At 39.9% G+C, this 137,324-nt stretch overlaps 3 protein-coding genes and 1 non-coding gene across 9 annotated transcripts in view; all 4 read left to right on the forward strand.

The window, feature by feature from the left end:
• The window catches only part of lnpa (limb and neural patterns a), an 8,021-nt gene extending 5,900 nt beyond the window's left edge, over positions 1-2,121 (forward strand). The window contains exons 11-13 of the mRNA XM_075479636.1: positions 195-265; positions 581-736; positions 910-2,121. Coding sequence (XP_075335751.1) covers positions 195-265; positions 581-736; positions 910-1,082 — 400 coding nt within the window. The 3' untranslated portion in view covers positions 1,083-2,121. The remainder of the gene's footprint in view (positions 1-194; positions 266-580; positions 737-909) is intronic.
• Positions 2,122-67,437: 65,316 nt separating this feature from the next.
• On the forward strand, positions 67,438-96,080 carry atp5mc3a (ATP synthase membrane subunit c locus 3a). Of its 3 annotated transcripts, none has more exons than XM_075479643.1 (5): positions 67,438-67,448; positions 94,080-94,176; positions 94,931-95,005; positions 95,247-95,437; positions 95,530-96,080. In XM_075479643.1, exons 2-5 carry the CDS (start codon positions 94,138-94,140, stop codon positions 95,642-95,644), a joined length of 420 nt encoding a protein of 139 aa, XP_075335758.1. In that variant the 5' UTR covers positions 67,438-67,448; positions 94,080-94,137; the 3' UTR covers positions 95,645-96,080. The 3 variants fall into 3 exon arrangements, with proteins under 3 accessions (XP_075335758.1, XP_075335757.1, XP_075335760.1); XM_075479642.1 differs by lacking the exon at positions 67,438-67,448 and adding an exon at positions 93,808-93,880 and having other exon boundaries at positions 94,081-94,176; XM_075479645.1 differs by lacking the exon at positions 67,438-67,448 and adding an exon at positions 93,876-93,968 and having other exon boundaries at positions 94,081-94,176.
• A 695-nt stretch (positions 96,081-96,775) lies between these two features.
• atf2 (activating transcription factor 2) lies at positions 96,776-113,865 on the forward strand. Of its 4 annotated transcripts, none has more exons than XM_075479640.1 (12): positions 96,776-96,823; positions 97,474-97,546; positions 98,922-99,018; positions 99,101-99,219; positions 99,318-99,443; positions 99,696-99,874; positions 101,375-101,489; positions 102,717-102,809; positions 105,958-106,200; positions 106,638-106,844; positions 109,288-109,393; positions 112,058-113,865. In XM_075479640.1, the coding sequence occupies exons 2-12, from the start codon at positions 97,499-97,501 to the stop codon at positions 112,276-112,278; spliced, it is 1,554 nt and encodes a 517-aa protein (XP_075335755.1). In that variant the 5' UTR covers positions 96,776-96,823; positions 97,474-97,498; the 3' UTR covers positions 112,279-113,865. The 4 variants fall into 4 exon arrangements, with proteins under 4 accessions (XP_075335755.1, XP_075335753.1, XP_075335756.1 ...); XM_075479638.1 differs by lacking the exon at positions 96,776-96,823 and adding an exon at positions 96,830-97,276; XM_075479641.1 differs by lacking the exon at positions 96,776-96,823 and adding an exon at positions 96,830-97,046.
• Positions 113,866-123,285: 9,420 nt separating this feature from the next.
• Positions 123,286-123,357, forward strand: trnaa-ugc (transfer RNA alanine (anticodon UGC)). Its single transcript has one exon. It is a non-coding gene; the product is annotated as a tRNA-Ala (tRNA).
• The last annotated feature ends 13,967 nt before the right edge of the window (positions 123,358-137,324 follow it).

Raw genomic sequence — 137,324 nt, forward strand, 5'->3', positions numbered from 1 at the left:
TCTTCCAGACGTATTGGTAGTGAAATTAGTGTTGCCATGCAGAACACCTTTAAAAATACCATTGATTTGTTTTAACTTGTGTCATTAGAGCCATGTATACTATCATTGCATTTATCAATAATTCTTTTTTGTCCTCTGATTGTTATCTGTAGGATGTAAGCCGTCTTCACTGGATTGTCTTTCTTCTCTTACAGATTTGCTCTCATATGTCAGCAGTGCCTGTCTCATAACGGCATGGCATTAAAGGAAGAATTTGAATACATCGGTAAGATTTTGAGAATCGCAGCAGTCTGTCAGTCCCTATCAAACATTGTGCCTTCGTTTGCCCTCTAGCATTTGGCAGCACAGTATATCATGTGGCTCTTAAACGCCTCTGCCACTACCAACTCCTGTAAGCAAAAAGCAGAACAAGATTGAATATGCAAAGTGGTGCTACACATCAATCTGAAATGTTTATGCATCTCGGGCAGTTTTTGCCGCCGTAGGTTTGCATTCATATATTTTAATCTGTGTCTGTTTACAAATGTATTAGTGGGGTTATGTAAACTGGATGTGCGGCGCTTTATTTGTGTTGTTTCAGCCTTCCGATGCGCATATTGCTATTTCTTGAACCCCGCGAGAAAGACCAGGCCTCAGGCACCCAGACTCCCCGAGGTCACTGCTGAACTGAAGATGCCATCCGATGCGTCCCTGCCGTCGTCTGCCGCTGATGTTGATGAGGACAAATATGTTTCAGGTGATGAACCCTAAATACACACCTATGAAGTGTCAAGATCGTTCATGCCATAATGGTATTTTTTTTTTTAAAGATGAAATGTGTAGAAATGAATGCATCTCAGAGGTATCCGCTGTTCTTTTTGTATCGCATGTTTGGAATGGCTCTAAACTGAAAACATGTTTAATTATCAGGGAAAACCAAGCTTGCCGATGTCCCCGTTGGAACGGATACCCAGGAGCCCGCCACACCTCCAACCACAGAGCCCAGTTCTGAATCAGACAGCCAAGACACGCCAGAGTCACATGACCTGCCCTCTGAGAAATCCGATGAGGAGGGAGATGTTTCTGCCATGGAAGTGGAGTAAAGCACTGGAGGGGGTGATTTCGAAAACAAGTCAGACTGGAGCTTATTTTCTTTCAAGAAATGCAGTGATGCTTAGTTTCCAAGTAAATATCATATTTTGCAATAGTACAAAAAGCACACAAGTGTTGGTGTGATTTTCAGCTGACAGAATGTCCCTTTTTGTTAGAATTGCTTTTAAAGTTATCGCAATAGTAATGAGCGAAGCATTACATTGCCTAGCACTTGCATTTAGTTTCAATTTTCATCATTACAAGTCCGTAACAGAGAGCTATAAGAATTACACTCGATCCTGTTTACTCCGCTTGGGCCTAGAGTTGGGTCACCCAGCCATTCAAAAAGCAACAAAGCACCTGCACCATATGAGTAGCTATATGTCCACTACTGCCTGATCCCTAAAAGAAAAAGGGCACTTTACCTTTACAAAATGGAGGAAAGGGAGGAACATAATTGGGACTGGCCCTAATTGTTTTTGTTGTTTTATTTTTGTTTGTTTGTTTTTATTTTCCATGTTTTATTTGTTTTGAGTGAATTTCTGCTTGTAGATGGTAAACAGTAGAGACAGTATGGTAATTTGTGGAGAAAAAACTTATTTATGGAAAGTTATTTATAGCTATTTTTCTACAATGCTGCACCCGTCATGACGGTGTTAACTGGGGTACTGTGCAGCTTGGAGGTGCTAACCTGTTTACACAACTACAATACATAAAGGGAATGCAGAGGAAAGTGGAGTTGTCAGTACTGTGCGGCTATCATAAGTGCCTTTTTATATTTTAAGTCTCTGCCTCAGAGTATTGTCAGTAAAATTGAACGTTTTTACAAGCCGACAAAGGTCATTTACCTGTTCTCAGTCTTAAATGACAGTATCTGATGCTGGATGTATGAATTGCTGCTCTGTAGAAATAATGCTGAATAAACGTTTGAGAACATCTGTATACATATGCCCAGAGTTACAGCATCTGCATCTTTGTATACAGTTTTATTTGTAGTAAAACGTAGCTCTTTTTTTCTTTTAACTTGGAAATAAATGAACTACTGAAGTGCTTTTTGTATTTGTTAACTCGGTGCCGTCTGCCCAGCTGTTCTCTCAGCCCAATGTTTAAACAGTCCATTTTCATTAGCAGACCAATTTTAGTCTGTGATCATTTTATTTTAGCTCATTGATCATTTCAGACAGTGTAAGATAATGGCGCTGACACACAGCCTGACCAGTCTTGATTGCTTGACCCTCTTCATTTGCAACGAGAAAGTCATTGCGGCTGAAAAGTTGCTCTCTGCCATCACGTGAGTCCCCCCCCCCCCCTCCCTCCCGAAGATGCTCCGTAAACTATTGGTGAGGTCAACATCCCAAGTCTTCTACTGGTTTTGATAATGTATGTTTACAGAGACGTGACCTCCTGGGCCTTGTAATGCATCAATGTGACACCGACAGTAACGCCTGATTCCACCGCATGCTGTTTTGAGGTTGACCTCTGACAAGAGGCAAACTGGGGGGGAAAAAAAATGGGACATCAATAGTACAATGTTTAGATGTTTTCACACCGCTGGGAGTTTTCTTTCAGAATACACAGCCTGCACATATGTGAATTATCATGAGTAATATATCGCAGAGGATCTCTACACTTTGTGTTTGAAATTGAATCATTTGTTGACACTTTATTCTTTAGACTCTTTATGTCAGTGCTTTTCAACTCACCGTAACATCATCCCGTTTTGTGACTGGCTTATCCTATATTTCATAAGGACAGATGGATAAATGATCACAGAAATAGTAAAATTGTATCTTTTGACTGTTGTAAATTAACAGTCTTTAGAGATATTACATTTACTCAGGTACTAACGTGCTGTGTAGGGATTCATTTTTTTATTTTTTGGGTGCCCAATTGAAAGTCAATATAGGCACAATCAATATTTAGAATGGCCCTTAGGCTATGTTGATTTCATTGTGTTTAGCTAACTTCTTAACTGCATATGAACAATTCAACATTCCAAAGATAAACTCTGCTTTTTGAGTCCTATTGTCCAAACATTCAAAGGATTACACTTGGCTTGCTTTCACACAGACACTAATTGATTTTCAAGGATGACAAATGACACACAAAGCCCCAGTGCCAAGGTAATTTTGAGCAGGCGATGAAAATGTACAGTGGGGCTGTCCCAAGGTTCATAGTTCTTTTCATACTCATCTCTCACATGTGCATTGGAGGCCGGTTGACTTAAATTTATACTGATCTTTTATTTATACCCAGAAAAAATGGCAGATAAGAAACATAAGTGTTCTTGATATTTTGTTTTGTCATATCTAGCAGCCAAAGATTGAAATCCTGCGAAACAATTTTCTGAAGAAATGAAAGAGCGTGCCCTCGTGAACCCTGGAGGAAAATAACCCCGCGGTGCGAGGCAGAATATGGAACAGAGGCGCGGAATAAGTAAAATAGACAAGTGCACCAGGCTTGTCACTTTTCCATTTGCTGCCCCCGAGTGAGAGCACTTCAAAATTCTCCTCATCTCAGATAAGACCTTCATCGTTATGCTCTATCTACTGTACTGAATACGGAAAAAGTACCATATCGGACAAAGGCAATAAGGAAGGGAGTTTTGAAGATTTACCGTGGTTCTGTTAGTCGTGAAGTAAAATGCAACGGGAAGAACAACAAAGTCATAAATATACGGCACAACCCATTGTGCGCCGAGACAATGCTGAGATGAGTGTCACAGAAGTAGTTAACATGGTTGTGATATTAGACATCACCACTGGCTCTTGACAACTGCATCATTACACAGTAATAAGAGCACAATCTCCTTCAGAGAAGCATTAAAATCAAATTAGATTATACAAGCGCCTGGCTTGATGAGCTGCGAGGGCTGATGGTTCCCGAGCAGTGGATCTCCGGTTATTGCTGCAAAGCTCTTTAGGTGCCTGGGCTTGAATTGCCACTTGACAGAGCTTTCCACAAAAGGTCATCAGCAACCAACAAATTTATATGTTTTATTTGAATCCAAGTCAGTGGAAGCCTACACACCCAGACGGATTGCTTTCTGCGTTCTCCCTCACATCTGTCAAATCATCGCATGCTGCTGAATACATGATGCTATCCATAAAATACTGTGTTGTGCTTTAAACCAGAGTGACATTCAGGGATCAGAGAGCATTGGCATTCACTGTCCTATCTTGAACTCATTATACCACTGAGCGATAGCATCTGTTTGAGCACTGACACGCCTCAACAGTTATTACCACAAACAGTCCACTATGTTAAAAATGTATTCTACTAAAAAAGGAGAGACTTCAAGAGAGGCAGCGCGCAAATACAGTTTGAATGGAGCTAACACAGTACTGCGATTTCGGTTTGGTTGTTTGTGGTATTGTTTTACTTTCACAGTTTTGTGCATGTCGATTGATATATTGATTATTATAGTCACAGATGCAACATTCCTTGGGAATCAATAACATAAAGCATGGTTGGGCCTAAATTTACAAGTTCTGTCATATGCCGAATAATAATTCAATTCAGCACTTTAAAGCCACAAAAATGATCTTCACATACTCAACATATATTTGAGAAAGGACACTCGAGACATTACCAAAAGTAGTATAGAATATAGAGATCAAATGGAAGGCTAAAAAAAAAAAGAAAGAAGCAAACTGCTTCCACCACCTCATGTGGAAATCATACAAAGCATCCTGCAGGCAGCAGGTTCATTTTATAGCTTCATCTATTACCACACTGTCATTGTTAATTGTCTTCTTTTTACCTCTGCAGGATTCTCCAAATTGGTCCTATCGAATGTGACAGGAGGAAGAGCATTAAGCATCTGACAAGATGATATCTAAGTTCAATTTCCTACTCCTCACCTGATTTATACCTGCAGCAGATCATTTTCCTTTCTGTCATAAAGACCTCTATAAATCAGTGGTGCTTATGGAAGCACTACAGAACAAGGACCCAGGATTTGTATCCCCTGTGTTTGCTATTAGGAAGCCATTACAGCCACATTTTCCTCCTTCAAACAAAAATGATCAAATCTAATATGGGCAAGATTAGAGAGATAAAGAGAAGAAGGGTTGGAGGAGCCGTTCAGCACAGTTCCCTATCTAAACAATATGCTGTAAACTCAATAAAAACAGGGCTTTTTTGCTTGTGACACCATTATCCATCTGTTTGGACAAAATTGCTGTATCATGGTATAAATCTGCGATACAAGTGACATATCCTCTAAAATAAAAGGGAACATTAACTGCTCTATCTTCTAGAGGCCATGGGACTAGCTGGCTATAAGCTCAGTCAAGTGTGATGGCAGTTATACTGTGTTTTACTAGACTGCAGACAATTATACTTTGCTCCTCTCCCCTAAGAAGACAAACTGCCATGGCTTCAACTGAAATGATTTCAAATAGATTTTCCAAAATGTCTGTCGCCAGATTGCTTCCATACATTATTTCACTTAAATGGAGAGAAAAAAAGAGGGAGCAAATCCACAAATCAATCACAACAGCCCACTTTACCAGATGGAAAGACGAGAGCTTGCAGTGTGTGCGGGTGTGTGTGTGTGTGTGTGTGTGTGTGTGTGTGTGTGTGTGTGTGTGTGTGTGTGTGTATGTGTGTGTGGTTTGTAGGCCTGCAGAGACGGACGGTTATAGGATGTGCACAGTCCTGCCCCTGTGTATCTATTTTCAACGGTGAGCTGGCAGTCACGTAAGGGTAGAATAATGTACAATAAAGTTAAACTAACCCCGATACTTTTGTCAAGTTAAACAACTAGTTAATTGTGCCAAAGAGTGCCAATACTCTGCAATCCACGAAAAGAGAAGTGGGAAACAGTTCACTCTAATATGACAGACAGCACACTCTTCTCTGAGGGTAAATAGTTTCTATCCTGGCTTGAATGCTATTGCTGAAAATGTTGCTAAGGTAGCATTAAGAAAATGATTCGAAGTCTCAAAGTAGGAAGGAGTATGCAATAGTGGTGAAAGTATGTAAAAGTAGCCTACTAACGCAACTTTAAAGATAGGCAACAATCCTCTCTTACAAGTCCTGCGATGGAAGTATTTGAAATTTTGTACTTAAAGGGATAGTTCGCCTCTTTTTACATGAAGCTGTATGACATCCCATATTACCAATATAGTTTATGAACATTGACTTTTACCCCCTGCTGCGTCCTGTGAGCCGAGTTCCGGCCTCGTTTTGGTGTTGACGAAAGTAGTCCCCTAGTTGGCTGGGGTCACAAAAATAAAGCGTTTTGCTTCTCAAAACAATATGCGTTCAAAAGAGTAATACATTTGCATCAGAAAATTGTTCTCCAGGAAAAAGTCAGACCTAACAATCGCTTGGCGCTATTTTCTCTCCCTTCGTATCACTGCGTGCTGCCGACAGCCGCGCCTGTTTCACAGTGTTTACTGCTCGGAAGCAGGGGACTGCTCGGTCTGCACTTTGCTCTGCACTTTGGTCTACACGGTGAAACAGGCGCGGCAGTCGGCGGGCGGCAGCGCACAGTTATACGAAGTGAGAGAAAATAGCGCCAAGCGATTACGAGGTCTGACTTTTTTCTGTACAACGATTTTGTGATGCAAATGTTTCTTTTGAACGCATATTGTTTTGAGAAGCTGGAACTCGGCTCACTAGGACGCAGTCGGGGGTAAGTCAATGTTCATGCATGATATTGCTAATATGGGATGTCACACAGCTTCATGTCAAAAGAGGCGAACTATCCCTTTAAAGTACTAAAAGTAAAAATATTCATTCCAGAAAAAGATCTCCTTTGTTTCACACTACATCATAACAGTATTTTTGTTAATTCATGAATATGACAGCATTATTCTTGTAGCAGGCTTTAAAGGGATATGCCACCCCCAGGCCAAATTAAGTGTATCCCCGCATTCCCGAGACATAAATAAGTGTGTGGGAGCGTTTTCCTGGCGACCCAGGCATTGTCCGAATCTCACAGCACTGACCACTGCTTGGTTTCGCGTAATACCTCCATGCTAGCGTCGCCAATCGAAATATTACTCCGCTCAACCTCTGTTTCGAACACAGATGGGACAGTGGGGGTGGGGATTCCCAATGACGTAGCGGGGAGTGTGCGTCGGCTGTGTTGTCCGCACCGGAAACTAGTTCCCAAACCGACATGAGCAAACCAAGCCTTCCGTGTTGATTTACACAGTCATTTGCACTCGATGTGAAAGTACACCACTCACACAGTAATTAGAAGGTAAATCAAGTAAATTAATTCACGTTGGGCGAAATATTTCGATTGGCGACGCTAGCATGGAGGTATTACGCGAAACCAAGCAGTGGTCAGTGCTGTGAGATTCGGACAATGCCTGGGTCGCCAGGAAAACGCTCCCACACACTTATTTATGTCTCGGGAATGCGGGGATACACTTAATTTGGCCTGGGGGTGGCGTATCCCTTTAAGTATTGATTACTCTTATTACTGATTAATATAATATTAGTAGCACAAATAGAGATTCATTGGTAGAGATGATAAGATACATTTGGGGAAAACTATGGCCAACTTTCCTCACTGGAAGACTTAACAAATAAGTTGAATTGTAAGTGAATTCAGGTTCTTAGAATGCATTTACTGTCGGGGACTTTGTCCCGAATATCTGCCTCTTTCTAAATGAAGTAGCCGTGGGCAGCTACAATACTGTGCAATGTGGATATGATCTGTACTTATGAGGTCAGTGCTTCAGTGCAGGGAAAAGGCCTGTTGCCAGGTTATTATTATGGTTTTATCCTATACATGCATAAGTTTACAAAGTCATGTCAGACAACAGATGCAGCTTTTTTAATGCTCTGACAACACACATCCATTCTTTTAACCAAAGAAAGTCTTCCATAGCTGACAGTATCAGAGTAAAAATAGAATACTGACACCACACATACGAGCAGACTGTGAGCTTTTTCAGACAAATCAGGAGGAAAGGGAGGAATATCCTGTGTAAATGACCGCTGGTTCGTTATTTTTTATCTCTTGTGCCAGAGTTATTGGAGCTGTATTTTCTAGAACCCAAGGCAATATGTATAAAGATGACCTGGATGAAGATTATCAGTCATCCAGGTCATGGTAATCATAAGAGCTTCAGTAAGGGCAACTGGACTTCTAGTAGTCCAAGAAGGAGTCCAGTTGTCCTTATTAAAGCTCTTATGATATGCCCCAGAACCTGCATAACTAACATATCTGAACTAGTCATTGAGCAATTTACCAAAACCGATTTTGGTCACCTGCTTACAAGAGAAAATCCCCTTGCACTCATTTCAATTGAGTACTTTGGATTTTTTTGCTCATCATGAGAATCTTCAACATGCACATCTGTAATCCCTTTCTTGAGTTTATGGCCAGTAATTTGATGTATAATATACACAGTTCATATACTGCTTTTCTTCAGGGAAAGCTTTGCTTATTTCAACAGCGTATTTCCTAATCACATCTAGAAAGTATAACAACGGCGTGGTCCAATTGTTAAAGAGTCCGGGTGCTAAACTGACCTGCCTGCAATCCAGACCTGTCACACACTGAAAACCTGTGAAAATAAAACTATTACAAAACAGGCCTGGTACATTGAGCTCTCAGGAAGTGAGAATGGGAAAACGTTTTACCTTCAATATTACAGCAACTTAACGTCAACCTCAATTACCTCAATTTCCAAATGCATTTTAAAGTGTTGTTAAAAAAGAATTGATCCAAACTATGGTTAGTATGAATATAGCCCAACTTTGTTTTGAATGTGTTGTCTGCAAACTGTAAAATCTTTAACATTTGCTGACAAATCTTTAACATTTTTGAACTACTGTCGCTGAAAAAAAACCTTTAAAGTCACTGCAAATGATTGTTTGTACTGAGTGTTTCAAATTTCTTAAACTGCTACCACGAGTAAAGCTGCAAAAACGTTTTTCTTCTTCTTCAGAGCTGGGATATTGAGAATGCCTGTAAAACTTGAAATTGAATAATCGATGGGTTCAGCTGAACAACAGCAGCACATATCATTATGTCATGTGAGCACCAAACAGTACAGTATATAATATCTTGTTATACAAATGGCATAAATACTGCGGTGCCAATAGTTGTTTGTGCAGCAGTCTTATTTGTATCGCTGCTTGCTGGTACAAAGGGTCCGAGTGCAACGCTCTGGCTTTGACTCCCACGCTCCGTGACCCTGAAAAAAAGCATCTGCAAAGAAAAAGGAACAATACAATTAAAACAAATCCCAAAGGGCATGTTGCCAGTTCAGTTTTATGTGCCGCTCTTCGATTCAAAAAGAAGGAACTGAAGATTTTGAACAAAGCAAAGTGCTTGCGGAGGCGAAATCCTAAATTCAAACATTAAATTGTCTCACCTGACTCAAGCCACATACAGTTACTTACAACATGTAACCTTAAATTGTATTAAGGAGCAGGCAAAAATAAAATTCTGCCTCATGTTTTGTGCCCATAGGAAGCAGTGCTACACATTAAGACACTGCTGCAATTCAGCATTATAGTCATGTACATTTATTACATTTACTCCAGATGGCTCATACGGCCATGCATGACTCAATCCATCTCTGCTTTATGCAGATAGAGTTATGTGTGAGATGAATAAATATATATTTTCTTACAAAAAAAAGCCACAAATGTGCAAAAAATTTGTGCTGAATTGAAACAACAGATAAATGAAATAGCTGCTTCACTGAGTTTCGTTTTCTAAATGATAGAATTACAGCCTCTCACGGTTCTTTATCATCATTTTGACTTTATTTATCTCTTTCATAATCTGTCTTTTTCATTGAGATGTCTGTAGGAAGATGTACAATAATCTACTTTCATTATAACCAGTCTACTTTTGAACTATTGCTATTTCAGAGATCCTGTGACTGAAATGAGCCTAGAAAAAGAACAAGTTCAAGACGGCACAATTACAGTGATATCGAGATGTGTCTTTAAATTAGACAAAAGTGAAGCGGTGGAAATGTGTTGTTTATGGAATTTATAGCACAAAGTGGAAAACGTATTAATACTTATTAGCAATATAAGCAAGAGAGGTATCAATGTTGTGGAGATGACAGAAAGCAAGTTTTATTTTTAGTGTATTTTATTTAAAAAAAGCTTCTGTAAAATGTTCATTCTAGGTAAGTTTAATTACACTTTTACCCAACCGAAAATGGTTATTTGACATCAGGTGAACCATTCTGCAAAACCTTCTCTTCTTATGACCTGGAGTACAAAGAATACTTTACGTACACATCTTTTTTCACTAGTTGTTATTTGTCTCGCTGTCTTCTTCTCATTTGTGATCTCCTGTGTCAACATTGATACATTACACATATATAACGTTATCACAATTAAATAGTTTGACTCGGCAAAGACAGCTAATACCATAAAAACAACATTTTTAACTTTTACATATTAGGACTATGTGAAGCGGTCCATATGGATTACAGAAATCCCATTTCTGCCTTTGAGTTTGATGAAAAGCTGCAAAATAAAGAAGGAGCAGCAGGTTTTTGTATGAGGCAGTGATAATAAATGCACCATTATTAGCATAAAATTGAAAAGATATTAGTAAATCATCCGTCTTGTCCCCCATCCAGACGGCAGTAAATATTTCTAAAACACTGTCTATATGTGACTTGTTATCATACGCATGCTGATAAGATATGGAAAATAAAACTTATATCAGACAATAAGTACAAATTTGAGTAAGAGTTGCATAAGAAAAGCTATGAAAAAACAAAAAACAAACATTAACAGTGTTACACATATATATATAAAAAGCCAATTTAATAGTTAATAGATCAATAACAATAAAGACAAGTATATGTAATGTTATTGTATTTTTTGAGCATAGGCTCAATTCTTTTGTGCTTTGTGTTTGTTCACACTGGGTCACCAATTGACATGTTTAAAGCTTATCCTCAGACTGTAGCTGTGTGGTAAATGCAAGAAACTGGCAATAACCAAAAAAATAAAAAATAGACAAATAACAAAAGAATGACAATAAAGAGCAAAAAAGAGACCTCTTAACATTTGCACCATTTTATTTGTGGACCTTTCATCTATCTGGTAAACCCAAATGAAGAAGCTAATAATGAAAAGAATTATGAAGGCAACATGATTGCAGGAAAGCTATTTTTCCTTCAGATTATTAAAATCTAGCTACACCGATTCAAAAATGACTCAGCTCATTCTTGCCTTTGTCTGTCAACAAATTAAAGACTGTACTTATAAGCTGACTGCATCACTGCTTTATACATAGAAAGACTTTACCACAAGGAGTTGTCTGGAAAATTAACTGAATGGTAGAATGATTGAATTGTGGAGAATCTAACTGATCTAATTATGTGAAGCATGTACGCATTGACCTAAGTTTTAACATATGTCTTTAGGTACATTGTTAGGCCTCTTAAAACTAGTTTAACCCATTATGACTCTTAGTAACATATGTGTGATCATACCTTCTAAGCCTGGAGTGACACGTAAACTAGTTAAATTTTTTTATGGTCGCTCGTTTCTTCAGAGGCTGAAATAAATATCTAGTGGACAGTTAGAAGTTTTCCAGAAAATCCTCATGTTTAAAAAGGCCATTTTAAAGGTCTGAATGGGTTGAATGGACCACCAGTAATATGTTGACTGTTAGAAGGTTAAATGTGACCTTACCGAGAATAAATTATTTAGCATTTTGCCCTTAAATGCACACTGGGCGCAGTTGCAGCCCAAAAAAGAAACTAAAATCATCTGTGAGGGTGGGAGCATGGCAGCACAGGGCATAGAAGTTGACGGCTCTAAACTGTATTCAGCATCAGGGTTTTTATCATTATATCCTTATGTTTATTAGACGCACTTCAGTGACAGTGTAGCAGCTTTCAGATAACATTCAGGGTAGCAATTATGTCAAAAAAGAACAGGTAAAAAAATTCAGTGCATCTTATTTGGTGACATTAGGCTGTTAGTAACTGTGCACCAGATAGTCCTTCACAGGAATATTCCCTGTTGTCAACCATAATTAATTGCTTTACAGTCTTTGAGGCCATAATGCTCATCAGTTATTAATTAGAAATTCATTTCACTGAATAAATAATACTCATGATTGATGATGAAACTTGTAATTAGGTTCTTGGAGTAATGCTCAAGGGAGAAAGCCTTTACACTTGAATCCAGGCTATTAAATACTGCTCATTTAAGGGCCCACTATACACCTCTTGTCGTAAACCTGGGCTGCCATGGTAGCATCTGGATTCAGGGAGCAGGAACATAAGTTGTAACTCACGTAGGTCATGTTAGGCTACTTGCTTTGACAATAGCTCATGATCTTTCATGCTGCTGAGTTCTTTGATTCCAGAAAACGGAACCATTAATTCCTGAATGTTTGGTTATCAAGATTGAAACAACAGCCTGTTCACGCCAAATGCCATAACAAGGTTATTATGAATCTGTGGTTGCTATGTTACAAAAACCTAGTGAGTCCTTCCAGGCATCATATACTCTTTTTTTTTTAAATGACAAGAGAGAACTGTGAAAACTCAAGCCATCTATGGCTCACTATCGATTTTACACAGAAGACCCAACCACAGTTGATAGCTTTTTTGATATATTTTCTTGCAACCAGCAGTCCCTTTGGAGTTTTGTGGAAAATAAACCAGTCAATATACACCTATTAGGATTTCTTGATCTGAGCCCATAAACCTATGCTGTACCATAGTTCTCATGCTTATTGCATCATTGTAGCATAGACCAATAACAAATGGCTGTTTGAGAGTGAAGCATCAGCAATTAAACATTTTCCTGTCATATTCTAGGTTTAGGCCAATTAACATCGTTGCGCAGCAGTACTGATGCACCGTAAGACCCTGAGCAAGACTGAGGAAAGGAAAAAGTAGCTTATTGTGGCTGACTCTCATCAAGCAAAAGATATACTGTTACTGCTATTCACCTGTCATCACGAGTGGGAGTGAGCAGTGGTAACCCTCTACACCTCCTCCATTTTGCTTTTACCAGAATCTGCTCTATTAGCAATTTGTAATGGAGATCAAGAAGTACTCAGTGGAGAATGAAGACAACTGTCTGCGCCCATTCCTAATTGGCTTTATGTTCTCTTCCTGATAAATGACTAACCACTACCATAGAGTCGTGTGGATTTTATTGCCCTAATAGGACTCAGTAACTGGATTTACTAACAGATAGTGGGTCAAAAAGGACATAGAGAGCAAAAATGTTAATTAATATCAATAATGGCCAATTATTAGTTTGACAGAAGGATCCAAGCTAGCTGTGTGCTTTAATGACTCTGAGCTGACTTGAAGGGAAACACTGGCGAATTAGCATAACTGTGTATGCGCACTCCATGGAGGTGCCCAGCAAACATCTGTTATGTTAGAAATTCAAATAGAATTCCTATTAGTAACCCTGGCTGTGGTTGCATAATCAGTCATTCTTCTCTGGTCATTTTGGAGGCGCTAACAATGCCCTTGTGACTGGTGGAACTCCTCCCTTTGGGCTTTCCAATCAAATTTGGCCCCATGTGGACGAGGTCCTAACAACAGACGAGGCAATGTAGACTTGTGAGGGGAGCTTTGTGCTCTGACAGGAGCTCAATCTATCCACCCATGACACATGACTGAAGAAAGGAAAACTGTAATTTATTTGAATATAACAAATACAAGTCACAGAATTAATGTTGAAACAAGGCTTTGTGCCCTTTGTGTGGCTTTACCCACATGCACATCATAATTGGAATTTAAATTGTTACCTTGTTGTGTTTATGCCATGAATTCTACTTTAATTCTGAATAAATACATAGTATACAAGAGGTTGGTAAATAGGGATTTATTAATTCATAGTGAGATCGTCTGCAGACAGCAGCTTCTTTTGGATAATGAAAACACAATATATTCTGCTTGGGAATTGATTTTCTATTTGGTGAAAATAATGTTTGTTCTCTCCACCTTATGGGAATAACTGCAAACACTGTATGGATGCAAGTGGGCATTCTGCATTAGTGGTTGAAACGCTTTCTTTATGATCAATGGCTGCTGTTATACAGAATGAATGCACCCAAAGACAAAAAAAGATCTCAGATCCATCTGTAATACTGATAAAGAGTGACTTGAATTAAAACTGAAATCAAGTTATCTTATGGACAATATTGAGTTCTCTTTTTGGTCTGCCAAGTTGAACATCATTTTCCACTCTGGCATTGATATAAAGGAAAATGAGATGATACCAAAGGCTGGACATTTTTATAGGCTTTATTTCTCAATGTTCCACCTCAACATTACAATCCACCTGTGTTGTGAGGATTGTGAACACATCTAATACGTGTTTTAAAGTTATATTCATGGAATGTGACCTATTTAATGCAACATGGTCATGGCAAATGTATGGCTGCGCTGTATCAGTTACTCAGTTTCCATCTTCCTGAACCAGCAAATATCCCAAAACAAAAACACCATTGCCTGTTCAAGACTGAAATCAACTTTTAGTCCTCTGACTTCCGATTTACCTGCACTTTGTATTTTGTTAGCTTGTCGTTAATATTCTCCCATGTTGGAGATTCATTATGAGCTCATCCTGAAGTATGTATTTAATTTTTCTTACTTTCACCACCCAGTGTGACTGAGGGACTGTCACAATCATAACTGCTTGATAGACATTTTTATCTGACTGCAATGATCTTTTGCATTATTGCAAAAAGAACTTGATAGAACTAACAGGAATGTATTTCCATAGATGTTTTCGATTTATTTATTTTTTGTTATCATTTGCCGCAACTTCCTAAAGATGGAAAAGTGGCAGAAAAAATAAATAGTAAAGAAGCACAGATGAAAAGTAAAGGCAACAGTTGCACTGCACAATCTTCATTCTTTAACCAATGCATATCTATGTGTAAAGTATATATATTGATCCACGCAAAAATATGTGGAACATTTACAATAAAGCCATATTTCAACAGTTTTACAGCTCATGTCACCCTACTGACGATATTTCCACTCCTGTCACTATGTGACAACATCAATGTTCACGACATAACAGTGTCCACAGTTGCCATTCTTGACAAGGACAAAATGTTGTATCAGGAATATGTGGGTGGCGTTAAAAAGAAACATGGTTGCGGTTTCAAAAACTACACATTGTCACAGACTTCACAGTTTAATTCTCATTGGCCGCAGTCATTGTCACATGATGCAACACTGCTCTGTGCAAAACAATTGCTTACCGAAATATTGGAAACAATATTTCATGTAATCTAACGATTCTTAAGAGAACAAGACTAAGAGCAGCGTACACCTTAGGTTGTTAACTTATTTCTGACACAGAATGTTAGCAAAATGCTAACGTGCTTTTGTGAAGCCCCAATTCAGGGAAGCGCAGAAGTATGTTCAGAACCTATAGGTGGCTGCCTACAGTTCAGTGAGCCACTGCTTACATTGACACCATGGATGCAGCTGGAAAGCACAACAACACAGAACCACATTGCTGTGGTCAAATTTTGATTTTGAGCCAAATGATAAAAAGTGGTGCTCAATATCTTGGAGCGTGTAATTCTATCAGTTTTGCCACTTATCAAAACCTAATGATTTCACGAAATGAACCAAAAACTGAATTGTCATTTATATTGTTTGCATGACAATGGACTAAAGTAATGTTACCTGTCTGCATTACAGTGTGAGACTTCTGGCATGACTTACAACTCAGTGTGACCTTCTCTGTTATAATCTGAGCATGCAGTTCCCTCTAGTGTAATGTCATGTTTGATCAGAGGAGCTACCAGTGTCCTGATCTGAGCACTGCACAGCATGAGGTGAAGGGAGTCAAATAGACAACCAGAGGTTCCCCTTAAGGGCAAAACTGATGTCGTCTGCATATTCGTACCTCGTGGCAGTTGCCCTTGTGGGATGATTTTATATATTTTTAAATGATTTATTCTTCAGCCAACATTATTGTTTGTGCGTGTGATATTACCCTTTTCATGTTTTCATGTTTGAGTTAATATTCAACTTCTGAATTAATGTCTGTTTGTTAATAAAACAGCAACATATGTTTGGTGCACAGTGCTGCATCCAACAGATTTGGGTACAGTATACATGACTGGGTGACTCCATGGTTTTATATATGAAATAGCTTCAGCTTTACGCTCCTCTCCATCTCATGGCCTCCGGTGTATAAATTTAGTTGATGGTTTTCGTTTCTCTTTCTTAATTCATTGCAGTCGGATTCCTCTTTGATGCAGTTCTGTTGTCCCCCAAACAATTGAAGTGGAGACAATGGAGGCATAATGATAGATCCGTGTACCCACCATCTGTAAGAGCAGCTGCTCCCTTGCATCTGTACAATATGCTGGAGCGGGGAGCCTCAGTAATCTGCATAATAAGGAGAGGGCTTATCTCAGTCTAGTTAATAATCACAAGCAATCGATGCACTTCATTCCCTCACTCTTGACTGGTGAATAAAGCTGAGAAGTTTTGGTATGTTTGCCGTATCCTTAAGATATGCAAGGGTCACAAAGTAATGCCAAGCTGTTGATTTTGCCTGCAGCTACAGATTTAGTCTGCACTCAATTTCATCTTTTCATGAATACCATAATTACAGCAGGACGTTCTGAGTTATCATGCTGCTTCTCCCTTTCTTGCTCCCTTATAGACTTTATAGCCTCTGTATCAATGCGGGACCTCACATCAGATGTGGAAACACAACTATAAGTCTGTGATAAACACACAGCTTCTGCAGTGTTGATAAGAGTCACTCCTTATAAGCAATACTCTTATACAAGAAGACTGTCCTTGTAAAGCACTGTAAATACATTGGAAATTCCACCTCCTGTCTGAAATAGCTTCTCAGACACTCGTACCTCTGTGCATGTGGTTATTACACAACTACAGAAACTTGTTTTCTACAGGGCATCAAAAATCTCAGCTCAAGGAAACATTTATTTTTCAAAAATTCCGAAGGTTTTTCTTATGTTTGCTTAAAAACTACTGGACTGAATGTTCAGTGCTTTGATTTTTTTCTCTGGAGAACTCTGTGGTTTGCTTAGAGGCTGCAGAAGTATGGCTTCAATTAAAAAGAAAAAATCTTGGAATTAGTGCTTCACCAAGGGCTTATTTGATGATTGATATTTCAGATACTTTATCTTATTCACTCAATGGTTTGCTGTATTACTTGTTGACAGTCTAAGAGCGCACAGTGGATCCATTAAATGGGCTTTTTATGTGTTTTCTGTGTGACATTGAACATTTCTCGTTGCACTTTAATTAATGCCTCCAGGTTTTCAGAAAAAACAAAATATTTGTATTACTCCTGGTAATGGCTCCTAAACAGACAGTAAATTGATTGGTCAGAAAGTATACAGTGGTATTGATCAAAAAAGTCTCCCTTTGGTATTCTCTTGTTAAATATGCTCAAATATGCTCATTACATTAAGTCTTTTTAATACTCTGCAGTGTGAATGATGTGGAAAATGCCAGTTTTTCTTTGTTCTTTGTTTAAACTGCTGGTGAAATTACTTTTGTATTACCGAAGCCTATATGTTGTTTCAGAATTGTATATTGCATATATATACAGTAGGTATAGTAGGTATTCATTTTTCTTCATTTGTGCTGGGAGGGATCATTTAAATTTATTTTTGGTATTAAATCCCCTATGTTTATGATATAGTTACATAAATAAACCCCTTGCATGTTCTGTATAAGTTATTGGATTTTTATATTAGGAACAGTATATATTGCGCATAGAAATATACCAACCTCTTCCTGTGGTTTCTGAGCCTCCTAATTAAGCATGCATGATGTTCCTCACCCAGCTGCTCGGCTGCTGAGATGCAGTACGCAGGTGTATTGAACCCCCCAGTGAGGCCCCAGAATGAGAGTGGTATATGTAGAAGTGCAGGTGTGACATGTTAGGAGGAGTCCAGGTGCTTATTGAGTTATCAGAAGCAGCCACTGCACGTTTGATTTATCATCTGGGGTTTAGCGATGCCATGTCTGAGCTGCAGTGTATCAGACAACAAAATAAAATGTTCAGAAATTACCTTCTGCAGTGCTGCAGCCGTTATAACTTACATGTAGTGCTCTGTCGGATGTTGTGTAGCACCTACTGACATGTCATGTGAAAAATGACAATGCTTATTGAACGTCTATACTGACTGCACACACTGGATCATGGATGCAAAGCCAGTAGCCAGACTAAAGATTCACCTTGGGTTCACCTTTTTAAGTGTTATGATTTGGCACAGAATTGTGGTTAATAGTTTGTTTGTTTGCACTTAGTTGGCCACGTTACACCAAAGCTACACAGGGACACAGCTGCCATTAAAAATACATTAAGACCAATTAGAATATCTTTGAAAATCTCATAAACCACATTCATAAATGCTAGTCTTCAGGCACTTGTAAGACATGTTTGCTCTTTGATTTGAATGCTGTGCTTACCTCTGCATTCTTGAGAGCCTTACACTCAGAACGAGCCAGCCAGTCTCCATGAGCACATAAAAGGTACCCAGATTTATGGGAAGGTTTTTATCCTAGACTCAGGCTCCATCTGATAAACAAGCACTCTTTGCTTCAGGCTAAATAATACTCTTTGAGGTCCTGATTTACAATGCTGTGAAGGATCCATTTGCGGTTCAGCTCTGAGGCACGCACCTCTGTGATTGGTCATCCGTAAGCTCAAAATTTGGGCTTAGATCTAGAGCTCACAAGCTTGAGGATTTCTAAATGGACAAATGCATAAATGATAGTACGTTTTTATTTAGAGTTAATAGATGAAGAGAAATGAACTTTTCAGAGACGTAAAAAGCTTTTAGATTTAGCAAAATCCTCCCCAATTCCCTCTGATTGAGGCTAAAACTGAGGCAGCGTGCAGCCAATCTAATATTCCTTGCTTTTTAACAGGGAACTCATTGGGGTATTGGTCCACTACATGGGCTCCTAAGAGATCTGATTAAAGGGAAATCCCTCTATGTTTTACCCTCACCTTCTCCATAATAAATCAGTTGCACACTGCAAACGAATAAATTCATCTTCCACTGCTGTCCTTGACATAGTAAAGAAAGTTTCAGAAAGTATCAGTGCTCATAAAAACTAAATGTATTGTGGCTCTTTTTCAGCTTTCTTATACATTACTGAGCTTTACTTTGGTGTATAGATTAGCACTTTATGTTCAACCCGAAACTGCATTATTTGCTTTGAAATATGTTCTGATCCTCTTCACACACAAAGAAACTGTAATTTTTCCAAATAGAAAAAACATTTAGTCAACATTTTTCATCCAGTTGACAATAATGAAGCATTATTAAACTGTTTGTTAAAGTTACTGAGCATGGGCACATTGCAGAATAAAAGTACATGAAACAATCAGAGTGGGAGAAATACCTTCAGACTTAAATTATATGATGACAGAAAGTATCTTATAATTGAATAATTAAGTGCAAGGACGCAGGATTGTAAGTAGTCAACTACAATGAAAAAAAATAAACAAAATTTGCAACCAGATTTCAAAATTGGAATTAGAGAATTTTCTTTTTTTTTTATTGGCATGCACAGGATCAGGCATATACATATTCTGGTGCATTTCAAAGCTGTATTTTGGATATTAACCAATGAATTAACAGCTAATAATACAGCCATTCTGTATTGATGATTAAACAAAAACAACAACAACAAAAACCCCACAAATAATTTTATTCACGAAGCCTGTGAGACAGAATGAGTAATAACCAATTATCCATTTAGAAATATATTGTTTATATTTTTCCATCTCAGTGAAATCAAATCAAAGAAGCTTGATCTATATTTATTAAAATCCTCTCGTGTTGCAACTTGTACATCTGGCAATGTCTTACACACCATAACTTGAAACCGCAAACCTCTCCAATATCTATTCATGCTTGTATCAAAGGGCACTTACTTAATCGTCCTCCCTCCCCCAGTTAAACACACAAGTTGTTGAGCCCCCCCTACAAATGTGGCTTGTTTATATGTTGCTTTGTACGTATTAAATTATATCATCATGGTTCAAATGCATCTGTTTTAAGCCAATGCTTTTATTTGATGTTTATGGGGTTGTGAGAAGGTCATGATATTGTTGGGTCATATTGTGACACATTAATTGGACTAAGGGTCTTTCATCACAGCTGCTGGGAAATTAAGAGGAGATTGAAAGCCCTTGATGTCTTGTAATTACTGTTTCATGTTGTGTAGCCTCACTTACCAGCAGTAGCGCTCTGATAAATCGGCAGTAAAACCAACAATAGAGTCAGGGCTATTCAGGGGAGCTGAGGTGGAAACTGATCATTTTTACATGAAAAGTTGACACGAGGGAAAAATCTTTCATTTTGCATCACTCACAAATTAAGTCTTTTCATGCTCCATTCTGTCAAGCAGTAGTAACATCAGTAGAATTACATGGTTAAGTCTGGTGTGACCACAATCAAGTATTAGCACAATTAACTACGCAATTTTGGCAGTGTAACAGCATGTTTAGCAAAGGAAATGTTCCGCCTCGTGTGTTTCAGGCCGTGTTCCAGAGAGGAGGAGCTGCGTTCACAACAAACCGCTGTCCCTGATATCAGCTGGTTAATCCTCTCCATTTAGTGGCTTTATTGGTTCATTCAAGAGGGTCTGTTGACATTCCCCCTGCCCTGTTAAAAGGCAAGTGCATCTCAAGTGAAATCTGGAGTGTTCTTTACACAAGCGGGGAGCCCCATGTGGCTCCTGCCTCCCAGTGGGCCTGTGATTTTCCTGCTTTAAGTGTCTACTGTCAACACTAATTTGTCCCACTCCTCCTCCGCCCCCTCCAGAGAGGGACGCTCTCCTAAAGTTTTAATAAAAGATCAGCTATAACTCCCTGTTTTCTGAGGGTGAGACAAGAGCTTTAAAAGCCACAGAGGCAATAAGATGCCAGGTAATGATTACAAGGCTTGAACAGAAGCAGTTACCAATACCACATACTGTTTTACACAGCTCACTGCAAGTGTGAGCTGCAGCTAAAGCTGTCGCCTTTACAGGACTCATCTACAAATCAGAGATGTAGTCTGAGCTTTATATTATTGGACATGAAAACCAAAACTGTCGTTTCCTTTTTTTCTATTTGTCTTTGAAGAGATATACCACTGAAGAGTGACTCAAACTGCTTTAAATAGAAGTAAATAGCCTACTCTGTGAAATGACAAGAGTTTTGTGAATTCTGTATTCTTTCAGGACCTTGTACATTCATACCAGTAAAAGAGGAATTGATTTCAACATACTGTTTGAAATTGGATACAAATCAATTTTTTGTCACGCATAATGATCTCAGATACAAATTCTCAAGTGGCGTTTTCAAGAACTTTGTTTAAAAGTTGCTTGTTAATTTTTCACTTCATTTGCCCTGTACAACTGCAAGTGCTTCTCTGCACTGTTTATGGCTTAATACAAACCGAATATGAGCTGCTGCCCTGTAAATCCCTTTGTGTGCTTTCATCTATCCGTTTTTCCTTAAGATTAATAAGAGCAACATGATTGCAAATAATAGTTTCTGACATGTTTAGCCTGAACACCATTTCAGAGGCTGATAAAGTAAATTGCTCCATTTCATTTATCCGCCTTTAAAGTCTAAAGGAAAATCAATGAAAAAAGTAATTTCTCACCTGCCATTTAACCAAATTCTCATCTACCTGAATGATAGGTCCCAGGGAAAGCAGTCAGGAGACTTTCTTTTCAATTATCCCTGACTTGTTTACATAGAGTTTTGTTCGCTGAACTAGATGTGAACATACAAATCTCATATGGGCTCTGCTGTTATAGAGGAAGCTTAATACAATTTCACATCTGAGGTAGGCAAGAACCATGTAGGAAATTGTTCAATATCTCAGTCGAAGCCCAATTTTCGCCGCATTGTTTTGTCGCACAGCATATTGTAGTGTTATGGTAATGTAATATGCATAATTCATACACCTAGGGCCCCCTCCTCATTTTTGATTCTGCTGTCCTGCCTGTTCATCTGAAGCTGAATTAATGCTACATTGTCCATTAGGTGGCCATAAGACAGGGCAATACTGTCACACATTGTGGTTGAACTGAAATTCCCTTGAGGCAAATTGTATTCCTCATTTTTTCATTTTTGTATACAGGCTATACAAGAATTGCTTTGCAAAACGCCACATTTCTCATCTTGGGTGTGGACTGATACGCCTTTAGACCGAGGCTGAGATAATAATTCTCCGTAGTAATTGAAAATGCCATTTTCAAGAGCAACTGTTCTTTTTATTTTTTTATTTTTGGTGCCATCCAGAGATGGGATTTTGCTTTCTGCCGTGCTAACTACATTTTAGCTTGCACTATTCTCAGGTGAATTAGTGGACGTGAGAACACAAAGAGAGCGTTAGATGTGGCTTGTTATCCTCTCCAGGGTTCACTTAGAGATCCCCACACTGCTGCAGTTGTGACCTTCATAAGGCAATATCTCCCTGCTGGGAACACACACACACATACACACACATGCAACACCAAGCACATCCACTCCACAGCCGGCACTCATTGGGTCATGATGGGGCTAAGCAGCCCCATTAAAGCATGCTCATCTAGGCTGGGATCACGTGCACAAAGTGTAGAGATGGACTGTAGCCAAGAGGTCTTGGGCCTGTGGTTTCCTCTTCTACAACAAGTGAAGCATACTTACAGCTGCAGGAGGAATTGTTGTAACCCTAAGATACAGTAAATTAATGGTCTTTTTTTTGTATGCTATATCTGTGTCAACTTTTCCTCAGGATACCGTTTTTGTGAGGTTTCAGGCAAAGCTTAGAGTATTATAAATCCATTTTTTGGACATACTGTGGTCAGTTTAATGATCATTATGTGGCTCAGATAGAAAAACAAGGGAATAAGGTGAATCAATGATCGATTTTGCAACGTGACTTGATTCATGGGTAGTGCTGTGATAAATGGCCATCTTGCCCTGGGGGAAACTCTTGTGAAATACATTTGTAAGTTGCAAGAGAGGACTCATAATGTTGTGCTTTTGTCTTTGTTTTCAATGTTCAGTATTTTATCAGTTTTAATAGCTCATTGCATCCTTTAATGCTCACACCTGTTCAGGAGAACATACTCTGTTATACCTTATGACTCATTATACAGTAGTTTACAGTATAACAACAACAATTAAACATTTGAGATGCTCATTATCGAACTGCTGCTGTAGCTGTGCCCTCCAGAATCTTTTGAAATCTAGATTTTAAAACCCCTAAAACCATTTCACCCAGTATCTTTTCTCTATTTTGTTTAATTAGTCAAATGAGATTCAGAACGGCCCTCTCTCACCGTGGTATGTAGATTCTGTGCCAGCTCAGTAAGAACATGGGCATGTACAATATCAAGTAAGGGATCTGTCTTTGATTCTGGCTGATGGGAGGGCAAGCTTCACCTAAAGGTACTGAAGCAAAGAAATAATGGTATACTACACTGCTTGTGAGGAGCAATAAGAGAACGGAGGGGGTTTCACATTAAAAGTGTCTCTCTAGGTATCTGACATGACGCGACTAGTCAGACGTAAATAATGACAGACGGAAACTATCATGAGGTCTGTGAAGCATCCTCGCGCTGCCATCATTTTCTGTCTAACCTTGCATTGCTAGCAGCTCACCGTCTCTGGAAATCATTTAAAAGGCAGACTAACGACGCTGCCAGACCGAACACCAGTCACAGGCATTTGCACGAGTTTGGATCAGCTAAATTAATTCTTATTTAGGACACCGGTGATTTTTTTCCCTGATAACAACTTCTACCTTGATTTGCAGTAATTTGAATACATATATAATTTCCAATAATTCATGCAAAATGTGGTTTTCATTCTCATGATTTTTTAAAGGGAAGTGTGTGAGTGTCGCTTCTCTGTAACATGCATGTTTGCCAAACTACTGCTGATGAGGAAAATAGGGCTCATTTTTCTCTTTAAGTGGCCGTGTCACTTTTAGAGTGAGGGTAAAATGATGATGCAAGAGGACTAAAAGTTAATATCAATTCATTGAATGACCCGGCGCCTCCATGGGTTGGCTTTTTAATTATATTCTGGGCATATGACACACAGTTACCTTACTACCTTTAAATCAAATCTGAATCAGGTACCATGAAGGTTACAATTGAGAAAGATGGAACTAATTCTAAAATGTTTATTTCTGCATTGAATTGAAAGAGATGAGCAAAGCCATTTCACTCGCACAGAAGCCTTTTCTTCACACTGATGCACCAACCTACATTATGTTGAAATAACATTCCTATAATTACTCAATGTCTCTAATACCTTTACTCTTCTTTTATATTTCCAATCAGATCATTCATTTTTAGCTTCAACCTTCCTGCCATTCATTTGAAGCTTCAAGCACATGGCTATAATTCCTGCAAAAAGTCAACACAAGATGTTTTGCATTTAAGTGATATATATAATTTGAACATTTGCATGCACTCATTTATTGTCCCCACTAACCGGTTCCTTACTGGAGGACAATAACAATGTGAAACAGGAGCCCATTCTCCTATATAATTAAAATCATCTTTGGGGACATGTTTTGCTCTGCAAATTTGAAACTTAAAGAATGGCATAGTTGTTGTATTTGCATAATACACAATGAGTCCCTTTCAACAAATTTATTAGTCTCTGTTTTCAAAAAGCCATGGCAAAGCAACTTGGGTTCTATAATTGGCATCTTGTGGTTTGCTTTCCTGAGGAGAAAGTGAATTTCATATGCTTTTATAATAAATAGCATATTTAAGCACCCAGGAAATCACTGCAAGACATCCATCCCACATCGTTTCATTTATTCTAGTGTGTTTAATTAAAGCTGGGAAACTATATGCAACGTGTCTGAACAGTGTCTAATGCCTAAGACTGGTTATTAGATATTAAATTGATGCATAATTCAGGCAATTAAGAAAGTAATCACACAAAGTAATGTAATGGAAGTTAATTATTACTGCATAAGCAAACAGTTCATCAATGCTAGTTAACGCTGCGACTGCATCCCTAATATGCTCAGCAAGCACGGAAATTCCTCTCCCTCAATGTTTTGATCTGCTGATTAAACATTGTAGAGGCAGGTTAATGAAGACAGGAAGCAGGCTCCTCTAACCTCTGCTGTTGGTGAGTTTATCTATCTATCTATCTATCTATCTATCTATCTATCTATCTATCTATCTATCTATCTATCTATCTATCTATCTATCTATCTATCTATCTACTCAAGTTTGACAAATAAACAGTGTAACCTTGTGTACATGTTGTTTTCCCTGTGTAGAGGAAAGCTCAGTGTCAACACAGCCCTCTCCTCTGTGGGTTCAAAGATCCAAAATCACGTAAAACCAACAATTGGGCAGCCCGACACTCGCTCTCTCTCCTTTGAAGACATCCGATAAAACAAGACCTTCCAGCCTCGGGTTGTTTTCCTGAGTAAACATGCGTGTCACAGTTGACCTTTCCTAGGGTCAGGCTGCTTTTATATTGGCTGACATGTTTCCAACTTAATAGAACTGTTTAGCACAGATCCCCTGGGCCCCTATATTTATTAAGCTGCAATGAGTTGCATCTGTCTGGCTGAATCAAGAGGACCAATCAGTTGAGGTCAGACACATAGTAACAGAGAGATATAGACATGCAGCTACACACCAACACGTGCCCTATATGGGCAACACACAAGCAGAAACAATTATGAGATGATCTTACAAGAAGCTTATTTCATGCTCTGAAATGTCTATAAATAATGTATTATTTATTGTACATGGTATATTGTACAGGAGAGCAGAAAGTGGCCCAGTGTGACAATCTTTTGTCTGTTTCCTAAGCAGTTTCTGAGGCGTATTGATTTATCTTTGTTCAGCCATTGTACAACATCCCATAATGCTGGTCATTTTCTCAGACTGATTTTAAGCCCCTGTCTGGTAATCAGGGATAATTGTCAATTATCACAAAGAGCCATCAGATCAATTACTGCAAAATCAATGCAGCCACTTGGCTTGTACTGCCTCTTGTTTTCTAGCAGAATTACCACCTGGAATGATAAAGAAGCTTGTAGATCTGAAGATGTACATAAAACATCTAAAGTTTTTAGTACTGCTGGAGAGTCATTGGGAGGTAGTGTTTTACAGCCATGTTTCTGAAATAGTGAGGCATCAGATGGTCTTCGAGCTTTTTTTTTTCTTTCCTTAATGGAGACGAAACTATTGTTACCTCCTAAACTGAGGGCTGTATATTATAGCTTTCCCTCTTTATGAGGCAGCCTCAAAGAACCTCTATTCCTGGTTGAGGAGATGACTTTTGTGATGAAAGTTAATGTTGGGGAGTCTGAGTTTCCTCTCAGAGGCAAGATCCACTTTCACCTCTTGAAGGAAAGACGCTATCTGCTGAATGGCTTCCTCCGTGTATGGAAACAAATGCGCTGCTGTAATGGAATAGCCCGGTCAGCAGCCTAATGTATTATCTCCTTCTCCACGTATTTATTTACACTCAACTGCTCCACAAATTGTCCCGTCATCTTAATGTGTGAGGATTAATCTGTTGCCATGGTGGCTTAGGTGAATGAAAGAGATTGACTTTTTTTCAAACTTTGTTTTTTAGACCGATAGGGCGAGTTAACGCTTTAATGTCCAGCCTTGAGATGCTGTACAGTGGGGTTTGCTCTACCTTTTTTTTCTTTGCTTGTTCCAAATACATGCAAACTTTATGGAGTTAATGATACCCAGGCATTTGTATGGTAAACTGCAATCACCATGTAATAATAACTGCAAGGCTTGCACTTTATGAATTTAATATTGTCTGTTTCATTGTAACCATAAAGTGTCTTGCCCAAGGACGAACCTTATGATTCACCAGTGAGGAAGGACAAGCTATATAAAGACAAATGGTAAGGTCATCATTAAATCTATCGTGGTATCTGTTATGTTTAATACAGAGTATATTGTGTCTACATATTAGATATTGAATCCTTGTTTAAGACTGGTGCCCCAATCATGTTGTCCATTTCGATACATGTCAGTTGTGCTGTAATAATTTTCATTGAATCTTGAAGAGAATGTCATTTACGCAGTGTCCAAACTGCTCATATTTCATCCTCACCTGAAAGAGGCTGCCATTGAATATAATCACATACACACCTACTGCATCAGACCTAGAGAAAACAGAGTGTGCACTTTGTGCACAGCTATTTATATCAATAAGTCCCGTGCTGAGAGGCACAAAATGAGCGTTTAAGCTGCAGGGCCCAGAGAGCTCAGTAGCAGGTGGGCAGGCTGCTTTGAGGTTCCTGGGCGGAGGGGGTATTCGCTCTTTTACAGGTGTTGCCCATCTCACTGTGCATCCATGGTTCTGAGAAGGTTTAGGTTTGGGGAGGGGGTGGGACAGCTGGAGCTTCAGGCATTGGGGAGACAGAAAAAGAGCCTCCTCTCACTGTTGGGGCCTCCGCAGGTCAGTGCCTCTACCCAAAGGGACGGCAGAGCGAAACGCCATCAATTCACAAACAAAGGAGCCACTTCACCCGCCACAAAGGAAACATATGTGATAGAGCCGATTCCCGAGCCGCAGCTCACTTTAACATGTCAGCCTCTCCTAATTAGCTTTGTTAACTCCCTCTGCTGTCTGCCCAACTGAGGCCTCTCTTAGTCACATGGCGGCTTTGTGTTTACAAGGGCAAATGCTTGGACCTGCTCCCGAGGCAGCATTTTGCTTTAACGATACACAGGATTGTTTAATCGTTCCCAAAATGAGACACTTGGAGACCATCACCCAAATGACTACCCCATAGATAGATCCTATTGACACAATATTGGTATATTGATTACTGCAATGCAAACAAGACAAAACCTTATAGCCCTTCTTAAGACTTTACAGCAGAGCTTTTCATGGCCTTTTCTCCATTGTGTGTGCACGCCTGTCTGAGAGGAGTTGTTTTAGATGAAAACAGCTGCCCCTCAATCTTTATCGGGATCTTTTGGAGTCATTACTGGCCAGCCTTCAGACTGTGGTCTGCCATGCGTTACATGTTGCAGTCCACACTGAGCCTCATGTGACCCCTGCTGCTTACCCACTGGCAGTGCAATTTAACCAGGCTGATGACATGCAGCATGACATCCCTTAGAGAAGCGTCCCACTCGCAGCCTCATTGGGGGTTTGGATGGAGCAGGAGGCGGGGGGTGGTACATGAACCTGAGGGCTCCCTTGCTGACCTCTTTGAAGAACAAATCAAAATGGTCTTTGATTTAAGAGGAATGTGTTTGAATGTTTTTCACAACACTGAAGCTGTGTATAGCACATACTCCTTTTTAAATACTTGTTCTCTGAAGATAGGAGGGAGTAAATCAGAAACTTCCTCAATTCGGTGAAATGAAGGAGGTGTCCTTTATGTATACAGTAGTTCGTGCTGTGAATGAATCTCATTATCATAAGTCAACCTCAGTTAGAATTCAAAATAACTACATGTCTCCAGCCCCAACACTACGTGGGTCTGACAACAGACAGCTGAAATATTTATAGCCTTCTCGATGTTTACAATTTGCTCCACTGTGTTTATATCCCATCAGTGGTGGTGGGTCCTTTTTTTTGGAACAGATGAAAAGCACCATGCAGCGCGCTTTGTTGCATTGGCACATAGCTGCATGTGCGCTGTAGTACATTACGTGGATTTCACCAAACATTTAACTGAGACTTGTCGAATTCGGTCCCCGGCCCTGCTGGCTGCCAGATAGTCCAGCGGTTGAGAAGCACTCCGCACAGAGCTGTGTGACTGCTGCTGACTGAGTGTCATGATCCCAAGATCTCTGCTTTCTCTTTGACAGGAAGGTTTGAAATTTCTGGTTAAAAGTTCTCTGAGATTATATCTCAAAAGGCTTCAGTCATGATGGTTCATGACAGGTACTGCTTTTAAATGGATGAGGATTTTAACTGAGGACAACTGTGCCATTGAACCCACAACTCTGGAGAATTTACGTTATTCAGACAATAATTAGCCATTTTTCTACTAATTCTGATTGGATTCAAATATTGAAAATATTCGAAACTGTGGTTTATTTTTTCTTAAACTGTTTCCTGACTGTTGCAATGCAGGAGATATCTTTCTCTTCTATGAGATAATAACTGTAATTCTCTAATGGGAATTTACTCACTTCGTAAATTACTATTCATATGTATTTCAAAAGTAAAGGTTATTATTCTGTGTATATACACACATATAGATACAAATATCTATATGTATGCATATGCACTCATACTTGATGAATTACAGTGATTTGTCTTATTACCACTACACATCAGCCTTTTGTCAGTCTAGGAAAAAATCATCATTTATATTTAATTTTAAAGTAACATATTAATTTGAAACTATTGCAAGTGTTGCCTCTATGCAGTTTGCAGTTACCCCATTTCTTAAAAAGCAAAAATAAGAATATTTACCAAGCAAATGTGTATCAAAATATGGCATTATTCTCTGATAGGTGAAGCATATACTTTGACACGCCTCAGCAATCCAATGTATTCTACACACTCACTGCCAGCCATGACAGCAAGCTGCTTTTTGTTCTTTTTCCCCTTTTTTCCCAAACACTTAGAATAAAAATCACCAGTACTGTTGTGGAGGAATACCAAGGTAACAGTCTGGAGATGTCTGGCCAAAAGGGATTTGTCCCTCTAGGTACAAAGTAGGGGATGGCGGGCCGTGCTATTTTGCATTTCTGAATTGCTTAGTCGCCCAAGCATGCCTTATGCGGGCCGGGCTCCTGAAGTGTGTCATAGCATTCTATGACCGCTGTATGGGAGCCTTGCTGTTGGACTTTACCCAACAAATATGGATTATGTTAAAGTGGGCTGTGAATTGATGAGGATATGGTAATATGTCCCAGATGGGTATGTGAGAAGCGGACGGCAGGGACATGCAGACAGTGTATGGCAGACCCAGTGTTTGGCAGGTCCATCATTCCGTCATTAAAGGCCACATTATTACTTACAACAAAGCTTGCATGACAATTGCTGGAAGAAATGCAGTCCCTCTGAGAGTAGCCTCTTGTGTCCTTCAATTTCTATTTGCTTTTTCCTCATTTTTGTTTCCTTCATCCTTGCAAATCTGCTCTCAGCTGCTGATGCTGTGGATCTTGGTGCTGTGTAAGGGGGTTTTTGCTTACCTTGTTCAGACATCAATAAGAGAGGCTATTACTAGCTGAGGCCATTCATTAATATAATGAGATGGTTTTGCTTTAATTGATAACCGATTGGTGTTGATGAGACATTATGCACTTGTGGATACAATATTTCGCTCCATTTTTTTCTAAGCTGAACTGAGGCACCTGCATATTTGTTTTAGAGAGGCAGGTCTCTTTTGCAGCTATTATTCTCTTGTGCTCTGAGCTACCAATGAGCTGTCCCCTCTGCATTATTATTGAACTAAGGTATTTGGTTTTCAGCTGCACAAGCAGAAAGATAATAGTGGCTTATGTGTAAGTGTACATTTGGGACAGCCTTTGTCCTTTTGATATAAACAACTGTATAAGTGACAAGATTAAAGAAAGCAGTTAAATCTAATAGAAAAATGTACAAGCTATATTAAGCAGTATATAGCAAAAAAAGCTATACTTTAACTCTACTCTATGATATTCTTAAATAACTAAGTACTTGCTAATTATACAGACAGCCATTGAGTCAGAAATAATGTTTTTCTAGTCCAAGGTAAAAAAAACTGAAACAATACGAAAGATTTTCTGATCTTACCTCAAGCAGAACTGAATTTGATATTTATATTCTTAATTTAATCTCTGTCATTCTATAGAATAAATATAGAATAATTTTTTTTTTTATCATCTGCTGGTTGCAGCCCTACTTCAGCGAATGTATCCATGTATTTAATGACAAAATATGATAAGTTTTCTTTTATCTTTCATTGATCTACAGTAAAGATGTTTGTGCTCCACAAGCTCATATGCTGTAGAGATGTACTTTGGTGTGGAGCAAATTAGTACTGACACCACATCCAAGCACATCAAGGATTATCATCACAAAAATGACAGAATTAAACATGTCAAGACTGGCTTTGAACCCCTCTCTGGAGACGTTGTTGGGTGAGTAGAGAATGTGAGGGTGTAGAGGGGTGTTGACATGTTATACACTTCTACATGTTGTATTTGCTGGGGGCATTGTTAGCACACACTGCCTCCAGCTCAGGATTTAGGCAGGCCCCCAGCAGATGCAGACTGCCCAGTACACACGTACAGACACGGTCTCTGAGCCCTCCCACCTCACCCCTGGAAGATGAGAAATAGACGCCCTGGGGCAATTCAGCTAGTGTGGATCAGTTCAGATGAGGCACATTAAGTGGCTGGTGATAAATTTGGCATGACAATTGCAAACACCATCGCTTTTGTCTGTAATTAATTCCATCGGTGCCTGAGGCCTTCCCTGTGTTACTACTGGTGTGGGCCAGCAGTGCCTTGCTAACGAGTACACATTACAGCCAGGATTACAGCAAGATGAAGGTGCTCTTAGAAGTCATTTTCAGAATGTCTGATACAGAAATAAACACAGTAAACTAGAATCAGAGCAGTAAATTATATTTGAACTATCAAGTTCATGTACAATCCTTAGTATCTTAAAAGCAGTCTTGGAGTGATGATGTTCACTGCTGCCTTGAATTGTAATGGCAGGTAAACAAAAATGGTAATTTCAAACTTTCCTAAAGGCAGTCACATAAAAAGATGATGTGCACTACAGAAATCAAAGTTTCACAGTACTAATTTAGAAATTTGGCACATGGATATATTTCTTAACAGCTTAGATGATAAATAGGTACAAAGCCGTGGAAATTATGAGCCCACAGATTGCACCTTTAATATTTGGTCCAATGGGTCCTACTACTCAGTTATTTTCATTCAGTGGTAATGTGGAGGCATTAATTAACGGCTTGTACTTCTGAGTAGTTTTATTACAGCTAATGTCTCTCATTAAGTGAAATAAAGTTACTCAAGGGCATAAAAGAATCCCTCAGTAGCTCCATTAATCTTGATTTCACTTGTGAGAGTACTTGGATAGCTTCTGTAACTTGCTCTTAAATGTGATATCTCTGGCTGTGGCTCAGACATCCTCATGTGTTTACCATCTCCTCTGCTGCCTCCAGCAGGGGGAGGCTGAACACACCACCAATCTGTGTCATTACTCTGTCATTGCATCAAATCACATGATTAGCTTCATGGGGCAGTGGAGGAGGCCCGGTTGGTGCGGCTGGCCGTTTCAGTCCCTGGGTAATGGTCCGGTGGCACTGTGATGGAAGGTTGTGTGCTGTCCCCCATGCAGGGCCAAGGATGCACCATCATTCAGCCTGCTGGAGATGGCCTCAGGGTGAATTGTCTTCTTTACTGCTCAGCCCTTTCACTAATGTCAGAGTGCAGTGCTGCTTTTCTCTTCTAGAAAATATTGTTTGGTGGTAACAGTTCTTTTCTTGGACACGTTATCATAAATACCGAAGGTGAGTTGTTTGAAAATAGAATTGACTGTGAATCATTTGCTTGCAACTGCCGTATACGAGTGTGAAAAAGAAAAAAAGTCTTTACAGTGGATATTAAAATAAATAACCAAACCATTAAACGGAATAAGGAGTAACCTATGTAAGAGAACCTAACAGGGCTACAAGCCTCCGTGGAAGGCCAATCCGACAGTTTGTCGATGCAGCCTTTTATAATGCAAAGGCTTATAATTATCTCACGCTCGCTCATTTCACACTGACATATCGCTTTCCTAAATGTCAGCGGGAACAGCCAGTGCACTTCTCTTCCCCCAACTCAGGAGAGCCCTCTCTGCACCCTGCACACAGGCATGATGATGGCAGTGCTTTAGCCCTGAACGTGAAGCCCTCCGCCGGGGAATAACAGTTCAGGCATCACCGATCGTTGACCTGGCTATTGTTGTTTGTGATACTTACGGTAAACTTTTGCAATCAATACAACATCAGCCAGCAGAGCCCCTGGGAATGAAAACCTGAAACAGCGCACTTAATCTTGGAGCCGGCCCCTGCTCCCTGCTCTGCCGCTAAACTAGGTAGTTGGCCTACTTGATGCGGCATTATTGCCGCAGAGGTCAGATGTGAGCTGTCTTGCACAGCGTCTGATGAATGGCTGTTTTTGATAAAGCGCCTCTCCCATCCAACAAGAGACATTTAATAATGATGGACCATAACTGCACACAAGAAATCCTTGTAGAAGAAAGAAAAAAAACCCTCCTGCCTGCCTTTTCCCATCTCAGAGTAGCTAGCCATACTCAGTGCTCTTTTGGGCTTTCACACAGCAGAATGATAGCAGTGTAGAGTGTACAATCACTGCTCAGTGCATTTTGCACAGATATGCACATCAGCAAAGTCTCATTTAATTTGTTGTGTGTGTGTGTTTAAAGTCTTATCTTGCGGCTTAAGTAACTAAAAAATTTTTCATAAATGTATTCAAATACTTTGCATTATTCACGGTTTTAAGCAACAGAAAACTTTTTTGACACCATTTCATCGGTGAGATATTTTCCGTAGGCTTGTATTGTGCTGTAAAACATGTGTTTATTATGTGTGCCATACTGTTTTATATAGGAAAAAATCCACAAAGGTAACTATGCTAAATGGTAGCATTATGTCCACAATCATGCAATTTAGCATCCACTCAGACAGCAGAATCTTCCTCTCAACGTTCATCTCGGGAGGCTCTCGTGAAATAATAAACTAGCTCAGTGGTGAAGGTAACAGCTAGCAGTTTTGCGATCTGCCATTGTGATGTGCAATCAAATCAGCATGTATTAAGTTTTAAGCGTCTCTAAATAAAACGCACACCTTTTAAATTAGTTCAGTTATGAAAGTATACGGTGAAATGAAATGCCATTCTCCAGAAAACAAAGCCCAAAGCGCTGTGACAGTTTTGACATAGACAATGCCTTTAGTGACAAGAATAACAAATTAATTGGAGCCGTAACACGTTCTCTCTAAAGGTGAGGTAAACACATCTGACTGTATATTTTTCACCATCAGTTAAATCTCAATAGATCTCAATTGAATCTAAAAATAAACCCCAAGACATTGAACAGTTTAATGGATTTTGACGTCTCTGCATTATGCTGTCACTCCAGTATAAATGAATCATAACTTTGCCCTGCACCAAGGAATTACCATGCATTTTGAGAAAATGCATTGTGCTCCAAGCTGTGAATTATGATGCGAGATCAAAATAAATGTGTAATGACTTTGGAGATGCCCAGAATAATTTATTGGGTGGAGATAGCTCCATATTGAAAGGAGAGCCTAAGTGGGATACAGAAGCTCTTTGCACTGACACTGCCCTGAATGTGCGTGAATTCTGAAATGTCAGCGTTAGATAGGCAAAGAATCAAGCCTGTTTACTGAACCTGGTAAATGAGGGCTTCATTCGAGATGCAGCAGTATTCAATTATCTGGTTATTTATTGATCAGAAACAATATATGTCTGTCTGCAGCATGTAAAGATGAACTCAGAGAACAAAAAAAAAACAAAGTGTCAATGAAATTGGCCGATGAAGGATTGCATTTGATCTCGCTGGGAATTCAAGAATGGAGACGGAACACCCTTGCGCTGAAAAATGGGCAAGAAGTGTGTTTGCAATTAAAGTTTTCAACAAAGACCTGTCAAGAGGGATTTAAACTAAGAGGAAAAAATATAACGACACCAAAATATACCAATGGGGAAAAAGCAAGTTAGGAAATAAAAAAGTTTTATCTACTTCAACCCACGACGGCTGACAAAATATTACTTTCATGTAATTGAATAATTGAAGTTGGTTGGCTGTTATGTCCTTCATAGTAATACTGCATCAACTTTATTTTGACAGCTAATCATTGATAAAAAAAAAAAAATAATAATAATAATAATAAATGCTGATAGTGTTACCTTTGTGTATTTAGCCATTAGGTAATTATTGAACTAGTAAGTCAGTATAAAATTAATTGGAAGCTGTTAACTACTTTCTCAAGTTTGATTCATTGGTTCCAGATTCTTTATTTTGAGTTTTCTTTATACATTTATTTTATTTTAATTTATTTTTTTATTTTTTTATTTAATTAAAATTAAAAAAAAATTGCTCTCTTTATGGGTGTGGCTTGTTGATCTGCACAAACATAACTTTCTGAAGGTTAATTCAGCACGATTTGGAAAATCACATACAAGAAATGTATATAATGAGCAGTCTGCTGTGTGAAGCGAGAAAACAAAACAAAAACAAGACCTTTCAAAATGTTCTTTGTGGCATTAGGATACTGTGACTTGCATTTTTCAATGCGTTGAGGCAGTTTATACACAAGATGATGAATAGAGAAAACAGAAGGAAGATTAACTGATGATGAAATCTAGAACCTTTTTGTGTTACGAGTTGATTAATGGTACCACAAGAAGTGCCATCAGTAAGGTAATGACAGATAATGGCAACAGCAAAAATACTCACACAGACACAAAATAAAAAAAAAACTGCTTCCCCTTTGGATGTTCATTCTCTTCCCCTCTGGGCTATCCCCGGGCTTTTTGTCGAATAAAGTGTGAAACTTTATATCTTCTGCCCCTCTGTTAACTCATTTACAGGGCTCAGCTGAAGTGTGCTGGGGTGTGTGATGCACCAGCGCACTCACTTTACATTCCCACTGTAAACACTGTCTATTATATTATTCACAACGGTGTCCTCCAGAGAGATGGATCCCGGTGAGGCCCGTCTGAATATGGAACACCAGCTATTGTGCTTACCTGCTGCCCCATATCAGCGTGGCCCACAGTGGCCCTTAGACGGTTCTCGTTCAGATCTCTTTAGCTGGGCTGCAGGGTAATCCCTGGACAGCCAGGGCTTCTCTGTTGTCTCCTGGTTGTTTTCTGTGTAGTTCATAAATTATAGATGGGCCATGTCGAGGACCATCATGCTGCCTGATCCCTGTCTGTGCTGACAGCTGTATGATGCGCACTGAGTGCAGCAGATTGGGAGCTCAGAGTTTCATCAATAAATATCACTCTGACCCTCACACTTGGCCTCGTGTCAGCGGTCAAGGTAATGGCTTTTTATTATCGTGAAGGGCAGCCCAGCGTGGGGTAGTCTTAAGGTTGCTCGTCCATCTCAGGTCTGGAGACGCAAAGATAGACAGAGAGGGAGAGGGGGAGAGAGGCGAACAGTAGCTGGCCCAAAGTTTAAATGGACTAGGCTGTTATCATGTGAAGCCTGAGGATGAGTGTGGGTGTGTTGTGTGTTTGACAGTGAACAGCAGGAAGCTACTGTGTGGTGCTCTTGAGGAAATAGTGATTTTCATGGACACATTATTGGATTAAATTAACCTTATTAACCAACTGTGATGAATTCTATTGAACTCACTGCTTCACACAGATCTCAAAAGAAGCTCTCTCTCTCTCTCTCTCTCTGTGTGTGTGTGTGGGTGTGTGTTTGTGTACGTGCAGCTGTTTCTTTTTTTGTTTGATTGTGTTTGATGGTGGAGCCTATCTGTCTGTGTGTGGATGTGTGGATGTTAGCTGATGGTTTGCTCTAACTGCCTGGCTCATAGATGACAGGGCTTGAAATGCCATGATAGTGTACTGAAAGCTCAGGCAGCTGTACATGCTGCATGATGTCTTCAGGATACAGCTTTTTAGACAAAACAATATAGAACAGAACACCATTTTGTCGAAAGTTCATTCATCAAAAAGCTGCATATTTTGAAAAGGGTAAAAGCCCCACACAACCCTGTCAGGGAAGCGCAAAGGCTAGATACTATAGATTACTTTAATCCCCTGCCAGATATAAAAAGGATAATTACATATTTGTGGTGGAGGCTGTGTGGTGAAAAAATCAATACGGCCTTTTTTGTATGACACTTCATTAGTGTGAAAAAATCTTGGAGCTGAGGAAGAACTGCACTGCAATTAAATGGTTCTGCTACCTTAGACTTTGTAATGGCTCTATATTATTATCTAGTTTATTTGAAATAGTGGTTGCACTTGTGGAGTAATTGGAAACCATTGATTATGTACTTTTATGTCTACACTCTTGCACATCATTATGGAGAGAAGCAATAGTTAGTTAGCCTCTCTAATGAAGCACTAATTGCACTAAGTAGGTTAAGATGTTAGTCAAACTGCACTCAACTGAAATCACAAAACAAAGACTTCCAATTAATCTGCACACTTTGACTAGTAGATGTTGTTTTGGACTGCATATCTTCCAGAGTTTGTTTGTCTTGTGTCTGGTATTGTTGCGTAAATAGAAATAGTATTTGTATCAGTCCATTGGCAGCAGATGAAATTGATTGGAAAGGAGGGGAAATAAGGGGCGGCTGGGGAAGAAAATCTAAGGTGATGGAATATAAAGTGGCCACTTTGCTGCTGCTTTCAAATGGTGGACCATTTGTAATGTAGGTTTCCTCCTGATAATGTCAACGGTGTATCACTGGCTGGTAATTGTACAGGCATGTCTGTTAACTCATACCACTGTGTTAACATTTATTTAAGGATGTGAGACCGTTGCACTTAGTTTAGCCCTAGACATGACTTCAGATGTGCCCAGATTTGAAGCAATATAAGGTATGTCTGTATGTAATAGAGAATAAAATATGAGATAACATATATTTTGTCGTTTTAACAGACTCACGGATGGGGAGCCTCACACGGTTGGGAGGAAAGGAAGAAGAGAGAGATGATACACAGCACAGGCCATAAACCAGACCTGAAACCACTGCATTACAAAACACATCGTTAGTTCCCTAATTTACCGCTGTGCCATCCACATATTTTTGAAAATCATTTTACTATTGACACACCATATATATATATATATATATATATATATAAGTTTACAGAATTACAATGCTGTTCTGTTGACTTCTTTTTAAACATTACTATTTTTCAAGTGTTTTTGAGAACTAAATATGCAGCTCAGTCAGCTTAAAGCAGATTTATTGTCTGTGCAAAATACAAGAGATTGTCCATTTATATAAATGAATTACTCTGTAGAAATATAACTGTTGCCCACTCCCTACTGAAGTCATCATAGGAGACACAATCTGCCGCTGTCTCTCTGCAGAACTTATAGTATTTGGTGTGGGGTCCACATGCACTGCCCACACACTGTCCCCCTTCGTGGTCCTCTGTAGAGGGAGTGACGCTGACAGTATACTCCTGGCAATCAGTCAGCTCGCCACCCACCACTATGTGCCATTCGAGATGTGGAGAGCGTGGTCTGTGCCGGTTAGCGCTTAAACCCAGCAGCAGCAGGAGGACTTGCCGCCTTTGATCTTTTTTCTTACAAAGGGCTCAAATGCTCACGCTATTGTACGCTTGAGAGACACTTCAGACTTCACTACTCACGAAGAAAAAAATGTAAAAGTGCTGTCCGCTTGTTACGGATAGAGAACAATTCAAATTGAAAACAGAAGATTAAATGGAATTGAAATGTGCAATTATGTTGATTGGTTTAATAAGAACCATCTGTTGAGCGGGGAAGGTTGGTGTAAACTGCAGTATTAAATGTGGGGTGGAGACCTCTATCAGGACCTCTTATTAAGAGAGGCTTGTTCTTGGTGGGATCTCAAGAAATCTCCTGGCTTTATATGGCTGTCTGGGGAGAGGGTCAAACCCTGTAAGCTGTCATTGCACATGAAAGGATTAATGTCATCTTATAAGAAGGGGGGAAAAGCCGTCTTATAGTTATTTATTCTGTTTCATTCACATTCTGCTGGCTCTGTAAAAGAAAAAGGCTAATGTCAGGTCTAATTTGTAGCCCTTTAAATTCCAGACAGAGATTCTTTACATACCTCTGGAGCTCATGGCTTCTCTCGGCACGGCCCCTCTCCTCCTCTTCTTCTGGGATTCCTCCTAAACCCGACCAATTTACTATCTGAAGCAAAGTGAAGATTTACATGAGTTTGTACTTGAATGGCTCCAACTCTAGCTTCATGCACTAAACACTCCCACTGTAATTACCATTCGTGGATCTTGCTCTCTGATACCTCTCTCCCTCTCCTCTGCACCTAGGCCAATTGAAGGGGAGAGAAAAGGAAAATACTTATTCCCCAATGCTGATTCTTAGTGCTCCTTGTTCAGGATCTGTAATTGGATCTGTGTTTTCGACTCCCTGCTAATAAGCAGCTTACTTTGGCTCCCTCTAGACTTGACCCACCACATTTTTGTTTTATGAATTTTACAAGGGGATTTTAATAGATGCTTTAGGCTATGCAAAACATAGGCTGAGGGGGAGGCATAATGTGGAAGCCTTGACACAGAGTACGCCTGAGTGGCTGCTTATCATTGCGGACAGGTCTCATAACTTTCATTAAGATTGATGTAAGACAAAAGGGAATGTGAGAGAAGAGGGACATGAGAGAATATTAACCTGTGCTCCTGTAACTAACTATAATTGTTTTGCATCCAGTCTCTCCTCTGGCAGCCACCCTCATTATCTTTACCCGTACATGACGGCCCAGCTGATTTTAGTAGCCGGGCTTGTTAGTGAAAATTGGAGGTCAGGGCAAACTGTAATCTGCCTTCCGTTATTTTTATGGTAAAGTCCGATGGCCAGGTTTTGAAGTGTTGTATCAATGTAATTTACAAACACAAGACCTAATTTTCTTTAATCTTACATTTGTGTAATTGTTTCTGAAGTTGACAGCTTGTGGTTGTTGGAAGCCGGGGTAGGATAAACTCTATGATGTTAAAATCAAGATTGTTTTCTATTGACTTTTTTTTTTAAATCATTTTGATGATAGTAAATTTCACACTATGTTTAAAAAAAAAATCCCCATCGTGCTGTCCGCTCAAATGAAAGGCAGAGTCAGACATTGGGTTGTGGTGTTCATCTCTCTTTCTCATGCAATGTCTGCCGTTAGTCAAGTGCTCATTTGGCAAAGGCAGAATGACAGTGTCGCCCATAAAGGGTCACTAAAATAAGAGGGATGAAAGAATGTAAAGACAAGTGCTGACCCGTTGCCTGCCCACAGTTTCTTCAATCATTAAAATAGTTCTAGGAACCATGGACAATTCCATAATTCATTATGGCTCATACTATCTAAGTGATTTTTTTTTTAACATGTCTGTCTAAATTTCAAAATTAAAACAGTTCATTTGTCTTTGAAAGAAGGAGGAAATTATAGCACAGCTCCAACATATCTCCAGATGAATGAGTCAGGTGTAGTCATAGAGGTGAATATTCGGTGAAGATGGAGCTTTCCTCAAAGGTACTAACTAAGACACTCTGTTGGGTATAAGAACACTAATGACCAACACAATCACCTATCTTGACATGAATACCAAAGATAACAAGGAGAGGTGGGAATAGGTGTAACACTCTCTTTCATCCTCTCTCCTCTTCCTTCTCTCTCTATGGGAATCCACCAAGCTCGCTTTACTTCATCACAAAACTAACGTGGCATAGAACTTTTAAAACCCGCCTCAGCTTTTGTAACCACCCCCCTCCCCTCTCTCACGTACCTCATCTCTCTCCTCCCTATCTCTCTCTTCTGGTTGGTAATTCTCCCATCTGGAGGATGTTTGAGAGAAACAAAGAAACAATAAAAGGAAGTTGGGAGAGGGGGTGTCAGGCTGTCAGTAATCTGACAGCTATGGTAACTACCCTCTAATCCAGACGGCTCCAGCCACGCTCCGGCCTGACACCCGCGCCTCTGACTGACAGCTGAAGACCGGGCACATTCCACAGGCAGAAGTGACATCCAGTCTATTAAGGCAGACAAGCACAAAGCAGAGATTTGCCCTGACTGCTTGGTACTGAAGCCTACTATGGGGGTGATTGGAGAGGTCCTGGAGAAGGTGTCAGACTCAAGCTCAGATGATAACCATATTGTAATGATGCTGCTGGACAATGAAGTGCCATGATTGCCCATGCTGACAGCGGAAGTTTATGTCTGGATATCCACCCCCCACCACCACCCCACCCCGACTGCATTCGCAGGCAGCTCACAACACACACAGTCTCCAGGTCCCAACTGCCAGTCAAAACCCTGGCCGCAAACGGGTGCACTTCTTATTTCAGCACAAGAGTGCACCAAACAGTGATCTCTAATGGACTGACCCGAGGCATGCTGTGCTGACAGGAAGAGCAGTATAATTGTTGTTTATCTTCCTCCTCTTTAGATTTCTCTCCGAGCATAAAGAGACTTCTCAGTGTCCATTTGTTGCAACAGAATTGCCCGGAATCATGTAGGCCTACTTAGTTTCTTCATCAGCAAAACATTCCTGGAGAAAGCCATACATGATTGCTTTTGGAGACTGGCGCAATGGCAGAAAAGTATGTAATTGGTTTCACTTAAGGTTAATTATTTGCACTGGCAGGTCTCATTGTTGTAAGCCGTTCATTAGAATACACATCCAACATACAGAGCAAATGAGATGAGCTGGCTGTGCTTTATTGTTGGTTTGCTTGAAAAGAGTCCCAAAACCAAGCCAGTTCTTAATGATACTCTCAGCAGCCGATATAATAGAACAAGTTTACATAAATTAGACCACAAAGCTGCACTTGCATTTGACAGGCTAGACTGTTAGTATTTGAATATGTCAGTTAATTAGAAATGCTTAAAAAAGCAGACTCAAAATACGCACCCTGCTTTATATACGTTTCTGAATCTGTGGTGCATACATAAAACATTTTCCCCTCACTTTGCTGTATCAAATGCCTTTGGTTTCAGCTTTATTTTTACATGAAGCCTGATGGGTTAAGACGTAGATGATTTGATTTCCTCTGCTTGCGATTTAGTTTGCAATGCCAATGCATGGTAGGAGATTTAAACAGGGAAAAGATGAGCCAGAGTGGGGATTTTCCTGTGAATGCTTCAAGTATGAAGTAAATCCCTCAAGTAGCCATACACTAACATTTATACAATAGAAATTATTTTAACTGTGTGAAAGACACACAGTTTGTATCCTCTCGCCCTTAGCACAACATTCAAATGAGTCTGAGAGATTTTGGTCCCAGGCGAGTTCACCAAAGGTGGCATTTCCCGTCTCCTTTCCAGCCAAAGCCTGCTTGTCTTCCATCTTACTTAGCCCGTCTTGATGGAGGCTCAGGGTGCATGCCTTGCTAAGTGACAGGGAGTTAAGTATACATTCACACCATCCTGGACTCCTAGTTAAGTTGACAGAGAGGTTTTGCAACCAGGCGGTCAACATGAAGCTCATTTATAAGGCGTCAGACCAATGATAGAGAAAAAGGCTGTTTTAGGGCGCATTTGAAATTTGGGATTAAAGTGTTTATTTCTTTATCGCAGTTTTGGTTGTTTGCAAGTGATCACTGCACATTCATGTATCAAGCTAAGACTAATATGAATCAGACATCTATGTGCAATCACTTATAGGGTACTTATATATGAAACGTTTAAAGCCCACATGAAATCATTACTAGAAACTTGTTTTTGTTGCTCATCGTCTTTGTACATGCAGGCCAGCGTAGCCATAATGAGACAGATAATTGAGGATATTTTTTTATTCAATGGATAGTTAATTGGTTGCCACCAGTGTCCCAGGGAAGGTTAAATTTATGATAGCATGTCACTAATTACAGTCCCAGCTGGCTTTGTTCATCTGGAAATATTTATGACAAAAAAAAAAGAAAAAAGAAAAGAAAAAGTCAATGTTTTGGTGACAAATGACAGGCTGGAGGTGAACGCATTGCAGAACCCTGCACAGCATGCTGTGTTTTCTCACCACATCTCACGGTTTGGGCTGTGCATAATCTTTGCTTCTTGAGTGTAGAATCAATGTGTGCATAATCAAATTCCTATTGACAGCACTCATATCCTTCTCCCTGTGGCAGAAAAGAAGATCTTGAAGTGGGGAAGGATGAATGCATTAACATCCTTTCAGTCAGTCTTGCAGATAACAAAGCTCCCTGCCTCTGTGTTAACACTGCAGATTAGGTCAAGTTTTTACCCCTCTGAGTTTCTCTCCTGTAAATGACGAGATTTGATGTGAAACAAGCAACATGTCAAGGCAAGTTGAAAGATGTAGGCATTTTCTGCCATGTCACAATGACAGGCCGCTGAATATTTGGGCCATTAGGGGCTTATTAGTGAATAAATGACCAGATGGTTCAGTGATGCACAGAGATGGACAGAACTGGATGCTACTAATCAGCAGAGCCTGTAGCTCGGTGTCAAATCACACGACATGGTAACCCATGGCAACGGAATAAAAGTTAACATTAGCAAGTCAATTTGAGATCTGGGTGCTGTAAACAGGGTTTCAAGTAGCCCTGCGTTGCTTGCTTGAAAAAGGAGAATATCTGTGTTTCCAGATGGCAAATTCCATTTGAACCAGCTGAGGTGTAATGTTTTTTCTGTGTGCTCTCCTCCATTCATGCACTTCTACATTTTGGTAATTTATTCTTTTCAGTGTGATACTCAGATGGACATCGTATGATATTACAAATACCGTTACCTTTAAAGCGATTTCCCTATAATCTGTGAGGGACCAGTAAAATTTCCAAATTGTTGAGAAAAGGATAGAATTTTTAAAAATCCAGTCGCTCTTCTCATTTTCGAACAACAAGCACAATTGGATGTCTCACAACATCTCACACTTGTTTATTTCAGTTGCGCCTCACTTTTGCGTGTTGTCAATATATTCATTCAGTTTCTACTTTTGAGGTGCTTTGATTAGTTTGATTCCGAGATGCCCCACCATCTTCTTTACAGGAGGTAACCAACGAATTTGTAAACGGCCGTGTTTGTTGCTTCAGTATAATTGGTGATGGGTTGTTTTGTGACAGATGTGAAAACTAAAAAAAAGCTGCATTAGACAAAACACAATACAAGATGCTCCGTGTTGGAGCTGCATATGAATGTGTGTGCTTGAACATGCGGGGTCTCTTTAATTGTATAGTTTTCTTCCAGACCCACAGCTGACACAAACAGGCAGCCTGTTTAATGGATGAGAAGAGCCGTTTGAAGACGGTCTGTCACTTCTGATTGCTTTGCCTCTGTTCTACAGCATAATTGATAACTTGTCTACAAATACACCTTAATCTATCTTTGTTTCTTGTGTCATTGTCTTTAATAGATCATTTATAAATTGGGGACATAGGGAAGTTATGGGACATGTAAAAAATAAAAAAAAAATAAAACATTATTTGCACATTTGACCCACCAAGTTAATTGAGGAGTTTGAAGTGCATCCGGTACTTTAAGATCACAGCTCACTAGTGGTAGAGTCTCGTGTTTTTCACACAAACATGAAAAAAAGATCAAATTTGACTTCTTTTGTCAAGTAGTATAATTAAACTAGTCACGCTTTGTGCAGATTAAGCACTTTGATTTATTGTGGTTGTGATATTTCTCGGTAAACATATTAATTTGAATAATTTATTCACATGTGCTGCATCCCACTCCATTATAACTATGAACAACAGCGTAGGCAATAAAACATAGATATTGTGAGCTTTATGTACGGTTGAAACAGTGGGATTCCATGTTATTATCCTACCCCCCATTACATTGAATGGGTGTGCATTGTTATTATTTGTCATCATATGCTAATTACACATCATTAATGTTAGACCTTAATGGCCCCAAGAGTGGGTAATAGGCTGTAAGGCTGAGCTTGCTGCTTGCAGGGAATCTGGGTCTGGGGGGAGTGAACACATGCTAATGAAGCTGAGACCTTTTATCTTTGCAGATTAAAAGGGAAAAGATCACAACCCTCAAAATAAGCGTTTTGACATCTGTAATTGGAAGAGACAACAAGCTTTTGTTCTATTATAAGGAGCAGGAGGCATCAGACTGGGTGTATAAATCTCTCCAGCGAGCTTTACTCCCTCAGTGCCTTCAGTCAGTTAGCCAAATGAAATCTCACTGCTGCTTTCATGCTTTTAGCTGCAAGTAGACAGAAGATGGAGTGCTGTTGCTTCCAAAGCAGCGCCGAGTCTGTGATCAAGCTGCGTACATGTGTGTACATGGTAGCTTTGTCTTATCAAATGAATGGATGCCCTTCTGTGTGGAATGGGAACACAGAACAATGACCGTGTCAGTTGTTGGGAGAATATGAGGAATTGCATTCACACTCTTTGCTGGTCTGCACGGAGCCAAAGTTGTCCATATTCATAGCATGTTCACTTACTTGCTGCAATGATCTTGGAAAAGTAATGCCAAAGCGCTGAGGTCAGATAGTGAGAACCATGTTGTAGTTATCTGTTGAAGAGTGACTGAGTGTGCGCATCTGGCTTCTTCCAGCGGGCCTGGCGCAGAGCTGGGGCAAACAGCAAAGCGACAGCTGGTCCAGCATGGCTCCATGTTTGACCCCCAGCACCATTTGTAGTCCTGCAGGCAGCCCACAGCACTCCATACCCTGAAGACAAGTATGCCATCCCGAACACCTGGTGGGAGGGAGCCCACCTCATAGCCTAGGGTCTAGTTGTGCTTACACCGGGTTAGGTATGGAGTTGAAGAGTGTGAGGCTGGATTTCAGGGTCCATGACCCTCTCTCCTTCTGACACCTCAACGACCCAAAAGGCCCGGAAAGCAGGGGGCCTGCTGACTGCCCATTTGCTCTGTCTCTGAGGTCCAAGCCCAGAGGTCCTGTCATCACAAAGCCAGTCATCTGGAGGGCATAGGTGTAATGACCTACATCTAATCCTATAGAACAATATGTATGCCATCATCAGTCTGTTTATTTGAATTGACCTCCACCAGCTGTACAAGCATTTCATATCACAGCTCTGCCCTCCTTCTGTTTATGTGAATATCCAGAAGATTGAAACTGTTTTTGAAAAGTCAACTTCACTCAACTGAACTTCTTACGCTCTTCTGTGACACCGCTGCTGGAAATATGGTGTTATTTATGAAATCCTGACTTTGATAGTCTCATGAATTTACTCCCTGTATCTGTTTATGATGAATGTTTTATGCATGAAAGCAGAAAATGTTGATCAAGAAAACTGTATGGAATTAGTCTCCATTATGCATGCTTATCACAATCACAGTAAGATTATGCAGTAACAAAGCAGCAGTGGTAATATAATAAATCTCCTTAATTACACAAAACAACTAAGAGATCAAATTTTAGAACGTGATAGTCACATATCCTCCAGTTTGGACAGTTTTCCTCCAACAGAGGCTGCCTCGTAAAAATATGGCTTTAGTTATCTTTCTTCTGCATAGTGTAAAAAAGGAACATAAGTAATAGGGAAAATGGTGGTACTAAAATGTCAGTATGTTTAATTATTGCTAGTTATCACAATTACCTTCTCTTTGACTTAAGCATGTATGTAATAAGAATGTTTCTGAGTATTTCAGTGAAATGTGAAAGGTCAGATGTCACTTTTAATATGACTAGAGCACCTCTAATGAAACGCTGTTGCAATATGTGTTGAATACGAATGCATTAATTTCTTAAACGTCTTTCATATTTGCCGGCGCCTCAGCCTTTTTAACGGGGATAATTTGACAGCAGCCCCCTGCCTTCCTCTGACAGCTCTGAGGAGCTGGGGCTCAGCACCTGCGTCCACCCAAGCATTAAACCTCAGATCCTGAACTCTCCTCACAAATGAACTGTCAGATCATTACTGCGCGTGATGCAATATAATCTGTCTCAGAATTAGCATTTGGCCAAGTCCATACAGGGTTTTTTTTTTTTTTCACCCGTCTCTCTCCTCGTACATCTAGCCCCCTCAGAAGGCACTGGTTTGAATATGCATCTCTTCACATTTCCATGAGGGGCCCACGGGAAGTACAGGCAGAGAGCAGCTTTCAGCATTAGCATGTCAGGAGGGAAGGGTCCTTTTCGTTCAGGGTCCCACTGCAGATGCTCTGCCTCACTTGTTCATTACAATTGCATTTCATCAGCTTGATGATGTCCACATGTCAATTGAGTGCGAGGATTTTGCACACAAAGGAGCCTCTGGGAAAAGGACTTCGCTGGCTAATCAGCTGATTATCATACCTCAAATGGGGCTGTAGTGCTCTGTAACAAACGCCAGGCAGAGAGAACGAGGTGCGGCAGACAGGCATGCAATGGGTGAGTCCAGATAGGAAGGCAGCAAGCAAAGCTGATTAAACAAGCTCTCTTATGAACACATAGAGGAATGCAAAGTAAGCAAACAAAACGCAACCCAAGCAGAAGACAGAGGAGAGCATTAGAATATTTATAGCACTTGTCACATCTTGTACAGTTATCATAGTTTTTTATTCTTAAGGCCTTACAGCCCCAAAGTGTATATTTAGGTGTGATTACTGTAAGTTATCCACTAATTCATTTTGATGCCACAACTGTGAAAAAGTACTGCAGCTGGGGCAAACTTGTAATTTTATGATTTGTATTTTCGTGGGTCCCGTTAGAATTTGGTTAAAAAACTGCCTTGTTGAGCAAGATGCATAAATGAAAACAGAACAATGAGACAGCTAGATGGTTTGGACAGGGGGTTAAAGGCGTGTTCGAACGGAAAATTGTTACCAATGTCTTCTTATGAGGATGCTACAGTTATGTTTTTAACCATTAACCCAACACTGAATCTATACACTCGTAGCCCTGAATTGATTCCAGCATCTCAGAACCTGATATTATTTCCTTTAGCATATTCAGATATTAGGGAATGTGACAAATCCTTGAATCATAATTCTTGTTTTCCCATCAGTTCTCGAGATTAACTGTTTATTACAATATTCTTTAGTACAATTGGTGTTGGAGTGTTGCCACTGATTGTCAGAGGCTGACAGGTGGGAAAAGTTTGATTAGTTGATAGAGGAAGATACCGGACATGCTCATCAAATGAGCCAAATTTCAATCAATTTTATTTTTAGGCAAATGTTTAAGATTTTTAAACCATCCAAGTAGAAGATTGTGTAAGAATGTGGGAAAAGGAAAATAAGTGGCTACATTTTAGGGTCTAGCTCAAAATGAGGACAACTAGGTAATAATGAAACCAAGAGTTAAAGGAGAAGTTAGTTTTTTTTTAAACTGGACCTTATTTCTGGCATAAAATACGTTCATCTACTCACGATAACAGTTTGGTGAAAGTCGGCGTCCTTCGGAAAATATTTAGATCACTCGAGATCCTCGTATATCCATATAACGGGAGAGAACGGGGCCTTATCTGTCTTTATTTCCCCAATACTTGAAACTGCCCCTTTAAATATAGTTGAATGAATCTTGACTTCCAAAATGACGCATAGGATGGTATATATTGTAACATCAGGACATGTTTGAAGGATGGATGAGGAGTAAAGGGCCGTGTATACTCTCGCAGCAGTGTGTCGCAGTGAGCTTGTCGCAGACATGACGCAGTTATTTTTGATTTATGCCCAATTTTGAAGCGCGGTCTGCGCTATGTTAATTCCACGCCACAACGCAAGAGGGACAATCACGAACAAGCTAGGATTGTGGGTGTGGTGGGTGGCGTGTTTCTCTTCCGGTTACGGAGGTCATTCAACAACAATGGCGACTGGACGATTGCGCACTTTGATTGAGATGCAGCTGATCGATCTAGTGTACAACTAAGAACAAACTTTTAACCTGTCATTAGAAAAAAAAAAACATTTTTGAGAACAAATTATTTAATTGTATCAATCACACCTCTACTCTCCTTTCTTTTAACTATTAGGTCTTTAATTGAAGCTCGGTTGATCAAAATACACATTCATAAGGTATTTAAGGAACAGATATTGTTAAATGTTAAAAAGTTTTAAATGTTTGTAAAATGAGACCAAACACAAAAAACTCTAACTGTGATTCGGGGTGGCTAAAGGACCCGCCACCACAGGCGGATCTAGAGGCGGGGCCAGAGGGGCCGAGGCCCCGCCTCTAATTTGATTGGCCCCTGAAGTGCCCCTGTCCTGTCAATCACCAGGCGAGAAAAACAAGTGGAGAATTAAGGCTACGGCTACACGGAAATGAAACGAGGTTTTTTTTTAAAACGGGTACAAAAATTCTTGCAACCACACGGCAACGCTGCTGTAAAGACTCAGGTCCAGACGAAAACGGATGAAAACGATGAAACGATGCAGTACACACGCCACTGTGTCACGCCACGCTGTGAGACAATAGAGAAGTCTCACAGCGTCAACGTTTGACTGACGCAAAAACGTTTTCGCTGTAATAATGGAAACGAAACGACCTCGTTTTCAAACTTTCCCACTCTGGAACCCGTTCTCAAAAACTATCGTTTTGGGGTAGTGGGAACGCCGGCTCCGTGTGGCCGCGACAGCGAAACGATAAGAAAAAGTATCGTTTACAGTGAAAAACGTTTTCGTGTAGCCGCAGCCTAAATGATCACTGCTGCAGTTCCACCCCCAAACTGTGGGTGGCAGTGCGCTGGTTGTGTCAATACAACTGAAAAGAAGAAGAAAAGTACTAAATCTCAAATGGTGCACTTTACTTCAGTGTTCATGTTTTAGTGTGCATGGCATATTAATTACTTGAATTCGAGCTGGAAGCTTAAGAAGGTGACTTTGTCATTTGGTGAGTCAAATCTTCTTGTTTGTTGTTAAGTTTAGGTTTATATTAAACTAAACTGTGACTACATAAAACGGTTGGCTTCTAAACTTGTTATCCACTGCACTTGTGTCATAAGTTGCTATTTTGTTGGTAGGATAGCAATAGCTTTGAGCTGCTTGTTCAACGCTTAACATTAAGATATGTGATTTTGTGTTTTGTGTAATATTAAGATTTTGGCAGAGATAGCAGCAGACAGCATGAAAAGAAAGGGAATTGATCAGTTGTATACATGGTTTTTGCTACCTTGTTAGGACTAGCGACTAAACAAACCTAAGAAGGAAAAGCTGCTATAAATATGTTTTGTTGTTGATGAAAGTACTAAAAGTGCAAAAACATTTGTTTACTGACAGGTTAGGGTTAGGGATTGTTTTGGTCAGGGCACAGTTCAGCATTCACTAATTTTGAATGCTAGTAAAATGCATTGGAGTCAATGGAAGGTGCTCACAAATATAGTAAGGTGTGTGTGGGAGGGAGGGAGGGAGGGAGGGAGGGAGGGAGAGAGAATGAGATTGAATATGTTGTTGTATATACAGTTAAAAGCTGTTATGTTTTATGTTTTGTGTGTTTTATGTGCCCTTAATGCACACTGAATTAAAAAAAATAATTATTACAAACGTTACTGATTCATGATTTTTTTATTTCAGTTTCAAAAGGGATACCGAATTATTCCTTTTTGTTTTTGGATAGTAGACTAGAAGTAGATGTTCTTTACTGTCAGTATACTGTAGAAGAGTAAGTTTAAAAAAAATTGCAATATGTAGGTATGATGTATTACAGTATGCAATACACTAAACAAAATATCCAAATCAGGTTGGTAGCCTATTTACCATGAGGCTATGATTGGCAAATTAATTTAGTAAGACTATGATGTTTTCTCACCGCTTGCTGGATAATGTGTGTATTGCCTTGTCGCCAATTGATGTTTATTTAAGCAGCGTCATCACTGGATATCAGATGGTGGTGACACTGTTGGCCCCTGAAGGTTACATTTGGCCCCATGGTGGCCCCTGTTTCAGAAAAATCCTAGAACCGCCACTGCCCGCCACACATGCTAAACTGCTCGGCAGATATCTGCGTGCAGCCAGAAATGTGACAACCCAGACCATTGTATAAATGCCAGTTGATCATGAACTCAGAAAACAAAGTATGTACTGGAAGTGTCTGAAGTTTCATGCGTGCATGTGTAATGTGTTTTAAGCTGAGACTGTATGAGGAGATTTGAATTAGCTACACTTTTAAAAGTTGTTCTGCAGGGATACAAAGATGACATTTTCTTTTCTTTTTCTTTTCCCTTAGAAATGTGCACACTCACTGACCTTAAAATTAGTAAAGAACTTTTTATGGATTGTCTCTGAAGGGGAGCACAACATGGCCCACTCTGTTCTCAGCCAGTACTGCTTGCCTTAGTCAGGCATATTTTTGGACTAAAGAAACTCTTGGACTTTACCACCCAACTTTACAGTGACTGTTAAGTTGTATGAGACTAAGCTGTGCTTTGAGGCCTAGCTCCTCATTTGCTACAGTGTCCACTTTTCCTTCATATGGTCTTCGTTGACGACAAAGGTAGAGGAGTATTTTAAGTGTGGCACAATCCTGAAACACTTGAAAGTTGACACGTTCCTTCTCGTCTAGAGATGTGTTGAGTTTCCTCAGGTAGAGTAGGTATTAGAGATAATGCAGCCAAGTACACCCCTATTTCAGGACAGCTTCAGCAACAATAATTCTCCCTTTTCTTGCTTGATATCGGGTGTTATCCCCTCACTCCTGATGTCCTTAAAGTAATACTATGTAACATTTCTACCTTAAAATAACAGCTTGAAAAAAATTGTGCGGATAGAATGAGTTTTAATATTACGATTGGCCTGTCTCCTATGCCCTTCGGGGGTCTGAGTTGGAAAAACTGCGCAATGTAACTTTGCTGGAGCGGCCCGGGAGCTGAGCGGAAGTACTTTGACTTGCTTTCTGGCACACCTACCGCAAAAACAAATAGACCCCTCTCACGCTCCCAGGTACATTTGATTACTCTTACCTTCTCGGTCGACATAGCTTGCACCTTCTGACTCCTCACCGGTTCGTCAACAAACGTGAAACGTGAAAGCGAAAGGGTGTTGTATTTACGACAGTGTAACCGTACATTACCTCCAAGCCTGTAGGGGGAGCTCCATAGTGGGCTTTTTGAGAAGTTACATTGTATTGCTTTAATGTTTTGCACTATTTTTCTGTGCTGTCCTTTCTCATCTACACACTTACCAGACCAGCTTATGTCAGTGCATTGAGAAGAATGTGTTGATTGACAACTCACAAAAAATTAGTGTTCAGTGCACAGGAAGTTTGTTCACGTACATGAAATCAATGCATTTTATCTTGTTTGTGTCCTTGTTTATTAGAAGGAGTCCCATGCTCATGGGCAGTTGGTATCTGTCCGCACAAAAAAGGATGTGTCTTTTTTCAATGTTATGTTTTCATATCTAAATTATGAAGAATTATTTAAAGTAGACCTCAGTAGGCCTAAGACTAATTACTATGGACGGAATTTTCTATAAACATTCACTGTATCAAACTAATTGGATTAAAGGATTAAAAGTTCCAAATTATTTAGATAAATCAACTATATAGTTTTAAGCAATTTCATCCAGACATAATTGTGTTTGTTGATAATTGTATATGACTAGTTATTGATCAAAGTAGTTGTGTAGTACAGTATGTGGATTTATGTAAATAAAAGGTACTAATAGTTGTGGTACCACTGTTATTAGCTGATGCTTCTCAATGAGACCATTGAACTATTTTTTTAGATACAAAACACTGATTTAAACAGTGTCAAAAGTACACACATTTGTTACTTAAGTAGAAGTATAGATACAGTACTGCAGTTTAAAAACACTCTGGTAAAAGTTGAAGTATCAACTTGACCTCTTTACTCAAGTAAAAGTGAAAAAGTATGTGCTCCAAAACCTACTTAAAGTATAAAAGTATAAAGTAACCTTTAAATTAAAAAAAATTTAAAATATTTTTTTTTAAAAACCCACACAAAAAGGTAGATGCCACTATATGAATTGCAAGCTTAATTTGAAAACTGATTAGTTCTACACGTGGGTCTTGGGTGTGCAGAGTTTGCATTGCATTTTCCACGAGTCATTTTTGCACCCGACTATTTAGAAAAATTCTTTGAGATAGGGCCAAGGATGAGGAAGGACTTGTTGGTCTCCGTCTCCATCTCCCGATACGCTGTCGCCTGTGTCCGACCTTTCAGACATTTCGCCATCTTTTTCTGAATCCGACATTGTGGCGTGGCATACACTTCGCGCAGCTTCGCGTTTGCAGTTTGTAGAACACCTGCTTGCTTCTGACGATTTCCTTTGACGAATAGCCTAACCGATGAGTGTTTGCATTATATGATTCATCCAATTACACTCGTTCTCACTAGGTGTGGATGGCGCCACTGATCTGTATTGGATGGCGCACATGACGTGAAATACATAAACATTAAACTGAAGCCAAGAGTAACGAGGCTGTTTGTTTTGAAAATGTAAGGAATAGAAAGTACAGATACTTGTGTGAAAATGTAATGAGTAGAAGTCAGAAGTAGGCAGAAAAATAAGTAATGGAGTAAAGTACAGATACCTAAAAAGTGTACTTACAAGTACAGTAACGAAGTATTTGTACTTTGTTACTTGACACCTCTGGATTTAAATGATCCTCCACCAATGGTTTCTTTCAAAATATCTGATTTATCAGCTTCGAGATAGTCATGTAGTCGTGTAGTCCTACAGTATGGCTTTTATCATAATCCATAACATCCTCTTCATTCTATGAGCTCAGAATGTCTTTTCCATATCAGCTTCTTTTGTTTGAACGGAGATCACCAGCCACACAGAGTGGAAGTGAAGTCACAAGTGACCTGAAAGCCCAATTATAAAGTCTGCAATCTGCATTGTTCTTGGAGCGAAAAACAATCAATGTGCTGAAGGCATATCCCCATCAGAAGACCTAATGATGTCTTTCTGGACCACAGCCTTGCACACTGCATAGTAATCTTCTGCTAATTAGGTTTATAATGCCTAGGCAGGCCTCCGCATCAGCACTATTCCAGGGAGGACAGTGAACTTATTTATTTATCTTTCTGTGGCTCATTGTTATGGTGGTTATAATTAAAGCAAAATTATTTAGATAGGAAAAGGGCTTAGTGGAATCAGTGTTGCACATTGAAAGTGTGTACACTTCAGATGTTTTTCAATCATGAGTTATACTTACTCAAATAGTTTGTGCTATTAGCGAAGCAAAAAAAAACAAACAGAGAACCATCCGCTTACAACGGATTCATAAGCTCTGATAAAACTCTTTGCATTATTTCGACAGACATTAAAAGGAGGTGTTGGAGTGATTTACAGATGCCTCTGCCTGCTCGTGCATAAGTATCCCTTTTACAGTACTTCTCACGTCGAAAGCCTTTGAGGTTCGTTCCCAATGAGGCCACATTAAAATACACCAATAAGTCAGATTCATTGTTTTAGTCAATCGATTCATAGCGAACTAGTCACATACAATGTGTGCATGTCAATAAAGATTATTTTTTCCTATCAATTTACCTAGTTGTCAGTAGGTACTAGTAAAAAGAAAAGAAAAACATAATAACAGCTGCTCATCATAGCAAGTTAACAGTGCTTATGTTGACATAAAATAATTACTTACAGTATTTCTTACAGTTTAAGACACACATTTTAAATTTTTTGCCTCCATAAATTATTTTTGAGTTAATTAGCTAGTTTATCATTACAATTAGATTTAAGTAGTAATACGACATTAAGCTATCTCATTATATTCACAAAGATGCAATAGCATTTTAGTACATTTTAGTGCTAGTGTTCTGCTATTTGTTCAGAAAGTAACAGAAATACTGCAAAATAACAACAAGCATACAACCAAATAACATCACTGATAAGAATGCATTGGTTGATAGATTTTTATAATGCTGAAGCATTATGGCTTCCTTTCTCCATCTTGTTTTGTTGCCAACATCCCCTGCTGCTTATTCCAGCGTGTTTCAATGGCAAATCGTCTTACATCGCTGTTGTGACTTCTAAGAACTGTGCACTGGTAGCTCTGTTTAAGAGATTGCAAAAGTGGTACATATTCTGATTTAGCAATTTAAACAAATTCAAACACTTTATTAATTTCACCGGGTGAAAACCTCCATACCGTACACTTGAAATCTCCGTTCACTGCAGGGGGGATCACTTCTGACAATAAAGTGACAAATATTTGAAGTCTTCAGTCCCAGATACAGCTAAACATGTATCTGCCTTCATCCAGAGCATGGTGTGTTTCTGATGGTAAACAGCTATTCGCATCACCATTAACATTTATTTGGCTTATGCTGTTCATACACATTTGCAAAGTGGCTATGTGTTGGTTTCTACAAACCAAACTTGTGGCTCTCATTTTCCCAGAAGCTGCACTCTGAACTTTTGTCACTTTTGACCATATGAAATTAAGAAACACACATGAAGAGTCAGTGATCCCCCTTGTAGTGCCAAAGCAGCTCTGATCCATCAGGGCATTAACACGGTGTCCTGTGGTGTTTGGCTCAGAGACTTTGGCAGTGGATCGGAGTTATTCTGGTACATACAATGGTTGTTTGACCGGATAGGGATTTTGTGACTTTGGTGGGCAGATCAATGCCTTGGGCTCTTTGTTGTCCTCTTTCAGATGGTCCCAAGTATATTTTGTAGTGTTACACTGCTAGGGGAAACCACTGCCATTGTTGTTTTTTACTAGTTTAGTTATTCCAATTATATGCTATACCTGCTTAATCCTACTCAGGATTACACGGGGAGGGGGGGGCTGGAGACCTATCCCAGCTGTTATTGGGCGTGAGGCAAGGTACACCCTAGATGGGTCACCAGTCCATCACAGGGCCACACAGAGACAAACAACTATGCTCATGCTCACACTCACTCCTAGGGATGATTTACACCTGACATGCATGTTTTTGGACAGTGGGAGGAAGCAACGCATACATGGGGAGAACATGCAAACTCCACACAGAAAGGCCCCAGCTGGGATTCAAACCAGCAAAAAACTGTTGCTGTGAGACGATGGTTCTAACCTCCACACCACCATGCAGCCCTCAACATAACATGTGAAACATAAAACAGACTGAAGAGACTTTTTTAACGAAAGGTACAACCCGCTCCCTTCGGTTAGGTTAGTGTACATGTGAGCATGAACACGTCTGTGTGGACGTATTCTCCGAATGGAGTGTGACTTCGAACAGAAAGGGAAGGGCACATTTTTACGTGACTGTATTGTCTTTAGGCTACATCATAAACTATATTGTCTTGCAGAAAATTTATGGATGTAAGCCTGCCTAAACCATCTTTAGCACTAGAAATGTAATGCTAAAAGGATTTATATTATATGACGTTACTTTTTCAGATTTTGATACTTACCATAAAGTGTCACCCGAACCATTTCTGAAAAATACAGTGATTCTTATTAATATTGTCCCAATGAGTTTAAAAATGCAATGAAACTTTTTTTCCCATTGCTTTTTTTCTCAGTGCAGACGTTGGGGGGGTTAAAGATGTTGCACTGAAAGTCATCTTGCAGTTTTTCTTTTACGTGCATAAAAAGTGTTCATCATCAAAAATTCATCGTCGTGACAATACTGTTAATTTCATCCAGGGATCTCAAACGTTCTTTTTATGACTTGGAACTTGCTGTTGGTCTTTATCTTTTCTCTCAGAGGTTAGTAGCTGTCCACCTTTTCCTGGCAGACTGTTAATTGACAAGCTTCGAGCATTTGGCAAGATGTTATCCAGCAGCAGAGCTCATCTATAGCTCTGACAGCTCACAGCACCTGCCAAAAGATCTTCATACCTTCACTATCTGCTGTGAGTGAGCGATGCTCAACACTGAGGGAACTGTTTCAGTCTCTCCCATGTTGGAATTTTTCAGCTTGTTCCTGTGTTTCCTTTCTCTTTGATTAGACAGAGGAAGCCTGGAGATACTTTCATGGATAATGAGACACTGGACAGAGGTTTTATTTGTTTCCCAAGCTAAGGTCTCCATTGCTCTGTTGGCAGATGGTCTGAGTCTAAACCGGCAAACACACTGACATTACCTTGCTTTTCAAATAGCTTGAGGTTGGTAAACCTGTACAACAGCGTCTGTAAAGGGATTTTAATTTTTACTGTGGGGAGCAAACTGAACAAAAGAGACTTAAACCTTGCACTGCTAGTTCCTTGTTTTATCTTCAACTTTTCTTTTTTGACTGATGCAATCTCGACACAGCTGAGGAGGTAGATGAGAACACTCTAATTTGCTCTCCTTTCTACTTCAGTGGCAGTAAACTTAAGATCTTATGTTTAATGCAGTCGTGACCATGATAGATAAGCCTGCATAAGTCCACAAAGCCAGCTTCAATGCATCTGAGATTAGCACATCTTCTTTATCTGGAACTTGGACAGCGGTGGGGACGACCCCGGCCTTGATGACAGGACAGCTGGACATAAAGTCCCCCAGAACTCAGGCAGTTCCTCATAGGAGCATGTGCCATAATTAGAGCCATAATGGCATCTGAATGCAGTGCAGGTTAATGAAACTCTGTCTCAGTGAGGGAACTAAGGGCTTTTGGGTAAAGAAAACAGCAGGGTTCTGCCACAAGCCCGATGATAGCAATTTGCAGAGTGAGTTATGTCCTATAACCTAGAAGCAGCAAGTACTTTGAGCATGTTTTGTTCTTAAATGGGGTATAGTTTTCTATTTCCTACCCATTAATATGCATAGAACAGCTAATGAGGCTGAACCAACTAAGATAATAAGATTCTGAGGCTGCAGCACCACTGACTGCATTAATGGTGTATGACTTTGTGTTGAGGCATTTGTCTTAGGATGCCTTTGGACATAAGGAGAAAATGGAAACCTAAAGAAACTATGTTCATTGGCACATGAATGCAGTGAGGTTCGGAACCGCATTTTGAAGTTAATGCCCTTTTGAATTGCTCCGGAAAAGAGGGCATTTCTCCACTGAGATTACCTTTTAATGAGTATTAAGGGACTAATTAGTTCTTTTTTTTTTCTACATTTCAATTTTGGCATTGCTCTTGATCTGTAGAAAGTGTAGTCATGAATTAAAAGTTTAAGAATTTAAACGTTTCAAGCATCATTTTGTACCATTAAGCTTCAAAATGTTAGTGCTGAGTTAATTAGTTAAGCTGTAATTATCAAACAGCAAGAATATTTAGCCAGACAAGGTTGTGTATCACTGAATAGCCTAATCTGTGTCAATGAAGGCTTGCCATTGAAAATGGAAACTAAACTTTGATCTCACCCAGATCTAACACCTTGCATATAAACATGCAGTGAAAGTGACTGTGGATGTTGTCTGGAGGGCAGATAGTGGGATCTTATTAAACATAGCTATAAATATAAAGAAGTGTAACGTTCTCAAGGAGGGAAAACCCATGGTTTTTGCCCTCTTCCTGTCAGCAGTTTTTTGCAGCCGTGTATTAGTGCTGTCTCCTCTTAGTAAATAACGCGTCCTCATTCAGTCACAGTGAAGAGAAAGAGCATTTGACTACAATGGGCTATTATTGGCTATAATAGGGATGAAGCAGACTCTCAGGAGAGACTGGGAGTCCTGTGAACTGGAAATGTCTGCTGTTCATCACGGCATTTTACAGCCAACGTTTTCTCTGCAAGAGCAGCATCACTGCCCCAGGATAGCTTACACTGATGCCTCACTTCATTTACACAGCAGCAGTTTTGCTTCTGCATGAACAGAAACGGCTGCTAGGTGTTGGAAAAAACTAGACAACATGACCACTAGACCTGCCCCCGTCCCGATCCATTTATGCCACTGAACAGAAAGCCCTCTAACTCCCACCCATCTTTATGAATGAGTATTCTCATCACTTTCTGTAGCATGCAGGAAGTGTCTTCCTTATTTCTAATCTTCATGTTTTTTCTGTGGCAAACCACCCGGTAAACTATCACTGACTTGATACAGCCGTGACCATAATACTGTTCACCATTGCACCCTCTTTAGTTATCTCTCATCTCCCTCTGCTTTGAAAGACTGCACCCCACCCCCACCACCCCCCACCCTGCCGGTCACCCAACAAATACACACACATCCATATACGCTTCCCTTTCAGAACTCTCTCCCTTTTCTTTTCCTCCCTCCCCCCATACTGACCCTCCTCTCTCCACCCCCATGGCTGGACCCCTCTCTCTGGTGCGGGGCCTGGCTGTCAGGCCCTCTCCTGTGAATGCGGCTGCTGTGATTTCCTCTGGGCCATCAGGTGGGCTGCTGCTAACTAGCCAAGCCTGAGACAGGGTGACCTCAAGCCTCAACATGATGGGTCTGAATCAACAATGTGTTCGCCTAAACAGGGAGGGAGAGACCAAACAACTTAGAGGGCTGCCTGCCAGCAAGTAAATCAACACTGCTGCACCTCAAACTTACCTACCTGCTGAAATTTTATAGTGCAAGTAAGCATTTAATTCCTTTATTTAAAACTGCCTATTGGGTCTAGCTTATGTCTTTTTAATCTACACTAAACTGTTTTCATTTGGGTGTGTTTGCTGCAGTGGTTGTCGCAGTGGTGCCTCACAGTAGGTGTTTTGTAAATCAACTGGATGCTGCTTGAACTGTCATTATAGTGATCATTAACACTCGTGATATCATCAGCACATGGCAGATACTTAATTATCAGATTTCTTCTTCTGTTTCAGAGGCCCTGGTGTATCTTTTATTTTTCAGAACAATTTATGATGTCTGCAAAATCCATATAAGCCTGTCTGATTACAACAAGCTCAGTTTAATGAGTTTCTCCTGTGCCACTGTTTCAGATGGATCTCATTAAGGGTAATCATACTGTAGTATGAGTTCTAAGGAGGACTTTATACACAAACCAAGGCTAGAAATTGATTTTCCTTCTGAGTACTGAGTACTTAACAGGTGTGATTCTGCTGGTCACAAGAAAAATGTCATTCTGCTCATCAGATATGAAGAGTGATCATGTAAATCTCTCTGTCAAACTCCACTGTGCTGTGACTCTACAGAGCATTTGCCAGCATTTAGGCAATAATCAAATTTAATGATGGCATTACTGAATAGCTGAGGCTTGCTGCAGTCACTCTTTTCTCTCCTGGGTACTCCTCTGCTCCTCAAAATCTTTCAAACTTTTTCTCTTCCACAATTCCCCAGAGCTGGCCTCCCATCATATCTGAAATGCGCTTACAGCAGTGGCCGTCTTTTGCTTGAGAGCTCTTTGCCTTATGCTTCCATCAGAGGAGACTGAGTCTCACAGATGCACTGCTTAACAATGCCATCCCCTGCTCCCATCAGAGGGGGGAAGGTTGCGGAGCTGCGCCCCGCAGAATAAGGGGGGCAGGTCCCCTGTGATTGGCGAGAGCTGAACATCGATGCCAGCTTCCATCTGTCATGATAGCCTATCTCTGAACCTTCAATCTGTCAAAAGCTTGCTGCCTAGCTGAAGGCTCCAGGAGATTTGGCGTGCTAAACAGATTTGACAACAGGCATTATCACTGTGAGGGGCCCAGCAAAAAACGCCATCAACGTGTTAATTGTGGCTGGAGATGTAAACTGTCACTTCTCATCTCATTTAACACTTGCTATGCCAATTTTTCCTCACCTCATCTTCCTCATGCTAGTAAACATATGGATATGTTTAAGCTGGCATTCTAATCCTTTCCTAAGAATTTCTACCTGAAGACTTTCACATACTGTTCACACCTATAGACGATAAGGTCCAAAAGCTAAACACGACTTAAGGTGGAAAAATGGCTGCGGTGTAATTAAGCAAAGTTAATATTAGATTGTTAACATCCATGAACTATCATTAGTATCCAACACACATAATGTCCTGAAACAGATTTGAAGATCAAATTAAGATCAAAGCTATGGCTGTTCACCGGCAAAGATTTACAGGTTAAATTTAGACTGACAAATTAAAATAATAGCTTTAATTAGTTAATTGACGTGTGGTTTTAACTAATATGTAGCTTTTATTTATCTATCTATCTATCTATCTATCTATCTATCTATCTATCTATCTATCTATCTATCTATCTATCTATCTATCTATCTAATCTAACAATGTGCTATTGTTTTTATAATCAGTATGATCATTTCAGTTACTTCTAAAGCTAAAGTGGATTTCTGCTGCTTTCAGTCTTTGTGACGCTGTTTTCATTATTTTGCTCATTCAAAATTAATGGCGAACTTACTACTTTAGGAAAGTATCTTGGGCTTCACAAAACTGCAAGAGACCAATTTCAGTAGCATTTAGCAATTAAATCATGAAAATAACTTTGAAAAAATAAAAAAATAAAACATAATTTTAAACGTTCAACTGTATCTGTGTAAAATAATTTAATTTGCCTCATTTTTTGTGGTCTCAATAAAATGAGGTTAAGGCTAGTCAAAAAATGTTGTCTTGGTTAACATATTTCTCCTCTCTGGTCCATCTGAGAATGTCAAGCCTCCTCCTATTATCACTAATTGATTATCCTCTATCAAAGCACCTAATTATTTGTGAGTTGTAGCGATCAGCCCTATTATTTGTGGGCTTTCCCCTGACAGGCCTTTAATGGTGATGGTTGGTTTAACCCCCAGGCCTTGCTAATAGGATTTAGCAGCAGGTGACTGGTTACACAGACACACACACCCCTCTAACCCCTTCACCCTCAGGAATATCAGAACCTCCCACTGCCTGTTCACTGAAAGGACACACAAACACAGCACTAATACAGCCTTGTCATTCCCCCTGAGCTGAATGTATCTGAATGTATTGTGGTACTGTAGTGTCACTCCCAGATCTCCCTCTTTGTTTTGATTCTGCGAAGTCAGGATGCATGCAGTAACGCAGACATATGCAAAAGCTGATGCAAATAAAGCCCGAGGCAGACACAGCGCCATCTTGGAGCTGACAGCCAACGGCCAGACGAAAAGGCCACGGTCCCGACACTCTGGCTGCTTCCTGACAGTGATGTCATTACAAGTCGCAGCTTTTGCTGTGTCGTACAGCACGGATTTTAATGTTGACTTAACTTTGCTTGTGGAAACTGTTAGTGAAATTAAAGAATAGAAAACCAATGGATTTTAATCTTTTTATGATAAATTATGACTTTTTAAGGGGGACTACACTGAAACCCATCATCTGAAGGGTTTCCCCTGTGTATGCAGCTATCAGGGCTGTCAGAACTGCTAGTTTATCCAGGTGAGGCCTTGGTGTCATTATAATGCCCCTGTCCATCAAGATCACAGCTGCTAACTGAGTCAGGGTCATTCTCTCAGCTTTTATCACTTAATTTGGTGTCCATTCTTCCACTGCCTGCAGACAGCTGCAAAGGCCATTCATTTCTACCCCAACACTGATGGGAAGGAAGAGCACGGTAAGCCTCGGAGGTGGAGGCATAGGATGAAGGAGGGGGGAAGTAACGTGAGGAGAACAGGACAGTGAGGAGCAGGGAGGGGATGGGTTTGTTATCCTGGTAATTAAGGACAGAGTGGCTTCCATGCCTGGTGTGCGGACAGGATGTGGCAAATTACTAGAATCTTTGCGAGGAAAAGCTGCTCCCTCTCTTCTCCGTCCATTCTCAGGGGACCTCATCATCTTCCCTAACAGTCAGGATGGGATTTTGTACCCTCTATTCCCTCACCTTCTCTTTCCCTCTTTCTGTGTCTCCGTTCGATTCTTTTCACTTTTCTCTGTCACCCTCCTCCCGAAATGCATTTCAGAATCTAAAGTAACATAACAGCGTTAGGATTGTAGATTGGTATGCTTATGGCTGACTTCATGTGCAAGAAAACTTTGGCAGATGTTTACAGTATTTAGATTGGTTTGCTCTTGTAGCATGTTTTCAAGATAAGGCACTCTGTCATAATTAAAAACTAAGAAAGATTTGAACAAGCTAATTTTTCTGCCATCATTAGACAGATTTTGATCATTAACTGTGTTTCTTAAGTAATTCCCTTGACACATGGAGAAGGAGAAAGAAACAGACAAACCATAAACAGACATTTTTGTTCACATATCCTTATGTTAGACTCTGTTTGTCTCTGAATGACAACCCAAGAAAATTGTTTTGTTACTTTCTTGTCATTGTATAATTTAGGGAAAAGAGGATTTTGTGCCTTTGTTTCTCTTGACGTTTCTCTCTGGGACCTCCAGGCTGCAGAGCTCAGGTGGGGCACAGAAAACAGTGGTCCTCACAACGACACAATACGGTAGCAGCAGCAGCCGCATGGCAAGACAGCCAGAGAACACTCTGGGGTTTAAAAGTACCCAAAGCATCCTGGGTAATTAGCCATTACAGCGCTGTCACAGAGGGTTCTGCAGTCAATACAGAGATAATTTGGGCAATGGTGAATGACAGTGCTGTCCAGGCTTTTGGGATGATCAAGGACAGATCCAGCTGCACCAGGCATCTGTCAGGCCCATGAATCACTCCTCCAGCCAGCAGTTGGGTGAGTGGAGCAGAGAGAATCGCTGGAGAAGCATGTGCAGACACACAAATAAACATGTTCCCCCTCTCTCCTCTCGCCACACCGGGAAATGGCTATTAAAGGTCTGCCGTTACAAGGCACCAAGTGGAAAAGGCCTGTTACCTTCAGTGGCAAATGAATGACATTGGGAATAAGGTGCAGGAATAAAAGTCAGACCAAGGGGGCATTTTTCACAGTTGTTTTGGTTGTGATGCAAAAAACACAGGAACGCAGTTGGCATGCAAACTTGATCATCTATTTTTCAGAGTGTGTCATAGTTGTTATTAAGGGTCATAACGGACAAGTTTGACACAGATATGACAAAGCTTCATGTCATGATTGCTTTTAAATCCGACTTTAAACTTCACATTCTTCATTTTGATTTTTAAGTGAGGTTCCACTCATATCAAAAGGCATCAAACTCCTCACTGTGGTTAGAGAAAGACAGCTAAGACAATGAGAGGCACTGAGCAGCATAACAGACAAGGGCTTAAGTTTGTGGCGTATACATAACATTCTCATTCAGTTGCCTCAGACCTAATTCAGACCCAATATTTCAGCTAGGATGGATCGATAATGACTGACATTTTTAATCTTTACGTGAGAATGTTCCCTACAGCATATCTGATGCTGTTCCCAAAATAAGGTTGTGCAAATTAAAGGTGAATTTCATACATTCTAATCATCTGGGCATGAAATTCAATATGATGCTTCAGTATGAGTTTCACAAAGTTCTGCCTGTGCACAGTACAAGTATTTTCAGTTATATTTGCGTGAGATAAGTTCAACCATTGTGTGGTTTGGTCATTTAATCATATGGGAAAATATCCAATATTTTACTTTGGATATTTATATGGGTATTTCACTGTTTGTCACATGCAGCTTTATTATATTTCATATTGAAACATCGCTTCTTTGGTATTTACAGGAATTTAGAAAAAAATCACAAGCTCTGGTCCTGTTGCTGAAAAACTTTAAGGTTTTATGCAGCAAGAACAGGATGTAATTCTGAAAATAAAAAGTTTCTGTGTGTCACATTTCATGTGGTATGTGGGCAGAAATGCAGTCTCATATTCATTACTATGTTTTATATAGTGTCGAATCCTGTGAAAGTAAGAATCACCGTCTTTCTGTTATACCTTGAGATGAGCAGTTTATTCTTTTTTATCTACAGGCCTTGTGATTCCTCCTCTTTCGAGTTTGTCGTTTTGCTTTGACAAGTTTCTACAGCAACAGATAAACCAAACACTGCCTGTGGAGAAATGCTTTTTGCATTTTTAGCTGTCAATAATGTTTCCACTGCAAGTGTGAAGCTGAGGGTAAGGCATTGAGTATTCAGTTGGTTGAAATTTGCAACTGCACCGCCAGATATCACCAAATCATTCACATTGTTCCTTTATATCCCTCTGTTAGAATCTTGTTACCCTCTTAAATTTTCAGTGCTGTTTGTCCCTTCATTTGTCTTCAACATTAATACCTGGCCACATTATGCATAACTTGGTACCCATTCCATTTCGACGCGGAGCTGGATCAATTTCGTTTTTTTATGAATTGCAAGATGCTCAATAGGTTTTGATACACTGATCTAATTGATGCACAGAAAAACATAAACTGTGTAAAGAATTGTCAAAATCCTCAAGTGGTTTGTCAGTTATCATTCTGAAGACGAGAGTTCAGAATTTTGTTTCTTTAAAATGAGATGTGAGAGGTGGACAGGGCTGAGAACCGCAGAAACATAATACATTGTATCATATGTCAGCGATTTATCAATCACAACGTAGCCCCAGCCGAGAGCATACCTTACTTTATCATCTGTTTTATACAAAATTAGAGCATCATTTATGAAAATAAGCATCAAACTGTATTTTGAGAAGATTTGAAGCTAGCAACAATGACCATAAAAACCTGAAAATGTTTATTGAGGTAATAAATCAAGTGAAAATAGAGTTGTACATTAGCAAGAATGGAGACTTGGAGATCTGGAGCTTAGATACAATCTTAAAAAAGAATAGGAAAAAAAAATCTAAGTATTTGTTGTGTTCTCATTTCTTTGTTTGATTTTCTTTTCGCTTTGTTTTCAGAAAACATTTAATTTGGTAATAGAGCAACTCCGAAGTGAAATTAGATTTAGATACCAACTATTATGTGGACTGAATTTTGAAATTCATTCAACTGATCCTAAATGATCTAACTGTGCTTTTTTTCCCACTGCTGCTGCTATTGGTCCCCTGAAGGATTCTTCAAAGTTTCCCTACTTTTTTTTTTTCTGTACAGGAAAGTTTCCCCACTGAAGGTTTTTTTTCTTCTTTGTCTTTTTTGTCATCTCACCTGTAATCTTTTACCTCACGCCAGTGTTTGACAAACAATGAACAGCCACCGCATGTCATGACCTGTGTAACGGTGTTATCCAATACCTCTGATCACGTTTGGAAAATTTGAGAAAATTCAAAGTTATTTCCAAAATAAGGGCTTGTTGTGGACTACAAACATTCGTCAATATGAAAAATACCATTGCTTGCATTTTAGAAATGTTGAACTCTCTGATAATACAATAGCGGGAGAGCAATTTTGCCGCTTATAAATGAACACAGTTGGCTTCTGCCTGAGATACAAGTCCTAACTAACAGCGTATTTAATCATAGTTGTGAAGACTCTGCCATGGGAGTGGATTTTTTTCTTATCATACTTTAATCAATACCTCTCTCGCTATGTTAACACAAAGCAGGCTTCTCAACTTTGTTGAGGTAGATTGTCCTTATATGGCTAATAAGCCATATTACATATTTAATAAAAATAAATATGTAAATGATATGATCCTGTGAACTGTACAAATGCTATTTTGCGTGGTTTATAATAACATAGGATGTGCTGCTTTTGAATGTGTATCTTACAAAACATTTTTTATCTGTTTAGCCGATATACAGAGTATCTCTAATTTCTACTCTGATGATTTCCATTGGATAAAACTGTGTGTGGATAAGAAAAGCAGCAACATATTATATCAAGGAAAGCACCTTTCCTTGATTAAACAGCTATAATTCATCTAAGAATGGAATTAACTTCATCATAGGCAGTGAAAGTGCCTATCCATCTTTAATACAATGAAGTCAAAGATGCACAATGCTGACAGTCAATTAAAAATGAAAGATAATCCACATCCTCCTTTTAGTGGAATATTCAACTTCACATATTTGCTATAAATACCTATCATGATTTTACATCAGTTCTCTCGTGTGTCTGTCGTTTTCCTTTTTCCTAGCTTAAGCATCGCAATGTTTATCTGCTTTTTAGCATTGCTGTTGGCTTCTTGGCGACTGTTGTATGATCACATTTTAGTATTCCTGTGGGATCCATTACCGTACATGTGTCTATAAAGGGAATATGCAGAGAGCAAAGTCAACATGTGACGTTGGTCATTTGCTGTGCAAGGATATTTTCCTCCAAACTGGGTTTTAAATGCTGTGTTTCTCCCCATTAGTCTGCTCTGACAAACATTTAAATGCCCTTTAATTAGTGTGTCCTTTCTCTTTATTGATAGGCCACTGGTAATCACTCAGAGGACTAATGACTCTTAATTGAATTGCTTTAAAGTGAACACAATGGGTCCTGTCATCAATACCCAAAAAGAAACATTTGGAGGCAAATCCAAAATGCAGGTAATTTTGTTAAGCATTTCCCTAACTGAAGTTACACATATTTAAACAGAAGCAGAGAAATGCGGTGATGTTGCTGTGGTAATGTCAGATCATGTCCTCTCAACAGAGCCTTAGAGATGGAGAAACAGGATGGGGGCGGCTTGTGGATCATAAAAATCTCAGTAGATATTGATTTGATCTTTTCATATTGTCAAGGAGAAATCTAATCATAATAGAGCAACATCGTATGATATCTCCCTCAAACACCTTTTAACAGCTATTGCAGCTTATTATCCAGTTTGCCTGCATCAGACTCTCTGGTGCAGTATGAAATACTCCTATCCTTTTCATACACATGTCACCACAGCTTTCATCCCTGATGCCGACATTTCACAACGAGGCCGCTGGGTTTGCAGAATAAGTAATAATGGGCAGCCGAGCAAAAGTACGAGACGCAGTCGTGTATTTCTTTGGCAGGTCAAAGCCGTAATTATGCAAAATATATTCACAGGTAGTTATAAAGCTAGTTAAAGTACCTACATTTTGACATTTCTCTTAAACAGAGGTAAGGGCTGCACCTTGAGTTAAACAGAACTTGGTCATAATGAAATGAAAAGTTGTAATGAAAAGAATGAATAGGACGAGCGATTTTATACAGATACACTGTAGAGCGATTTCATATAGAACTTAATGATCCTATTTCCTGCAGAGTGTCATTGGCATCGCGGAAACTTTCTGTCCTAATTATCCATTTCAGCCTGTCTCTTTCACATCTCTGCAGTCCCTCATTATCCCCACAGCCACCTCACAGTCTGCTCAGTGTTACATTAGTAAAATAGAGCTTTTGATTTGTCCTCAACAGCACAGACGTTTGAAAAACAGAGAAGGGAATGAGAGTGAGAAAGTGAAGCTGAGACAGAGAGGCAAAAAGGAGAGAAAAGTCCTCCATATTAGCCTGGAAGTGGCCTTGTGTGTTGAATATATTGACCGTGTCACCCTCCAGTTTTACAGGAGAAACTAAATTCACGGCCACACCAGGGATTTGATGCATCACAGACATAATAGGGTATATTTTGGTTTGCTCTCTGAAGTATGAGAAACATTTTTTTTACTCCCCCCTCTGATGTAGGAAGTGTGAATTGCTGGAGGGCATTTGTAAAACAAAATACTTTACTTGACTGTGGAAACAATGAGTGCCCACACCCCCCGGTTGTAATGATGCCGTGAAAACCAATTCAACTGTTCTTTAAACAAAACTGCCCTTATTCAGAGAGCCTCACACATCCTTTATTCAAACATTATGTTGTATACATAAACCAGAACATGCTGTACAAATATATCTCTGGGTTGCATTTGCCGAGCTATAAGAACCCAATCATGTTGGGTCACTCTGTTTGAAAGCTGCTCCCGCCTCTACTTCCCTTAATTAAACCCACACAGCGATCTTTTGTCTTTGCCTATTCCACGGCCGGGACATTGATACTCATTATTTCTTGAGTCTAAACACCAAGACTGTGTCAAGAATGCATCCATCACTGGCAGCCTGTTCAGAGTCAGCAGAAATTTTTCCACTCTGTCAGCAAATTTAGCAATTTGCAATTTTCTTATCAGTGTTGTGACATGTTTTTATCGCCCAAGATGACTTTCAAATGCAGAGATCATGAGGATGGTGGCTTGTTAGTACTTTCTCCTCGCCCTTCCTTTAATGACAGTAATTAACAGAGCCACATTAGTGAACCACCTCAGGAAGCCTCTGACTGTTCATTTGCATTGCGTTAATACAGAAGGATGCCGTGCTATGAAAGGCTTGCCACGAGTGCAGCAGTGCAGCTCTGCCTGTTTGGCAAGCCCTCCTGTTCTAAACAGCACCAGGGCCTGTTCTCCCATTCATTATGTGCCTAAAGCTTGAGTTATCCTCTCCTTGGTACGGGGATGAATGTTATTAAAGGCGTAGCTGGCTGACACAACTCTAATGAAAAATAGGATGTTTCTGAAGGTTATGTTGCCGGCGAGCTCAGAAATGCCTGCTTCATTTTTCCCACACCAGCACAGGGCAATGTAATTCCCACCTTCTGATAGATATCTTTTCTTAAGTTGTTTTTTTTGTCTTGTTGCTTTGTGTGCAGGAGCCTCATCATGAAGAGACCTTTATTATCTAAGCCTTTTTCACCGTAGATGCTCAACAAAGGGCGAGACTGGACTTTTTGGCAGATCATACAATTGTGAAAAACTACACGTGTATTTTCGATGCTGCTCTGTGGGTTAAATTAAAAAGCATCGTTATGTTTTTCAAGCTCAGTTGTTTTTCTTGGATTATTCTTACAACTAGAATTGTCCTCTTAAAATTTCCTAGTTGTACTTTTTTTTTTTTTTTTTTAACATTAGCTTTGTGTAAAGTCATTATATTCATCAGGATAATAGACTGCAATTTGTGCATGCAGACACCAGAAATAGATCCATGACACAATAGTAAGAGGTCTCCATTTAGAGAAGTCAAACTTGTGACAGTGCGAGACGACAGCTCAGCACAGGGGTCAGAATGCACTTTTTAGAGCAACGTCAGTGGTGGCAGGTCACGCGGAAGATGACCCGACCCACCCACACTGACGAATCCAAATTCTGGCCCTAAGTGAAAATCCTCTCCTCCCCTCACTCCCTGCTCCACTCTGGCCTCGCTAGTTCCTAACAGCCCTCGCAGAGCACACACGGGAGGCCTCTGACGGACATATAAGACACCAAGCTGCTTCAATTTAACCCAAAATTAAAATAAAACTGACCTGCAAAAAAAAATTTTTACATCTTTTTATTCAATTATGCTTGTTGACCCACAAGCAGATCAAAGACCGAGGATGTGGCAAAAACTAGATTGCAGGTCGATATATTTATGGTGCTATATTGTTGGATTGATGCATATCAATGAATCAAACTTAGCATTACTATCTGGTTAAAATAAAACCTAGATGGTAAATATGGAAAGAAAAAAAGCACTTCCCAGTTATTTGTTTTTTTTGGGTGCTTTTTTTGTCGTTGAAAATAAACCAAATTAAATGTCACGCTTAGTCACAATGACTCTCCAGAGGATTCAGAAGCAGTTTTGTGTTAGTCAGGATCCAACCAGAAAATATTCAAGAGAAATAGTTATTTAGTGTTTTTTTTAGGGACAGAAATAAATGGGCCTGTGATGGGAATTTTTCATTTCAGAGTGGAAGAAATTAATCAGAGGACGGTAATCCTGTGCAAATAAAACTGTAGGAAAAGTGGGTTAATCGAGAGCTAAATATCTTCAAGCCAACATTTCTTTCCTGTATATATATATATATATGTGTGTGTATATGTATATATATATATGTGTGTGTGTATATATATATATATATATATATATATATATGCTAAATGTTTGAAATGACCTCTGTTACAAACTCATTTTGAGTAAAAAAAATACTGACTATGCTGGCTGAGTGACATGTTTGCATACGAAACAGGCGAAGACAGGGAAGCTCACTCTCAGGCATAAAGATTTATCCGTTTATTGTTTATCTTTTAAAAAAGAACAATTTTTAAAAGACAGGACTAAGATATTTTTCTCTGTTATCAAACCCATCAGTTCGCACTTTTACTTGGCGTTTTATTAGAAATCCCATTGTTATTGTGAAAGTCAAATATTTCTCTTTTTGTCGAGGCGCCATCATACGTTTTCTGCCTTGTCTGCTGCGTAATCAGCAACAGATCCTAAAACACAGATGTTTCAGTGTCAGCCAGCAAGACCTCTGACAACCGGTTACCACCTCGTGCTGTGTGTAAATCACAGCCAAAGTCAGTATTACCAAAAACTATCTAAAGCTAAACCCACGAGTAACAAGCTGCTGGTTGTGCCAAGTCACTCTAATGCTTAATCTTTCACACTTGAAATTTCCGAGTGGTGACCTGTGATAGCCTTTTAATACTACACCCACTGGTGTGTAAATGGAAAGCTGGCAGTCTGGAATTTGATTGCTCTTTGTCATATTCTTGTTCATTAGCAGTTTTTGTGGAAAAGCGAAAAGCAAGGATATGTTGTCATGGAAAAATACCAGACTTATTTCATCTGTTGTCTTACAAACTGGCGATATTACAACTCCATCACCTGTGGAGCGTTTAAAAACATGCTACCATTGTCGTTGTTGTCTGGATTCGTGGTTTGTTAGGGCTGTTTTTTGAAGCAGCGACTCGCCGTGTCAGATTATGCCACACATCCATTTGACTTTCATAAGCTGTTTACGCTTCAGAAATTGTGGCAATGGCTTCTCTCTTGTGCAAAGGCTTTTACATATGTTGTGAGTCTCGGAAATACTGCCCCAGTTATAGCGATCATTCTGAAAAAAAACGCAACCCTACAAGGTTACATGAGGCTTGTCATTTTGTGTTGCTTTTTTTGTTATTTGCATCTCGGTTGTTTTGACAAAGCATCCGAGCATGATTTTGGTGCAGAAAGAAGACAAAAATAACAGTAGCAATAAATTGCTCAGCTCAGCCATAAAGCACTAATTTAGCTTTATTACTATTAACCTAAAGGCAGTCCCATTATTTCAGCTCTCCTGTGGACAAACGTCTTCCGTTTATTTCTCTGGATGTATTTATGGCTTATGTTTTACACAAAGCCCACTAATAATGTATTTAATGTGGACAATATTGCTTACACATGGGCTCCTATTAGTGAGTGGTACTCTGGTCTCAGGATCAGTGGTAGTATTCTTAAGGGATGGCTTCTCTTAGGGGAAGGATATAACAAGTGCATGTGAAAAAAAACCAGCATGAGTCCTGTTCAAAGGCAGACGAGTTCTGACTGGATTAACATTTATTGACCACTCAAGCTTCCTTTTTTTTCCACCTTCCTTTTTTTGTTTTCTTTTTTTCCTTTTTTCGCTTCAGGACAAAGATTCAAACTTAATTGCAGTGGCTGTTCCACCAACTGATCACCAATGTGCCAACAAAAGCCTTCCTAATAGGCGCTTCATTAAGGATTAGAAAGTCTCTATTACAAAACAAATTAAGCATGCTCTGATCTTAACCTATAGGTCGAACGGCATTACAGCAAAGTTTAAGCTGTTAGATGGCTGAAAAACTTATTACGGGTTAGCGCTGAGGTAGCAGTTTGGTATTGATTTTACGATAGCTAGGTATGATGATTTATGGAGTGCTTGTGTCAGTATAACAAGCTGAAGGACACACAATATCATCTCCAACATCATTAAAATTCAGAGGTCTCCAGAGCTAGCTCATCAAGTACTGTTCACCACCTTGGAATTTCATACAGACATGCGCACACACACACACTCTCGCTCACGCATGCACACACACACACACACACATATATATACATTTATATATATATATATATATGTATATATATGTGTGTATTCTCTGTTTTTTGGACCTCTTCTTTGCAATGTAGCTTCACATTATGAGGACATTTCTATTTGTTTTTTACTACTTTTACCCCATTTTGCATTTAATTTGCACATTAAAGCCTGCTTATATTGTTATTCGTGCATAAGCTTGGTTAATGTTTGTATCAATCGTATAATACAGCAGTTCAAAAGGTCCACCATTGACACAATCAGTAGCTGTGGTCTCTGAGCTGCAGTTAACAGACTCTAGGCAGTAAAATCTGTGGTACACTAGAGCCCCCTGTGGGCACATGAAAGAAATTCCAACTGATGGTGATGAGTCCTAGTTATTTATATTTGGATGAGGATATATTGTTGAGAATTTGTTCCACTGCTGACGGTTACCATTATCGGATGCAGTTCTTGTTTGTTTTTTTTTGGGGGGGGGGTTGTTTCTTCCAAGCATTTAATATGGATACTCTGATGCAGTTCAGCTTCACTCAGCTTTCTTTTCACATCATAAAGATGGATATAAATTTTGTCATCTTTTCTTTGTATGCGAGGAGTTGCCTATTTTACTAGATCTGACAACATTTTGATACTCTGAACAGATATATAGAGTAAAGTTGTGTTTGCACTTCAGTCACACTCTACAGGTATTTATTTCTTCAGATCCAAATGTCCTTTTTATATATATTACTCTTGTAAAGTTAGTCAGGCTGCTAAATGTTAAGTTTTCCGTGGGATTTTTAATGAAAATTGATCATTTTCAACTTAATGGTCTACATCAAAACTAACTTTAAGCCCCTTTGCTAAAAAAGATGCCTGTAGAAAGCGTAATGCGGTTTTAAGGTGGATCGATAGCACAAAACTAAGCAAATCACTCAGCTGTTATTTCACAGTAACACCCTGCCTGCACCCCACCCCCCCCAAAAGAAACCCAACAAGGAGAGTCAGACTACCATATCAGGTCGGGCTGTCCGAGGCTCGGCTTGTGGGATGGAGCTTCTGGGCTTCTGTCTTTCTTTGCCTCTCAGATTCCTCTGGATCCACCCCCCTCCTAGATCCCAGATTCTCTCCATCATCTCCTCCAACCGTGAGGTCTAACCGACAGGGCAGGGGCGTGTGGGCGGACATGCTGGGTGCTGGCAGCATGCACCGTCTGCTAGTGAGTAATGCGAGTACAGAGAGGACACCCCCCCACACCACCCACCCTCCTTTCATCCCCCTTCACTCTCCTTAAACACACACATCTCACACCTCACACTCCTAGAAAGAGATCGGCCATAGATGGAGAGGCACGCACTCCTGCTGTGACTTGGCGCACCCCACTGGACAGCTGGAGACTTAGGGAAAGAAGACGCTGCCAAACATGCCTGACAGAGCAGGGGAGTACTGGAGGTGGACGGCTGGGCGAGGCCTGAGGTGGCTCCCATACCTGCAGCTGATCACCAGCTCATCATCTGTAATTAACTGCACTTATATACTAGTGAGATAAACGAAGGGTTGGCGAACACACACCCAACACACACTCCATACTACATTACCAGCAACAAACCTGGAGACCAGTGAGTCTGAAATAATTGCAGCTAATTTTGTTACTCTAATGAGCTATTGTTATGTACTTTCTTTCTTTTGCTTGATATATTTTGGCAGCTGTAATAGCCATAATGAGCATCTGTATTGTTTAGCTAATGCCAATTAAACTGTATAATGACAGCAGATTGGTCTTACTGAGAACAATAGCTAATACTGAACCCAAGGCAACAGTGAGATATATTTCAGTCTCATAAGTCATACTTATGAGACTTATGATGGCGTGGCAAATAAGAGCTACGCTTTCTTTACACTGCAATGATTCTAATTCTCAATTAATCTGCGAGTTTCTTATACTTACAAAAAAAAGAAGTGAATTGCCGTATTTTTTTAAGAAAATCAGCAAAATCTTCCAAAATTCTAAAAAGCTGGAGATGTTTTTTCATTTTTGCGGATTTCCAATGATTACTCAAACATGTGCACACGTCACAAATTTTTATTTTTTTTTAACTTTCCAAGTCTGCGTGAATTCTCTAACTCACTCTGTCTCCCCACTCTGTCAAGAATAACACCATTTACCTTTTATGAATATCAAGCTATGTCCTTGCAACATGCCTGTGGCCTGTTTTCTCCTCCTTCATTCTCAATCTAGCCGCTTAATCTTGATTCATCAGTTACCACAGCTTATTATGGAGCCGTGACAGCGTGCTCGGGTTCTTGATAAATGACACTGCTCAGGCCAGATTCAAAATGTGAGGCTCAAGTGCCAATTATCTATGCAGACCTGGTTAATAAGGGGATCTCTTGTTAACTATCTGATCTCAGCATGAGCATCATTTGTCATGAGGGCCCGTGTTTACCTCAGAGACAGGGGTTCCTAAGACCTCCCCTGCCAAACATATGTAAAACCTGGATCTTTGTTCCTTTAATAACCTTTTATTAACAGTCTGACATCATGATTAAGTTAGGTCCAAACACAAACACAATGAGGTACACAATTACCCTCACCCACTCACAGAGCTGCAGCAGATCACGGTTAGAGAGAATAATGGATATTGAGCCGACATTTGATCCATTCCACGTCGAAAAGCCCAATTTGCTCGAGCACCTGGAGCTGTGCCACTGCATGCAGTTTTTTGAGGTGATGATGGATATTCATGGGAGCTTATTTCCATGAGCACGTCTTCTCCTGATTTGTAAAGATGATAAGCGCTTTGACCTCAACTCATCATTACAGCTCATTAAAGCCTTTGTTTGTTCCACCTTGGAAGAAGAAGCTGGTTCTAAATCAGCTCACAAAGCATCATGGCTCTTGACTGTTAAGAAGTTGGAAATGTTGCATGTATTTGTTTAAGTTTTTATTTAGCAACTTCTCTGAGGTCTCAAGGTCTCAGATTAATAAACACTCGCTGTGGTCAAAAGTGCAGAGCATCCCAGGGAGGTGAGATGCCCCCTGTCCTCTTTGAAACCCAGTATTGCTCATTGCTGTCCTGTCACATCGGTGTGTCTGGCTCTCAGGCTTGCTGCTCAATCTATTCATTTCCTGGGAAAGAAGCAAATAAAATATCTTGCAGGGCTGCCTAGCCGAGGGACTTTGTCTTCCATCAAGAAACACCTTGTAAGCAAAGAAGTTGTAAAATGCTTCCAGACATCGCTTAGAACATTCCTTTTAACCTTAGTTGTCCAGTGTGAGATGTAGAAAAAACAATTCTTTGAAATAAATAATTAATCAGAGTGTTTTCTATGATTGCTCAGATATGGAGTCAGTAGGAAGCCAGGTGGAGCGATCAGATCTTCACAGCATCCCCACTTCCTGTCCCCCATAGAACGCTAGACTGTCTAGGCAGCATCTGCTGAGGAAAATAAAGCCCCTTTTCCTTCTCATGTAGAGAGGATCATTTGCATAATATCCCCCTCTGTAAGGTGAAAACAGAATAATAATTGGTTTGCCCTTTTCTCTCTGTGTGTTGTAAAACAGTTAGGAATTAATTTGAGGATAACTGTGCAATTAATTCTAAATGCTAAAGATGGTGTGGGGGGCTTTGATTCAAAGGAGGGGAAAGGATATACAGACTGAGGTCATGAAACAAAGACTTTGTGTTTTTGCTGCTGCCAGAACTTACTCCGCCACGTTAGAAGAGTGCATATGGGGATTTGGAATATTTCACCGAGAAACAGGGGCAACAAGGACACACATTTACCACTCCACATTAGAGATTGCTATTCCAGTTTAGTCAAGACTTAATGTATATACTGTGCTGTTTGGATATCCCTAATGATGAATAATAGCGCTGCAGGATCTGCTGTATAAATACTACGATTCATGAGTCTGTTTTAACCTTGTTACACAATGCTGTAAATTCCACATGCATCCCCATTATAGCTAATGAGCAGCACTGTAATCAGCAGTGTGTTTATAGTGGAGGAACGTGCTCTGGTTTCCTCAGACAGATGCCAATAACGACCCCTGTGTTGACATCAAAATGAGTAGTCTGACATGACAACAGACCTGGTGTGACATTCGGCTTTAGGGAATTTTCACACATGCACATATATGTTGAGCCTCCATTTAGGCCAGGAGTGTGACATTATTACAAGATATCATTGGTGTAGCAGTGGCCTGGACCTGTCTCCCGTCTGTAGCTTGTGCTGTTAGGGTACAGAAGCTTCATTCCAGATACTTCCACCGTGGAAAAAAGAACATGCCTCATCGTGAGTCCCAATTACACCTAATGATGGCGAGAGGATGGAGCACATGCAGATTGTGCTGCAGTTTCTTTGTCACACAAGGCACAAGGTATGATCATTTATCACAGCAGTCATGTCCTGCACTCCTCCCTGGGCACGATGATTCCCAGCACATCATCCTTACTGTTATTTGTGTTTAACTGCCAAGAAAAGGAAAATAAAAGCCCACTTAGAGGGTGTCACAAGAATATGGCTGAGTCCTGTATGGCAAACTTGAGAATCAGGAAGGAAATGCTGCCAGACTCTCGTCCGCAGAACAGATCCATGCAAAGTCCACACACAACCAGCCAACCCTACGCCTTGAGTTTAGATAATTTTGTTTTGTAATCAGTTGTAGCTTTGAAATCCAAATTAGAGGAGTATAAGGTCTGTGTGTTACAAGTTGCGAGGCGGGGGAGAGCTTAGTGGGAGATTTGGGGGGTGCTGTGCGAGAGTGTCTGCTGCCGCAGCAAATGCGGCTTTGTGCTTGTAAGTGGCTTTCCCCTAATCCTGGCCTGATCTTTGCGTTTGATCCACAATGCAGTCCTGAGACAGCATGAGCAGCAGCTATTGCTGTAATTTAAAGTCAATATTGTACTCATGATCCCTCTCCCTGGGCTAACTGAACAGCCTCTCACCTCAGTGGAAGAAGCCATGTCTGCTGTTTTAGAAGGAATCCACAGCTCAAATACTTTTCTTTCCTTGGATTTCACAAAGGAAACCCGGTTGTGTTTGTTCTTGAAAAAGCCGTTACCATACTCTAGCTGTTTTTGTCTTTGTTTGGACCATATCTCTTTGCTGCTCTTCCAGAAGAATCTCGAGCTGAGGTACCAAACCTTAAACGGTTAAAGCTTTTTTGGAGATGAACATGTAAATACATATTAATCGTGATAACTTAGTATATTGTTTTTCATTCAAGGACATTATAATTGTCCATAAAAAGATTTTGTTTGAGGCCATTCCTACATACCCCAACAGAAATTGTTATTGACTCCAGGATCCAGCTAACAAGCCCTCGGTGACATCAACAGCTTTGATGATTCATTCAGAAGCAATTTAATAGATCTAAGATTAGAAATGGCGGTCTCATCCACAAATCTCCTTCTGTGTTATTACACCCAGAGCTCAGATATTTATCCTGTTCGAACGATATGAGATATATAAAGGTGGCTCAAGGGCCCATTAAATCCATACATGTCATGATCAGCAATGTGTTACACTAAAACTTTCAACAAAATGTGTTGCTGACAACACTTTGATAGAGGCTGTTGAGGGCTGTAAATCTAAGAGTCAGGGTCAGTGAACTCCTTATAGATAGGGGTGAAATGTCAAAAATTGATTCCTTTAGTGGCCACGATTTCTTCTGATATAGTGTAAATCTCTTATTCTGGGGTTACTTTATTATTTAGAATAGTCTTTTGTTGTAGTTTTAACTTTAAAAACCATGTACACCCTTAGAACTAGCTGACCAATACCTTTGATTTTGTGGCAGTCTTGATTTAAGAAAGATTAAAAGGCCTTGTGTGTTTTTGCGTTGGTGAAGCTGCACATCCATGTGTTCCATCAAGGCGCCTATCTGTCTGGAATTACTCCAAATGTGCCTCTGATAGTAGCAGATTTGAGAAGCTGATGGTTAAAAGCTGAGACTACTTCAAGATTATTCTGTACGGCAAGTCAATAGGAAAGGTTTCCATGTTGATAAGAAGCTTTTAAATGAAAGCGTCCCAGCAATTTTCTTCTGGGTCAAAAAAAAGAAGACAACTGTATCAATAAGGCTAATATGTTCAATTCAGTTACACATTTCTTTACTTTCGCTTTTAATTTTGCGTCCTGTTTTAATTTGGTTCAAATTCATGAACGTTTTTTTTTTTTAAAGGTTATCACTCATTTTGATAATAATTAATTGTTCAGTAACATTGTGTACATTATCTTATATGAATTCATGTTTTTTTTGCTCTTTCTTTTGTTTTACAGAGAGTTGAAAACAATGTTTAAGTCAAGGCTGACACATATAAAAATCATCTCCCTTTTCTTCACAGCATTACAGCTTGTTAATTTATAACTCTGGTTTTGGATCAGTACTCTGCGCCGACCAACACCAAAAGCTCAGTACAAGGCGGATCATGGTTTGTACTTGACACTACACAATACAACAAAGTACTGGAGAGAGCCATGTAAACCTTCAACTGTGGAGCAAAAAATATTCTCGTGTCAATGTTGTGCTCTTATTAATCTTAAGAAGTTCCAACACATTTCCAGGCTTACTTTGTGTTTTGTGCTGCTATGTTAAATTTCAGTGCCTTTCTGTATTGAACAAAACTGTGGAATAAAGAGGTGGCTGTAGTGTTATGAATTAATTACAGGCATTTAAATGATGATAAGATTTCATTCAGTCTGTAAAGTGGACAAATGTGAGAGCTGTTGTTTAATTTGCTCTTTCAAAATATGCCAGGCCTCCTATTTGAACAGGTTCCCACCCCGCCTTACCTGGGCCCGGCCAATCACAACCACTGGGATTGGGTTTGAGACATGTACAGATGAGCACCAAGGAGGAACTTTTGGAAACAACTATAAAAAATTATGCAGAATGGTCTTATGTATCTACTATTGTCTTGGTAAAGAACGGGATGGTATATATCCGTGTCCCGCTGACATCTGTTAATATTTTCAGTTGCTCAGCACAACAGTCACATCCTTTTGACTGATTGGAGTTCTAGCCAGTTGTCTCCAGAAGCATTTATTGTCTACATCATTTAACAACACCCCTTTGGATATCAGAAATGAACTGAGGCATTTCAGACTAATTTGCATTTGCACGTTTGTCTGCCAATGTCAGGCTGCATTGAGCTATTCAAGCTCAAATATAAAGAGGCTGAAATGAGCCTGATTTGAGAAAGTTTATTTCCAAACTTCTATTCTGGTTATGGAGAGTTTTAATACATATACATTTATTTTGTATCAGTCATACCATCTTAACAACCACAGTCCTAAATACTGCTTAACCACAAGACAAATGAATGTGGAACCACCTACTCTGTTACAGGATTTGAATATCAAGCTTACAACCAACACTTGTCCTTGTATGTTGTCATGTATGACCTGAACTGTGCGGTGAACTGTTGGGCTATTCATCCAGGCTGTTTTGAAACCATTCTTGAATTTATGTACTTGTGGCATTTTCCTTTTGTAATTACATGCAGAAGCATCTTGACGGAACAGCAGTGACACCCTGGGGTGCACCAAGACCTGCAAAATATCCTCATATTTTCCAGCTATTATGAGATCTTACAGAGGTAATTATCAGTGCTAACGACTCCTGCGAACGGCTGCTCTCTCTACATCCAACAAGCCGGTTTTCCATCTCTTAGTGTTCTATGTTAATCTGCTAGATCGAGTAAAAAATGAATGAAAGTTTTGAAATAATATTTTGTTATTCATGATTTTCATGATAAATCATTTATTCTTTAACCCATGCAGTTTCATTGAACAGAAGCAGAAATACACGACCAGCTTTTGTGATGATCACAGCATACAGATTTGGTTGCTTTGTCATAAATTTTGATGAACTATCGTTAAGTACTTTTTAAATTAGTTGCCTTAAATTGTCTGTTTTTTGATTATGATTTTTGAGGCACTCGCCTCATGTTTATTAATTCATATTAATAATTCCATCTTCTGCACAGGGTCAACCTTTAGCCTCTTTTTTTTAGTTGTGACTTCATTTAATCCCCTATTTAGCCTCGGAGCACATCTGACACTAACTTATTCAAATCAAAACAAGAATAAATCTATGACGATGATACATGGGAAAACCAACTGTCGTTAACAGAGCACATGGTTTAATTCATATCTGTGTACACAAACATATGCCAGTGGCCCACTTATAACTTAAATGACTAGTTTAGTTAACCTTACTGTTTAAATCTAACATATTATTATGACAGCAATGCTGCACTGCATAATTTCCGTGGCATTAGCATCAGTCATGGTCCTGCCCGCTATAAATACACCTGACAGCACGACTATTTCAGAAAGCGTTCTTCGCAGGATAGTGCCCAAAACTCCAGAGGTGAGGTACTTTGATAGCGCGGCTCATGAAATATTTGCTGACTTCTATCACCAATGGGAATGCTGTTCTGATGGAGCCAATGATATGTGCCCCTATTAGTCTCTAAGGATTTTGCCTAGCCCACTTTCACCCGATCTGTGCCAATTAAGTAGCAGAATTATGTATATTAGTCGGAGTCACTTGTACTTCCAAGCAAAGGAATGCGTATAGGGAAGGATGACAGAGGGATACTGTTGAATAATTAGAGTGAATTTTCAGAGCCCTGGAAGCTCAATCATATGCTGGCATGTGCTAACTATTTTTAACCTGTTCTGTTCTCCTCTTCTACCCTCTTTCTTTCAACTACTGTACTGCAGAAATAAAGACTAAACTAACTCTGTACACAATGCTGTTACTTTATTCGGAGTAATTGTTAAAAATCGACATGAAAAGTAAGGAGTCTACTGGGGTGAAAAGTGTCACTTCACCAAACTCCACTCTGACATTTAAAGCGTGACCAATTCTTTCTTAAAGTAAACTTCTTTTCATCGTGTGTGACAATAAAAGCAGCTTTCATTCTCATGTCTAATTCTCATTTCCCTCCATCAACGATAAACAAGCAAATCGATAGCCAAAAGTTACGCTTGAAAAACCATTAATTGAGCTCCTCTGAGTTTCCATAAACTCATTATGTCATGCTTGGCCTGTCATCCATACAATGCTCTCAGAAATTGCTCTTCAGTCTTCTTCATGCCGCCGAGTGGTTTGTGGAAATATAGTGTGTCATGAGCAGAACTCTCCTCCTCACGCATACTTCCCACAGTCATCAGTATTCTAATGACTCACCACTGCCGTCCCAGGGTGTTTATTTTTAGAGATAGTGAGATTGATGAGATGCTCATATCATCCTTAACCACCAACTAATTAACTAATTAGGACATTCAAATGAAGACTTGCTCGGGATAATGCAGCGTGGCTTTGGCATGGGCAAACAGCTCTTGATTTTAACTGCTTGACATAGCTGAGAAGGGTTCAGCACCATGCTCTCTACCCATGTTCGCCTCATTGGTGCCAAATAGCTCTGCTGCAATACTAATGAGTCCAGGTATTGATCAGACAAAATGATGCTACGTTGGGTGACCAACGCGGCAGCCGTGACACTGATGCTATCAACAGAGCATCTTTTTTATTCATGTATTCATATACTAATCAGAGCCTGCGTATCTCCTCACAGTTTCTCACAGAAGTATACATGAAGAGGTTGGCGATCAATGAGGTGCCATCAAATCTCAAACCGATCCACCACCTTCACTGTCCGAAACTCTCTCTTATTAGTCCGAGATTTCCAATGATTTTCAATCACGCTCCAGTTAGGCTGACTTTGAACTTTGAACTCACTCGCTGTGGAGGTGAAAGGGCTTGAAAATCTCACTGTCTGTTTTATAATGAGTTTCTTTTTTTTTATCATTGGCTCATTCGCCCTTTCACCTTGCTCTCACCATATTTAAAATCTCTCTGGTCAGAACTGTATCATTATCCATCTATTTGCACCGAGTGTGAGCCCACCAGGCCTGATGTGTCAGCACTTTGTAGACTTTAATTAGAAGGAGATGTAGCTTATCGCTGATGTCAGTCTGCTTCTTGAAAAGACGAACATCGAGTGCAGCCATGAACTATCAGTGTTGCCCCTCATTCTTCTTTTTATCATTGAAATAGTGCACCTATTTGTAAAGAAAAATAATTTTGACACTAGCATTCGAGGGTTTAATCCTGCATGGCTCCATTTTAAAGGTTAATAATCCTTTTAATTAAAGGATAAGCACAGCATTGAACACGAAAAGTAATCACCAAAGGATCACAGAGAGGTGTGTAAAGCCATAGCAATTAGTCCAATAATTAAGGCTTTAGTGCTGGACAGAGATGAGAGAGCTCTGGTGATGTGTCATAAAATTCATAGAGTTGTTAGTGCGCTGCAGATACGTCGGCTGCAGTTTTACAGCAGCACGTCTGCATGTGCACTCAGGGCGGTGGTGAAACATGGCGTCCCAATGGATGGAGCCACAACAGCTGTTCTTGCCTGAGCCTGGTGTTTCGCACAATATGATCGCTCCATCAGCAAGCCCGCCCTTCCAGCAGCCGCATCTGCATTCATCAAACACACTTATCAATAAACTGGGCCTGCACAACAATAAACGGGCACAAAATAGCAAGACCAGAAAAAACATGTCAGACGTACACTTTAATCACGGATGTTGTTAATCAATAAAGCTGCCTCATATCTTTTAATTAAAGTTTTATTCACAGCAAATGTTTGCCGGCTCTGTCTGCTTGTCTTTTGTTTTCTCTTCATTAATGTAACTGTTTGTGGCTGGGGGAATGGAGGTGGCAGCTGCTGATGACCAGTCACGATGGGGACACTTCTGTTTGTAATTGCATTTTGTCACCTACAGAGGGTGTTAAGAATCCTTGTTAAAAGCTGGGGGAAATCTCACAGTAACAATTATTGTAGAGCAAATTACCAGGTAGGCAATATCTAAGCTGTCAGGAAAGGTTAGGAGAAATGAGAGGAAGAAGATGGACTATTCAGACATTCATCATGGCCATAGTGGCCACTTCCAAATTGAAAATTGGAAGGAATGCATCCTTCATTTTCACAAAATCTGAATGAGTTAGCTCTGATTATTGCTGTGATTGACAGAAAGGCATGGATGAATAAATAGGATGGTAATTCATTTCTATACTTGTGTTTTAGATCCATTCCCACATATCAGCTCTCAGGGTTTTGGCATCAACAATGAATGATGAACAAGATTCTGCCACTTGAGTATCCAGAATCAGGTTGTCCACACGGATGTGTATGTGAACATGAGACATGATAGTTACACATGAACATGTATTAATAGGTATAATCTGGCTTTAGATGGTTTGGGGAGGATTTCTTCATTGGCACTGGCTGCTGTGGTACCATTGCACACTGTTGCCACATGAGATTTTCACTCCACCATCTGTCTCTTTCAACTCTTTATATTACATTCACACCACATGCTTGGAAATGAAGCCTCCTCGTTTTAATGGGAATACGAGGCAACCGCAAAATAAATATTCTCTCTTTCTACCTGCAAACAGGGTTGCTGCTGGAGCCAAAAGCATCGTCTGTGTTCATTTGCAACAGCATTGTCCTTTGAATTCCATTTATGCAGAGCTGTAAATTGAATTATTGAAAAACTACTGTTTGTTGCATGAAATCAGCGAAGCAGTAAAGGGGTTAAAGTCAAGGAGTTGTAAAAACAATAAGCAAGGGTATGAAAAATATCCCCTCCAATCAGGACTGGGTCAATATTTAGCCCCTCACCACATCACATGGTTTAATAGGACATGCACCATGTGTATTTATAGATTGCAGACCTGCTGAAAGTGGAAAAAGGTTTAGGCAGTATTGATTTTTGGATTTTAAAAGTTTTACTGACTAAAACATGGGTAACTAAGTTTTGGAAGGATATTTTTTGGGACATGATCTACTTTGGTGAAAAAAGTAGGCCTAAGCTGAGAAAAAAATTCCCAGTGGGTGCAGTTGACAGGCTGAGTTTTACCTGCTCTATCTCAGCTTCAGGAAAATGTAATCATGTTCTGCTGCACTATCGTAACCTACAATATGCACGGGACGGAGCTGAAAAAAGTGGCAGAAAAATCACAACTGAACTGTCACAAAAAATTATCAGTGAACAGTATTTTAGCTTTAAAATGACAAAAGTCAATTATAACTATAACTATAACACTCTTGTGTTATAGAATCATTAGTTTTTGGTGAGATTTATTGTTGATCTGGCAAAAGAGAAACATTTGTTTTCTGGGTTTTGTCCAATTTTGAAAGGGCTTTTTTGCACAATTTTATTGTGTTTCATCAATCAAAGATCTAATTAAACAATGAAAAATATCATCAGTATCTTAACTGATAAGTAAAGACCCCCTGGTACAAGAGAGAACTCATATAAACCCCTTGTCTCGTCTCGTCTCTTATCACAGTCTTAGCCATTTGCAAGCTGTGGCCATTGTTGATTCAAGGTGAGACCTGATATTATTGCCTCATAGGCTTGTGTTTTTATTGTTGTTATCTTCTAGAATGGGCCCATTTTGTCATTTAATTGAGGCTCATGGGCTCGGCTGTGAAACGGCACACAGGGGAATAAGACGTCAAGCGGCTGAATTTCCACAGCCATTAACTGTTCCACACTCAATTAGAATGCATAGGATCCTGACATTTCATAACTTATGAGTCTCCAGGCTGATATAACCCCACACTATAAAAGAAGCCACAATCTGAGGAGCCATAGCTAGAAACTTACATCCTCTTTCACGTTTTAACCAATGGCTTTGTGAATTTTTGCAGCGTAAAATCAAGGCTGGTTAAAGGAATGTATGATGCGATAAAAACCTTCCTGTGGCCCCACGTTATAGCTGCTGTTTGTGGTGTAAATATATCAGAAAATGCCAACAAATTACTGTTGAGAAGCTCCGTCGTCTCTAACTATCAATTAGATCCAGTTTCACGGCAGCATTTTCCCTGCTGCAATTGTAATAAATCATGTTATACACAAGCAAAAAGAATGCAGGATACATGTATGACAAGGTTGTAATACAACATAAATATGAAATATGAACGGCAGAAAATTGAACCACTTAATAAAAACTTGGGTTTGTTATGCCGCTGTGAGCCATCTCGGGAAAGTTGATGCTGACAATCAGAATTATGATGATAGAAATGTACTTTGATTGCTGTTTAATTTTCTTTGGTGATCTCTCGCTACCACTATAACTCAGTTTGAAAACAGACAGGTTCCATTTGCCAGGTAATTAATAACAGGCCGCAGAGGCAAGATTTTGCTATTATTTCTAATATGGGGTGTGATTGTGAAAAGTACCTTTTCCAACGGTACGATTGCATTCATTTATATCTTGTTATTTTGTAAATGCTTTTCCAGAGCTTTAATTTGGACAAAGTGAACGCAAATTTTCAGCACAGCTATCAGTAATCTAATTTAAAGGGAGACTGCTGCTATCTGAAGAGTTTCCAATTAATTCAAATTGATTGCCTGTATAATTCAGCATATTACAAAGAGCAGTATTAAGCCTTCAATATATGGGACTTGACTGTTCCTCCTTGGACTTTTCTGGCTTATATTTCATCATAACACCTCAAAATTAGTCTGACCCTTGATAAACCAAATCATGAATACCTTAATGAAATGAAGGAGTGATGAGTTTTAAGGGCGTCACCGCTGAACATACAGCACCAAACATGGATTGAGACTAGTGAAGCCAAAGGTTGAGGAATAGATCACACTTTCTTTGGGCTCTCTGTTGGTGGCAAACCAATAAACTTAAAATAGGTGAGGCCCTCTGCCATGAACAACAAAGCACCATCAGCAGTACCTCCAAGATAGAGCCTCCTATAGGTCACCACTGCCGTCACTCTCAACAATATGACAGATTAACGACAACAGGTTGAGCCCTGTACTTTTGGCCGCCCACAATCTCAATTATGTCTGTCTTAATGTACACTGAACAGCCACGATTGCAGGGCCATGGACAGGGTAAACACACTTGCAGGAAGCAGACTAGTGACAGGATAATAAAGTGCCATGATTGATTCAGCTTGCTGTGAGTCCGATCGGTTTATTGTGTGGGAGGAGTGGTACCAGATTGTGTAGGTTTCTGTGATGACCTATTATTATTTTGGTGGAGTGGAGTAGAGCTAAAGCTGGGTCAGTAATACCATGTAAATGTAAAGATCATCAGCTATACGATCATCATATGCTATTGTGTGAAATGGCCCTGGTTCTTTTATAAGATACATGACATATTTGCATGACATGTAGAAGCAGTAAACATTATGGTCACATCCGAGAAGCTTGCTGGAAAAATGAAATGAACACTTTTCATGTTCATTGAAAAATACATGAACTATCTCAGTTCTGCAACGTTATCCTTTAGATACATGGGAATAAATATGGAACATTAAATGAAACCACTTAAGTATTTCAAGTTCCACCACTGTATTTTCTACATCTCCCTTGTTCTTGTTTTGTTTAAGCTTTCTGTTTATTTCTGCAATGGGTTTTCATGCTCCCAAAATAAAAAAAAATTGTAAAGGGTTTGAAAAAATATCTGTTACCTGGCCGACATGTTGCCACCAGTAACTGTTTGTCTGTGCCAATACACTGGAAAGAGAGTTAATGCATATTAATGGGGCCTATAAAAACAACTAATTGAGCATTCCGGATCTTGCTGAGTTGGGCATCTGTGATTGACATTGTGCAGCTCCAGGACCTACACCAGACTGCGTTTATTAGCTCTCTGAACTGGGATGTAGGTCAGGCCATTAAAAGCAGGAAGGGCTCTTTCACTAAATACTGTTGTGACAGCCATGATTCTGACACCCTGGTCTGTGAGCAGTGCTCATAGGCGACATTTGCTGCAGCCACATGGTGGATTCCTATAAGTACTGAGACTTTATATAATGAATTGCTGCTTTGAAAAGTTAATCCTAGTTTAAAGCGATTTAATTGAGCACAATAAAAGGCAGCCATATGCGTCCCATAAAAATCAACAGCGTTCCATATGAGTGCTAAGTAAACATGCTGAGAAAATCAGCTTATGAGTAACAAGACTCATATCAACTGTTGTTTGGGTGATTTTGTTGATGATTGAAACAAAATCTGCATTATGTTTTGCTTGTATAGTGATTTTCTGGGGTATTCGCAACGGTTAAAGTGGCTTGTTAACAATAAATAAGCTTTGTAGCTGTGTATTATGAGTCCATCATTATTTTTGAAATACAGATTTGGTTTGCTTGACTAAAGCTCTGTCAGAGCATCGTCCTATTCAGGTAAACGCGTATTTAGTCATTAAATGCTCTTTAAATCAAAATGCAGCTGTTAAATTTCCGGCTGACAACTGAAATAAACTAAACTAGACCACCACACTAAATCACCACCTAAAACAGTAAGTAGTGGGGCAATAATATTTCAATAGGGGGCGGCACACTGCCATTTCTGATTGGCCTTTAAATCATATTTAATTGCTCTTTTGTGTAGTAGACTGAAACTGCAGTTTGACTGGAGCCTGAGATGCACCGTACTTTTTATCTACTACACTGTGTGCACCATACAGTGTCTGTCTATCAAATCTGTTCTCCATATGCAGTCCTTAACAACCTTCTGTCTGCCAAAACTAACAGGCATACCGTGTGTATGTTGGGTGTTATAATAAGAAAAAAGACAACAGCACATCATAGTCATGCACCACAGCGTGAGGTCAAGCAGATTTCTCTTTAGTGGCCGGCTGCTTTTCTTTTCCTGTCATCAGTTTTCGGTGGCTTTCACTAAAGTGTCATAAGCCATTTGATTGTAAATCTTTGTGACCTCGAAGGCACAAGAGAAAGCAGAGATCCGTAAACCAATCATCGCACGGCTGCCCCTGTCAGCCACGCTCCTGTTCACACAACCACTGACTGAATTTCCTGATGTTCGACAGAGAAAAGAAAGAGGATTAAAGCTCAGTTCATGCTGGTATTTGTGAGAACATTGTGTCAGTTTTCAAGTTTATTTAAATTCCAGCCAGTGTTGGTTTTGTCACACCTCTGCTAAGGAACTGTTACGGACATCCAGTGTAAATATTGAGGTATTACACACTTAGCTAAAAAGTCAAGATAAAGACTAATGATACTGCAGGCTTCCGCATTTCTTAGACTACTTCCAGCTGCACAGCTCAGCAGTAGAACAAACATCAGTGTTATTATGGATTTCCTTAAAAAAAAAATCAATTTTATGAATGCTAATGTCCTTTAAATCTTTCAGAGATTGAAAATGCTTGGTTTGGTTTTTTTTATGGGATGATTAGCACCAGTATCAGGAAACTCCCTGACTGGTCCTGTTGTGTATTATAGGACCAACTGCATGAGAGCTATCTACACTCTTAGGGGATGGGATGATGACCCACAAAGGTTTAAAAAAAAAAAAAAAAAAAAAAAAATCTTGTTTTGCTTAAAAAATCCCCAAACACGGACTTTTCAGAGCTGTGACCTGAATTCACTTCAGTCTCCACCTGATTATACACCTGTTCTCCAGTTTGCTCAGGGACTGAAACTGCAAGTGTTATCATGGTGTCTGATCATTACGGCTGTAATTATCGAATGTGCCACCCGGGAGCGATGGCATAGCCACATTCAAAGTAGAATAAGACAAGTTTCTTTCCTAATCCAGTGTTTACAGGACTAACATTTCATTCTTTGTGTGATGTATCATCTTTCGTCTCATGTCGGAGCCGAATACCTTAAGACAAATGTGCAGCTTTGGCAAATAAACTACAGTAAGGACACAAGAGATCCTCTATTTGTACTTCTATGCATCAAACCCTGTTATCACCTTTGGTATCCATGTAAGTTTTAGAAGAATTCAGAGTATCTTAACTACCTACTTTAACAGACAGAGAGTGACAAAGCAAAGGTTATGCCTTATCCTTTATTTGTTTTTTTTTTTCAAAAAGCAAGCTAGAATCACAGACAATGTTGTTCATACTAAGTTCTATATAATCACAGCTCATCTCTGCACCAATTACCTGCAGCAGTCACCTGACTAACAGAGTAGAAGTACAGTTAAGGGTGTGTGCACTGATTGTGTAATCTAATTGCATTGTTTTGTTTTGGGATAATATCCTTTTTTAGTTGTTTTCAGGTCTCTTGCTCGAGGGATTTTGACCCCCCCAAAAAAATCTTGTATGAAATGGTCTTATCAGACTGACATATCAATGGACACAATACACAATACTTGGCCTTGTCCAGTGCTGAAATAAGCTACACCAATTAGTATCACCCTTATCACCTGATACTGTGCTTCCTGTTCACACCAGAGTGAAAATTTCCAGGGTAGGTGAACGATCCTGTGATTTGTGTGATCACTGTTTAAATTATCCTAATAATGGATGGAAGATCCGGTCAGAAACAGAGAGAAATTGGAGGTTGTGAAAAAAATGTGTTTTAATGAAACAAAACATACATATTTTTAGTGTGTAAGCCATTTCTTTCAATCTAACCAAGTAACTTCTTCTTATCATTTTTTCACCAACAATACTGTCTTCAAATGTTTGTTTTTTTAAAACACTGATCCACCTGCTACACAAAGCTGATTGAAGCCTGTTCCACTGTAGCAGGTTTATCATCAGTTCTCTGCAGGGCTAAAGCTTACCAGTCCAGTACACCTTTATTTTCCAGAGGACAGACGTCGTATTGTGACAACATGAAGGGAGGGCTGTGTCCTACAGGCTGTGTTTCTGACAATCGCGACTCTGATGCTAGTTTACTACTTTCGACAAGACTGCAGAAGTCAACCCAATACAGTGGGGCCGAGAATAATCATTCTTTTCATTGTGAAATGAGTTGGTGTTGGCCCACTTTAGATACAGTATTGAGTGACGATTAAACATAACTACAGTAGGCTACTGCTGATCCATAAGTTAGTGGGTGTTTCCTTTCCAGTGTAAAAAGGGTTTAGGGGTTAACTTTTCGCTCTCTGTTGATGCCTCTCAGATGCACATCTACATGTTATAGCATTTTGCTGCCATTTGGGGGCAGTCATCTCTCTTTTTTTCTGTGCTGGCATTGTTGTTGGTCCTTTAGCTTTGCTTTGCTGTAGAAAAGACAGAAATCGAAGTGGACGAAGAACCACTTGTGATGAAGACTGTGCAGCTGTTATCTGTGCTTTTCACTTGGCGCTTTTTTGGCGCTTAATTCGTCCTCTTTGTTGTGAAATAGTTTGTTGTTGGCTCCCCGTGACTTTAGCCAGCTGGAACTAACTATCAGCTAAACAGCTAAATGTGAACATATTAAAAAATTTACTCATATGTGAGCTATTGGAGATTGCAGACAGCCGACTGAACAGCATCGAACTAAAGAGGGGGATTCTTATTTTTCAAACTTTAAAAAAAAATTTTGTTTTGCATCCTCCGTTTGTACAAATGCAATCAATGCATATCAAATTAGACAAAACGGGCTAGTTATATTTGCAATGATATGCTCTCTATTTTTGACAAGACCTAAGTTCTGAAGATTCGATTTAAATTTGAATTTGTAGCTTCACTACAAAAGTTAGAAAAAAAGTATGGATAAAAACAAATCTCCACCTGAGTTGCCAGTCAGTCAAGCGTAAGAAGTCAGAAATAGTAATGTTAATAATTCAATTATTAACAGAAAAATGCAATTGACCTGAACCCCTATTAACTGTTTATCTCTGGTCTTGACAAAGAGAGGAACCTCTGTAGTTTTGTGCAGCATCCAGGTATGGAGATTAGCATGGAGCCATCAGCGTTGTTGCAGTCCCTCCCAACCCTGCTTCTGCTGTCAGACTGCCTCCTCCTTGCTTGTCAGAAGCGCCGACGAGGAGCTGTAAAAACCTTTTCCCCTCTCCTTAACAACTGCAAAACAACACGCACACACCTCGGCTGAGGTGCCTGCTTTTCTGAGCCCTCTGACAGGACGTGCTGCAGGCACAAATTGTAATTCATAAAGGTTAAGGGGGTCAATGCCTTTTATTACCAGTCTGAGTGCATCCAGCTTGATGGGGCGGGCATGCAAATGGAATGTCTCACAGTGTTCTATGCAAGAACTCAGACAGCGATTGTGTGCGTGCCTCTATCTGGGAGGGAGTTTAAGATGGTTAAAGGGTGGTGGGGTGTGTGGGATAGGCTGCTCTTTCCACCTTCCAGAGCCATGTAGGACCCCACAGCCACTGCCCGGTTAATTAGACAGTATGACATCGACCTCAGTAGTTAATGGCCACTTTGATATGTGCTGTCTTGCAATTAATGTATTGTAAATGTTCATGTTTTGTCATTCGGTTTGCTCTGACCTATAAGTTGCTGCATTACACTCAGGCCTACTGTTCGCGCTTTCATTTTACATCCTGCATTAACAGAAATTCAGTGTAACCACTGGGAAATTAAATATGCCGTATGGTAATTTGGTTTTTAAAGCGAGTGCACAAACATAAATAAAATGGATAGGGTTAGACCAGTAGACCAGGTACAGTTTCACCAAACATGATTGACTTAATTTTACCTATTGGACATTTATATCAGAACAAAAATGTTCTGCTCCGATCAGTTCACTTTGAAACCATGAACAGTGTTTTGTGAAAAACATGTTTCTCCTCTCTTTTGTGCAGTTACCATGACCCCGGCAACAAAAGCAGGATCACATCAGACACTACTGCACCCTCTGCTGGATCTTTGGGAGAATAACCTTGATTCCTAAAGCAATCACGTCTAAAGCATTATACATTAATTTGAAAGCCTTCAACACACAATTACTTGCAATCCGGCAATGTGATCAAGTTCTCCAATTAATCACTTTCAACAGATTCTGGTTGACATGTAAGAAATGAAGCAGAGTTAAAGGGAGCAGAATAAGACAGTAAAGTGCTAAATGAATTTAACATAGTTATAGATTAGAATGATCAGAATAGAGAGCTGAACCAGAGTGCTTCAAGGCTTATGAAGGCTGGGTACGAAATTGCCCTACTAACATGCTATTTGCAGATTTTTATTTGTTCTGGAAGATGAGGGGCTCATTTCAATATGTATTTTTCCCAATGCAAGTGATATACATAAAAATAGAAAGTTGCTCAGCAGTTATTTCAATAACTCTTCAATCTAAGTGTAAGTATAATGTTTCATGTTGCGAAGCATAATATGTATTTTAAAGAAATTGATTGTTTGTTTTTTGGCTTTTTTTGTCACATCAGTGTATAAAGACTCATTGATAAAGGGTTACCACTTTAACAACCTTCCAGCTGGTGGCATGGCTCTTTGGGAATGATATGATTATACACACTTAGACCAAATAGGTGTGGAACAGTGATGAATCAAGAATTAAATGAATGAAACAGAACAAAACAGTACGATTTGAATGGATAACAGTGAATAGAACTGTAGAATGAAATAGAATTGTACCCAGCTGTTGTGCACTTTCCTAATGCATAGGATCTGTCACTGTCTTCTTCAGTATTATTTTGCACACATATGATGTACCAGCTGATTCTGCTCACTGCTTACAAGGTCAGGAAACTGTGGCTTCATGTTCGTTGTGAAACTGAAAAGATCATAACTGAGGAGCCACTGGGACTTCTCTCCCTTTAAGCCAGCGTTCAGCAAAGGCAGGCTCCCTTTGCTCATTACCTTTCCATCACAGACCAGCTGCTGTGGAGTCATTCATCACGATTACAAACCCGCCTGGTGTCGCTAGCCTACAGCTCCACCATCAGCCTGCGAGACGCAAAGATAAGACTCTGAGCCATCAGTCCCCCTGGGCACGGTGTTAAATTCACACCACAACAGGTGATAGTAGTGGACAGCGGCGGGCAGATTTTGTTATGAGGAAAAAATTGAGGCTGAAATGCAGGCCACATTTTACATTTCCCTGCAAATGTGGTCCTTTTGATGAAAAAGAAAAGAAGCTGTGTTCAGATCACACTTTTTTTGACTGTTAAATTTCTGTAACATTAAAGAAGTTGTATTAATCATGGAAGTCGTTTTATTCATTTTCACCTGCATAAATACTTTTAATTTGAAATGAGAATTTTCTCAAGAGGTTACATACCTTTGTCAACATTATTCTCTTCTTACAAAAACTATTATAGATCAACTGTCATTAGAGCTCTGTCAGAAATGTGTTGGAATTGTCATGTTGTTTTGTTCAAGTTCACTGCTTGGCTGACATCATACTCTACATCCCAAAGGTTGTAAATGTTACATATGACCTGTGATGCTTAAAACACTGTGGTTACCCAAATTTTTTCATTGGTGTTTGTACTTTTAAGGAAATTAAGCATGTTAACCTTTTTATTCAAACTCAAAACCCAGCTCTTCCATTTCCCCCAAAATTTTGCGTGACATATTTCGTATTCTTGGATACTGTAATTCTCACTTCAATTTGAAATAAAGTTACGTTGTTTGGGGGAAAATATATGATCAAAAACAGGCTTCTTGTTCCTCCTGAGACCCAGAATCATTGAACAAACTCTGTATAGCTATTTGGGACTCCAACTGAATTCGCAATGGTCGAATTTTAAACTCTTATTGAGCTGTTTTAAGTCACATTAAACTAAAATGACCAAGATGAGAAAAGGTCAAAAACAGAAAGAACTATCACAAGACATCATTTTATTCAAATCCCCCTTTCTTAAAAACTTTATAAGGTCAACACTGTACGACTACCATAACAACAGGAAATATCCATTCTAAAATAGCTGAAATTTTATTTTTTTTAAAACCCCAATTGATAATCTTCACTGTGTCCATCCAATAAAAAGTGTATCCGGTAACAAATAAATAGTTAGTTGGTTTTGTGAATGAACCGTTGACTTTGCTCCCGTGTTCTTGTTAAATAAAGTTATAGTGAAATGACCTTCCATTGTCATCATCCGGGGATCTACATACGTCACGACGCGCAGGCGCACTCTTCCACTGTGGTTCGACCTCTGCAGTCGGTAAGTGTGTAATGGCAGTTTGAATGAGAAGCGTATCTTGATAAATCCCTTTTCATCCTGTCTCGTAGCTTCACATAGCACTGCACAAGTGAGAATAACATGCAGAATAGATGTGGATGTATATAGGATTGCCTTCATTTTATCTGTTGAGCATTTTTACACCCCTTTGACCTTACTTCTCTCCGATCTTTCTTCCGCAGAAAGACCCGGGCTTCAGCAGATTTGACCAAACCGGTTAAAACTACCTAAAATAGAAAATGTACGCTTGTGCAAAGTTCGTTTCCACGCCGGCTCTGGTAAGTTTTCCCTCTTTTGTTGGTCTCTGAGATGTGAATACTTGGTAAAAGTCAGTTTTATGTCCAGTGGGCCTCCAGTTGAACTTGACTGTAGCTTATTGGCAAGGGTATCCGCGGACTAGGCCAGCTGGTTAGCCAGCAGCTAATGCTACAGTATATAATGACAGATATACTATATGATGACTGTTTTATTGTCTTTTAAATAGATGCATTTAAGTTGTGGATTGCAGTGGTGCAGCGCCTTTGCGTTAGCTTTTAGCAGTTGCCTTCATTGATGGCCTTAAGTTAAGGTCATTTTAACACTGTTAGCCGGGCTTAGCTAACAGTCAAGGAAAAGAAATTCAACCACAGGCCCTTTGAATTGATGCACTAATTTTTAATTTTGTCCATTTGGACATTGTTACCCGACAAATGTATGAAGCCCAGTGTTTGTTGTTACAAGGTCATGTTACTAGTTGTAGATATTCCAAAAGACGAACCACTGTGGAATATAACGAGAGTATCATATTTCATTACTTCCTTTCAATGTCCATTGTATAATTCCAGCAACAAAGGTTAATATAACTAATAAGTTCAGCTGGCAGTCCTGGTAGCCATCATTAAATGCCACGGGTCACAGTCTATGCTGCAGTGAATTACAATGCAATTGATATTCAAGGTGCCTTTTCAACGACTTTTGTGCCCTGACACTGAGAATATCTTCAAACGATAGTTAAATGTTTTTTATCTTATAAAACCTGTCTTCCTGTTGCAGGTCCGTGCTGGTTCCCGGGCTCTTTACAGACCCCTGTCAGCCTCTGTGCTGTCCAGGCCTGAGGGCAAAACGGAGGTAAGAAGTACAGACTGTAAACAAGAACACTAATATGTATTTATACTTTTGTCACTTGTCATTATTCTGCACAATATTGAAAAGTGTAATTTACAACTAAGGATTTATATAATGGTTCAGTCCTGCCTGGATCTAAAATGGCTCCTTGTTTTGTATGTCCCTTTGTGACGACAATGATGATATGCGTTTTTAGTTTGATTTAACGGGATAAACGTTCACGGGCTGTCTTTTCTTCCTTCAGAGCACTGTTGCTGTGATGCCACAGAGCCCCCTCACCCAGGTCACACTGAGAGGTTTCCAGACCAGCGCAATTAGCAGGGATATTGACACTGCCGCCAAGTTCATTGGTGCTGGAGCCGCCACAGTCGGAGTTGCAGGATCCGGTGCTGGAATTGGGACAGTGTTCGGTAGTCTCATCATTGGCTATGCCAGGTTTGTTTTAATCTAGCCACATTATCGCTAATTCAACAATCGAAACCTTTGTGGTGCCTTCTCTAGATTTACTGATGGCTTTTCGTTTGCAGGAACCCGTCTCTGAAGCAGCAGCTGTTCTCATATGCCATCCTGGGATTTGCCCTGTCTGAAGCTATGGGACTGTTCTGTTTGATGGTCGCTTTCCTTATCCTGTTTGCTATGTAAAATTCTGCGCTCACAACACTTTCCTTACAGATGTGACTACATATTTTATTGTGGCTACCAAAATTGTTCGGTGTTGGTCATGGAAATGTACATTTTTCAAGTCTCTCAGACGCTGTCAAAAAGCAAAACATGTATTGTACAAATGTAAGAACTTACGTGATTAAAATACATGTATTTGACTATTTAACAATGGCAGTAACTTTTCTGTCTGGAACATCATGCGGACGCAACGGAAAGTGGTTGGCTTTCATGAATGTCATTTTTTCAGGGAAGCAGCTGCTTAGACTTGCCATGATTCAGCCTTGTTTTTTCAGCTCTTTTGGAGTCCACCTTAATTATTTCTTCGTTCAGATTCAGTTATAGTTCTGTAATCGGGCAGCAAGTGAAAGCTTCGTTTTTGTAAATGACACTGAATAAATCTAGTTGATTTAATGGAGTTAAATGTTTTTTTTTTTTGTTTTGTTTTTTTCCTCCCACCCTTTCAAGTTGCAAAAGCTGCCAGTAATGGAGGTTGAGCTATTATGCCGATTGCAGCTGCTCTGATTGGCTGAACTTCAAAAACTGAAGCATTAAAACATAGTTGTAAGACTTTTTAAGCAGTAATGCTCAACATTTGTTGTAAAAGCTTGTCAGCCTGTATTAGAGGAACTGCTAATGGGCATTTTACCTCTTGCAGACTAAATGAAAAGGGATCTGAAACTTGTAGATTATGTAAGATGGATAAACTTGTATGTGCTTAGTAACAGTTCATCATAATAAAGGTTTTCAAATGGTCACTAATAAACAACTGACCTCAGAGCTTAATATGAGAAGTTAATATAGCAACAACAATGCATTTTGTAATACAAAGTGGAATGGAAGTTGTACCTTTTTTCTCAGACACTGAAGCTTGAAGGTGAACTGACCAAACGGGGACTTTCTAGGACATCTGCAAAGATTATAACTCCGTTAATGGGATCGTGCGGTCTAATATTTCCTGCCAAAAATGATTTTACAAGTATTTTTAAACACGTCTGAATATTTCTCATATTACTTCTGCTTTAAAACAATTTTTAAGATTGTTAACTTTCCGCTAAACCTGATTGTAATGACTGTGACGTTTACGGAAGACGGTGGGCTGTTCTCGCGATACTTTTGCACAACCGTGGGATTTTGGAAATCAAGGGTTGTGGCTGAGGGGTAAGTGACCACGTAAACTGATAGCGAATGTGCGTTAGGCTGTGGTAAAATAAATAATTTTACGGACTAGTCTTGTTCCAGTGCAATAAAACGACTTCAAAGTAAACGTTGGTTGTTTCTCAGTTTACAGTGATATTTAGGTCTTAATATGGCGACGGTTGTGTGTTAACACAGGGCTCAGGCTAGTCCTTGGAAGCAACTGGAACAGATGATCGCTGCCTATGTAATAACGCAGGAGCTCTTTTTGTGTGATGACTTACAGGCTAGAGATTAACTGCAAGAAAAATCGGCGGAGGATAGCTCTTGACATCTGCTTCAGTCCCGTATTTGGATCTCGATATCTTTACCTTTACTGATGACACCGAAATGTAAACAACCACAGCAAACGCCCCTCATCGATAGGCTTTGTCCAGATTTCCACCTGCCCCCTCTCAGAGCTTTCACCTCTGCAGTGTTAGTACTTGAACATTATTAGAAGCTCTGGACGTTTGCTGAAATTAATCTTTGTTATAGTTATACGGGTTACTCTGTAGCTTGAAGGACCGCCAGTCAAATTGATTAACCCATTCAAATGAAGGCACATCTGTATGTGGGTTATTAATCTTTTTGGTTCGGTTTGTTTTGTTGTGTTTCATTTTGTTTTCTCGCAGGCTGAAGTAACAGGAACTGCTTAATATGAGTGATGACAAACCCTTTCAATGCACTGCTCCTGGCTGTGGACAGGTAAGACACCATAGTTTAAAAACCTTTCCATAATAAAGGTTATCCGGTTGTCCCCTATGTTATTGTCATAAGGTAAGGTACATATTTGGGGGAGAATTTGAATGATATTTAATTTATCTGCAATAATACATTCAGTTTGGATGTCATAAAAGTGTTGATATTAGCCTAAAAGCTCACTGTTCCACCCTCGTAAAATGCCGAGGAGATTACCTCTGTTTCATCAGTATCAGTCTTTTTTATATATATATGTATACAGTTGATACTCTAAAAGGAAATGGGTTGACAGAATTGACACATACTTTTTTGTACACTGTGTCGCCAGGTAAAGTTTAGTGTTTGTTTTTTGTTTAAATTCTTTTATAAAAAAGTGTTATTTTACCTAACTGGGGTGCTGCTGAATCCTCATAGTTTTAGTTCAGTTTAGTTCTTTAGAAAAACAAGGGGGAAAAAAAACTCAATTTGAAACGCATCTTCGTCCTTAGCTGCCCCCACCAGACGAGCTCAAGCATATGCATATGCCTACATGAAGCTGACGTAAACAGAGCTGTGAGCTCCTGACTATGGTTATCAGAAAGTTAAATGCGGGCACTCGTCGCCTGCTTTTCAGGAGTATCTACCTACACTATCTTCCAACACATTTAGATATGAAAGCAAAATTGAAATGGTATAGTGGCCGTCCAGCAGAAGAACTGCAAATTCAAAATGTCCATCTTTTCTTTTAATGCATTTATTATCAGTTTTATAATTGTCTTTTAGTCAGAGATGCTCAGTGGTTGAGGCAGGTTTTGTCATCTTTGGAATTGCAACATTTTTTGCATTACGTGCCAGTATTTCTTCAGGTTGTCTCAGAAGATATTCCATTGTCTCAAAAGACATGCGACATCACCTGGAACAGTTTTTCTTCTTCTTCTTCTTTTTTTTTGGTTAGCCTAAGTCTTGCATGGAGCTAGTTTGACAAGGCTAAAATGAGGACGGACAGAGCAAGAGGAGGCGCCAAAGTCAAGTTTCCTCTCAGACGACTTGTGCAGAAAATTCTTTTTTTTTGGGTACTGATAGGAGTTTGTTATGTAAGCTATCCTCGTGGATTTAAGCTATCCTCGTGAACACAGAGGTGTTAAGTAGTGTAGTTAACCCTCTTTAATCAAGTACAGTTGACATTTCGAGAGACAACATGTCTTAAGTAGAGTTATGATAGTCAAAGTCAATCAGGGCGTTTAAATGAAATACAGCCGGGGAATAGAGGATATATCGTTAGCTGTAGTGTAAGCTGCTGCACCTTCCGAAAAGGTGTAAATGTAAACTGTCTGCTACTGAGCTTACACTTCTTGATCATGTCTCGTCATCCTTTCTGTATTATTTTTGTCATTTAACATAGAGATTCACAAATGAAGACCACTTGGCTGTCCACAGACACAAACATGAGATGACACTGAAGTTTGGCCCAGCAAGGAATGATAATGTTATCATCGCTGGTGAGTGCTCTTCAACTTGAGATCATTTGATGTGATCGAGGCCTTACACTGAACTCACTTCAGTGATTTTCTCTCGTGGCAGACCAAACCCCTACACCTACCCGCTTTTTGAAGAACTGCGAAGAAGTGGGACTCTTCAATGAGCTTGCGAGTCCTTTCGACCATGACTTCAAAAAGGCAGCTGAGGATGACATTAAAAAGGTTGACATCATTGTTGAACACTTTTGAAGATCATCTGACTTGTGTCTTTGCTCGGACCTTTGCCGATATGCCCCTCTGTGTTTTTTACTGCTCTGTAGTTACCCCTGGATTTGTCACCTCTTGCTACACCAATCATACGTAACAAAATTGAGGAACCCACAGCTATAGACGTACATCGGGATAGCCCCCTGCCTCACCCCGAGTCCACTACAAATGACGACAAGGTAAATGTTTTCAACTCGCTGCCCCTCGTGTTTTTGCATAGCGATAACATCAGTTGTGATGAGGGTTGTTCTCTTTTTCTGTGATCATTAAATTACACTAGAATTTGCAGATCAACTGGTATGAGTATTCTTGCCTGAAGAGTTACTCCTACTATTAATGTCGAGTGAAGTTGCAGCATCACATTGTAGTAAATAAGTGATCTCGTTTTGCTTAAACACTCCTGAAGCTAAGATCTTGTATGATGTTTTCAGGATTTATCTTTGCAGCCAGCCTCACTGCCAACACCCACTATAGTCCATCCTGCATCCCTCCAAGTTCCCAATGTACTCCTAGCAACCACAGAGGCTAATGTTGTAATACAGCAAGCTCTCCCATCGCCAACGTCTAGCTCTGTTATTACCCAAGTCCCATCCACTAATAGGCCTATAGTGTAAGTAATTGAATGCGTCCGTTTTTTAAGAAAATCTTAGTTTTATTCAATCATGGTTTCTTTTTCCAAATCATTTTTGTGCAGTTTTGTCATGGTGAGCTCATATTTTATGAAGCATGTGCTTGTTTTTTTTTATTTATTTTTTTATTATTATTCATTTGCGCTCTAAGGGAGGTTTTATTTGGCCCTGCGCCGCGTGTGCTCCTTCTTTAAAGAAAAAAGTCAGTGTTGCTCAAATAAGATGTACAGAATTCATTTAAATTGTGAGTTTTGAAAAAGTGAATCGGGTTTTCACGTAATCTTCCCTGTCAACGCTCTTACTAAAGGGCTTAGTTTTGCCCTCGAACCCCTTGAAAAGTGTTTGATTTTCACCACTCTGGGAAAAATTGCCTTAAAAGGCTTATTCGTGGCATAACCACAGTAAATGGAGAGCTGTTCTCGAACCAGATGGAGTGATGGAGTTGAAATGTAGATTTTCTTATTCTTTCCCTAAACTATCAGAATCATCCAGTGTTACAGCAGTCTGTGGGAATATTTGAAAGAAATTGATTTTTTTGGAGCTGAAATGTCGATTGTCTCGACCCTTGTCAATGAAACTATTGTTCAGCCGATTATCAGGAGGTGCTTTTGAGTGTTCCTTGTGTTAATCATACCCACTGTGGTCACTGTATAATCAGTTGAATCACAAGAATCTCCCCTTTCCATTAGTATGTCGCATGCGCATCTGCTTCCACACAGAACTTGTGCATGAAGCACAATTGTGTAGAAAACAAGACTGAGAGCTCAGCTGTAGTGGTTAAACACCCGCTACATACAGAGCACGAAAGTGACCTTTGAGAAATGTCACTTTTATACAGAGTGGAAGACACCAGTTTAAACTTTGACTATGGCCTGAAACGTCAATTGCTTTTACTGTAAGTTTAACTAACTGTGAAAACTCAACGTGTTTCGAACAGCACAATCAAATCTGCACCTGACTTTTATCATTGGATCGTAAAAACCAGTGAAACTCAAGCTCACGTTTAAGCTGGTCGAGTGTATTTTTTTTTTATCAGAACCCACAGAAATGACTTACCATGAGAGGAATTTGTTCAAATAGATACATTTAGTTATTTAAGTAACAGGAACCATATTTGAATGAATATTTGGAGAGGCTGACGCAAAATGATTATGTGAAAACCCCTGCTGTTTTCCTTATATTGAAATCACTTTTTAACCAAAATGCCAGACTGTTCATGGGCAATACTGATGTCACTTATTAGATCTCATTTGACAGTCAACTGTGTCCTTTTGATGATATGCTTCTACTGTGTTATGTAATGAGTTTATTTTTTAGTTTGCTTCTGTCCTTATTTGATTTGTTTATCTCCATCAGTTGTTGTCTGAATATGCTAGTACATTGCTATGCACCCTTATTTTTAATGTATCTACGCATTTTTGTGTATGAACTGCAAAAGCTGTTGTTTTAATCCTTGTGATTTCTTTTCTTTGCTCTTTCAGCCCGGTGTCTGGCACCTTCCCTGTGCTCTTACAGTTGCCTAATGGCCAGACCATGCCAGTCGCTATACCTGCGTCTATTACGAGTTCGAGTGTACATATTCCAACAACAATCCCTGTGAGTGCTCTACCCCAAAAAATGCTCCGCCAGCACTGTGTTCGACTCCAGTAGAATTTGAATTTGTTTAGTGAAATCGGAATTGAGCTCTTGTGCTGTTTAAGTTTTTTTTCTGTATTCTCTAGAACGGATGCAGTGGCATTTACGTGCTGAAAAAATAAAGGAGAAAATGAGTTCTGCTACATTGCAAGTCTATTTAATGGCTAATCTGGTGATTTTGAGCATGTATAGAAGATATAGTTTACTGTTTTAAAAAAAAGGAGCTGAACTGGATTCACTGTTGTGCACATAATTGAGTTGCATATCTGTTACAGTCTTATTACATTTGAACTATAGGAAGCATTGGCAGTTTACATTTCCTTTGCTTTAGTTCGACAGAGAGTATCTTTCACTCCTACTACTACTACTACTACTGTGTGTAACTGCTTCAAAGACAGAGGATTTGGCAGAGGAGCTGCGGGCTTCAGGCCAGGATACTTTATAGCTATTTGTCCTTGTACAATTAAAAAATGATGCTCTTTTATCTCTGGCAGAGTTGATGGATGAGGTTTCTCGTTTTTTTTTACAAACTGCAACCCATGACAGAGTTACATGAATTAGATAATGTAAATGAAGGTGTAGCTAGTACTTTGTGAACTCCCACAAGTGGAAGCTTGTCTTATTGTTCCCAGTGATTCCGATTGTCTGTGTGGAACGATGAGCAGCAGATGATTATCTCCTGATAGCAGCACAGCGGGGAAAACCCTCCGTCTTCCCAGTCTGCGGGGATGGGGAAAGCCTTTGACAAGTAAAGGAGGGTAGAAGTAGATGGAGAACAAGAGCCACCACTGGGCCTCCCTTTCACTTGATCATCCCCTCCTTCCCTCCTCTTCCGTCCCCTCTCTAGCTTTCCCCACCTCCTTCTCCATCTTATTGTCAAAGGTTTGCGAGAGAAGGCCTGAGTTTGGCCTTATGACTCATGTGTGTCTTCCTCCTCTGCTTCCCTGTCCATATGCTCTCACTCAGGCAGGCAGAGGTTCATTAGCGTGCACACTGCATCTCCATGTGGCGCTGCCTCCACAAAATAACAGGCCATCCAGCCTAATGAGGCTGAGATATGGGGAAACTGAGAGCCTGGCATGGCTGTGTGTGTTTGTGTTGTGGGGTGGGGTGGGGGCAATGTCTGCCTTTTTACAGCCGAAGACTAATTTTCTCCGTGCTGATCTGTGTCTGTGTCTCTGCTGTCAGCTTGTCAGACCTGTCACCGTAGTGCCTGCCGTCCCTGGAATCCCTGGACCGCCCTCTCCACAGACTCAGCCCGCCCAATCAGAAGCAAAGCTGGTATTTATCATCTATTCTCTCATTTATATCAAGTATCATTTCCCCGTTGTGTCCATTATTTCCCATCTGAGAGAGACAATAACAACTGAGGTAATGAGAGGGCTTGAGAGTGAGGGAATAATAAAAGCGTTTGATTTTATTTTGTTTTTTTCCCGCAGTAAGATTTTAATTAGCCCTTTCATTCATTAACTTTCCGTCTGGATCTGGAGTTGATTTATTCTGATAAGCGAATAATCGTTTTATTAATTTGTTAAGTAAAACGACAATAAGGTGCTGCACAAAGTGCCGTTAACTGGTAGAGAAAATAAAAGGCGAAAATGATAATAAACTGTAGCGACCGAAGTGATAAACAGTAAAACCAGTTTTACAACAGATATTTGGGAGATGCACGGCTGTTCCTTTGCTGCTGGATTTTATTTGTACAAATGTCTCTTTCCAGTTATGCGTCGCACTTTATTTTTAAAGGGAGAGAAGGCCCTATAACCTGGTGCAGCTTTCTGAAATGACTTTATTTACAGCCAATGTATTATCATGAATGGATCGGAATCGGTTGGTCAGGCCATTGGGAAAAATTGGAAATCAGTATGGATCCATAAATTTTCCATCAGTGCATCTTTAAATGTAAAAAAAAAAAAGGTCCAGATATACCTCTGTGAAGTGTCACAGCAGTCTGGTTGACCTCCGTTACGATAGTTTAAGGACAAAGAAATGAAGCGTTGTGAAGGAAATCAGTGGCAACATGATGAAGCGTGGATCACAGAACCCGTAAGTGTTTCGCAGCATGCTCCGCCTGTGGAAATTAACAGCTAAACTCCATAGAGGGGGTGCATGTGTTGTGAGGGAAGGATTGATCTGGACTGGTGAGGAGGAGGAAAGAAGGGAGGGGCAGGGAGTTGTTCAAGATCATGGGGTGCAGAGATGACAAACGCCGAGACAGCGTTGTGCTCAGCACGCCGTCACCAGGGCCAACCTGAGAGGAGGGAGGGGGGGAAACCAGCCAAAGCCAGCTGGGGGCATCCTGGCACCGGCTCACTGAGGCACATTAAGTCAGCCTCACCCTGCATGGAACCTTTTGTTCAGCAGAATCCTGCATGACCTGCGTCCCCCCCCTCATACTCGAGGCGTCTCCCACCGCACTCAGCTCATCAGCAAACACCTAATGAGCCTGCATCAAGAAAACAGACCCCCACCTCAACCTGCCTACTCCCCACCCCCACCCAGCTCTCGTGGGTTGGGGGTGGGAGTGGGGGGCTAGACGGCACTTTTACAAGGACTGATGATGCTGCAAACACCACAATAATGATAATTAACTTGCTGAATTTAGAAGATTATGCTGTTAATTAGTTGCAAAATAAAGATAAGTAATATAGTAGCAGATGGTTGAATAACACCCATGAGATGAAGGGTTATTACACTGATGAGGTTTCCATGGCAGAGATGAAATATGAATCTGACTGGCTTTTCCCTCTTTCTATGGGCCATTCCAGGAGAATAATATCTTGTTTCTGCCAGAAGAGCTTCTGGAAGGGTATTACACGATAAACTAATTTGGTAGATAGATTGGTCTGGCAAAGGTAGCTGTTAGAATAATGTGATCCTCTGTTTTTTCATGTAAATGTATTCCCTCTCGCTTTGTTATTGCCTGGGAAGGCTCATTCACTTTCACCTTGTTTTCTCAGTGTTTGATGCCGGAGGAATAGTTCCTGTGAATGGGCCGTGTTCTTGTTACATAATCAGTGGAAGTGTGTTCGCAAAGCCTCTGTTAATGGTTTGAGCCGCCTTAGCGCTGCGGCTGTACCTTTGGTGTTCGGATCAAACTTTATGTGAGGTGTCTGTCACATTCATCAACTGATAGCCTGAAACTTTCTCTGCTCTCTTTGAGTGTTTCTTTTTAGTGCCAATTTTTACTCGCCTTCATTCGTTTTAGTGTTCCATTTTATCGGCTTCATTTTGGTTGAAAAATTAATAGGAGAAGAATATTTCACCATGTGGGGGAAATGTCTTTGGCTCTTCTTCTTTGCTTACTAAACCACATTGAAGCAAGGTGCTAATCTGTGTGCTAAATGATCCATTTCTGAGGTGTGCTGTTGTTAGCAGCCTGTAAACATGGCTTTCCTGAACTTTTGACATTTCAAAGGTTTTCATTTCAATTCAGTTTCTCAAACATAGCCGTCCACAGATAAAAACACATTTTAGGGTTAAAAACCTCACAGACTAACACTGATGTTAGAGGATCCGATTTTGCATTGTTGGATGTGCTGAGAGCTGTTTGAACAGGCCTGTGCTGTAATTGCGCATGGTAGAACGTTTTCAGTTGTCAGAATTCCAGCTTAAATGCTGCTAAGTTTGCTTCGATAAAGTCACAGTGGATTTAGAAAGCATGTTGCAATTCAAAGCTCCGCCCTGTTAGAAGTAGGGAAATTTATTGGCACGAATAACCAAAGTCCTCATTATATTAGTCTGCCCAAAACCAGGCTTTTAAAGTGCACATAAGCATGTTAGTCTAACCAAACTGAATCCAGTTTCTCAAAACTGGACTAACACACCCAGATGATGCAGTTGGATATTGAATCACTCTGCATGTATATGCTCAACTATTCCAAAACAGTTACGCTCAAACCCATCTTAAAGACAACCTCTAACTGCCGAGCTTGTACGCGTAAGCAAGAAGACACAATTCAGTGGCTAAGTCGAGATGTAACCGTAGCTCAAGACGGTAAATGGTCAGAGCTGAAGGAATTATTAATGCTGTCAAATAATGGAGTTTCTAAAAGAAGACCTGTTACAGGGTGCACACAACCTAAGACTGGTTCAGCTTGTCTTTAAACAACTGTAAAAGGGCTTTAATCAACTACTTATAAAGAGCCTTTAACATCATTGGACCCATCATTGGTCGGGATGCTTTTGTTTAGACAGATTTCAGCGTGCACTCACTGTTTAGTAAATTTGTGAATTTGAGATGGATTTTGATTAAAATGTTTAAGACTTATAATTTTTGGTTTGAGGCCATATTGATAACCTTTATTGTCTGTTGCAAATGGGAAAAAGCATCCATTTGTCATTTTTTTTTTTTTTCTTGTATTGCCCACTTTTTTGTTTTTAGCGCAATTTCATGTCTGTGGATCCTGTTCCAAATTCTTGTGCCCAGAAACTGAAAGCCACATTAAGCCAGCAGCTTCCTCAGGTAACCAATGGAGACGGTGGTGAAATCCAAAGCAGCGCCGTTACCCACACTGCTGCTCCCGCTTCTCCCGCCCCGACCCCAATCCCGACTCCAATCCCGACTCCAGCCCCAGCTGCGATCCTAACTCCGGCTCCTCATCTGCCCGCAGCTGAGGAGCCCTCCACACATTCCCTCCAGCAGCCGGCCACCTCCACCACAGAGACACCTGTAAGTTCATGTCCACAGTGAAGTCGTATCAAGGTAACAACACCTTATCGGCGAAAACATTTGCAGTCTGGGTTGTTAATTCCCGTCAGAGAGTTTCCGATTTAGTTGCCGTTTCCTTACCATGTATTTAGATACATAAGTGTGTACAGACTACAGTCCTGTTGTAAGGAAGTAAAACTCTACCCCTGACCTAATGTACTGCAGTGCTGTAGTTTCCTCAGTAACATCTTTCAGAACATGTTTCACCTCTATGAAAGCCTTCTCCAACAACAGGATAATATCATGGGTGTTATGTTGAATCTCAGTCCCAAGGTGAAGAGCGCTGAGTGCATATTGTTATTAATGACAATCATTTCACACTGAAACCAGCATTGCACAACTGTTGTTGTTGCTCTGCTTATTATTGCCCAGTGTTATTCTTCTCTGTCGTTCTACAGGCTTCCCCCGTGCCACCTGCGCAAAACCCTCCCAGCACAGGGGGCCGGCGCCGCAGAACCACAAGTGAAGACCCTGACGAGAAGCGGCGCAAGTTCCTGGAGCGTAACAGGGCTGCAGCTTCTCGCTGTAGGCAGAAGAGAAAAGTGTGGGTCCAGTCTCTGGAGAAAAAGGCTGAGGACCTCAACTCCATGAATGGACAACTACAGGTGATCCCACCGTCTTTCTCTCAGCTACTGCACGTAACAGCTTGCTTCTTTACCCTCAGATGCATTAGGGTGTCGGTTTGTGGGCCTGCTTATCATTAAGTGATGTTAGCGTAAGCGTGTGCACACAGACTTTCCCTTTCTGTGGTGATGAAGTCATTAAAGCCGATTAAGAAGAGCTGCGGTGTGACAGCAGCAGTGTGTGAGCCCTGTACATCGATATGTCCCTGTCAATAAAGATGTATCCTCCAGATGTCAGCCGCACACAAGCGTGTCGTCGCTTCTGTCTCAGCAGTTTACTGAATGGCCTCAAAAATCTCCCAGGGAAAGGTGTCTTTTTGAACCTTCATTCCGCAGGAAGCAATTAGGATCTGATGCTGACAAGTTCGAAACAGTTCATGTATCTGCTGTCTCTGTTGATAAGTGTGAGCCGGGGGTGCGGCACATCGGTGTTCCAGACAATTAAATGAGATGTGGTGTTTACTCGCTCACCGTCTTATTTTCCTATGAAAGCAAGCGCAAGGTGCGGAGGGCGGAGGAGGAAATGCACAACCGCGTAAAAAAAAATAAACGGGTTCCTGGTAATATCTGGTTCAAAATCAAGTTATCACCAGTTGTCATGTGCGCGCTGCCTAAGAAATGATTTAAATAAAGGTAGATGAAGAGGATCGGGGTTATAAACAGAAAGAGAATCACTGTTAACTACAAAGAAGGGCACAACATGCGGTAGAGAATAAAAGAGCTCTTTATATGACGGCATTAATCAGCAGTGCAGTTTTTGTGAAAAACCCCCCATGCTGACATAGCCCAGCTGATCAGCGAAACTGCCTCTAATGATGCACAATTATTTTAACATCATCCTTAACTGGCTTTTTAATGAGGTGTCAGACCAGGCAGCTCACTGGGCTTCCAGCATCACCCAAAGCCCATTTGCTCGATTTCGATTAAGTTGGAAACAACTTTTAACTCTCAATAGTCCAACTTAGTCTGGTTTAAAATCCTACGTATGATGAGTTTGATGTATCCGGCAGAACGCTCGTCATGCCTCTTGTGCCACCTTTTGGGCAAATGTTCATCTCTATGATAAATCACATGGAGCCTTTTAAAAGAACACGCGCGTTTGTATCGTCTGTAAATGGCAGCAGTCGTGGTGGAAGCACTGTGTTGGCTGCGTGGGATACATATGCTTCTTCCAGCTGTGTTTAAATATGTCTTACAATAGCTCAGCACTGCCAACACCAGCAAAACCAAACAGATGGAATCAAATAAATTGGCTGCTTTTAGACTAATAGATTAAGCCACCCGTAGTCCTTTAAAGGAGAAGAGAAGGAGCTTAAATCTGTCATTGGGTGTTCGCGGGCCCCTGGCCACTCTAAATCCAGTTAAAGTCACCTTCAGCGTAATGTGGCTCTCTTTTACGACATGCAGAAATCCTCGGCTCTCTTGGGAGCTGTAACGACACAGGAGTGTAAATCTCAACAGCGTCTACGAAGTTGTACTGACAATCTGAGCTGCTCACCTCTGACAAATGTGCTGGTCGGCAGCCAGTGAAGGCCCATAATTATTGTGCAGGGAAAACATAAATGAAGGAGCGCTTTATACTTGACCCCGAATGAATTTATATTGTTTTGCTTTCCTTTTGCTTGTTTCTAATGGGCAGAAATGTTGGTTTATTTCCAGTAATATACTGTTACAATGTGCAAAGAGATTTTGAAAATTCAACAGTGATCCCATTAATTATCGGCATTAGAGAAAAGGTGGAGCTGTTCGTCTAGAGTGGCTGTAGTCAAATCCAAGCCGGTTGTATGTACCTACTGTTATGTGCAATTACTGTATGAATGAAGGATTTATATTTCACTTGCGTTCATACGAGCCCAAAGATGTAAAGTGCGGTATTTAGTGGCAGAGGGCCATAAATTTGTAGAATGCAGCCAGCTGAATACCAACCAGCTGAATATTGCACCGCTGCCAATATATCACCCTAAATGCTTTAGGTATCCCAATCACGCTTGTGTGTTGTTTTAACTCCCTCTTTTGAGTTCAAAGCAGAGCCAGACTGAGATACTAATTATGGACACTCACCCTTATTAGTTCGCTGTTGACATATTAGCTTGGACTTAGATGTCAGCTTATGACAGTTTAAGAAACGCCAACACGTTTTGTCAATCGGAGCGCTCTGAAATGAATATAAAACTCTCCACTGTGGATTATTGAACAAAATTGACCAGAAATGTTGATGCACTGTATGTTGTTGAGTTTGTTTTTGTCAGTGAATAAACCGCAGCTTAAATCTCACCCTCAATCTAGTATGTTAAAGCCATTTTTTGAAGATTTTAGTTGTGCGCACCTGTCGCCTGTCTGTCTTTGTGTTTTTTCGTGTGACACACACTCCGCTCCAGAGTGACCGTTTCATCGGGTGCTGTTGTGTGTCTCCTCTCTCCTCAAGAATGAAGTCACCCTGCTGAGAAACGAAGTGGCTCAGCTGAAGCAGCTTCTTCTGGCTCATAAAGATTGCCCTGTAACCGCCATGCAGAAGAAATCTGGCTATCACAGTGAGTAATGCTCCATTATTCCCAGCCCGAGGCTGCTTGTGAAACATGTCTAAAATGAGCCCCAGCTAAGAGCGCGTCTTACTTATGGCCAAGCAGGAAGAGACATTGACATGCTAGGTACTTTTTTCCTGTTGACAAACTTTGCCGGACTTCAGATTTTGATGGGTGCTGGTAGTTGAGACAAATCTTTGTCGGAGGCTACATGTGGTATTCACATTGTTTCTCCACATCAGACACCTAAATCACCATTTGTTAGATAGAGCTAAATGGTTGTGCTCAGAAACCAAATATTTGGGTTTCTCTCTTTTTGCTATGCCTACATGTGGTGATTAAAAAAAGTTAAATTTTCAGTGTGTTCAGCATGAGGTGATGATTTTTTTTTTTTTGAACACTTGAGGATTCTGCCATTTGTAGCCTCTTTATTTAAATTTTGTGTTGTCAGCGTGCTCAGCACGGACTCATCACGTGTTCTCATTTAGATACATATCGCCAATTTTTCTTCGTTTCCCTCAGACTTGGGGCTCTGTCATTCTGATTTTGTGGTCATAACTCACAGATGAGCTGCTCTGCAGCCAGAATGCACCATACCGCTCCTGCACTGTACTGTAAACACCGCGGCTGACTTGTATTGACAATGATTGCTACTGAAATGAGTCCATTAAAGCAGCAAGCTTGACAAGACAGCAGAACATTCTCATTGCCGGGTATCCACCAAGCTACGCCATTCATTATGCATATCTTATTGCCTACCGTCCCGCAGACACACTTCCTGTGCATTAAGGGACTGATGGTTGCCAGGCTAGAGTGTGCTGTCGTTTGGTTTGTTGCAGATGGTTTTTCGCAGGATCCACAGATGAATTTGGTCATCTTCCCTCGTCTGTTTGCTCAGAATCAGTGTTTGCCTGTTGTTTTCTGAATCTTTCTGAAGGATGACGTTTGGAGCACTTTTTACCCTGTTTGGAAAAATGCCACAGCCACATACCTTTGTGTGTTTGGTCAGGTAGATTTACATCAAGCTTAGATACAGATTTAGCTGATGGTAGGAGTTAAGTAAAGCCTTACGGCAGGAGGAAACACTCCATCCTTGATATTCGACTCGTGCGGAATCTCAGAGGAACCGATTTTAAACTGGATGCTTAAACACTGTTTATCGTACAAAAGATTATCCATTTCCTGAAATGGAAATTTACCGTGAAAGTCTGTTTAGTCAAGTTGGTATTTGCACTTTTATCACAGGTAGAAGTCAGACCTGTCAGTCATTAATCCTCTACTCTTTAATCCTGCATTTCAGCCATTTATTTACAACTAATAGCAGTTAACATTTACCGTTGCTCGCTTACCAGTTTTCACACATTAAACGCTTAATGCAGATGTAATCTTTTTTCCCATCTCCATTTATTTTAAGCACTCTGCAATCTCTCATTTGACGCCCCCAACAACTGCAGAACTACACCCCAGGGCACCAGTACCCCCTGGTTGAGAGTCTCTGAAATAATCTATTTTGCTAATTAGTGAAGCACTTTATTTAACTTTAATTTGACCATTCCACTGACGTAAAGACCTCATCGTGCTCTGTTTTCTTGGAGTTACATTTCCCACAAGGCTGCTCTGGCCTCCAGACCCTGTAATACCCTTCATCGTCCTGCCCAGGCGTAGCCGTGGCAGGTGGAAGGAAATTACCCAGACTACCCCACAAACAAGCCAGGACATGGTTTCACTTGGCACGGCAAGCTGTCCATCTGTTTACAGCGAACCTCACTTCAGAATCCAAGAGAGCGGAAAGAGGCTCTGCCTGTTCGGCGAACCAGAATTTCATAGCATTATGATAAATCAGCTAGCCACCACTTAGCGTTGTTAGAAGCGATGATGCTCACTTGAACACGAAACCAAACCACCAAATGGATTCATTCCAAGGTTGAGCTGCTGCATCATAAAAGGGAGAGGGGGAAAAAAAAGTAGCGCTTTCTCACTTTCTCTCGAACTGAAATCCAGGCGAGAAGGCAGCTGAAGCTTCTTATTGTGAAGACATCTCTGTTGCTTTTCATACATCACACCCTCTTGCTGTGGAATCTGCATTTTGCATTCTTAGAGATCCAGTCATTAATTACAGAGTGCCATAACAAGTGACTTCATATAATTAGCAATATTAATTATCATTGTGCTCCTTATTCCTGTATGAAACAGAGCGTGAGAGTGGAGTCTTTTTTTTTCCATCAGGATCCAATTAATTCAATGCAACTGCCTAACAGCTGGTGGCATTTCGACTCCAAGTCTTCCCTACTCTCCAGTGTGAGCATCATTAAAATCAGGTGCTGTAATCATCTGTCGCTGCAGTAGTTGGCAAGGTAACAAAAAACAAATGAGAATGCAGTTAGGGAAGAGAAACACAGCCACATGCCCCAGAATGTAATGCACCCTTATGATGTGGGTTTAAATTGACATTGGAGCGTTAATTAAAGGATGAGGTGCCGAAGTAGCATTATGGGGATTAATGGAATGGTTTGCCTACGCTACATGCAGATAGCTGTTTTACATCTGATTAGGCCTGTGTGACACAGCTTACCCCAGCCTTCTGGATTTTATCTGCTTAAATGAAATGTCAGGGAGAGACGGTGTGAGGAAATCCAGGCATCATGGCCGAATGTTTCTCTGATGTCATTACAGTCTCCGACAAAGACGAGAGCTGCGAGGAGATGTCCATCCCCAGCAGCCCCCAGAACGAGGCCATCCAACACAGCTCCGTCAGCACCTCCAACGGGGTCAGCTCCTCCTCCACGACCCCGGCCGTCTCCGCCCCGTCCAGCGCCGCGCCGCCATCAAACCACAGCACAGAGGAGAGTCAGCCGCAGAGGGGCGCCGCCCATTCTCAGCCCTCAGGGAGCTGATCGTCCCAAACTGTGCCCGAGCACCCACGCCGGAGCTCTGCTGTCTTTTCGATCTCTCACAAACAGAGGAAAAGGGGTTCTTCTCACTCAGTAATTTGCTTCAGTTCGGACTGCACAGTCTTTCATTTTTTTTGATTGTTTTCTTTTATGTTTGATCCATTTTGTACTTCATAGGCAATGCTTTTAAAGATGCAATGTTTTCTCTGAAGCTGATGAAGACAAAAGAACAGGCACTTTGGGTGTAAATCTTGTGGTTCTTAACCGTTTTTGTATTTGTGCGACTTATTTATTAGTCTTGTACATTTTTTTATTTAAAACAATCAGCAGAGGCGGTTGACGGGTGATTTGTTTGCGACCTTACCAAAGTCTGTTGTGGCTCATTTGCAGTACTTTGCTCATCTGTTTTCATGACTTTTATAAGCACTATCTCTATGACGACTTAAGGAACGGGCGCTTTTCTTTCCGTCTTTGTAATTTGCTTTTTCCATTTTGCACACGTTTGAGAGACGATGGCTTTAGTTTTTAGGAGTCCGTCGAGCACCGGCAGCTTTATTCGAAGTAGGTTTGAATACAGTCACATGACACGGGCTGACATGGCTGAGTCCTTTTTTTGAATTTGACTTTGTGAGTGCGATCAGCTGTAGTCTGAATGTTTAAGCTCACCTCTGCATGTAACATAGTCTCATGGAGGTGAGCTGTTTAGATATGTGTGTTATTTCATTGACATTCCATCTGTAGTCTGATTGTTTCTGAAGCAGTGATTGTAGGATTGCAGTATCTTTTCCATTACTCAGTCATGGTGATGTTGACTTCATTCAGTGCCATTAATGTTTTTGTATTAATGACTTCTGTACATTTTTAAAACAGATTAGCCTGAGTTGATTGCTGTTCTCTGAGTTTTTAAGGGCCCCACAAACATTCTTGCTCTGTGGGGGATCTTTTTGCTCTCTATGCTTTCTTTGCTTTATAAGTGACTCTTTATGGCTTTAGCGTCTAATGCAGAACACCCACGGACATTAGGCTGTTTTCATTGTCGCAATTCTAAATGGAATTTTTAGAAAACATTGTAAATATCATTACGGATACATTGTACGTGATTCTTCCTGATGTTCTGTACTTTGTTTTTCTGGGATTGTTTGGATTCAGTAGCTGAGCCCTTTTGGATCACATTAACTCTGTTAGCAGTTGAAAACTGACCTTAATCTCTCTTTAGGACGCACCTCTTCGTGACTCAATAGATTGTCATGTAAAATGAAAGCATTCGGATGTGAACTGGAATCACATCGTGTACATTAGAGTTACACTACCGCTGCAGCTCTTTAAGAACTGTTAGCATTTCATCATTGAAGTAATCGTAAGAAACAAGTCACGCCTTGAAGTCAGTTTGCCTTTTTCTCTTAGTCTGTACTGACTTACTACTGTGTAGTTTTACAAACAGCTGACACATGGTTTTCTTAAAATGTGATTTTTAAAAGTTTACTGTTATGTGCTATCTGCATGAGATGACAATTCTCTGCGAGAATTTAACCGTTTATTCAATAATGTCTCAACAAAGAAAACGATATTAAACAAGTGATTGCAACTTGAGTTGTGAGAGCTTTGGTGATTTGTTTTACCCGGGCTTAACTGCTAAAAACGGGGTGTTATACTGTATTGAAAGTGTACCTGTAACGTGAAAGTCCTGTATAAAACTTGAATTGAAAAGTTGTTGTAATAAACCTTTTAATAACTCTTTAAAAAAAAATCCTGCACTCTCACTTCCATCGTTTCATAGAATGAAACCACCAAAATACGAATGTTGACCATTCAAAAAAGTTGCATTAAATTTCTTTATATAATTCATATTGTAAAAATGTCACCCTAAAGGTGAAAAACCTAGACAGCGACCCAGACAGTTCCTACAGGAAACATCTAAAAGGAATCTTTTGTAGGACCCTGAGATGGGTGAATTTTGTGGTATAGACTGCCACCCTGTGGACAATCAGAAGACATCTGTATTTCTTCCAAGCATCAGTCTATCTAATCTTAGGTAACTACGGATTTTATATTTCACATTTTTCTGATTACGATACTACTACAAATATTCAACCACAACCTCTTTAGGCCTTCCCTATCAGTCCTCCATGTACGGTCTTGTTTCCAAAAAAGCTGAGATACTGTTGTTTAATATATGATTTCAGCTGCTCAACAGTTCAGGGTCTCCTCCGTGCACCAGATGTTTTCAGTGGGAACTGCAGACAGGCCAATTCAGTACGTGCTCTCTTACTATGGTGCATATACATAGCCTTCAGTATTAATGAGGCCTTCACAGATGCACCAATGTACCCGCATACCATCACTGATACGTTTAAACTGTGTCCAGCTTCTTCAGGCCAAAGCGCAGTTTTCAATCTCACCTCAGTTCATCTTACTCTGAGTAACAGAAGATAACAGTCTGAGTTTTATCTTGCATTTATGAAGCCAAAGACAAACTATGTTCACTGACTGGGGTTTTTGAAAATGTGTCAGAGCCCATGCAACGATTTCCACTGGAATCGTGTTGGTTTTTAATGCTGTGGCCATTCAGTGTTAGTTTGCAATTAGTTTACTCTACAAAAAATCCTCCAGACTTACTGAACCTTTAATGATGTCATGAAAAATAGATGATAAAATCCACAGTTCTTTTTAACTTAAAACTGGGAGACATTATTCTCATTTTGTTGAACTTCCCTTCAAACTCTTTTACAGTTACTTACTATTGTGTCATGGTCTTAGAAGTAGGGCTGGGCGAGTTAACTCGTTATTATCGTTGTTCGGGGAAGACTCATAAATGACAGAACAGGGACACAGTTTATGGAAATGATTAGGTTTGAGAACACCCTGTGTTCTGATGTTGATGATCTGTTGAACTGTTACACATCAAGTCTCTTAAATGTTTTGGATACCATTGCTCCTGTCAAGGTTAGAATGGTTAAAAGTAGGCAAAGGGCGCCATGGAGGAAAGAAGAGTCGGTCAGGACACAGAAAAGGGAGTGCCGGAGAGCCGAACGGAAATGGCGCAAGTCAAAGCTCCAGGTTCATTATGAGACTTACAAAGAAAAGCTATGTGTGTTCAACCAGACTTTGCGTAGAACGAGGGAGAGTTATTTTTCTGAAATCATCAAAAACTGCAGTAACAACTCTCGTGTCCTGTTTGCTACAGTAAACAGATTAACAAACCCTCCAGTTTCACTGCCTTTAGAACTCATTTCTACATCTAAGTGTAATGAGTTTGCAACATTCTTTAATGACAAAGTTCTCAAGGCATTAAAAATGCAATAATTTCCACAACACAAATAACTACTCTGCAGCCAGCTAGACACCTAGAGCTGACACATTTCACACCTGTTACTGACAAAACAGTCGAAGAGACCATCTGCAGTCTGAGTTCATCAACGTGCTGCCTTGATGAGTTGCCCATTAGATTCCTAAAGTCTGTGCTGAGCAGTTTGTTACCACAACTCGCTCATCTAGTCAACATCTCACTCCAGACTGGAACATTTCCAAAGGCCTTAAAATCCGCTGTCATTAAGCCCCTTCTAAAGAAGAGCAATCTTGATGCCACAGTACTGAACAACTACCGGCCCATATCAAACCTGCCATTCTTAGGCAAAGTCCTAGAAAAAGTTGTATACCAACAGCTTAGTGACTTTCTCCTGTCTAACAATGCTTTTGATACTTTCCAATCAGGCTTTAGGCCCCACCACAGCACTGAGACAGCTCTGATCAAGGTGACAAATGACATCCGCCCGAACACAGATGCAAGTAAAGTCTCTGTCTTAGTTCTGCTGGACCTGAGTACTGCCTTTGACACATTTGACCATGCAATCTTATTACAGAGGTTAGAAGACTGGGTGGGAATCTCTGGTCGTGCTTTAAACTGGTTCAAGTCCTATCTGGAGGACAGGAAATATTTTGTTGAAATTGGTAACTGTCTCAGACCAAATGGCTATGACCTGTGGGGTTCCCCAGGGGTCAATCCTGGGACCCGTATTGTTCAATCTGTACATGCTTCCACTTGGCCAGCTAATACGCAGCTATAATGTGTCCTACCACAACTATGCAGATGACACTCAGATCTACGTGTCAATGACGGCAGGAGAACACGGGCCTGTAGATACATTGTGTCGCTGCATCGAACAGATCAGTGTGTGGATGCAAAACAATTTTCTCCAGCTAAACTCAGACAAAACTGAAATCATTGTCTGTGGCCAACAGAAACAAAGAGAAAGTGTTATCAGTCACCTTGAGACTCTCTCTCTAAAACCTAACTATCAAGTTAGAAATCTCGGGGTAATATTGGACTCAGACCTGAACTTTAACAGCCACATTAAATCTGTAACATCAGCAGCTTTTTACCATCTAAAAAACATTGCCAGAATCAAAGGAATAGTGTCTAAACCAGACTTAGAGAGACTGATCCATGCGTTTGTCTCCAGCAGGTTAGACTACTGTAACGGCCTGCTCACTGGGCTCTCTAAACGGGCTGTAAGACAGCTGCAGTACATCCAGAACGCTGCTGCTCGAGTCCTGACTAGAACTAGGAAATACGACCATATTAGTCCAGTGCTCAGGTCTCTGCACTGGCTTCCTGTCGCTCAGAGAATAGACTTTAAAACAGCTCTGCTTGTGTACAAGTCTCTTCATGGTCAAGCGCCAAAGTACATCCCTGACATGTTAAAGCCATATGAACCAACTCGGGCTCTGAGAACCTCAGGGAGGGGTCTCCTGCTGGTGCCCAGAGTCAGGACTAAACAAGGTGAGGCTGCGTTTCAGTTTTATGCTCCTAAAATCTGGAACAGTCTTCCAGAAGATGTGAGACAGGCCTCAACTCTGACAATGTTTAAATCCAGGCTGAAAACAGTTCTATTTAGCTGTGCATATGACACCTGAAAGTATTTTATCTGCACTCTTCACTTTTTAATTAATTAATGATTATTTTAATGGGTTTTTATTATATTATTTTTATTTTATTTTTATTTTTTATTTCTTTTTAATGATTTTATTGCCTTCTTGTGATTTTATGTAGCTGTGAAGCACTTTGAATTGCCCTGTGTATGAATTGTGCTCTATAAATAAAATTGCCTTGCCTTGCCTATCGCGTTAACTCATTAATCATTTAACGCCGATAAATATTTGATCGTGCATTAGCGCAGGTTTTATTATTTGTTTTATTATTGTTAAAGTCTGTTGCTCACAGGCTTTTATTTTGTAAAAGTCTGTTGCTGTCTGCTGCGGAACCGGAGTAATTGGCGGATCCACCAAACATGGAGAAGGGTACGGAACTTTTACTCGACCATTTTCCTTTTAAAGTTCTTCCAGACGGCGGAGTTGACAGAACCAAAGTCATCTGTAAACACTGCCAAGTTGAATTGTCTTATCACCGTAGTAGTTCCAGTCTAAAATATCACTTAAAGGCAAAACACACAATTGATACCAGCAAATCATTCAACGAAATAGACAGTGGAGCGAGGCTTCTACATAAAAACTACATAAAAATGCTGAAGTTAAAAGTGTGTTTGCACAACAATTGTTATGGCACTTTCATTCATATGGCAGTACATTTAAAATAAAACTAAATGCTGAATGCTATACACTACTTTTGAATTCATTTTTGGATTTTGCGCACAAATGCGAATAATCGTGATTAATCAGGAAAATCATATGATTAATTCGATTAAAAATTTGAATCGTTGCCCAGCCCTAGAAGTCAATATTCTTGTTAGGTTTCCAGGTACTTTTGCAGCCCAGCAGCTTTATTTCATATTGTATCATAAGTCAGAGAAGGAGTTGTCCCAACACAAGCATGTATCAAGTAAACCATAAAAAGAACAACTGAAGTCTTTGTTGTTTAAAGATCCGCCATCAGTCTGCCATTTCGACAGTTGACAAAGCTGAACATTTCTCTAATTAACGTAGTGGAGCTTGCATAGCGTGTCCAGCAGGGGGCGCTACAGCCAAACCTAATAGAAATGACTAATGTATGTTTGGGATCATAGGAATTCAGCATGTTTTTCCCATTGCTTTGAAGATTTAGAGTGAACTCATAATGATCAAACCAGCTAATGTCATTTCAGTCATGCATGTCTCAGAACGTGGCATCATCTGTATATATCATCAGTGTTGTACAATCAATACCGTCTGAATTTTGCCTCCAACCCTCCATTTGGTGGCACTCTGGCCTTCAGTAACATTGCCTAACTAGGGCAGCCATGATTAGCTGCTGATCACAGAGCAGAGAATTGTAAGCGGTACTATGTAGGTCACAGCATTGGCCAATAACAACACTTTTGGCTTGATGTTGCATATTTACAAAGGAGGAAAAAGAGTGACGCTAGGCACAGTAGAGTCTGCATCTTTGATGTTAAATCAAAGCATCGGTGAAAAGGCTGATCATCATAGTTGATGTTTTTCCAAACTATTTCCCCACCACATGCAGACCATTAAGTCTGATTGTTTGATAAATTAATTTCCCCCTGGCAAACAGCTCTGCTTTTTTCATTATTCATGCCATGATGGTTTTAATGTAAATTTGATTAGGTTTTTCTTCAACGAATTCATACCATTTGGTGCTGCAGCAGGCTGTGAATCTTTCAGACAGACTGTATTATTCTGTGTTGAATAAACAGTCTGCTCATTAGATTGAAAATTAAAATAAAAAGATTAAAAAAAAACAACATTTGTTTTCTTCATGTTTGACAAAATTCTGAGCCCCACACGCGAAGCAATACACAGAGCAGGCAAAGCCTGATTAGAAATGAATAGTAATAGAAATAAAGATGGCTGACATTTGACCGTAGTTGGAAGCATCGTTGTTTTAGCTTCTCGATAAATGAGCAGGATAATAATGTGGGGCTGATCTGCCAACAGGCAGACTGCTCCAGCTGTTCCCATAATTTGACAGGTATTACACTTTAGCCCTATGCATTCTGCCTCCGCAGACTGGCACTTAATTAGGCAAGGATTAAGGCCTCATTTACGTGAATTGTATCATAAATACAAACTGGCTGCCCTTTCTCCTTCAGGGGGCATCTGGGCTAAATTTGAAAAACGCAGAGGTTGCTAAAAAGAAGCTGCTCCAGGCTTCTAACAGCAGATTTCTCAACAATGAGGAGCCTCTCCCCCTGCTGAGGGGTGCTGCTTCTCAGCAAACGCTTTAACCCCTCAAATCCAGGGAGACGGAGATGAAAAAGCTTGATTTACATTTAATTCAGATTATGTAAATATACTGGTCATGTCCCAAACCAAACACAGGGCACAATGCCTGCAGAATCCATTTGAAAGGCCTCTGTTGTCATTCAAATGAGGAGCATCAGATATTTCTTTCAGTCATGGCGTGGATATTTAATTGAACTCTCGATGAGATAAAATACATTCTTTTTCCAAATACTGATAACTTCTCATTTATCTTCTGCACATACTATCATGCTATCAGAGTCTACTTGCTCCTGCTCTTGAATGGAGGACAACGGGGCATCTGGTTCTACCACGGGGGATGTGCATCTATTTAATAGCATTATAGGGGTGTATCAGCCCTGCTATCGCTAAATGCACGAACAGAGGCAAATCCACAGCGGGTATGTGCACGTGCACTGAGTAATTCCGACTCTGCCAATCCTTTCCCCGGGCACCAGCTCTCTGTCTACAGGCACCAGGATGTCTCCCCCATCAGTCTCTGCTGACATTATTATGCACTGAGGGTCTTTCCACAGTAGTGGGGCTATTACAGTACAGGTCTGACTCTCCCACTCAGCCCTGCTTCCCATGTGAATTAGCTTATTTTGTTATCAATATTTAATGTTGCTCCAGTGTGCTCTCATGCTGATGATAAAAGACTGTGCTGGTGGAATTAAGAGCCGGTACTTGTTAAGTCAGCATTCGGTGTTGGCAGGAAGAATGCTTGAAAGCATTTGCCGAAGTAAAAAAAATAGCAGCACTGTAAAACAGAAACACTGCTGCAGGTCTGTATTCAAACCTCTCATTTTAAGAACAAGTTTATCAGGAAAAATGCGACTCACATCCCTGTGTAGTCATGGAGTAAAAAGTGCAAGGGTTGCAGCTCAGATTGAGTATGAAGCAGCATTGATTTGAAAACTGCAACTCCATTATCAACGCTCAAATAGTATTTTTCTTCTCTGACTTAAGGATAACCATTATTTTTCTCATTAGTTTTCAGCCTCTAAATCAAAATGTTGCTTCTGTGTTTTGCTTGAAATTCTAGACTTGAATTTTACTGTCCCGCGTGCTGTGTGGAATTACTTTAGTGTGTTTTTCATGCTATCACACAGAGGGGATCTGCATTAACTATCAGACTTGGCAGCAAACTTCAGCTAAAAAAAAAAACGTTTTTAATGGTGGTTACACGCATTTGTAGTAGAAATAGGAATCCTTTCATGCTGTTGATATCTCGCTTAAAGTTGTTGTCAGCTAAACATAATCACCAAGACAACACACATTTTAAGCACAGTTTTATTTTACTTGCAAAAACAAAGCATTTTATGTGTGGTAAACAGTAGATGCTCACACCCGTGTTTTGATTGCAAACCTATTTTTCATAGCATAATGAAGTCACAAGTGTCTTAAAACCCTTTCAGGTTTTTAGCCTCAAAAAAGACTAGAAAATACGGTCAGTCCCTTCCTACCATCCAAGCAGTGGCCTCTGGGTAATTCAGTTTAAAAATGATGGATAACCTCCCGAGAATTACATCTGACCCCTGCTGATATATAAGAGATGCTAGCTTCTTTATGTGCTGTATATCTGATCCAAGCGTGTGGCCATCCTGACATTCCTCTCCACCTAGTTTTGCTGGAAATTTTCATTGTATTTAATCAAACTCACATTAAAACTGGGGTGAGAGGTCTGATATTGTTCATTGTTATTATCTGGTCGTAGATAAAGAGAAAAAAATGGTCTTTTAAGGCAAGTCATCATTGTCTGTGAGGTATGCGTAGAGTTTAACTAGTTTGAGTAAAATGAATTTAGGTGCTTAAAGAATTAGATACACAGTGTTTCCCTTGACAAGTGCAAATAAATAGTTTAATAAAAATAAGATTGTGAAAAGTAATTGAACCCTCTGTCACATCGTTTTTGTTTTTTCTTGTGCTTCCATTCTCTGGAATGTTCTTTTAATCACTCTGATTTATCATGTGATCCAGCTGCTGTGGCTCAGATGGTAGAGCTGTTGTTCACAAACCAATCAGTTCCAATTCCCCTGCCCCTCCGTCTAGCATTGGCGTAGGGACAGAACCTCACATTGCCCCAGATACTCTCATCGGCGTGTATGATAAAGAAGAATTTAGGTAGAACATACTCTGCTTTAATGTGTGTGTTTGACTGGGATAATGAGAAACATGTTTTAAAATACCTTGCAGAACATTTTCATGGTTAAAAGGCACCATATGCTGTAAATTTGGACTTTTTACCATTGTTTCACATAGGTCTTGTCTGTAGGCTGGGACACTCCACAGCTGTGCCAAATTAAATCAGTTAACCAAATGTTTGAGTAAGATGTAGAACATTTTTGCATAAGACAGAGCAGGGCACTGAGTAAACTCCAGTTACAGTTATGCAGTCAATATAGTTGTATTTTGATGAGAGGCAGATACTATGGTTGTAGAAAACTACCAAAATGAACCGTTTACTTGTTCTCCTGTTCTTTTGCTAAGAAACCACTGTCGGATAAAGTTCCCTACATTTCTTTTTCTTGCGACGGTCAGCTCTTTTTTTTTTTTTTTCCACTGCTAATTAATCAAGAAGCTGCCCTAAATACAGCAGAGGTGGAACTATTTTCTGTTGAGGACTGATTATCTTTAAATGATCTTAAAACGGGCCGTTACCCAGACGGTGTGTTTGAACTGGAGAGCGGATTGACCTTTAACTCCAACATGCTTACGTGGGAGAATCGTCCTCACGATGTGCTGATCTGTGTACAGGCTTCATCGATTGTCAGACTGGATCTGAGGATTGATTAAACCTGCAGGGTGGGGAAAAAAAGGAGTTCCTATCAACTGGAACACTTATGTTTTCTTTTAACGATTTGAATTTCAATTTGACAAAAAGAAATCCACATTTCACCACAATGTTCTTAAAAACCAAAAAGCTTGACCAGTGTGTTCTTGACGTTGACTTTCACTTCAGAGTCAACCCCCTCGTTTGTCCCAGCACACCCTCCTCCCTCTGCTTCATGTGCACTGACCAGCATTACTGATTGCTCCTGTATCATTGTAGGCACAGTTGTGTTGATTTATTGGCCCTGCAGCGATCTTGATCCCCCTCATTAGCTCCTTCATTACCCCGTCGATCATTTCATGGCAGGCCATATTGTAGTTTTATTCAGCTTTTTCTCCGGTGTTTTTGTGATTCTTTTGTTTTTCCGTTGCTTTATGTCTTTATGTCATAACACTCTTGAAAGGGAGATTCTTAATCTCCAAAGTCTCATTATCTTGGTCAAATAAAGTTTTTTTTAAGGAAAGAAAAAATATTCAGGGCCAGAAATAATAGAAACTGCTCATCATTGAATTTCATTCAGTAAATCATTAAAGTGTATTTATATAATTACTCATGACGATTATCTGTTGGTAACTAAGAAGTTGGTCTGTTTGTTGTTCCAGCATAGTTGCTGAGAAGCCCACTGATTGTCTGCACATGTAGATAATCTTTCGTTTTATTTGACATGTACTTTTCACTTGACTCTAAACCTAATACAACCTATTGTTACGGCTGGTTTGAGTGTTATGATTTATGTGTGAATATGTTTGCTGCTGATTATGTAAGAAGTATTTTGTTAACACAGGTATACTAACCTAACATAAGTATACTCCTTTTAAAAAGTGCCAGCAGCATAGTTAGGAGTGACAAACATCCCTGTTTCAGTCACGCTTAATGAACTTTTCGAGTATTTTTTTATCCTTCTCTCAGAAACTTTTGCCTTTTGATCCCAGATGATGGTCATGCTCTGATTTTTATCTCAGTTGTTGTTCTCGTAGTGAGGGGATGTAGCTCAGTGGTAGAGTGCATGCTTTGCATGTATGAGGTCTCAGGTTCAATCCCTGGCATCTCCATAGTTTCTTCTAGTGACTTGATAGTGGAGTGGTAAGATTATTGCCTCTAATGTGGGTGACCTGGATGAAGGTTGCTTCTTCCGGTATGGGTCTTCAGACAAGGCTACCTGGCTACCTGGGACATGAGTGTAAGTTGATTTGGATTCAGATTTTTTTTTGTTTAAAGCTCAATAACAAGCTTATCTTATTCATTTATCTCTAAAACTTTGGAGGATGCAGTCTATTTTTTTTTTCTATTGTAATCGGACTATAAATAAATCATTTTTGACCACATAGCTTTCTGCACATTGTTCTCTTTTCAAAATGTTATTGTCTTTCCCACGAGCACATAAAATGAAATAAGTGGTGACGTGAATCTTAGCTCAGCTTGTCAGAGGATAAAATGTAAAATGAAAAAAATAATAATGCCATGCTGGTGTGAGCATCAGCTGAAGGACACCCTCGCTTTTCATCTTAACTTAAATTCAAAATATCTCAATGAAAGCTGTGTTCTTTGTGACAGCTCTAGTGATAAAATGTGCAACCCCATCACACCACATCAGGAAGTAGCCAACAAATCCCACTCAGTATTGATTTAATTAAGTATTTGGGCTTATATGTTCTGAATGAATGTGATTAACACAGTAAGATATCTATAAGCATCTGTAAATAAGCCTGTGCCTCCTGCGGTGGCTGCTTTCCATTTATTACCAAAACAACCTGACCACATAAACCTCGGTACAATGTGTCATATTCACGCAAAACCGACAAACAGCTGTCATCGTTGCTTTGCATGTTTCAATAAACACGTAGATTTACGACAGATATCCAAAGTAAACATTTAGAATCACCTCTGTGTGATGGCCTTATGATGGATTTTCTATAAATCTATAAAGCAGGTGTGTAGGTTTGACTCTGTCATGCATGAATAGTGCAGCTCTACTGAGAAAAATGACCTTGTGGGATCTAGCTGTTGTGAATGTGGCATTTTTTTATTTATATACAGCATACAAAACACCCAGTTTCTGCAGTTTCTCTGCGTTTGCGTTCATCAAGACACACTCTTGTTTTATTTTCCACCGAAATGTATTTATGTGAGTTAATAAATCTTTTTCTTCCCGTCGCTAACTGTAATGGTTCAGATAAGCAGGCGTCTATCTGTACATTCTCCCCTTTGCTGTGTGTGACGGTGTTCCTGTATTTTTATAGCCATCAGAATCCATTAAAACATTTGGACAGGTTCATGTTCATCACAGCAGATGAATCTTTCAGCTTCAAGTACCAACTCAAGTCAGTCACCCTTTAATGGGATTTCCGTAAATCTTCCAAATGGGTTTAATAACAGCTTTGCCCTGACACGAATTTCAGAAAATCCTTAAGTGGACTTTGAAAATATGTTCCAGATACACACAATTTGACAGAATTAGCTCTCTATCAGCGAGCTCCCTCACCGTCTGAACCCCATTTTCTCCAGCAGTTAAGTCCAGACTGAGCTTGATGAAGTTAATGGGATTACAGAAGAGGCAGCTAACCCAGGACTCGACGATCAAATGTTCAAGAGCAGCGCTGAGCTAATGAGAGCCCTTCTCATTACACGTGAAGGGGAGTGTGATTACTTTTGTTTATCAGATGAACCCCCAGGGAAATGTGAGATCACATCGTTAGTGACGATATTAAGAAATGTGCAGTCCTTCTCATGCTCATAAACAGAACTATTGAGGTTAAACTAGTATTGTGTCTGTGTGACAACAACAGCCATTTGCCTCTATTATGACAGCTGTGGACAAAGCTGTGAATCCCAACAACTGGCTGTGACACGGGCAGCCGTGCACTGCGACATCCGCTGTTTGCACGGCCATTTTAAAATATCACTGTAATGATTATTTTCAAAATCCGATGTGAAGATGCGGGTTGCTGGATTAATGATAATCCCCATTATCACACAGAGTGGTAATTTAAAATGGTGGTCTGATCTCTGGGATATTCAGGCTTGAAAAGCAGAAAAAATATGCTGTTTAAACTTGATTTTTTAAGCATATCTCCTGTAACACTGGCTTCAAGCCGTAGGATAACAGAGAGTAATGTTAGTGCATGAATTTCAGTAAAATAATGATTTCACTGAATTGGAAATGTGTATGTTAGATTATACATTACCATGCAGTTTAGTTTTATGTGTCAAATGAATCTTTATGAATTTTAAATTTGGACATGCGGGATATGGAAATGGTCTTTATTGATGTGCTGTTTTAATATCGCCATGCTGACCAGAACAAACACGTCTGTTGTCTCAGTTTGTTTAAGTAAATCAGCAAGTATAAACAGCAAAAAGACCTTGTATCCTTAGGGGGGGGGGGGGGGGGGTGCACCACTTACTTTGGTTTATATGCTAATAAACCCACAAGTAGACACATTTTATTCGTGGTATTTTTACCTGCTTTCTAAGCTGCAGGAGAAGTATCCCAGAAGTTGATAAAACCTCTGTCTGTTCTCCAACTTGTTATAGGAGCAGGTCCTTTGTCATAAATTACATCAAAACATGACTTGACTTATGAACTTGTCTTAATGGTGTTTATATATTCAGAGATTTGACTTAAAAACTTAATAAGATGCAGCATGGGCCTGTTTTGTCCATTTTTATTTCTCCTGTCACATCTTTCTTTTTTTTTCATGTCACATTGGCATGAATTTTAGATATTCGAATCTTACAATCCATCTATGTAGAACATGAAATCTATAAGAAGCATAATCAAATTCTTGGCACAAGGCTCACAATTATGAATTGAAAGCAGCAAAGTGATGATAATGATGGAATTATGAATTTAAGTGTTTTTTAAGGACTGAAAAATCCACAGAACTCTAATGGTTTTTCTACGTATTCGTGTCATTAAATAAGGATCGATCAGTTTGTGCTCCACGATATCTTTCCTCCAACGCAGACGGTCGTGAAGGTTGCAGTGTTTTGCTGATTGCTGCTACTGATTATAGCAGACTTGCAGCTGTTTGCTGTCATACCAGCGACTGAATTAATCAAGACAACAAAGACAAGCTAATCACTGTTTTAACATTTTCCATTAAATGAAAGAATGGCTAATTGATATTCGTGCTTTCAAGCAGGCTTTCAGGAATTTCAAGTCAAGGCTTTGAAGTCAGAATAAATTCTAGAAGATCTACTATTCTGACCTAAAACTGGTGTTAACGTGTCATTTCTATTCTTGTGAAAATATAAAAATTCTCAGTTGGCTGCACTGATATTAACATTTTTTATATCAGACTAAAAGCTCACCCAAATTACAATGAAAAAATGTGTTGCCTCGCTGGATGTCAGGCCGGAAACTTGTAAATAGCTCGGTTCTAAAAATGTCCATGTCTAGCATCTCTGTCTGACATTTCTGCCGCTAACACAGTGGTAGAGAATTGCATTTTGGGTGTAACACTGAGACTCAAAATTATATTTAGAAATAAAATATGCAGTCTCTCTCTGTACAGACACAATGACCCACTTGTTCTGCATAATCCCCAAGACCGGTTTTCATTGTGATTGTTTCCTCAGTGGCAAAATGGTCCCGTATTATGTACTTTGTGAAGAAATAATCGCTGTGCATGCTGTTCACGGTGAATTCTGCAGATTCTCTGTAAACTTGCAAATTACCATAAAAAAGATGTGCTACTTTCGCATGAATTCGAGTTTCATTTTGCACACCTGATTTCTGATTTGCAAAAATACAATACAGAATACTAAAGGGCCAAGAAAAGCATCTACTTTTTTCCATTACATTCACTTAGCAGAAACTTAGCAGTGTCATAAAGGAGCAGAAATTGTAAGATGGCAACTGTGTACATTGCCTTTTGTTTATGGGGAAGCATTCAGGAAACATGATGTGAACATGTGATGATGTATCCATTAAAATATCAGCCCAGCTATACGTTTTGTTTTATCTGTGACTCTAACTGTATATTTCTTATGTTTAAACCTGACCTGATCAACCACAAATGATCGTGAAATAGAAAAGTTTAACAAGATTTGCTCAGATGGGGCTTGAACTTGGTTCTCTTGTATGGTGGTCGGTGGTGTAACATCACCCTCCTCCCTCTAAGCAATTGTGAACATCTATTTGTTTTCCAATGTCACCTTTGTGACAGTTTCATGTCATGCAAAACGTAGGCATGTTACAATTTGCCAAGGAAAACAAAGGTGTGTCACATTTTCTGAGCCTTTAAAATATAGAATTAATTTTAAATTTGCTATTTGATAGTGTGGCAATTTCACATTTTGCTAAATGTTGGCATTTTACAATTCTAAAAGGCAGACTGTTGACCTCAGAAAGTGTTGTCATTGTACCATATTTGAGCCTTTGCTATGAAGCTGCAATGCTATTAACCGTCATAGCTATCAAACACTCTGTAAATGTAAATGTAAATGTAAATGTACTTTATTTATAGAGCCCTTTACAGACAATCCTTTCGGTGTACCAAAGTGCTTTACAGCAGGTAATAAATAAAGAGAAGAATAAGTAAAAACAAATAAAAACAACAAAATAATGATGATAAAAACAATGTAAGACTGCGTCGGCTTTTAACTGAAGCAATTTACACGCGTGAAGCACATTGGGGGCAATGTTGGGTTCAGCATCTTTCTCAAAGAAAGCTTGACATGTGAACTATGGGAAACTTCAAATCGTCCTTTAAATGAATCATTAAACAATTTAATGTTTTTGTGTGATTATTCAAGAATCAGATTATTGCTCACCCTCGCTTTTCATCTTAACCTAAATTCAAAATATCTCAATGAAAAACAGTGTTATTATATAGTCAAATCATTCTGACAATGCTATGATTTGTTTAACACGAACACGTGATCTTTAATAGTTTTCCAGGCTCCTGTCAACAACTGTCCCTCTTATCTTGACACAGCCTCCGTGTAAACATGCACGGCAGGTCGATGTAAGCTTTACAGATATTGATCAGTCCAGACATGAGCTGATCTTTTTTTTCCCGACACTTTTATTACATTTAAGCCTCACTGCAAACAACCTCAATGCCTTCCCATAGTGGATCAAATCTGAAATTACACTTCACCGCAATCCCCTGGTCAGAAAAGTAATAAAGGGGAATTATGGTGATTTAGACTACAATCATTTTATCCACCTCATAAGCCAGCAGGCAGTGTGTGCTACAGCTGACTGTGCAGTCACATGGAGCAGTTCTCACTACGGCCGTTTTCTTTTTCTTTACATAAAACAATTGTTTTAATTTTAGTCTCTTGCGTTTTTCATTTGATCCAGTTATAGGCAGTTCAGAGCTTCCTGACTGAGCGGGTTGGTAAATAACATGCTCGGAGTCGGTGTCAGTTTTTTTTCTTGACTGACACGAGAAGCCAGACCGAGCAGAAAGAGAAGCATCTAATTATCGAAATGAAAAATGCTTTTCCACGTCACCGCCTCCAAGTTCCTCAGCAAAAGACCGAGGACAATTATTTGCTTGTCACTTCATTTGATGCAGAGCTAAAAATGTAAGGCTTTTATATTTGGATTGGTTTCAAAATATGGTTCATTCTCTCAGCTTCAGCCTTTGATGTGTTGGATGAGTACTTTTCTCATTTAAATATGGGATTAAAATACATCCTAATCTTTTTCAACCATGCATGTTTCCAAAAGAAGTCGGTGTTGTGTAAAATGTAAGTATTTTCTAATGATTTGCAAATCATTAGAATTCCCTTTTTTGGTCGAAAAAAGCTAAAAGCCAAGATGTGAAAAATGAAAAAGTTTATCATGTACATTTTCTAAGAAGAGACTGACAGTACCTAAAAAAGATAACTATTTTATCTTCCATCTTTCCCTAATTCAGGATTTCAGCAGAAATCTATCAGAAGGTGCTGGACTTTTTCAGTTGGTGACAGCTGGTGGTCTGCATAAACACTAGTTTGGACTCTTTTACTGCTGGGCTATACCGTTGTGATACATGCAATTCCAGTTTGGCATTGTCTTGCTGAAATAAGCAAGACCCTCCCTGGAAAAGAACTTGCCTTAATGGGACCATGTGATGCTCCAGAACCTGTAGACATCATTTAGCATTTATGGTGCTCACAGATGTCCGAGTTACTCAAGCCGTCTGCTCTAATGCACCCCCATATCATCAGTGCTGCTGGCTTTTGAACTGAGTGCTCATAACGTGCTGCATACTTCCTATTCTCAGCAAACAGTTCCTTAATGTTATCTGAAGTTCGGTAACATTTGATCAGCATCATAACACCTCATCCATTCCTGTACAGTCAATACATGTTCACAAACTACATTTTTTCAGCAAACTTTGCCTTGCTGTAGAGTCCTTATGTCAGTCTCTGTCTGAAATGCATTATGTAATAGAACCAGTCCCCTCTGATTGTTCTGCTAGATGGTGAAAATGGTGGAGTGCAATTTATTTGGTACATGTCAAACGGACCACTTGGGGAGTATTATGCAAATGTGCCTCACAGGGATATCGTCAAGTCCCGCATAAAGAGACAGAAAGGGACAGAAAATAAGATGTCTCAGGCCGTCGGAGACTTACGTGGGAGAGAAAAAGTCCCTTTGATTTGATTTTGCAGACCTGTTACATACACATAAAAGCTATATTACACAGATAAACATGTCCCATATAAACCCATGGGTTTATCTGGGTATCATGTGGGCTCTTTACGACTGTAATCATTTCTAAACTGCATGAGTGCTCTTAAAGTTATTTTTGGATATTATGTAACAGTGCGGTCTGGTACCTTTAGTTTAAGCTGAAAGAGCCAGTGTTCAACGTTCTGATGTTACAGATGGGATACCCCCAGAGGAAAACACAGCCCTCTGAAAACAGACAAGCAGCAAAAGGCAGACGAGGCAATGTGTTGACAATGAGCAATATTGTCCCTGCTCAGCAATTGAGGGTGAGATCATGCAGAAACTGACAATTAAGCACAGTTTAAGGCGATCTTTGCAGATAGAGAATCTTTGTAGGACATCTTTTTCTTTCTTCTTCGGTGTGTGTTATGTATTCCCACATTACTGGGGACAATAAGTGTTGGATAACACAGTGGTGGTGGTTTGGGGGTGGCAGGGGGGGGTATGAGCCACTTCAGTAGCTAAAAACAAAGAGCAACTCTGTTTGAAAATCCTGGCAGATTACCTTCATTACCTCACCACTTGTGTAACGTCTTTGGGTCTCTGGATGTTATGTAAAGGGAAGGTGCTTTTTCAAAGTGTTCAAATAAAGCAACATTATCGCCGCTCAAAGTCTCAAAGTATTGTTTCTTTCGAAAGGTGCAATTTTCTCTTTCTTTATGAAAAATGCAATTCTGCCTTTGAAATGCTAACAAGCAGGCAGCACAGAGCAGACAGCAGATGTCCATCAGTGCCTCTGTTCTGCGTAATTTTGAATTATTCCTTATTCATGGCCTGCTGATTTGCTGAAACTGCCTGAAGCTAAATGCCTTGTTTTTGACAGAAATAAATTCATATGCTTTCATTTCTATCAGCTAGCTTGTTTATGCAGCAATCAGTGTCAGTCAGTGTGTCTTTGCCAGCTGCCATGACACCACAACAAGTAAAGAATAAAATGCTGTCTCTTTAACTTTGCAACCACTGTTAATGGTTTCTTTTTCTTTTTTTTTAAATAAAGAATAATTTCCAGTAATATTGCCTTGCTAAGAAATATGCTTAAAGATGACTCCAGGTACCTTTCTGTAAAAAAGGAAGTACACGCCTTTTTAATTCTAAGGTTCTGCATAGCAAGACATGATAAAGAATTATGTGGTCCCTACCAAGTCCTATAGTTAAACAATTCTAACCACAGATAATAAAAACAGTATTATTATATATATTTTTTAAAAACTGAATTCAGAATCGGTTTGTGAAAAACTAAGTGCAACCTTACTGCTTCCATAGGAATAAAACAGTTAAGTAGCTGCCAGGTGCTGCTAATCAAATGCAGTTGAGTAACTGTTCATCAGCAAGTGTGAACACCTCTATAAAAGCAGAAGTCTAGTCAGTTTACTGATCTGGAGCATTCAGGTGTGTGTTTACACAATGCCAAGGAAGAAGGACATTCGCAATAGATTTTAGAGAAGCAACTGTTGCCGCCCAGAAACATGGGCTGTGCAGAAATAAATGCCCACAAAACTCTGTACTTACGCAAAGTTGTAAAAATGAGTGTGCCAAAATATCTCCACAATGATGTGAGAGACTCACTTCAAGTTTTATTAAGAATTATTGGGAGTTCTTTAGTTTAGTTTTTGATAAACAAATAATAAAACAGTGTAACATGCCATGCGGTCTTCTTCATCTGATTTTGTATCAACCTAATTTTGAGATGTGGTAAAGACCAGGCGATTTTCTATTATGTAGTCATATACAGTAAACGCTCAGAATTGAAAGACTGTTTGCTTACTTTTTCACAGGAATACAACTACATCTGAAGGGGTTTCCAAAGCACAGTTTAGGTTCAAATGTTACATTTCACATAAATTCTGTCCTCCTATGTGTTTGTATGTGATGTTGAGGGGTAATCACTTGTGGTTCCTCTCATTCTGCTATGTGATCATTGTTGGTTGTCGGCTTTTCTTAGCAAGGTTGTGTGAATAAAACACAAAGCCATGTGTAATGAAACTCTGTGGCCAAAGGGAGAATGCATCAAATTTTGTGGAGATCTGAATCACTTTCTTTGAAATAGCAAAATAAGCCTTTGTCTTTGTGGGGTAGGTGCTCTCTGAGTGCCCTTTCAGCTTTAGCTATGCTGCAGTTTTACAGGATCACAGTAAATAATCTTGGAATTACACTTCTTTTTTTTTCTTTTTGTTAGTCACCAATAAATGGCACCAAAAGACACTAAGAAACCAAGTTTAAAGTTTGAATTACATGGAAAGAATCTTTAAAGTCTGGTCACATGAAAGCTGAACAGAGGCTGAGAGTGAACAAGCTTAAAGTTCCCTTCTGAATATGAATCACCCTGAAATAAGTCTGGCACAATAACCAGGTAAAAACCATACTTTGTTAAGCACTTCTGTTTAGGTAAATGCATTATATGTTTACTTATGTTTTGCTTATGTTTGCTGCATTTTAAGGGTGCTGCTGTTTAACAAATATTTGTATGCAAATCCCAAAACCTTCTTTTAACATAAAGTACTTAGTTTGCTGCTCACACTGCAATATGCACTCAGTGTTGCAAAAGTGTCAGCTCAGCAATCAGATAATTCATACATGAGTACATCTGAAATATCTATTAACATTGCCTATGGGACTGGTCTTTTACATTCAGCTGGTGAGACAACCAGTCGTGGATAAAAGACGCGCACCGGCTCAGAGATATCATGCTCATGGGAACTCGACACTCAAAACAGATGCTGTTCTTCAAAAGAAAGTGAAACCTGGTAAGATACAATATGGTCCACACTCTACAGGTTTGTGTCCTCCAGGTGGAGCAGACAGTCAGCAGATTACTGATCAGAGAGTCAAGGCCTGCTGCCAAATGTGGCCACCTGGCCCTGAACACTGACAAACAACCTTTTTTGTCTTTTTTTCATGTAGTGTAGTGAGCACATGCAGTAAATGACTCCCCTTGCAACCTGTTTGCTTATGCGAGCACAAGTGACCAGTGAGATGGTGAGAAGCTGGTGAGGTAACATGTTTTTGTTGGCTGCAGAACCAGTGGCACCTACACTCGTCTTCATGTGTATCCGCCTTTCACAGAACATGATGAGGATCAGGGACCTCTCATTTCAAACTTAGAGGAAGACCTCCAAATGTAAGGAAATGTCATGATTCCATTATTTATTTAAGACCGAGTCTTCTCATCTAGTGTTACAAATGCACTCTGTGTCCCAGCACCCACCAACCTATTGTGTGAGCAAAAGCTTGTCTGGACTTGAATGAAGCGTGAGTATATCTGACCATCTGACCTCAACCATGTGTGCAGTGTTGGAGAGCAGTTGTGATGCTGAGCCAGAACACAGATGTTGTGTAATTGAGGTCAAGGCTTTATTCTGGCCAGTCAAAAGAAAAGTCCACCACCCCAGACTCATGAAACCATTTTCAAACCCACTTTATCGACTAAAACTGCCTGTCAATACAGAGAAAGGCCTTTTTTAAACCTTTAATTTTCCTATAAAGTGCTAATAGTTACTTATTTCTTGGAGGGATATATTTACCACAATAAAAAAATAAATAAATCAAATTAGGCATTATCATTTCAATTTTGAAAATTTTTTGGAAGTTTTAAAAAGCAATTTTTGAAGTGGGATTATTGTGCTGTATTGGTGAGTAGTGAGAGCCTTACCTGCAGTAGGCAGCAATCAGAGTGCCATCTGTTTGGAGAAGCAGTGGGAAATTCTCATGGGGGACCCAAGCTAACAGCTACTGATAGCAGGGACAAAAGAGGAGCGAATGTTCACCATCTAAAAGAAAAGAAACCAGACCTCAAAATAAGATTTTCATTGCCGTTAAGAAAATACCACATTGAAGATTCAATTTAAAATGCATCACTGTTGCATCAGACCACTGTTCACTATTTTCTCAACATAACTTCCATGTTGCTCAGCACCACTGGGTGCACCATGGCTGCCTGGCACATCCTCCAACTGGTCAGATGAGTCACCTAGAACTCAGCTCTAGGATATCATCCTCCTACGCATAGATTTTTGATCACACACTTTTATCGTCGTACTTGTTTTGGGATTAGACCAGTTGAACTGTGAGTCACAAAAATGTCAAACAGGAGTCTTTCAGTCAAAGATATGATTAGTGCCAAATCTCTTTGTAACATTATTGTTTTAGGGGAAAACTATTGGCTTGTTACAGAGCTATTTTATAAAGCCGAACACCTTCATGTACATCTCTGCATTGTATGTCTCTGTGTGGTGAGAAGAGAAAGAACTCCTTTAATTTCTAAAAGCAAAGTTGGCTTAGCTGATATAAGCCCCTCTGCCCTGCAGGAAGCCGCGGGGCCCGTCAGCATTTGTCTCTCCAGAGATGTGGAGGAGTAAGGTACAGTTACATAAGTGTGAAAAAAATATATAGCTGCTCTATCCATCCATAGCTATGAGAACAACGTGTGATATTCTGCATTCAGCTTTTCAGCTCTGGACACCCACACACACACACACACAGTACACAGATAGAAAGCATTTAGTGTATTCACAGTCTAACACGGATAGTTAGATTTTTACTCGTTAGTGGTGTGGAGCACTATGTAAAACTGTTGATTGGTCTCACTGTTTGTGGGGCTGATTTTCCCTGGCAAAAAAACAGCAATAGGGAACATAAGAAGCTGCAAATCCCTAATGCAAAATACTTAAAAGGGCAACTGCAGCACATAGTTAGCCCAAATAATTGGAAACAGGAAGATACAGCTTTTTAGGCTCTTCCTAGAGATATTATATATATATATATATATATATATATACGTATACTATATGTGTGTGTGTAATTGAAAAAAAATACTGAATAAGCAAACCAAATACTTTTTTTTTCAAATAAACAAATTTTCCTAAAATCTTTCATCGCTGAAAAAGAAAATGAACTCAATCTCTTTCTTTTCCACAGATTTGACTTTGACTGTTCAAGACTTCGTGTGCCGCTCTCGTGTCTCTTTTGCCAAAACAACTCATGCACACTGTGCCATTCATCATGATTTGAACACGTATTTGCATTGTTGTTGAGGGGGAAGTGTTTTCAGCAGAGCCACACAAGGAGATAGAGGACCACTCGAGCTTTTCCAATTACGCTTCACGAGCCTTTGTAATTCATCTAATTCCCCGACATTCTTAATAAAAGTGGGCAATTCCTGGCTTTGTTGGAACTAAACTGCTTCTTAAGACAGGAGTGATGAAAGCATTTGCATCCCACCGTTTGTAACTGGGAGGTTACAAAAACCCAAGAAACAGATTAATTCAGCACTTTTTTTCTTTTTTAAATGTTCAGATAACAATGCTTCAGCCAAGATTGGTTTAGTAAGCAAATATTTGTAATCATGAATTCTCTAGCGGTACATTTAAATATGACAATGCAATCACAATTGAAAATGCAGCTGAGACTGTACCTCCCACTATATTGTGTGCATGCATTGTGGAGAGTGTGTTCCACGTATGTACTGACCTTGCAGTGCGAATAGCAAAATGTGATAGCGGCCTGCCATAAATCACTGTCACAGCACAGACTGCTTCAGCTACATCTAGGTGATCTATTTGTTCTGCTAAAATACGGTGTCATTCGTTCCAGGTTTCCTGCAGGAGCAGCAAAAGAGCAGCCATTTGAGCAGCATCCCATGCATATGTGGTGTTTGACATATTTCCAGGCAGTGATGGTAGACTCTGTCTAGACTCGTTGTACCTCTGACCTACACTTTGAAAAAATCTCTTATTGTAATGAGGAACAAAAGGGACGATGATGGTGGTGACATCCAAATAGCAAAAAATGAAAGATGACAAATTCTATATCTCAAAAAAATGCTTTTCTTTATTTTCCTCTTTTTCAAAATAACAAAATAATATCAGATGTAATAATAATAATGATAAAGACAGAAAAAAGAAATGTACTGAAGCTAAAAGTTAGCCTTCAGTCGTTCTTGAGTAAAAACTCTTTCACGACTTGTTCGAAGGATGTTCATCCATCCTAACTACAAAAGTCTCCTAATTCAGCGAGACTTTCGGGCTATTTTGCATCTATTGCTCTTTTTACATATCTTCAACTTTTTTAAGCCGGGAAAGCGATAGCAAAACCCTTTGGTGCAGATGGAGGGATGTTTGTCTCTAGAATTTGCAGGTAAATGCTACCTATAAGCATTTATTACGATCAATTACCCCTTCGCGCTGAACAATGGGATTTTTGTGGAATTCTTCATCCATTTTTTTCTCCTAACATGTCTCAGCTCATTTCAATCAAGTACGTCTATTTTTTTTATTTCACTTGTCAACACACTTTGATTGCAAAATGTTTAAGGCTGGTTTAAATGTTCCTTTGCTAACTTTGTGATTCTGAATTTTGTGTTGGGGATACAGGATATGTTTTTCTTCTGACTAGTCGTCCTTGTGTTCAGGTGTACACGGTAGAAAAGTCTGCACAATCTTCTAATCTTCCTCAAGGTGTTTTGCTGTCAAATAGGGGTTTTCAAGATTCAAGTTTATTGAGATCATGTTTCACCACACAGAGCTTCTCTGAGAGCTTTCAGTGTGCAGACAATTTTTTATTTTCCCTCCCATAGACGTCTCATGAAGCTGTAGTTTATGTAACATTATATAACTACATGACCTATAGCTCTGCTCGGGGATGAGCTTTGTAGATCGACAACCTTTTAGATTAATTCAAAGCCTTTTGGTGTTGTTTTGTCATTTGGTTTGGCCATGAGTGATACATTTATCATCAAGCCTGTTCCTTGTTTAGTCCAAACAAAGAGCGCTGTGTGAGTGTCTGGAATAGAAATCATAGCCGTGAGAGTTCACATTCAGATCATGAGAACGAATGCGGCTGTCTTCTTAATGGGTCTTTATGTTGTTTGGGGTCAGCAGTGCATTAGAGGAACATTTCCTTATGTAATAGCCCTCTAACCCAACAGAAATACTCAGCTACAGCTTAATGGATTAGACGAGATTGGGGGAAACAGAGGAAAGAAAGTTTAGAGAAAGAAAGTTTTGAGATTCCATTGTTTTTCTGGGTCAAATCAGAATTAAACTATAAATCGGCAAGGTTTGAGTCTCTGTCTAAATCCTAAATGTGGAGGAGCTCAGCATTTAGATCACAAGTCTAGGGTGAGCACAGATGGACTTTACAGAGATGTAAAATATATCGCATCCTATGCATCCATCCTCAAGAGTCCCATTTCTGGACATGTTTTGGAAACAACAAATCAATCAGTGTCAATTAGAGCTGTGCTCAAAGTGAACCACATCCTGGGACTGAGACGGTCATCCTGCACTCAACAGCAGGCAACACAATTACGCTGCAACACCCCCCGAAACGGCTTCAGGTCTTAGAGGA

This window comes from Odontesthes bonariensis, chromosome 12 (assembly GCF_027942865.1).
Source record: "Odontesthes bonariensis isolate fOdoBon6 chromosome 12, fOdoBon6.hap1, whole genome shotgun sequence".
NCBI lineage: Eukaryota > Metazoa > Chordata > Actinopteri > Atheriniformes > Atherinopsidae > Odontesthes > Odontesthes bonariensis.

Excerpts from the sequence above, each read along its gene's own strand:
- atp5mc3a (XM_075479643.1), top strand. The coding sequence starts at position 94,138 with ATGTACGCTTGTGCAAAGTTCGTTTCCACGCCGGCTCTG. Across the intron at positions 95,006-95,246 it reads GGCCTGAGGGCAAAACGGAG|AGCACTGTTGCTGTGATGCC; the intron begins GTAAGAAGTACA and ends TTCTTCCTTCAG. Across the intron at positions 95,438-95,529 it reads CTCATCATTGGCTATGCCAG|GAACCCGTCTCTGAAGCAGC; the intron begins GTTTGTTTTAAT and ends TTTCGTTTGCAG.
- atf2 (XM_075479640.1), top strand. The coding sequence starts at position 97,499 with ATGAGTGATGACAAACCCTTTCAATGCACTGCTCCTGGCTGTGGACAG. Across the intron at positions 106,845-109,287 it reads CCATGAATGGACAACTACAG|AATGAAGTCACCCTGCTGAG; the intron begins GTGATCCCACCG and ends TCTCTCCTCAAG. Across the intron at positions 109,394-112,057 it reads GAAGAAATCTGGCTATCACA|TCTCCGACAAAGACGAGAGC; the intron begins GTGAGTAATGCT and ends ATGTCATTACAG.